Source organism: Ambystoma mexicanum, chromosome 5q (genome assembly GCF_040938575.1).
Source record: "Ambystoma mexicanum isolate Mex_15411 chromosome 5q, UKY_AmexF1_1, whole genome shotgun sequence".
NCBI classification, from domain to species: Eukaryota; Metazoa; Chordata; class Amphibia; order Caudata; family Ambystomatidae; genus Ambystoma; species Ambystoma mexicanum.
In genome coordinates this window covers 1,230,308,067-1,230,452,245 of record NC_090933.1, presented here as the reverse complement: position 1 = coordinate 1,230,452,245, position 144,179 = coordinate 1,230,308,067, and positions in this window count along the sequence as shown.

Below are 144,179 nucleotides of genomic sequence, written 5' to 3'. Positions count from 1 at the left end.
CTCTTTCAACACAGGAACACACAGGTATTTTTCTTCAAAGGGATGTGTTAGCTGAAGCCTTCAAGGTCTGGGAAAACCTCATTCCGGGCAGCACCCGAACAGAAAAATTGACGCTTGTTACAAGCTACACTCATCAGAAAACATACCCTTGACTGCATGTCCACTCCTGCATCAATGCTGGTGGCAGCAGCTGCGCTCCAGTCTAAGCCATCCTCTCCATCATCTACAGCAGTGTCTCAAGCTTCTTAATGCCATCGGCAAAAAAGTATTTTCCAATTTGGCTCTTTAGCTGAGACAAGCCAACACCAAGTTCATCTTGACAGCTGCAAATCTCAAGCTGTTGAAGGAGCTTGCTGAGTTTCAGGAATGTATTCCCCCGACAGGCTTGAAGATTTTAAAGGTGGCTTATCCGATGCCATAGTGCTGGCTCACGACTTGCTGTAGACTGCGGCTCATCATGTAAACACTTCAGCTCGAGGCCTTATGGTTGGAGTAGACATCTCCCACCAAGCTTGGCTGCTTGCTACAAAGTTCTTGAAGGAGGTTAAGGACAAAGTAGTTGATCTTGCCTTCGAAGGTAAGGAACTGTTTCACTCCTCCACCGATGAGGAACTCACTAAAACAAAGGAAAGCACGCAAACGGCTAAAACTGTGAAGGTCCTTGCCAAAACCCCAGATAAAGCAGCGTATACTCAGAGGTTGGGGTCTCAAACGAGAGGTATAAGAGGGTTCCAGGACCGGCATGCAAACCAGGCAGAAGCTCCCGCTGGCGGGCTTTGCCACAAGCAGCAAAGGCATTGTGACCTTTTTTTCTCTTGGTCAACAACCTCCTCTTCGGCAACAGGTAGTCTTACCGCTGATAAACCATCTAAATTATGTTTTCCATCCGTCTCACAAGACTATTGTGGGATGACGAATATCATCTCATCTGGAAGTGTGGCAGACCATCACAGAATACAGATTAGTTTTGTCTGTTGCTCTGGCGTGCGTCCGCTTGCCCCTTCCTCATACCCCACGCTCTCACTCTCCTCTTCACCAAACTGGGTCGCTTTCCCTGAGAGCCGAGGTACAGACAATTGTAGACCTCAGAGCAGTGGAACCTGATTCCTTGCAGCAGCAAGTGGAGGGCTATTACACCTATCTGTTAACAGTGCCCAAACCCAACCAGGCTGGACACCTACATGCATATCCTGATCTGGGACCCACATCAGAAATACCTGTTGTTCTCCATGGGAATGGAACACTTGCAGTATCTTGTGCTACCGTTTGGTCTCAGCTCAGCACTGTGTGTCTTTATGAAGATGATGGCGCTCATCACAGCATTTCTCAGAGCGCAGGAAATTCATGCAGCAGCCAATCTTCAGTCACTCTTCCAGCTCCTGTTCCATCTGGGGCTGTCAGTGAACTGGCAGAAATCGTCTTTGACGGTTGCTCAAGACCTGATTTTTATAGGTTTCTGCTAGGATACGGTCAGTGCCAGAGTGTTCCTGACAGAGTACAGGAATGCGGACCTATCAACCAGAGGTCAGCTTTTCCTCCAGTCCTCCCATATGTCAGCCTGTTGGTTCCAAAGACTCCTGGGCCTTATGGCCTTATGGCTTCTTGCGTGTGCCCTACCTCTTGCTAGACTGAAAATGAGGTGCACTCAGCTTGCTATTCTTCTTATGGACCAAGAATCCAAAATGATTCCAGTTCCTCCCTCCATGACGGTGGATCTTCAACGGTGGTCATCTGCCAGCAACCTTTCGGTGGGAACCTCCATCCAGGAGTCCTGCCCACAAGTCAGGGTTCCCACAGACTCCTCCCATCTAGGGAGGGGGGCAATGCTACGTCACCTTGAGGTGTATGATTTGTGGATGCCCCAGGACAGAGGGTCCCATGTCAATTACCTAGAGCTTCTGGCAGTTTTTCTAGCACTGAAAGGTTTTCAGCCCTCTATCATCAACAGTGTGGTTCGAATTCGCGTATAAAATTTGGTAGCCATGTACTACATCAACAAGCATGGGGGCACCATGTCCCCTCCTCTGGTGGATCTAGCTATCCAAATTTGGAATTGGGCGATACAGCACAATGTTTGGCTTCAGGCAGTGCACATTCCGGGTCACATCAATGTGGCGGCAGACTCCCTGATCCTCCAATCTGCGGCGAGTTACGAGTGGCACATGAACAGCGATGTTCTCACCAAGATCTTCCTGCAATGGGGTTCTCCAGCGGTGGACGCATTTGCAAGCTCAACAAACAGAAAACACTTTTAGGGAAGGTCTTGGAGTGTCTTCCTTGGGGGATGCTCTTAATATCCCTTGGGACAACATGAAAGCCTATGCCTTCCCGCCTTTGCCATTGATTCATCTATCGCTCCAGAAACTCAAGAGCACTTCCAAATGCACTCTCCTCTTCATAGTTCCTTGGTGGCCAGCCAGGTTCTGGTTTTCAGAGCTCCAGCACCAGTCAGTGTTCAACCCGATCAGGTTGCTGCAGATTCCCCATCTTCTCCACCTGAGCAATCACCAGATGTGGCAACGCTCCCCACAATCCTTCAGCTTGGTGGCCTGGTACATGAGTTCCAGTCCTTAGCACAGTTTAAACTTTCAGAGGATAACATGTGCATAATTCATGTGGCAGGTAAACCTTCTACAAGGGTTCAGTACAAGAGCAAATGTCTTTGTTTTTGTCATTAGTGTCTAGTTAAACAGCTTGATCCTTGACAAGCTTCTATTGACTATATCTTATCTTTTATATCAGAACGTGCAGCCTCTGGCATCCACGTCCTATCATGCAGGACATACCTATATGCCGTTGCGGCTTATCTGTCTACAGACAGTTGCTCTTTTTCACTGACAAACCCAGTGAGCAAGAGACACTTTGTAGGTCTTCTTCCTCTCTTTCCTTCGGTTAGGCCACCTCATCCATAATGGGATCTGAATGTGGTCCTCACTGCTTTGATTCATAAGCGATTTGAACCTATGGCCACTACCGAGCTCAAGTACCTTTCTTGGAAAGTGGCCTTCTTGATTGCGGTTAAATCTGCAAGAAGAATAAGTTAGCTTCAAGCTCTCTCTCTGTCAAACACCCGTTCCTAACTTTCCAAAAGGATAAGGTTGTGCTTTGCACTCATCCTTCTTTCCTTCCCAAAATTGTCTCTGAGTGCCACTTAAACCAGTTAATATCCTTACCGGTTTCTTTCCGAACCCGGTCTCCGATGCCGAGAGGGTTTCACACAAACTAGACGTCAGATGAGCTCTGAAGTTTTACCTCGACAGAACAAGTTTTGTTTGGTGATCCAAAAGGGAAACCTGCTTCAAAAGCTTCCATCTCACGTTGGATAGATTCATGTATCTCCGAGGCTTACAAAATGCAAGAACTTCAGCCCCCAAAGGGCATTCATGCACATTTGGTTTGTGGCAAAGCGGCTGCTGATGCCTTCCAAAAATATGTCCCTTGGGAGTCCATAGCCAAAGCTGCTACGTGGGCTACCCTTTTGGCTTTTAGCAGACATTATTGTCTGCTCCCTGGCTGATGCCCAGTTCGGCCAGGCAAGTCTTAAAAACGTTTTCCACTAAGGAAAATGTCCATCCTCCCATTTTCTTTGGTCAGTGCTTGGGAATTTCCCATTCCCAAAAGCATAGAGTAAAAGGGACGGGACGTAGGAGTATGACAAAGGTACTCACCGTAGTGACTACCTTACTCCTGGTCCATAGTCCCCTTTCCTCCATACGCCCGACAGCTGCCTCCTCTAATAAGTATCCTCTATTTTTCTAACTTGGTCCTTCAATCTGGTGAAAGAAAAGGACTAAGGGCAATGTGCGTGGCGGAGCTCAGGAAGGCGGGGCTACGGTCACGTGCAGTGTCCCTGCAAAAAAATAAAAGAAGGACACAAAAGATATTTTTTGATACTTAAAAAAGTGTTCCAGTCCTGTCCCGATGGACGGAATGTCCCAAAATTATGGAAGAAAGGGGACTATGGACTAGGGGTAAGGTAGTCACTACAGTGAGTAACTTTGTCAGTACTGTAAACAAGTCCAGGGTGACTGAGTTTGCTGCCGGAAGTGCTCAATTCATGGTGAGGAGGTGCACAATTCAGGTTTGAACGTGAAGGTGAAGATAAACAAACTTGAAACTAAATGGACAGAGAGGAACAATTCACTAAGGCATAACCTTAATTTACTTATACAACAACACAGAGGTTGGATTAAGGCCTATAGTTTCTATGACGGAATAGCTTTAACAAAACAATACAGAGGTTCAAGAGAAATGCAAACAAGTATGAGATGGATATTCAAACCCTAGTCTAAAGTAGGACCTTGGTCATTAGGCCAGGGTGCCTAATGTCAGGGTTATATTGTTCTGACTTGTTTAAAGAATCACACTCAAAATTCCTGTAAATTCAAACGATTCCGTTGCTCTACTTTCCTTGAGTGGAGAAAGGGTGGGCCTCCTGGTCTCGTATTACAGCAACTAGCCACCACAATAGCAATGCCTTCGAGTTTTTCCGTTGCCATTTTCTTCCCCATCTATCCGGTGTAGGTTAGCAGGCTGCAGTTTAAATTGGCATGGCACCCCCATCCAAAGGCAGTATGCAAGTTCAAGGGGTCATTGAGCCTTTACCCTGTAGCCCTCACAAGTCTTGCTCCTCTTTTTTAACTCTCTCAATTCTGGCCTTTTGGATGGGTCTGAATCCGGAAGAGGACTCAGGAATCTAAGGACAGGATGCCTCCTTTGCCAAAGCAATGACTTTGTGAGCATCTTCAGTTACTGCTTTCTTCTTTTTATTACTGCTCAATATTTCATTCACTTCATTCCGCTCTCTCTTTAGTCTTCTGCTTTCCTACTCTTACTTGCACCTTTCCTCTCCTCTTTTCCTCCGCCAACACAAAACTCTACCTTACAACTTCCATCACCCCTTACTCATCCTCCTTCTTATCTCTCTCTGCCCTCTTGCTTTGCACCACAGTGTTCCTTGAATTGCTCCATCAATGCTGGCTATTGGCTTATAGTGGAGTTTTGGGATAATGGTTTTCTAATAAATTGACTTGGATCCCCTTGGGCCGTATTAGGTTGGTTGCATTTCATTGGTTCGCTGTCTGTCTATCCCCCTCTCAACCATGGGTGCCACATCATGTGATATCGGATTCTACTCATGCTGTAGTTCTGTGTTTGGATCTTTCAACTGTGATACGGAGGTGAGGGCTTCAGTGGACACGCTCACAACAAATCTTCATCCCTCTGTGAGGTTAATTTGCAGTCCTGGCTTACATACTGCCCTGTAGTTGATGAAGTACACTGCCCACCCAACACGATGTCAAGGATGTGTCGGTCGTATGGTCTCTTAGGGAACCCATACATTGCTCGGAGCCGAGTGGATAGCTCAGGTGTAACGTGTTTGTCTTAGAAGCTAAACAAGGTTCGAGTCTCTGTAGTGCCTGCTTCCATAAAAGAATTCATTACCCCCTCGCGTTACATCAGAGTAGGCCTTCCAACCAACCTCAACGAACCGCTGAACCTCCTCTCTGTGACCACTCAATGCGACTTGGTCACAGGACATGCAGTGGAACATTGAACTAAAAATGTATAAAACATTGAAACATCCTCTTGAGTCTATTAGAGCATCCATGGCTCTGTTGGTGCAGGAATGAGCAGAAATACAAATGTCAGTGTCCTCAGAGTAAGAGCGCTCTTGGTGGCGGCAGCGTAGCGCAGAGGCCATGTCTTTTCCAATCCTCATTACAAGTGAATGTGTTTTCATCGGAAATGATTTTGACCTAATGTTATAAGTATATAATGATGCATTCAGTGACATGTCAGCGGTAGCCGCAAGGGCCTGTGACCTCCTATTGAGTTGTGTTCATAGACATACAGCCTTTTGGTGCTTTAAGACGTCCCCATCAGCTGTGGGGAATGGATGCTTTTGGCTCTCTTCATTTCGTTCAGCTGCACATGGGCTGGCCTGGTAACCCATAGTGCTGTGTTTTCTGCCTTTTATTGCTCTTTAGACTGCTATCTGCTGATGAGATATAATGTAATGTGCCTCACTGAAAATTGCCTCAGATCCTAATAGCTAAACCGTTAAGCGTCTCACTGGACGGACATTCATGATACATTTGTAAAATTATCCTGCCCCTCGGGCACATCGTCATTAGCACATGTGTAGTGGTCTACACGGGTGATAATGTTGTATATTTCATATAAAAAGCAACTTACCATGGAAGAGCAGCCCGACGCCATGCCGTCCTGTTTGACAGGATGTCGGTTTTCTATGTTGATGACGTTGGACGTCATCAACATTGAAAATGGGCTTCCTGTCCAACAGGACTGCACGGTCTCCGCTCGCGCTTCTAAGGTAAGTTTCTTTTTTATTTAAAAAAACATTCTTGTCACCCACGCAGGAAACTATGCGGGTGCTAAGAGATTAAGTAGGGAATAGGGAAAGGAAGGGGGCGACAGCTGTAAAGGCAGCTCGGAGCACGTGCCCTGTAGCATGCAGTAGAGCCTGTGTTCTGAGACTCCTGATTGGTTGGTGCCCCCCTGCAGGGTGCTAATGTCTGTTAAACCGAAACTAGCATACTTTTCTATTGGTTGGGAATATGTCTATTCTATGTACCTATATCATTCTCTATAGATGTCTGTGCATTGGGGACTGACCTCCTCTAAAATTATCTCTGAAAACAAGGTTGACAGGCTTCACACTCCAATGGACAGTAATCACAAACATGTTATTCTCACATCCACATCGTTAGTAGTTTATGTTGAGAATACACATATTTTTGACCCTAAAAAAATGTCATTTTTTCTTTGAAAGAATCGTGCTCGGATAAAAAACAATGATCTGTTTCTTCTGTGAACACCAGGCAATGAGTCATTATGTTGGCTGTCTTCTGCCCTGTGTGCAGAGATGTTTTATGAGAGGGCAAAAGAGGCACTTGCCCAAGGCCCCACCTTGGAGGGGGGCCCCACATGGCTGCCTTATCTGAAGAAGTGAGATTCCATTGTTCACCAGTCTTAAATAGGACACGCCAGGATATTTTATGGGGTGCTGCTGAGGCTCTAAACCCATTACATTTCTCTTTTGACAAGTACGTTCTGCCTTGATCAATTCATAATGTATCGCTTTCTGTGTTCACTGTAGTATACATACGATGTGTGTTCCTTACGGCACAACTCTGTAGCATTCTTTCCCTCCTGTGGGAATTATGTTGATCAAGTGCAATAGGCAACAACGAAATGCATATTGATAAATTGAATGCCACAATGGTTCAAAAGTTAGCTCAGTGTGTGAAGCACCCATTGTAGAGACATTTGTTCATATGCAAAATCAGAATATCATATTCCAGCAAGGCTGGCTGAGCCTTTCCTATGCCTGAAGTTTATAAACCTGTCTGCATATGTACTTGGTTTTGCAGAACAGCATCTGCTATTATCAGCAATGTACCTGCACCAGATAGGGGTTGCTATGAAAACTAACATGTCATCCGTATGGTGAAGGTCTAGAAATTGATTTGTTCCGATGGGGTGTTCTAAAACCTAGGTAATTGTCTGCAACAATGCCATAAACTGTTAGTCCAAGAGGTGAATACGTATCAAAATTCAAGACTATGGAAGGAAAGCGTTCATGCTTTTGACGTCATTTGCCAGCAGATGATACAGTGATCCTGGTCAAATCATCTAATATATCTTGCATTACTGTTCTGCCTTCTCTGAGGTTTGCCTTCTTGCATGCTGCTGGTGTCGTTTAGCCCATTACTTGGTCTTTCTTTTTATGTAGGCCATTTGGGTGGAAGGGTTTGCAGACGGAAGAGAGCGGACCAGATGTTGCAGGCCTCAGGCAAGCATATTTTAAGGTCTGCTTGTTTGACACAAAAAAAAAAGTTTGCTTTTTGGTAAAAGTCAAAGGTTTTTATGCACCTTTATAAATGAAAATGTCACAAGCCATTGTTTTGAAAGTAGTTAAAGCTTTAAAATACCAAAGACACACCCAGGTTAAATGTGTTAAATCACATTGATTGGTATGCTGGTACTTATATACTTCCCTTGATGATGTAGAGAATGAAGCTAGAATCATTCCCATTTTGCATTACACCATTCTATGATATTTTGTTAAAAACTGGTCATGCTGCTAATGTGATTTGTGTACTTTCCAAGTCTGTTTTTATAAAACGAGATTGTTTTAGTTCATGCTAAGAACTGGAAAAGAACATGTTCAAATGCAGAAATTGCAGAGTTGGCATAAACCCCAGCTTCACTCTGTACTCAACGTGTGATCCTGGGCATCTCATGTAATCTTGTATTGCCCAACCTTTCAATATTGCCACTCCCTAAACCTTTCAAAATTGTCAGCCCTTCAGAGTGATTTCCTTCTAAGGGTATGATCTTCATAAAAGCCTTATTCATGGTTTCATTGGCTATAGGGTTGCTTCCACTTTAATAGTGAGCATATTTATCTCGCACACCACAGGCATTTCTTCCTTTGATATCTATTAGCAACACTATTTGAAAACCATATCACACTTCTAATCTCAGTCTGTCTGGATAAAGACACCTTGCCGGTAGCTTCTAATCTGCATCCACTGTCCATGCTACGGTATGTGTAGCATTCTCCTTCCTTCCAATTGGTCTCATCTATCCATGCTTGAGCACTTTTGCATTCTGTGAGGCAGCTAATGTGAGTTTTCTGCCTGTTATGGGTTACATGTACCTTTTACACACGGTCCTGCATTAATACTACAGGTTGCATACCTTCCTGGATGTTATTGATAAAAAGTATCCTGTAAGTACTAGAACAGTAACCTCTTCGTAGAATGCTAATGTTGGTCTTCACATTCTACTTGTTTATCATTCTGATTAGAGCAAGAATGAAGAGGATAAGGGGAATTAAAGGGAGGAAGCATGCTTATTATGCTGTGAGACAGCATATCAACGTATCAGTTGTGAGCACAGCAGGTGAGGTGTGAAGGATGCGACCAGTATTCTTGATCCTTTAATTACTTTGTTTTGGTGGTGGGGGCCCCCAAAGATGTCCGTGCCCAGGGCCCCAAAAGTGCTTAAGGTGGCCCTGTCTGTGGGTAGTACTGATGAACCAATGCATTTGTCATAGTATACACAAGCACTAATAATGAACAAGGTCTGTCAAAACCACAGCACCCACCAGCCCAGAGACCATCCATGTTCACCTAATTTCCCCTGTAAGTGAAATGTGCCCTCAGTTTTCTGGAGACATTCCTGCATGATGCATGCAATGATCATGTATGCCTTCAATTACCAGGTTAATATCAACCCCTGGAGTCTGGCGTCATTTAACACCTATAAAAAAACACCCGCCATTCAAGATATCTGTGTTATTTTCTAGGTTTGGGCATTTGACAGCAACGGCTGTGTTGGCTCTAGCAAACAGGAGTAGGCGATATGGCAATGTGTTGGGGGACATAGGGTCTGGATGGAGAGGGCAGGGTGCAGGTGATAGACATAAAACATCCCTCTTCCACCTGGAACCCTGATAAGAGCTGCCACATCAGATTGCTGCTCTGGTTACCCACTCCTTAAACATATGTCCAAATAACATGCTGAGATAATTATGCACTGTGACAGTGCCAGTGGCTTTGCCTTGTAAGGATGAACATTGACCCCTCCCAACCAGGTGTTGCCAGTCTGCTAGGGTGTATGTCAGAACCAGTTGTACCTCAGAGCTAGGATGAGGGAGTTGAGGGGTGCCCAGTCCCTGACACCAGTTTGAGCATTGTATTTGTGACTGTTGGTACAGCTGTCCCTTCAACAATGCCTGTCTCTTTTCTGGCCATAGTTAATTTTTGTGTTTTTTCCAAAACGGAAACTCCCAAAATGCACTGGGGTTCAACAAAGAAAACACAAATTGGAACCAAGGAAGTGAAATCGAGAATGAAAATGGAATGGAATTTCCCTGTCCAAAATGGTTGAGACACCCAACTCCTGACCCACCAATACTAGACCTTTTTCCAGGGGCATAGTGGGGTAACAGGAAAGGTGAATCGAAACTGCCAGGGTGGCACAGGCATCCTCCTCCAACCCAGTTGGAAATAAAACTCACCAGCACATGAAGAGAACCACAATGAGAATGAGCAGCCTGAACACATGGTTGCATGGCCATAAATGGATAGTGGAAAGTCAGGGAGGTTAGAAACCTTCTTAAAGACTTTGTGGGAAGTATGAACCCCAGAGGGCTAGATTAGCCAGAGACTGGCCAATGAGAGCATGTGACTAGCGGGACCAATGTGATCTGGGAGGAGTGTTAGAAGAGGGAAGGCTGCAATATAAATGCCCAGCCAGCACAGAGAAGATTGAAAGGGGTTCGGCTGAAGTCAGGTGGAGGGGTCTGAACAATGACAAGCACCATGGTGGACAGTGAAGTGGTGTGCTCAGCAATCTGGCAGTATTCTGCGCAAGTAAAGGTAAGGTAGTGTGTGTATGTGAAAGTGGTAGAACAGGGCTTAAAAGGTGAGTGACAGAGAAATAGAGAGAGAGAGGGGAAGAAGTGTACGAGCATTTTGGAAAAAGGTGTGCGACTGAGTGTAAGTGATGAAGAGTATATGGGCAGGATAGAGGTGAGTCAGTGAAAAATGGTAGTAGGAGTAGTAGTGGGGAGGGCATAGAATAGGAGGAGGGAAGTAGTGGGGGAAAATGGCTGGAGAGAGTGTGAAATGATCTGGAGAAAGACAAGTGCAGATACCTGTTGGTTTAATGATAAAAACAGTGTAGAGAAGTTGTTGCTAACATCAAATGTTTATCACACACACACAGGTAATATGCATTGGTTCCTATATACTCTACAGGTAGACACAACAATATTGCGGACTAATAGTTAGATGGTCAGGTGCTGAGGGGTAGTGGTTACTCTTGCACTAAACGCTAAGATCCCACTTTCTTCACAACACTATTCTCTGCCGCAAAATCTGACACTGCAGAAGGTGGCCATTTAGAATGCCCTAGGGGCAGATGTTAGGATCTCGCATGTAGGATACGATGAAAATTATGACAGTTGGCTCACATAGTGTGTTTCGGTTCTGGGTAGCCATGACAGTCGCCACACAGTCATTCAACAGTTATTCAGTTTTCTAGGTTGCCATGACAGTTGTCACTTTAACATTGGCACCCATTACCACTTGTAGCAACTTTCTGTAGGTAGTCATGAAAACTGGCAGCTGTTGGGTTTAAGGATCCAGGTCACAATGACAGTTGGCAACCTTAACGTTTAAATGGATCTGGTCACCCACGCAGTTTGCTCCCATTACTGAGAAAAATATCATTAGTGTTTAAAATCTAGAATTTATTGTTGGGATTTCTAAACTCTCCCTATTTAGTCACTGAAGAATGGCTACCAGGGACCACGCTATCTACAAATTGCTCTCACTAAATACTCTCCCCCAGATTTTTATGTTCCTCTGGCACAAATTCTCTCTGTGTTAAGCACTACGCTAAACAGCGAACTGGTGGGCAATCTCTTTCCTCAGCAGGCTCCCTCTTATGGTACCGAAAGTGTCCTGGTATTGGCGTTCGATGACCTCACCATGCTGGTGGATCAGGGTGCAGTGGGTGCCCTGATTCTGTTAGATCTGTCTGTGGCATTTGACATGGTCGATCACTCCGTCCTGTTATCTTGTCTGCAGACAGCGGGCCTCTCTGGGCCGTCCTGCCCTGGTGCATATCTTTCCTCACTGACAGGAGTCAGTCACTCTTTCTACCTCCTTGTCCCCCATGCTTTTCAACATCTATATGCATCTGCTGATTCACCCCATCCGTTCTTATGGCTTTCGCTGTTATTCCTACGCTGACGACACTCATATCCTGGTCTGGATTGATCGAGAACAAGTGACTGCAGCCCATGAGCTGCAGGAGTGTTTGTCGGCAGTGGGGAATTGGATGAGTGTGAACTGTCTGAAGCTGAATGAGGACAAGAGCAAAATTCTGGTGGTGGGCTCTCCCTCTGCTATGGCTGTGTGGTCTGCTTCCTTCTGTCCCCCCACCTTGGGTGATCTCCCTGTCCTGGTGAAGGTGATTAGAAACGTAGGGATCCTTCTGTCATCTGACCATCAATGTCACCTCAAGTTAGTGCTGTGTGCAAGACTGGACACTTTCACCTCAGAGTGTTGCGCAGTGTTCTTCCTTTCCTACCCGAACATCTGTGACCTCTGGTAGTAGCTTCATTAATTACTAGTTGGATTGACTACTGTAATTCACTCTATTTGGCACGACCCTTGGGGTTGATACACCATTTACAACTGCTGCAAAATCTAGCAGCTAGGGTGGCAACCAACTCCCCCTGTGTCCATATAAGTCCTGTGCTTCTCCCCTTCACTGATCCCGATGGCCCAGAGGATCAAATGTAAATGTTTGTCCCTGGTGCATCGTATCTTTTTTGAGGTAGGGGCCAGAATATATTCAGGATAATTGCCCCCCCCCTATATCCCGGGACGGTTACTTCATTTGGGTAATGCCAAACTAGGGGTAATTCCGAAGGTCCGCTTGGCCCATGTGGGTGCACAAGCTTCCTCATATGCAGCCAGCAAACTGTGTAATGGGCTTCCATCGGCCCTTAGAGGCACTGAACCATCTACAGTTTAGGCGGGCACTGCAAACCTTCCTGTTTTAGGGCCTCTGTAGCAGGCAGTAGCTTTACATTTCCTTGCCTCAAGATGCCCTCGGGCAAAAGTGCATGGTATAAATTCAGATAACATAATATACCATATGGAACAGCCTCCCCCTTCCTCTTCGTCTTGAGCTGGATCTCCTCAAATTCCCGAAGCTCCTCAAGACTTTCATTTTCACCTTCTCCTTCCCTTCCTTCCTACTCTGCTAATTCCCACAGTTGCTGAGATTGGTGACCAGGGCACTTATATGTCCTCTGGGGTCCTGGCCTCCCACACCCAATTGCCCTCCCAGCAATTTGCTTTGGCACCCACTGGCCTATACCACCACAGGCCTGCATTTATTGCTATCTGACCACTCCCCTAGGGACTTACAGCTGCTCACTCCCTAGCGCTTCCCTCTTGATACAACTAGCAATGACCCCTCTCCCCGCCACTCCCTCATCCCTTCTCTCTCGCTGCACTTGCAAGTTCTGACTGTCTGAATTCTCACAAGGCCTAGTAGGTCTGTCTCTATCTTTCTTTGTTATATTTGATTTTCATTCCCGTATTCTCTCCCTGTTGCCTTGTGGGCGCTTTAAAACACAATTTACATAATATATAAGTGCCTTACAATGCACAATTAAAACATAAAAATAAATAAAACCTTTGGCATTAAATGAGAAATACCTCTAGCAAAGAGTGGCTAACCCACTACAACATTTTGATGTTTTAATACCCGATACATGGTATCAAACAATAAAGAAGTGGCTGACGGATGGAGGTGTCATAAATGTCAGTAATTGGATCGAGGCGTCATAAATCCGAACACTAATGTTTCTCTGGCATTGGCACAACGAATAGGTCTGAGTAAGGAGATAGTGTTTGAATTCATAAAAAGCCCTCTGTCAAAAGTATGGGGTTTATATGAAGCCCTTCACATAAGAAGAATTATCACTAGAACAGCAAGTCTGATCTCACCCAAACTGGGAGCATGTTAATAATCATACCAGACAACAGTTTTTAAGTATTTGGCAGAGTCATATCAGGTGCTGTATTGAAATCCAAATCGGATGCATTCCTGCCACCTCCATCTCAATCCTTCCTAGGCTGAAGTACTATTTTTCAACCCTGCTATTGTCTCCAACCCTCGGACTCCCCCACTCCCCTCCCCATCTATTATTCTTCCATCTACTCTCATTTGATTTTCCTCCCACCCACTTCTCCAATATTTCCCACATCCGCTATTTTCAATTGTGTAGCATTCACACAATGTGCCACACTACTTTCTTGCATAGCCTCCAAAACACTTATCCCTGCATGTCTCCTCTGGGCACCTTCACTGCTCCAAATCTCTATCACCGAGCACGTTTTCATTCTGTCTACAACTCCTCAATTCCTATTCTTTTCTGCCTTCCTCCTCCGTCTTCTAGTTCTGCTTCCTTACTTGCTATCCTAGCTCTCTTTTGAAAGCTGCCTTCTCGTTCAATTTCTTTCCATCGTCCTGCTTATCTTTCCTCCCCTTATTTCTTTTTACTTGCTGCCCATCGCCTGTACTTCCAATCACATTTCCTAATTTCTATTCCAAAGTCGCCCTTCCCGCTTTCTTTCTTTTGCTCTTCTTGCTGCTGCTAATTGGAATGATCTCCCTCTCTTTCTATTTGCTCTTCGAATTCTCTTGAGCTGTTTCTTACTCAACTGAAGTCATTCTTAGCATCATCTGCATAATGTAAATTTGGTGTTCACATTTTGTTATTCAGTTTTTGTCTTCCTCTTTTATTACTAAAAGCACAACAGAAGTCATGAACACTCTCAAAATTGTTTACAAGAAAAGGGGAAGAATGAGAGTACAAAACCATTTCAAAGGATGAATCCCTTATAGATTAGGCCCATTTAACTCAAAAAGTCGAATTAACATCAAAAATGAAAGAAAGCCGGCAATTTGCACTTGGAATAATATTATAAAAACAGAACAACAACCGATATGTGACAAACATTTGTGTCCACCAGATTCAGCAAATGGTACAGGCAAAAAAAAAACATTATCTGGCTTAACTACTACTAGATATTATAATCAACATGCAGAATACAATAAGCATGGACCTCAAATAAACAGTGTTTCATACTATTATTTTTGCAAGTTTGGGAACTAAATTAATTTGCACTTTTAGATTCACACAGTTCATTATTACTGGGCACAGCAATGTATTTACGTTAACCCAAGCACTTGTGTTTCGACTCTCCAGGTGGTATTGAGTTGGACCACCTCAGCCTTCATCAGGACAGAAGAAAGTTTTGACATGAGGCAAACCCGTGCAATAATTCCATATAGTAGCCTTTTTGGATCTGCTGTGTAATACAGTTCACACAGGAAGCTGCACTCTTCTATTAATGGAGGAATAGATATCTTGCTGATTTTCTTCTGTATGTTATTATTGCTAGATATAGTCATGGCAGATACTGTTTTTTTAAAAACATGTTCTTATAATCTATTGCACCAGTTCTTCAATCAGTTGGCACAATTGTGTCTCACATATTTTTGTTCTGTTTTCATAAGAATATTTTGTGTGCAAATTGCCTGCTAATTTTTCTTTCTCGTTTAATTTTAATTTGGCTTTTTGAGTTAAATGCTTCACATGTATTATTGTACAGCGCTTTGGCGTAAAACACTCTATAGATATAGATAAATACACCAGCAACAGGTCATGTTTCAGCAAGTGAAGAAGGGGGCATTCCATTCCATACACTCAAAGTTCTGATTGTTTCATGCTCAACAAAGCAAGAAGAGATGCCCAGATGGTATTGCACTGAATTAAATCAACTCATGGCAGCACTTCCTCGGGTCAGTCCGCAACAAATACCTCGATCTCTAACCATGATCATACCAGCGGGATTCAGTACACCAATGTAAAACTGTGATAGCTGGGCTTCAGTTTTCAGTGGATTATATTTGCAGTTGATAGGCACTCCATCAATCACATACTTGACCAATATTCTAGGGTAAAAAATAAACAGCCAAGGTGCAACCTCAGTGATGAGCTTAGAATTAGCCACAGCTGGATCAACTAATCCATTGTAGAACAAACATTAGCACCTTGGGAGGGGGAGCCAGCCAATCAAGTAGCTAGAAATGTGGGCTTGAACCGCCGGTACAAGCCCTCATTCCTAGCCGTCTGACGGCCGGCTTTCCCTGCCACCATATCCCCCCACCCTCCATCCCATTTTTTTTCTTCGCACCCCACCCCCTTTACTCACATTATTGTGGCGGGTGCAGCCGCCGCATCCGACTCCTTCTCTTCGCCTTCTGCAAGCCGCCATGGAAAGGGAATAGGTGCTCTGTATGGAGCCCCGCTTTCCCTTTCCATGGTGGCCATCTTGGAAAAGTATTTTCCTTCTGATAGCAGGACGAGTTACCCCTTTTGCAACCCGGGGAGCTAATGGTGTTAATCCCCCATTCCAGGGACTGGCACAGGAGATAATGGCCCAGAGCCCTCATTATCCCACATTCAAGCCCCTGGAACGGTTGATGAGCGCCACAATAATACCAGTCCTTAAAGGCGAACCTGCTAGACTGGATATTGCAAGGAGATTGTGTCAGAGATGACCTCAAGAAAATACCAGCTATCAAAAACAATTCAAAGTTATTTATTAAAAGTTTCAAGGGGGGCATCTAAGGCTGTCCCCCTCTCTCTCTTGTCTTCCAGTGAGCTTCCTGCACCACAGCCCAGACATCCACAATCCCCAAATTGATCCCTACCACTACTATCTAAAATCTTACTAGCTTCTGCCAAGGCAACAGCTTTATCTATTGTACTCACTCCAGGTTGTTCTAGGTTAATCCTATTCTGGTGTTGCAGAAAAATTATGATGGTTTCCAAAACAGGAAATGGTGCCTACCAGCCAACCAAGACTCACTCGCTCTTACAGTCTCATGTTCTTGTATTTATCACCCTGATTCTCTTTCCTTCGTTTCCCTCCCTTCTATTCTCCCTCTTCTCCACCTCTTACTCTTGATGCTCCCTCCACTCCCCTCAACACTCTACTACTCTTCAGCCCCACTATTCTCCACTCTGGTCTTTTCTCCACTCCCACTACTCTTTATTCTACACTGCACTCCACCCCTTCTTCTTTCCCATTTGCTTTCCTTTCACTCTCCCAGCCCCAGACACTCTCCCTTACTCATACACACCATACATGCACTCTCACACCCAAGCACCACTTTCTCTCACCAACCAATACCTCACCTTCAATCCTCTCTGTGGTAGTCTCCTCCATGCTCTGCTTCACCATCCTTCCAATCTCTGGCCTGGTCTCGTTGTCCGTCCTGTCTCCCTTTGACCTCACCTGAACAACCCACACTTAGCCCTTTCACCTTCCTCCTTTTATACTGCTAGATCTCAGATGTAGACATCTTTTCCCCTTCTAATTGGCTGGATTGCTCACATGTTCCTTTTGGCCAATCTCTAACTGACTTTTCCTCAGAGGCCGGGCTGTAGAGGGAAACATGCTCAAATTGTCAATTTAGCCCTACCCCCTTTTCCAAAGTGGATCCAATGGGGCTCCATGATGTCTGCCTGACCTTAGGATCACCCGTCACAGTTTCCCTTGTATGCCACAGCGAGGCTCTGGTGCAGCTGGTGCGTGGTAAGACTTTCACAACCTGCCAGATATGGAGTGCTGCTGTGGTTTTGACCAATGATTGCACAGAGAATATATCACTCCAAAATTGGTCCTATTCCATACTGCAGAAATACTGTATAGCCCTTCATATGCAATGGACTAAGAGAAATACATTGAGTCAGAATATGGCATGCTGTTTCGATGTATGTAGAGCAGCATCTGCATAATCGTTGTTCCCCATGTTTATCTCCATGCACCAGTATTCCCCAAGACTGGTAGGATGTCAAATCTTACTTGTATAAATTGAATAAGCTCAGGTGAGCAGGTTTTAGTTAGATAATTGCAGGAACTATCTAAAAACCCACCGTGTCGAGAGTATGAGAGATATTTAGTTCATTCAGCCAGATGAGGCAAGGTTTTAATCTGGTCAGAGTATCGGGTTTTGTTTTCAAATTCAGGTAAATCAAGATTGTCTGCTGTTATGGGGGATTCACTCCTACCGATATCTGTAAGATGTTTTAACACCTCTGCCTACATCTCTTTGAACCAAAATGGACAGCTTTTCTTTTGAGCATGTTCCAATCCAAGGCCAAGAAAAGAGGTTTCGGCTTGATTACTGAATTTGATCTTGGCCCAAAATCTACAAACTGCGACCCTCCAGAGGGAGAACAAAGACTGGAGTCCGGACTCCAGTCTAATCGCTTCCACTTGTACAGCACTAGGTAATTCTAGAAGTGATCCCAAGATCTTAGGTAACCAATGTAGTGCCTTTGCTGGGAAGGCTTCTAGGGCATACAAAATACCGGCAGTCACTGAAATCCTGTAGGCTTGGATCTTAGCTTCTAAAGTGGCACCTGCTAGGTCATTTATGGCCCGCCTATTTCCTCCAGGCCGTGGGTGGCATGGAATCAGCCAGGTAGGAAAAAGAAGGGCCAGATAAACAGCATTGATCCGGAGACCGTTTGGTTCTGTGTATCTATTCAAGACAGCCAACAAGCCTTGCAAACCGATTGCGGTACAATCGAAAAGGACTGTGTTGTCCGCATATGTTAAGCAAGGGATTACCTCTCTGCCCAGTCTGGGGGGATAATTGTTGGTGGATTTCAATATTTGGAAAAAATCTGATGCATTTATCACAATACCTGTTGTGTAGATGGTGATTTGAAAACCCATCTAGGAAATAAAGACCTTTAAATGTATATATTCAATTTCAGAAAATCAAAAAGTGCACAAAGAGATTTGAACATTTTGGGTGTTTAATTTTTAGATGAGATGAGCATCCTTTACAATTTCTAGAAAAATGTGTACACAAAACAGAATCCTTGAACACTCACAGTTTCAAGCATTGCAGTGTTTGTTAAATTACAGGCATTGTATGGGTGCAGAAGGAGGAGACTGACATTTAGGTGGCATAGTGATTGCTATAGACTTGTATTTAACATTTTTCGTTTATCTTTCATTTTCTTTAATCGGCCCAGAAGAGCCTAAGAGGTTGTGCTTTTGGCAGCTTGGCTATCATGATTACAGCCTTGCTATCCTGTGTGTATACATGTTTAACTTCTAATATTTCCTTCCTCCAAGATATTGTCCTTTCTTCTCCTACCTTCTTTGGCTCTAGTACATTTTTATAGTAGTCCCCACAAATCTGAGTATAATCAATTGGTAGCTTTTAAAACCTATTTGGAGGAGAAGGTGTTACTTTGATCATATAACACCATTCTCACTGTGGGTGGTGATTTTAATGTTAAAATGGGGATAGGCTGGAGCAGAGTACCGGGTAGCTCTTGAGGACAGGATAACAGAATTAGAGGAAGACGTTTGGACACCTTGGTGAGTGTGGTTGAGGCTAAAGATGTTAGGACTTTTTAGGATTTTGCAGCCCAGGGTCCGAAATATAAGATGACAAGAAAGGGTATTGAGTCCCATGTACAAGCTACAGCCTGGCTCGATCATTTCTCCTCCCTGTACCATGGTCTAGTTGAGCCTGAGGAAACATATACTTAGGGTATCTCTCTTGCCTTTTTGTGGAAGTAGGTGCTAATAGCGGTTTGTCGCCCATCTCATAGACATGCATGGGCCCAGATGCCATTTCCACTGATTTTTCTTCAACCGCGCGAAGAGCTCTGGACATTTCTGTTTGCTTACAGTTTGAATGCGATCTTGGCAACTGGGAATCTGCCTTCTTCTTGGAAAATGGCCATCATATTCCCCTTTTTTTAATTTTTTTATTTTTGTATTAATCAACACGATTTTTACAAAGCAGAATTTCAATCATGGTCATCAAGATGTAACTAGGTGTCACTGTTGCATTAGGGCTTACGCCTTGAAGGACTTTCACGGCTGAGCGTATGTTTATGACTTTGCTGAGAGAAGATTGTAGTTTGCGTGTTGAAGAATTTTGGAGGTCACAAGTAGCCAAGAGGTTCTGTCGCCCGCGATCATTTTAGACCAACAAGAGTCTTTGTTGCTTAATGAAAAGTTGGAAAATGTATGCTGTAGTTAAATGAAGTCTAATTTGGCGAGTGCCAGGACAGGAGAGAAGCAGGTACCGGATAGACTCTTTCTCGTTGGAGGGATTGCAGAATCGGCACAGGTTGGTAGCTGACAGACCTCTAATAGCTTGAATTTCATTAGTTTGAATTAAGTTAAGTCTAGCTCTCAAGAAGATTTCACAAGCCTGTTTAGAAGCAAGCTTCTTAATGAACGGTTGGAGTTCATTTAATTTCTTTGTATTGCTGGGGAGGTGGGTCGTCAGTTTGTTGTTCGCGGCCGCTTCCACTGTCCTTATCCAGTCCAGGTCCTTTAGTCTTTTCAAGACCTTCAATGGGTTCTTGTGCAGGTCTTCTTTGTCACTTGCAATTGAGAGTAGTGTGTCTAGGTCCATCGTGGTCCAGAAGTTAAGCATCTTGCAGCTAGTGCCTAGGCTTTCTTGGTGTATCAAGTTGTAAATTGAGGGCTTCTTTGACATCCTGTGCTTCCGAAAGAGCATCAGTGCGTTGCATTTCACTGTGCCTGGAAGCGACAGCAGGCTGAGTTCCTGTCTGATAGAGACTACAGAAGTGGAGTTTGGTAAACCAAGAACTGATCTCCAAAACATTGCCTCAAGTGTGAGCCAGAGTGTCAGTATAGTTGGCATTGCGTCTTCCCCGTATGTCAAAGTGGGGAGCACTTTCATTTTTATAAAAGTTCAGCACCGGGATCATAGAAAAGCGTCAACATTTCTTATCAATTGCCTTCCCTTGAGCTGCCCGTTTTTTTGTTTTGTCTCTCAAGGATTCTTGCATAGCTGTCTCGTGCTTTGAGCTGTCTAGTGTCACACCAAGGTACCTGAATTCTTGCACTTTTTCCATGGGCCGGCCTTCGAGTCCCAGAAAGGTATTTTCTTTTTTCTTAGTTGGCGCTGCCAAGATCATGAATTTGTTTTTTTTTTCTCGTTTATCTCCAAGTTGTTGCTCGGGATGTATTCCTGCAAATTAATGAGTTGACACTGCAAACCGATTGACGTGTGGTCAAGCAGAATTAAGTCGTCCGCGTGCAACAACTGATTAGGTGTTTTGGCCATTTTCGGTGGAAAAATGCGGGCTGTTGTTCCTGAATTTTTGATGTCCCGGGTGAAGGCCAGGAATAGCGCCGGGGCCAGCGGGCATCCCTGCTTCACGCCTCTTAGTGTTGGTATCTTGGATGAGAGCAGCCCTTGATGGTTTAGCCATACTCTCATGTTGGTCTCGGTAAAGAGGGCTTTAATCCGGTCTAGGGGTGCTGGCAGACAGTTCCAAGCTGCTAGTTTAGCCCAAAGTCAAGATCTGTCCATACGGTCAAAGGCCTGGGTTAGGTCTATGAAGGCGATACAAATCTGCGGGCCGCCTTCTAAGACCTTGCTCTTTAGAGCGATTATCATGAGAATGTTCACTGAAGTTCCCAGGTCTTTCTTAAAGCCTGTTTGCAGGTAGTCATTGCACAGAGTGTTTTTGGCCCAGCCTTTGAAGTCTCTTAGGAGCATGGAGCCAAAGACCTTTCCAATAGTGTCCAACAGTGCGACAGGTCGATAGTTTGCCGGGTCGCTCTTGTTTCCTTTTTTGAATATGGGGAGAACTGTGGCTGATTTCAACGATGAAGGGTTTGACTTCTGTTCTGCACATCTGCGAAATATTTTGCCCAGGAGGTCAGCCCATTCTGACAGGAAGGCCTTGAGGTCCACATTTCTGATTCTGTCCGGGCCCGGCGCTCTAGAGTTCTTTTGTTTTTTAATCAGAGTTGTTATTTCTTCTTTGTCATCTAGGCACACCCAGTTTGATGGCTCTGGACTAGGAATTTGTGTAAGGGAATTGGGCGGATGTTGGAACAAGGACTTAAAGAGGTGTACCCAAGTTGACTCTCCGATACCAGTGACAATGGGTGACTCTGTAGCTGGTGATGTCGACTTCAGTAAGGATCAGAATTCTTGACTGTTGTTGCCACTTATAGCCCTTAGTATATTTTCGGCATCTTGTTGGTATAAGGCTATGCAGTGGTTTTAGAGCCACATTTTGTATTCTCGGGTAGCTTCAGTGGCTGCTGATGCTGCCGCTGGCGTAGCGGAGGATGTTGCTTTCCGCTTAAGTTTTCGTACTTCTTTCTTTTAGTGACCAAGATTTTGTCATACACATGTTTTGTTGGTGCTGAAGAACGGTGTTTGTGCCGTGTCACTTGTTTGTCAGTCGTGAGCAGAGGTAGGTAGTCAATCTGCTTTAAAGGTTCTCTGTGGACCTGCACTAAGTATTTAGACGTCAGGTCTCTTATTGAATTGGCCGGCATTTTTAGTCTTGTGCGCTGGTTGTTAGATTCCAGTTGGAAAGGGCTCTTTGCGAATGGTGCAGATCTTGCTGGCCAGGAAGTTGATAGGAGGTTGTGGTCAGTTGCATTGGTGCGTGTGGGTAAATGGTTGATGTTGGGGGACGCCGTGTCTAAGTTGTGCAACTCGCATGATTTCATCAAACTCATCCATGCAATCCCTCTTTGAACAGCTGCCAAGGGCTTTGGCTGAAGACTTTGTGGGTTAGTTTGAGCTGGACATATCGAGTTGATGTCTCCACATATCAGAAGATAAGGCGTCAGGTGGACTGCTATTGCCTCGTCAATGGCTTCTTCTATCATTTCTAGGTATTGATGGGCATCAATGGCTGCCGGGTTCCAGTATGTGTTCACGATGATAATCGTCGATGTGGTGCCAGTTACTCCGTTATTGTCAGGGTTTGCCCATTTTGCCTTGACCATGAGCAGCGATTGGTTGCTAATAAGTGTTTTTTCCATGGAGATCCCGCTTCCGTGTCGGCAATTCGCCAGGATGCCTGATGAAGGGCAACCCAGAGGCTCCTTTTTTGCCGGCGACATGTGCGATTTCGTACCCCTCTAGCATTGGAATTTGCATTAGCCAGGTTTCTTGTAGACACAATAAGTCATGTTCCCCCAATGAGGCCGTCAAGTGGGAGTGCCCCCGGTGTTCCATGAGCACAACCTTATGGAGTTCCTTTGAGCTTTGGCGGGTGGGTTGGTTGGTTGTGCTCGGAGGCTGATAGTTGCTATCTTTTTCACTTAATGGATAGAACTTTCGGTAACCAGGCCCAAAAGCTTTGTGTAGAAGAAGCCTTGTTGGGTTTCTCCGCACTGGCCTGCTTGTCATACACGGTTTGCGTGATGGTTCTCATGGTGGCTGAGCAGAGACTGAGGTGGTCAGTTTTGTTAGTTTTTGAAGTGCTGGCCCTGGCTGTCAAAGTCACTTCGGTTGGGTTATCTCTTCGCTCCTTGGTTAATGATTTTGTATGGTTCTCCTTGGGCGTTCTTTTTCTTTTGAGGAGCTAGTGTTCACACTGTAGGCTGAGTTGTCCTTGTTCGAGTCCTGAAGCACCCTCTTTTTCTGTTGTCCATGATGGAAACGTTCGGGAATGTGTGGTGCAAGAGCGGTGGCGTTGACTAATTTTGACTTGCTCTTTTGATTGGGCAATCTTGTTCTCGAAGGAGGCTGTGAGGTCATAACCCATTTTTAGTAGTTCCTTTGTTTCCTCTCGTAGCAGAGTCTTTACTGTTGAAGAGGCGATGTACATGTGAGCTGTGGCTTTGTGATGGTTCTGGCTAGGGTGTACAATGAGGAGGTCGTCCGACTTGATCTGACGCAAGTTTGGGATGTAGCTGAATAGAGTTAACACCGCTCTTTGGTTTAGGATAACGTTGTCGTTGTTTCCTGGGATTTGCTCCAGCTTGAGGATCCATTTGGTGTCGTCCCGCTTCGTGGCCACCTTATTGTAACTCGTCGTTCTAGATATGTAATGCTCCCTTCCGGTGATTTCGTTTGAGTTCAAGTGTTTTGGTGGTCCTCTGGGAGTTTGTGGGCTCTTGATGTTCACATTACGAGGACAGACTTTCCTTGCGGTGTCGCTGGATTGCTGTCTGCCCCATGAACTAGCGCCTTGAGCCGACTCCTTACGCTTCGTTGATCGTGTGACCCGGTCTTGAGGCGAGGGGTCTCATTGGGAGTTGTTCCACGTTGTTTTCCATTATATTTTTTTGCATCGGTCTTCCAAAGTGTGGAAGGCGACTTCCGTTGCCCCGCCTCCTCTTTTGGGGCTAAGGTTAAAGGCAAGAATGTGAGTGTCCAGGGGCAACGTGGGGCCCTTCGCTGACTTCGGTTCAGACAGTTGCTGGTCGTTAAGGTGTAAACTGATGTTCATCAGAGCTTCGCTTTCAAGAAAGTGTTCTATTGTTCTCGGTGAAGTAGAGGAGTTATTTGAAAAGATCGGCTCTGTGTAGGCCTCTTTAGATGTCAATTTCACAGTCGTGGGGGCAGGTCGAGCAAGGTCTTTCGAGATCGCTTTGTTGGGGCCCGTAAGAGATTGCTTGTGTAAAAAGACAGGCTCCAGCAACTTTTTGTGGGTGGTTCCCAATGTTGGTGCCAGGTTTTTTTTTTGCCTTTTGGGTTGCTTGAGCAGCGCTTTTCATTAGTGCCACCTAAGGTGATTGGCACTGAGAGTGTCCCCACTCTATTTTCCACGATGGAGATTGCAGTTGGGGCTTTATGTGAGTGCCTTGATTAGTTGACAGTGACAGTGATCTGTGTTGGTGTTGTTTGGGTTGCTTAATGTTCTTTGGTTGTCGATTGTTAGGTCGATCGTTGTTGATGTTTGAGTTCCTGTCTCCTTTAATGTTGCCACTTGTTTTGCTCGTTCCGAAGAAGCTGGTACAAATGTGGACACAGGATCACGAGTTAAAGACAGTTTTTTCCCTTTGTCTTCAGATCCCATGATGTAAGTCTCAAGGAAGATCAGTTTGCTGTGAATCATGGCTTGTATTGATGTGTGGTCTTTTAGGGTGTCGCTAACAGCTTCGTATAGCTTGGTGAAAGGAGCTAGCGCGATCGTGACTGCCCACATTATTGAGAGGATATCTACTTTCTTTGTCGGGGTGTCCGCAGGCGCTGGTTCAGTGAGGTGAGAATGTCTTTCTTTTGTCAGAGAATCTGTCCATTGTGGAGGACGAGCCAGGCGTGGTAGGTTACAGGCTCTTTGTAATCCAAAGAGTTTCTTCGGTTTGGGAACATGTATGAGGAGTCCCTTGATAGTTGGTCACGTGTGTGTCTTGGGAGATTGTCTTGCACCCACGTTGAGCTTCTAGCTGTGTTGATTTTGCTGGGATGAGTGGCGTGTTGGCGCTCACCTCCATCATCAGAGAGGCGACTCTAGGTGAGTATGAAACCTCTGCTACGGCTTTCTGACCCGCTGAGGGAGCAAGTTGAGCCTCCTGGGTTTCTTCCTCTTCAAGTACAGAGGTCAAGTCCACCGTTACTTGAGCAGGGTCTCCAAAGGTACAGGGGGGCACTTCAGGCATCTTCGAGGAGGGTAAGGTATTAGAGTCTGATTCCTTAGGCGAGGAGGCAAGTTCGGCGCAAGCAGTGCTGGTGAGCGTGACTCGTTTGTAGGTCTTTTAGGAAGGGGACTGGGGGCGTCTTCCCTCTCACGGGGCCCTTCAGGTTTGTTGCTTGTCTGCAAGCAGGCCACAGTGTCTAGAGAAGGTGATGCTTTTGTATATGGTGAGCCACCCTCAAACCTTTGTAGTTTTGCAAGCGACAGGCATTCTTTAACTGCCTCCAGGATTTCCACGTCAGAAAGCTCTTCGCAACGTGTGTTCCTGATGTTAGATCTGATATGAAAAAAGTCCTTTAAACTGTTTCACAGGTCTGAAGGCTTGTTGCCCTTTTTTGTGGTTGAAGACATTATAGCTAGTTTCCCTTTGTCTGGGAGTAAGGCTTTCTTGTTCCGACAACCCTGGCTTTGTTCTTTCTTACAGTTCCCCTTGACTGGGCACAGGGATCTTGCTTTGGTCTCCACAATCCTAAGGGTCTCTTAGTGTCTATGTCACTTTTTGTAATTGGGAATGTGTTTTGTAGTGCTCCGGGGTGGAGAGGGGCAGAGTGCCCAGCTTGGGGTTGCCCGGTGAAAGCCTGCATTTAGGATCTGGTGTTAGATGAGGCTCTGTGTGTACCATAGCCTTAACAGTTAATGAAGGTGCAGTAGGCGGGTCTAGGTGCCCAGTGGGCGGAGCAACCGTGGTCCACTGTTGCGGCTGTCCAGCCTGGAGTTCCTCGTTGGAGGTGTTCGTGGCTCGAAGTGCGTCTCCTCCCAGGCCAGGGACTTCACAGGAGGGGGTCTGCTGCCATTGGTCGAGCGGCCCCGTCTCCATTATCAGGGGCTTGCTGGCAGCCAGTGCCACGCCCGCCTAGGGAGCACCACCCGGACAGGACCCTCCTACCTCGTCACTCGAGAGATCTCCTTCGGGTGCAACCAGTGAGTTTGACGGGAACAGGTCGGCGGGCCCGGGCAGGCGAGGGGAACGGCAGCAAGAACGGCCAATGTCGGAGGCGAAGTCAGCAAGACAGAGGACTCCTTGGCAATGGTCGGGAGCAAGCTCACTTTCTCAGAAGCAGGAGAAGCGGGTAAGTTGGTGTTGCGTATCTGCAAAAGTTCTAAAAATGTACCTCGGGAGGTTGTTGTAGGCGGCTCTCCCTTCTTGAGCTTTGATGGCACAGACTCATACTCTAGTATGATGCTGTGTGTACGGTCTGTGTTTACTCGGGGCGAGCGCACCTCAAGCGACGTCCATCATCATCTTCATGGGAGGAAATAGCACAGGTAGCACAAGTTGCCGTTCTGTCAGCCCTGCCAGCAATGACTGCAGGACTGCCACTCTATGTCCACTCTGCGTCCACTCCGCGGTCAGGAGGAGGCTTTATGTGGGACCTCCCACGCAGTGTAGAAAGTAGAGAAAGACTTTCAGAGTCCACAGCAAGGGTTCGGGGCAGACTGCAGGACTGCCACTTTACGTCCACTTTGCGTCCGCTTCGCGGTCAGGCGGAGGCTTTATGTGGGACCTCCCACGCAGTGTAGAAAGCAGAGAAAGACTCTCAGAGCCCGCAGCAAGGGTTCCGGGCAGATTGCAGGACTGCCACTCTACGTATACCCCATTTTTAAAAAGTTTAACCGGGTGTCTGCAATGGCCTACAGACGATTTTCCCTATTAGAGTAATCCTTCAAGATCTTTGGGCAAGTTTTTTGGGTCATTTGGAGCAATGGATCTCTTCAGATAACATCTTGTTGCATGTCCAGTTGGGCTGAACCTCTGGAGTGGGCACTGCAGAACAATCAACAAATGTGTATATGTTATTGACCATGTTCAGGGACTTCACAGAAGACTCACTATATGTGTTCCAGCATTAGGTCTGGGTGAATGGTATGGGCAAACTCCCAATCACATGAATCACTCACTCAGCCTCACAGAATTCACAGAAGACTTAAGGTAAGTATTACCCAGGCCAACACATTATCTTAGTGAAAAGAAGAGCTTCTGAGTGGATGTCTTAAGGATGCAGCAGCACAGGACACAGTTTTTGGGTTCTTAGTCTGGAAACTGAAGAAATGGACACTGAAGGTAACTGCTGGCAGTCATCGATGGGGGAGTTTTCCAACAAAGGATTCTTTACAGCTTCTTACGGCTCCCTAGGTTTGTCACACATTCACAGGTACCTGATGAAGAATGAATATCGCCTGTCACATTTTCTTCACTCTTACAGTCCTGCACTGTGGTGAGGGAATTTTAGTGATGTAAATTGTGTCTGTGGCTTTTGACGAAATCAGACTTTGGAAGACCATGCACCGAACACTGGCTCAAGGTCCCTGGGTATTGGCGGCTTGCAGCCCAGCAAGGTTGTAGCACGTTGAGGGATGGCTCAAAATGTAGGTCTTCTTAAAACCAGTGGGTGGCACCATCTTCATGGTAGGAGTCATCATATTGGGGACCCCCAGGTTGCTTGGAAGGAAGGGTTACATCAGGCTCTGGTTACTCAGCAGGCTCTCTGGTCATTGGAAATGGTTACAGCCGTTGTTTCGTCATCTTCCTCTTCGGATTTGGTTCCAGTGATTGACTTGTCAGCAGCTTCCAGAATTGGAGTATTTATCAGGAACTACAGCACAACTTCTGCAAACACTCTCTGCAGTTTACAGAAAGGGGCGGTCTGGTTGTCCAATCAGGACAGCCAGCTCCCCAGAAGGAAATTGTTCCTTTCAGGCAAGGTGGCAGACAACGGGCAGCAGAGTTTTGGACTCTTTCCTCCCTTCCTGCCTTTTCAGACACTCTTGAACCTTGGTGGGGAATACACAGGATTCATGCCGAAGACTCAATTTCAATCTGGGTACGTCCTGCTTACGATGGCAGAATAAGACCCAAGAAACAACAAGCAAACAAGAAATTGGCGAAAAAAGAAGGAGCCCACCATTCTAGTAGAATAGTGTCCCTCATGTGCATTACCGCGGCTGATTTGACAGCCTGAGATTAATAATGACTAAAAGTCCTAAAACTAGTTTTATTACCACAAGCCATTTAAGTCAACAGGTAAGTGAGAAAGGGGATACATTATATCTCCCCAGCACTCCAGATAAGGTGGGGTGTGCTGGCTCACTATATAAACTGTAAAAGGGATAGCAATCCCACTTTACTTCTTGGGAACAGTAGAGGTAATAAGAGAAATTAAAAAGGGAAGCCTAAAGGGGCAACCCAGACTAAGCCCAAAAGTTAAAAGAGACTAATCACACACTTTGGGATGCATAACATGGTCACCCATAAAAAGAGTAAAAGGCTAGGTGAGAGGGGAAAAAGATTCCCACTCACCTAGGGACAAGGGAAAATAATCACCATGTTGAAGCAAAATGTTCTTGGGTTGACTCAGGTCAGGAAGATGTATCACTCATTTGAAACTCTTACCTGACAAACATTATAAGGACGTTTTTAAGGTTTCAGGGATTACAAACATATATATATTTTTTTTTCCATTTAATTTGTACAAACTTTTGAAAAAAGAAAATTCTTACATTATCGTTATCATGCTCTTCCCTAGCAGACTTAGTTTCTAAAATTTTAAGTATATATTTCTTCTAAAACTTTTTGCAATTTCATCGGAAGCCGCTCCCTTTCACTCCACTCCATCATAGTCTGTATAGGGCCGCTTTGCCCTTTTGGGGATCTCGCCTGCTTCAACCTATTTCTTGTGGAAACATGCGATTTCCTACATTTCTTACTCCATTTCTCACATCTTGATTTCCATCTGTTGTAGAAACAATGTGAGTGCCAGCGACAATTTTTTATGGGCACTACAGTGTAAGCGGCACCACCACTCTTCCTCGCTATATGTTGCGACTAAATCTCTTTCGGTAGCCAAATATTTCGTTCTCAGAGCTTTGAGTTCACTGCAATACAGGATCAAGTGTATCAGCGATTCATTCTCTATTTGGCAGAATTTAAATCCTTGTTCAGCAGTTTCTTTCTGTGCATTTCCACTTCTCTCGTTTCGTACAAGTTCAACCTAAATCTTAGGTAAGATCTTCTTAGAATTTTGCATGGAAACATTTCCAGATATTGTAATGTCTGCACTCTTCCCTTTGCTTCGCCAGGATGATTTGTCATACATTTGTGGGAGTTTCTTTTCTCAATTGTTTTGATCCAGTCGTGTTCCATTACTTTCTTTTTCACAGCGTTTGTATTGGTGGTGAACTGGTTCTCCTCTGCTCCTAGCTCTTGTAGTATCTTTTTGCAATTCAGTCTCCATTGTTGGAGTATCGGCTTTGGCTGCTCTTTTTCATGCTCTGCCAGTATTTTGAACTGTGGAGGTGAGACTTCAATTGTCTTGCTGTATAGGGTCAGCATGTTCCAAGTGATTTTTGCATCCAGAGTTGGTACTTCTTCTTCATAAAGTACACATGCCGTTGGGTAGCTTGTTGGAATTTGCAAAATCTTTTTCCAAAACGACCCCTCGCACCTTGACCATATTTCGCTTGAGCATCCAAACATGCATTCCGTTCCAAATATAAGGGCTGGAATTACCTTGCTTTTATAGAAATTTATCACGGGCTTGAAAGAGAATTTCCCATACTTGTTGTGGACTGCCCATGCTTGTGCCGTTAATTGCTTACATTTACTTATCGTTTGAGATACCATTGGATCGTCACGTAAACTGGAATTAATGAGTACTCCCAGGTATCTACTGCTCTTTACTTTTTGGATTTTTTCTTTCCCCATTGACCACTGGATTTGATGTTTTCTTGGGGCTGCCCCTTTTAGATTTTCAAAGGTCAGGATCTCTGATTTTGCCGTGTTGACTTCTAGGCCCATCTTCGCCGTGTATTCTTTCAGAGCCGATAACTTGCGTTGCAGGCCTATTGGAGTAAGGTCTAATATCACAATATCATATGCGTATAGGAGCCAGCTGACTTTAGTTCCATTAAATGTAGGGGGGGTACTTCTCACTTCTTCAAATGCTTTTCCCACCTCGGATATGTAGAAGTTAAATAGTGTTGCACCTAGGGGGCAGCCTTGCTTTATTCCCCTGGCAGTTGGTATTGCATTTGAATATTTGCCTTGTGTGTCTAGCCGAATTTTAACTGTCGTTTCCGAATACAATTCTCTTATTGCCAAGATGAGACTCATGGGGCATCCTCGATCTTTCAGGTTCTGCCAAAGAGTTTCGCGATCTACTCCGTCAAACGCTTGGGCCAGGTCTAGAAAGGCTAGGTACACCTTCTGTCCCGATCTAATCGCTTCCATTTTAAGCAAATTTAGTATTAACAGATTTAGGCTGCACCCTACACCCTTAACAAAGCCTGTCTGTCTGATGTCAGTTGAGTTACTTTCCTTCAGCCAAGTGTTCAACTTTTGTAGTAACATGGTAGTAGTAACATGCTAGCGAAGATCTTCCCCACTACGTCCAACAGGGCGATTGGCCGGTAATTCGTTGGTGTTACCTGCCATCCTTTTTTAAAGATCGGTACTGATATACCTTCTTTCCATGTCAGTGGTATTTTTGCTTCTTGCGTAATGTTTCGAAATAGCCTGTCACAGAATAAGGACCATTCCTCCATCTGATTTGATAGTCCGTCTGGCCCTGCTGCCCTTGACTCACTGCATTTCTTTATACAGTCGTGTATCTCCTTATGTTCAAAGTTTAAGTCCCATGGTTGGATTTTGGGAACCTCTGGTGATTTGGATGCCATTTTCTTCTCAAATAAGGAGCTGTAATGTGTTTCCCATTGGCTTTCTGTAACCATGTTTTTGGTCATTGACTTTTGCGGATTATCCACCTCATTTATTAATGACCAAAAACCTCTGGTATTTCGCTGTCCTAAGGTCTTCAACATGGTTTCAGCATCCTTTTGGTCCAGCACTGCTCTATGGATTTTCACCCAGCTCCTGTAGTTATTTTTCAGTGATCTCAACTTTCGCTTCTGTTCTTCCTCATTTACGTTTCCTATCTTTCTACAGTTTTTCCTTAGAGCTCTTTTTTTTCTAGCTATTTCTATATCATAAATATGTTTCTTGTAGAACGGTTTCACCTGGCAATTGACTTTCAGCCTATAAATTTCCATAAATTCTCTATATTCAATTAAGTGGTCATTCAGGGCGCTAGGGTGGAGTTTTATGCCATCTGTCAGTGTCTTTATATCTTTGGCTATCATTCTCAGCCGTGTTCTGTACGGCTCCAATTCAAATGGTTGATTTGGTTGTGCCTGTTTCTTGAGAGTGGGTTGATTCCAGGTGAGAGAGACTAAATTATGATTGCTTTGGGTGGTTTTTATCACCTTCATTGATGATATTTCTTCTGCCATTCCCTCGGTTATAAAAAAGTAATCAAGGATTGACTTTTGCTGCCCTCTCTCCCATGTCTCCACTGCTGGAATATCGCCCATTATATTCCCGTTCATCATATTCAATGCACGATCCTCCATCTATTCCAGCCATGTTTTTTTTTTTTTTACTTCATTTATTGATATTTTTGTCTTCCCAGTTTTTTTCCCGTGTAGTTCTAGTAATTTTAGATTGAGATCTCAACATATCACTATGTTCAGTTCTCTCTCAGTCGACATCACATTGTCTACCGCATCCAGCAGGTCGTCCATTAGATTTCCTTGTTTTGGATCTTGGTGATTCCAGTAGATATTGAATATGTGTACTATTTTTTTCTGTGTTCCATTTGCTATTTTTGATTCTATTTTTGTGTATTGTATGTTGCTTGAATGATTTCTCGTCTCTCGGATTTCAAAACCACTCCTGCGATTCACCAGAATTAACTGGCCTGACATGGGTCTACCCTTTTTCTTGACTATAGCAGGGTTCATGGCCACCTCAAACCCATCAATACACGGGCAAGTCGACAGCCAAGTTTCTTGCAAACACAGGATGTCACATTTTCTTAACATTTCATTTGAACTGTTTGCAAGGTGGGCAAAACCTCTGGTATTCCATGTTGCCCATATTACTTTATTTCGTCCTTCTTGGCGTTAGCTTCTCGATGGATCATTTAGGGCCTTTGCTAACCATGCCCATATTTGTTCTTCTTCCACACTACTTTCACTGTTTCCATTGGAGTCCTGATTACTTGTGCCTGCTTTTGCTTGTACGTTAGATACTGTGATTTCAATTTTTGCTCCTTTTGGCTCTTCACTTCTCAATGACGAGTCTTCCCAGATTTCTTCAGCCACCGATGATTTTTTCTCACTCACGTTTTTTTTGAGTGGGTGGATGGAAGGCTGAGGGCTATTCATCTGTAGACACTCCTTTGTTGCGAGTAGATTGTCTACTTCCTAAATCTGGAAACCTGCTTCCATTATTTGTCTTTCACACCTCATGATCAGTTGAATTATCTTTATCGATTCTATATGTAGCAATGCGCTTGATCGACCATGTTCGTTTATCAATTCCACGCGACTTAGTTCTGCACTTCTGATTGCCCGAAGAACCGCAATCGATTGAAAAAGGTTTAATACAGTGTTTCGGTTAAGCGTCTTGTCGCTCTTTTTTGGTTCAATCCTTTCAATCAATAATCTGAAATGTGTTGTAGCCTCCTTCGCACAGTTCTGGACTTGTCCAGTTTTGTTTTTTGAGCTGTTATCCAGTCTCTTATTCTTTGCACTTGTTTCTTCCATAGTTGTTAAGTTTTTACTCCCTCTTAACATTGGAGATTTACACTCTGATCGATTTAGTCTTGGTTTAACTTCACTCTGCATCAGTTTTCTGTTCTTCTCTTGCTCCAATTTATTTTTCATCAGGCTGATTTTCAATTTTTCTTCTATGGTATAGAAGGGTTTAATCTGCACTGTGTCTTCTTCGCTCAGACTTGCTTGGTCATTGTATTGCCTCTCCGGAGATCTAATTAAGCGGATGAGTCTCTTGTCAATTCCTCCTTCTGGCCTCCTTCTCCGCTACCTTTGGTGTATGTTCTTTTAATCCCTCAACCCTTTTCGTTGGGGACATCTCTACGACACTTGCTGTCCCATCTTCATTGTCATCGTGTATGCTGTATACTGACATGTTCATCAGTTCATCTTCGTCACACTCTTGGGTCTGTCCATTTGTGGGCTGGTTATTCTTTTGCCCTTTTTCTTTTAAGTTAGTTGTTCCTTGCTTATCACTTAGCTCACTAGGTCCCGTTTGTTTTTTAACTTCCTTGGGCATCTCAGTGTTGTTTATTGTCAGATTTAGGGCCTTGATGTTTCTGAAAAAATGTGCAGAACTTTTGCCATTTTTGTTCTTTGGTGCGGCCATATATTTTTTTTTTTTTTACATTTCCCTTGTCTGATGTTACAAATTTTTTTGGTATTTCCACTGTTCTTAGAATTTGATGTCTGCTGTTTTTCAAATATCTCGAACCACTCTTGATCGGGACTCCTGGCTTTGGATATGCTCTGCTTTGTTGACAAACCACTTGCCTTGTTGTCCTCACACTCGGCGATGATTATCACGGGGGTTGCAGTGTCGGCTGATACGGGGTTCCCCTCTTTTCTTGGGCCCTCGCTCTTGTCTTCAGGTCTAGGGCATCCTTTGGGAGACCCTTGCACTTTGTTCTCTGCGTTATCGGGACTCTTGTCATCTGACACCTGCTGCGCTTCCTTTGCCTGGGTACCAGGCCTTTTTTCTTCTCGCTCTGGCTTCTCAATTTTGATGTTTTCAGAGATGAGACCTTTGTCGGATCTTATTTTGTCAGATTTAGCTGTTCTGCTTTTGTTTGATAACGTTTGTTCCTTTATTTGCTCTGGCAGGGTTTGGCACTCCTGCTCTACTTGGGCCGCTTTGCATGGTTCTGGTGATTGTACTTGTGTTTTAGTGTATGCAGATCTTCTATCTTGTTCTTTATTTAAGGTTGTTACAGTTTGTTTGGCAACCTCTGCTAGCAGCCGTTTTTCCTAGGCGTTATTTTTTGAGGCTTCTTTCAGCGAAGTGGTTGCATGTTCGTATCCGCGACATGTCATTTTGTTTTGGAGGGCCATTTCAAGCATGTCGCTTTCCATTTTGACCACTTTTGTATTTAGAAGTGCAATCAATGTGTTCTGATCTTTGCACGTGTCATTAAGTTACTCATAGAGCTTTGTTAGTGGTGTTACAGCTATAGTTGTAGCCGACATCAAAATTGGTCTGAGTTCGTTCACCACTTTTTCAATTGCCGCTTTCGAAGTCAGAATTCCATCTCTTGCTTTTCTCGGAGGTAATTTAATATTTTAGTTTTTTGTCTGGGCTTCGCATCCAGTTTCTGTATCAATCTCCGTGGATCCTGGTGAGGACGCAAGGGTCTCCTGCTCGGGCACTCTAGATTTAATTAGTTCATTGCTACAGGAGGCAGGATCGCTATTTGTCTTTAGCCTTTTATTTTTTAAACGTTTTTGAGAGTGGTAGAATTCAGACTCAGAGCTGGTTGTTTGCGGGAAGTTTTTAAGCTGCACTTCCTTCCTTGTCGCTTTCCTCTTCCACGTTTGGTGTCTTGTGACTTCACAGGATGCTGATGCTGCGTTGTTCTCAGTGCGACCCATTTGGTCTGGCACCCTCCCATCTTGCTGGCTATTTTGCGGTAAGGCCTGGCCAGATACTGCCAATTTGGCATTTAGATGTGCGAGGTCCCTGATTAGCTGATCCGCTATGGCAATTGAGTCTCTTCGCGGATGCTGGTGGAGATTTTTCTCCATTTCAGGGTTAAAGAAGGCTTCAGGGGCTGGGTCCCAGATTTCCCCTTCAGGTTGATCTGGCCCAGTAGCTGTAGTTTCCTGTTCATGCATTGTGGCGTCACCCTCTTCCGATGAGCATGACCCTTCTAGTTCTTCTGTTGGCAGTTGTGCTTGATTCCGTCGCCATGCAAACTTGTTTCGTCTCCATGGAGCCCATGCGGTGTTCATGTGGTTTAGCATTTCACCTTTGGACTGTATTTGTGTCCTTGCTGAACAGTCTCCAATTGCTTCCATGCTCTTTTGCGCGCTTGTGAGCGCGTGTTTGGGAAGGGCCGTCCCTTTATTAGAATTATCTTGATTGTTTCGAGGCGTGATGTGGCATCTTCCCTGGGTGCCTTTTGGTATAATGGATTTTACTTTTCCCATATCTTTTTTAATTAGGTCCTCTACGTTCTTCCACGCTAATATTTTCAATGTACAAATGTTTCTTTGCTGGCACACAAGCTTATTGGAGGTTTCTATTAGTTCTTTGGAATCTGAAGACTCGCCAACTTTCGAGCTGCGGCTTGCCACATCGGTCGGTCTTTGCACGTTTATTTTGTCTGGCAGGTCTCCACTACCCCGAGGAGCCTCCTTGGGTCTTAAATTAGGTCTGAGCCTTTGTTCTAACTCCTCGTCCTCAGACTCTTCATCTGATTTATCAGAGACCCCCTCGTCACCGCTCTTGGGGCCCACCTCCCCATCCACATTACGCCACTCCCCTAGCGGCTGCCTCTGTTCAGGCGTCAGCACGCTCGGGGTGGGATCACCGCCCATGTTTTTGTTTTTGCATAGCTTACTCATTGCTCGGATGATCTTTGGAGTGGTGTTTGTCTCATTGATGGTGGGATTTTGCTCCACCGTTCCTGACTGATTACGGGGGCTGGCCTGCTTTTTTTTGGCGCTCAGGGGATGATAGCCACTCCTCAGCGTCCTCGGCGCCTTGACCCCTAGTCGCTCCACTATTCAGATCTCTACGCTCTACTCCACCCGTGAGCGCTCATTCTCTATTGCTTCCAGGAGGGCTGTCCCCCGTGCTCATCTCACACTCTTGCAACAGCAACCGCTCCTCAGCATGCTCTATCGTATTGAGGGAGGCGGGGTCTGTGGTATGCTGCTGCTTTTGGGGCTAGAGGCAGTAGGGGAGCAAAGGGAGCTGGGGGTAGGCGAGCTTACCGCATTGTCCAAAGATTGTAGCGTTCTTCTCCCTGCCATGATTTCGTCCCGTTCGGCTCGCCTCAGCTGTGCACGGGTCTGCGGGACACCAGATCTTCTCATTGTAGCGGTGTCACAGCTCCCGCTGCTCCCAGGGGCCCAAGGACCTCACTCCGCTTTCTGATGCAGTGTGTCAGTCTTTGGCTCCAGCACCCAGCAAACAGCCAAACAGCAGAGAAACCGGTGCCCTCTACTCGCGCGGGCTCAACGCCGCAAGGACGGCTGGGGCGCACTTTTAAGCCTTCACTTCCTGGTGGGCGGGGCCAGCAGGGCGGGTCACCACGGGAAGAACTCCAAACTTCAAAGGAAAGAAGGCGATTCCTGCAACAAATTATCTTCCTGTTGTTTGTTTTTAGGTACGTTCACTGCACTTACAGAAACGTACACAGCCAAACAGCATAGAAACCGGCGCCCTCTACTTACGCGGGCTCAACATATTGTTTCCTCTCTATTAATTCAAGCCTGTCATCTTCTATGTTATGTTATTTGAAAGAGTGTTTTCAGATCTCTGCTGCCCAAGATTTGGAGAAGGCAGTGTGTTCTACAGTAGAGTGCACAAGAGGTAATTGTTACGGCTATTTGTCTACTTTCGGTTACAGGAAGCGATAAGAACATAAGCTGTCTGCCAACTGGACACAAGTGAGAGAAGGTTGGAACGAGGAATTTTGGTTTCAATGCTAATATCTGGTTTCTCTCACAAACTGCCGACTGTTACTCTATGAGAAGCACCTAGACTATTCTGTAATAAGTACATAAGTACATTTTTTACATCTTGTCAAATTGTAATGTTTATGGTATAGGCACATCTTATACAAATGTTGACTAAAAAGAACTCAACCCCCTTCTCATTGTTACAGCTCTGCTGTTAGCAGGGACAACATGCAAATAAGGCCAGTTACCTGCTGCAGCCGATGTACCTCCAATCCCTTAGGCTGCAACACCATTAAAATATGGCAAACTCATAAGTGAAGTTTGTAAACTCAGCATTCTCATGGTGGAGTAATGGATTTGGGTGACACTGAACCCGCATGTGTGGGAAGCAACCACATTCCTCATAGTTGCACAATTCAGGCACATTTTATAACAAATTGAGTGTTACATACTATTTACATTATTTCTCTTTGTGCAATTGTTCAAAATACCCAACACTCCAAGAGTAAAATTGGGAAAACGATTGGATGTTCCAGCATAATAATACCTTTGTGGGTGTGATTTAGGCTATGGGTCTTGCCAGCTTGCGTTTAAGGTAATTTGTTTGCTAACTCCTTAGAGTTAGATTGTAGAATACACAGGAACATTTTGAGATTCATGGGTTTAGGTATAGATATAGATATCCTGCTATCGTTTGAAGTACTGTTTCACAGTAAATGTCCTACCTTGTATTTACAATATAATTAATGTAAATGTAAGTTGTATCTCCCTATGGGTCCCAAAAGGAGGGGAGAGCAACAACCTGTAGGAATCCTGAGCCTGGGATAATCACACCTTATCGCACACATGTACGAATTGAAAAATCAGGGGGAATGGTGGATGGACCCTCATATGAGGACCTATAGCAGACCTCTGAATGTGCAGGAGGTTCCTTATGGCCATCCCAGCCCTGGTGGCTAGCTGTACTCTGATTGAACCTGGTTAAAATTAACAGTCACAGCCTCTTGTCATTTGGTAAGAGTTAAACTCCATATTTATATAACAGTGTGCAGAAAACAAATCAGACCCTCGGTATGCCCGAGTAATATTACATTAACAATGCCCCCAGTTGAGGGACTCTACTTTAGTTCAGGCACTATATAAACATTTAAAAGTCCTCCTTACATTTCCTCCTGTATTGTAAAACGATCTAACATTGGTGGGGTCACTTGGGGACCAGCTCATTTACATTAGATAAATAAACCCTTAATTAGCACCAGTGTGGTCACTTGGGGACAAGATCATTCACATTTGAAAAATAAATAATTATTTCCCAACAGTGGGGCCAATAGGACTAAATCATTCACATTTGATAAATGAACCTTTAGTTATCATCCGTGGGGGTCACTTAGGGCAAGGATCATTCACATTTGATAAATAAATAAATATTTCACCTCAGTGGGATCACTTGTGAGCAAGAACAATCACATTTGATAACTAAACAATTACTTCAACTGAGGAGGATCACTTGTGTGCAAGATCATTTGCATTTGATAAATAAATAATTATTTCTCCTCAGTGGGATCGCTTGTGAACAAGATCATTCACATTTGATAAATAAACAATTACTTCACCTCAGTGGGATCGCTTGTCAGCAAGATCATTCACATTTGACACATAAATACTTATTTCACCTCAGTGGGATCACTTGTGTGCAAGATCATTCACATTTGATAAATAAACAATTACGAGAGCAACACAGTATCCCGGGCATACGTACTCAGCAGGGTTTGATTTAGAATAATTTTCTGGTGGCCTGCCTTGACGCTCACTCTTTCCTGACAAGAAACGCCACACTCATTTCTCTCCCTGCCTATCTAGGAAAGTAATGAGGCCTAATGAGACACCACTACCTATGAGAAACTCTCTTCCCCCATCTATACCTTGTTGGCTTACCACCTCACCCACCCCTCTTGTTGTGGGAGTGCCCAATGGCCTATAATTGACGTGAACAACTCTGTCGAGCTGTAGGGTAGTATCATGTAACCCACTACAAGAACCCTGTGACGGCATGCTGCCAGTTAACCTGAGGGTGGTCAGCTCAGTGAGTCCTCACAGGCTCTCCCTTTGATGACTATGTTTACATAAGCACGCCACTGGCTGTATTAGGAGCAACCAACCCTGCTAAAACATTTTCCGATCACACTTCCCTGCATTTGCTTCCTACAGCCGCAAAGAGAAATGGCCAACAGTATACTTTTCTCCTCCACCAGTGCCACACTCTGCAGCAGTTCAAATACTTCATTAACAAAATGTGGCCCATTATTGGATCTCAGCACCTCACACACTCCCCAAAACTTTGCATATTAAAATCTTCGCTGCGCAAGTAGCATCAGGGTGTGTACAAGGACCTGCTTTGATCCATCTGGAGAAGGGACACACCACCACTATCAGATACCTGTATCCATTACATACTTGCAGCATATCAACATAATCGATATGTAAATGCTATAAAGGACTCCTCTACTCATTTGCAGTGTATGCTCAGCGGTAAACTTTTGACATACAATACAGTTTACTACATAAAATTCAACGTCTTCTAACAAATTTGGTGCAAACCGTCTTGTGCAATTATTGCAGAAAGGCTTTCCCTAGTAACATGCGCAGGGTAGTGCAGCTGTTCAAGCGCTACCTTAAACAGTGCTACTGGCATCACTGGCTTTCCAATACTGTCTTGTCGTCATAATTCTTCTGTGGGGGATATAGCACGCCCCCTTTGTTTCCATAATTCCTGCCCTTCCTGTGGTGCACTGCCTTGAACCTCCATTAACTGGGCTCTTGGTAAATAAATAAATCCTTCATTCACTACCTTAATCGTAACAACCTTCTCCTTAACATCTAGAGTATCAAAACTTGAAATATATGGTGAGTACGCAACCCTTTTGGCTTTTCTGCGTCTGTGGCTTCGTACCCGCAAGAGATAAAGTCAGTTTGCTTAGTGTGAGCTGCACATTTAACTATCGCTTAATACGTCTATGCAATAATGATGGGTGCTGCACTGGAGTGCCGTCTGCTCAGAGGTAGCCCCTCCTTTTCCAACATGCTAGCCCTGCGTGTTCAGTTGACGTCATGTAGGTGGAGTCACTGTACACACTTATTACCTGCCCTTCGTGTTTCTCGAGCGCGACAATTAGCGCTACCAATTCTGCCGCTTGCGCTGAAAAGTGAGATGGTGGTATTGCACTTTCTACAACCTCAAATTCACTTTTGATCTATGCCACACTATAGCTGTGCCAGAATGACTTTCTCCACTGGTTTGATCAATTTTCGAAGAACCATCAATAAAGAGAATCTCCCCTTCTGACAATGCATTTCCTTTTACACGCAGTATATCATCATAAAACTCTTCATAGTTTGCGCAGTCATGCACATGCTAGCCCTCTGCCGCTGGCTCAGCTACAAAGGTGGCAGGATTCACTATTTTACATCTGACAATTTTAATCGCTGGATTTGATATAATCACTTCTTATACAGACGCTCTCTGAGATGTCAATGTTCCCTTAGGTTTCTTCAAAATGGCAAACAAAGCATGCTCCACAAAAAGCGTCATAGAACAACCCATCACAATACTTGTAGATTTCTCAATTGCGAATGCGGCGGCTGCCAAGCACTGTTCGCAAGGAAAATGCCCTATCATAAGCGGGTCTAAAATCCCACTGTAATATGCCAGAGGTTTGTACCCTAATGTAGTCCTCTGTGTAAGCACTGCTGTCATAACTGTCCCATTAGTGTGTGAAAATAGGAAAAACTCCTCAGCACAATTGGGGATTCCTAAAAAAAGGAGCTGTACTAATTGCTTTCGTCAATTCTTCAAATCCTCCCTCAATTTCTTCAGTCCATTCTATTTTCTCGTTGTTCACCTGTGCTTTCTGGTAAATCACTCTCATGTCCCGTATAAATCTGCACAACCCTCCCTTCGATTTCTTCACAGGGTACACTGTGGTATTGCACGATGACTCTGACGGTACCAGGATACCTTATTCCATCATTGCTGAAATAGTCTCAGAAATGCCCTCATCTGCTTCCTGAGACATTGGGTATTGACTTGCTCGAGGTAAAATCGCTCCTGGTTGGGCCTGTAGTGAATAAAGTGCTTGGCACTTTCTCCAAGTCTTCATCAAGAAATGCTGGGTGCTGCCGCATTATCGCCATGCGCTGTGGGATCTCCCTTTTCTCTATTCTTATCCAATATGTAATGCTCATAAAGAACACAACTTCATCATCTGATGGATCATCTCTAAACATGTCATCGTCAGTGACGTCAGTCAATCTGCATTCTTCCCCAATGGCAATCACTGTTCTCCATGGCCTACCCTCATTATCCGTTCCTTCGAGCATTGCCATTTCCCCCTCATACTATGGCTGCATCTAACTCTAGGGGAATTGTCTGTCCCCCATCTTTGTCTGTAGGTATCTGTGGTCTAAGCAATAATTTCTCAGGTATCCTCATAGTCTTTCACACTAGGCCAGGTAGCCATGTTAACAGAATGCTCAAGGAAAACGTTGGGTTCTATGGGCACACCTCGCAGAGCCATTTGCCCTCTAAATGCCAATATAAACTCGCCCGGATTCATATAGTGTATGCCAGGAGGGGAGCACACTATATCTTTGTCAATAAAATAAATCGTCATGTTAAGTTTTGTTATTAAGTCTCTTCCCAAAATATTAACTTTTGTCAGCTGTGAATACAATACTGGGACAGACATGTCACACTGTCCTATAGAGACTGGTAATTCATCAGTAAATGGAACTCGACTTGTAGCTCCAGGGAATCCTTGAGGATTCATGGCATTTCCCGACATTGTATATTTTCCCTCTCGTATACAAGAACAAGTTGCACCAGTGTCTACTAAAAAAGATGTGCCTCCTATTGTCACATCAACACTTGGTTCCTCTGAGGGCTGGTGTCCCATATATTACTGAACACATCTAGTCGCCCTGTGAGCTGTCCTATTGTGGATACATGCCTACTTCTGTATCTGTGAAAGGATTCCCTCCCATCACAGTGACACCCCCTATTCTAGGTGTCAGTAATTGTCCCTTGTTTGCATTCTGCTATATCTGCATGGGTCATGCTGTGACTGCCCTTGCAGTAGATTCAATGGTGTTTGCTGTGGTTGCTGTGCATGTTGCACTTGTGGCGCTTAGGCCTGATTAATTTCTGATCTTGGGCAAATCCTTCCCTAGCTTGTGAGCTATATGCTGGAGGATAAGCTTTTCCCCCTCTTGAGAATTGGCCATTTTGTATATACCCTTGGCTTCCGCATAGGTGTGCAATGTGCCCTGTCATCCCACATATCCAACATATAGGAGGACCCTGTCTACCCAGTCCCCCTTGGTTGAATCCTCCTTGCACACTCTGATTCTCATTCTGCGCATTCTGAAACCCATTTCAATTATTTTGAAATCCACCCCTTCTTCTGTAGCCCATGCCCCTACCTCATGGTACAAACCCGTGCCCTCCTTGGTCTATCGGGCGCTGATTATTCACCTGCGATGTACTCACTGCTTGCTGTACTCCTAGTCCTTCTCTGCTTGTCAAAACAGCCCCTTCTACGGCATATTTTGCCAATTTATTCTGAGCTAACTTGGCTTCCTCAAGTTTTCTAGCATCGTCTTTCTTCCTGTTTTTCTCCTGTAACAGCCAACAGTGATGCACTATAGTCAACTGTATTTCAGCCCATGGTTTTGCTTCCATTCCCAATTGCTTCTTGAGTTGCCTCTGTACCTGCTCGGGCAATCCCTGACATAAAATGTGGTAAAATACTGCCACTGATTTTCCCCACAGCTTGCGCGTTTCAAGAGTCCAGCATTCTTGAATGTCCTGAATATAAGCAAGCGAATCCTCATCTTCTTTTATCTTTTGTGTCATAATTGCACCCATATCTGATACATCAGGATACTGCACTGTGAGGGCTCTCCAGACAGCTGCCCTACAATTGTTAAATGGTGCTCCATCATGCACCGTGTTCTGAGCCTTGACACGTGAATAGCCTTCTCTCCTCCAAACGACATCAGTTCATTCCCCAAGAATAGCTGCTAGGAGACTCTTAATATCTCCTATTGCTAAGGTATTTTCGCCTGTCATTTTTTCTAATTCATAAATCCATTTTCCCGCCCCCGCCGTTAAACTGGGGAGCTTGCGCCTTAAATTATCCTTATCCATCTGTGGCCATGGAATATACTGTGGTTTTGCTCCCCTTTTTTCCAATAATGGAAACTGTGTACATCTCGATTCACAATCAGCTCCCATCGTCTGCCTATCCATAGTGGGGAAAATGGTTCCTGATCGCCTTTTTCCTGGCAATGACCTTAACCTGTTTACATATGGCAGTGAATCTTCTCGCTATACGATTGTCCTTTAGGGTGCTCTTGATAGGCTATAGGATCTGCCATCCTTTCCTTAAGTTGCTCTAGATCAGACCATCATGCTTCCTTGCCTGCTTGCAGGCCTCCCTCAGAATGGATCATTCTCTTCTCTTCATGATTGGAAGACTAGGGTTTGATCTCCCTTCCCTCTGCTTCCCGAATTGACACCTTCTCTTAAATCCTGATAGGCTTTATCAATCCTATCTCCGATAATCCCTATATCGCAGTCCTCTTCTATGGTTACTCTAGATGGCCCTGACATTGCTACCTGTAACAGGAGGAACTCTTCTATACTGCTCCATTGTATTGCTGGACTTGGCTCCATTAATTCTTTTTAAATGTGATTAATATCGCATTCCTGTTGTCTCTTTTTTCGTTCTAATTCTTCATCTACTTCTCTTCGTTTACTTGCTTACCATCTAACTCTTTCCTCTTCCTTTCTTATCTCGTCTCTCCTTACCCCTGCTCTTCTTTCTTCTTTTCTTTGTCTCTATATTCTTTTATCACTCAATTTCTGTGCCTCCTTCTCTTCTCTCTTCCTTTCTTGCTTATCCCGTTCTTCTATTGCTCTCTGTCTGTTTTCATACTTCCTTTGCTACTCTGCCCTTTCTTCTTTCGATTGTTGCTCCTCCTGATACATCTGTTCTCGCCGCTGTCTACTCTTCCTTTTATGCTTGTCTTCTTTCAATCTCTTTTCTCGTTCCCTGTCTTTCCAATCCTGTTTGTCTTGATCTTCCCTTTGCCTAACTTCCTCAATGCTTTTCCCATCTAGCTTGAGTAATATCTGTCCTCTCATCCATTTGTTCTGTACGAGCGTTAATTTGTCAGCTTTATACTTCTCTCTTTTCCATCTCTTGATCTCTCGCTCTAAATATGTTGATACATTTGATCACTCGCTTTTCTCTTCCCTGTTTTGTAAGACCTTAAAGATCTATTCTTTTGTCTTAGTCTCCTCTGGAGTATCGTCACTACTATAAGCAGGCGGTTCGTATATCGGATTACTATACCCCATTGCTGCTTTCAGTTCCTTTAACGGATACAATCCTACATCTTCCGTATTATCGCCTTTTACCTTAGGAGAGGCAAGGGGAGCAGAAGGTGCAACACCTTCCTCTTTAGAGTGGTTAAGCATCCACTCCTCAGGTGGCGGATCCTCTCTCTCTTCCTGGTACATTTTTCAAAGCTCTAAAATAGTTAACCTTTTCTCTAATTTCTTTCCCGTGTACTCAGCGTACAGGTATGTGGTCATGTGTTGCAATACTGCTTTTGACAAGGATCCCCCTTGTGGGCATGGCATGCAAATCTTATCTGCCGTGCCTTTCACCCACTCTGCACTAAACTGTTTGAGCTTGGGCATGTGTTTTGGCAATGTCTTACATAAACGCATCAGAGAAGTAATGTTTCTCGTTGTGACAAGTCTCAATTGACTGTCAATACTTACTTGTGTTTCCAAAAATACTTTTTATGAAAACAACAAATATGAGTGCGCTCCTACAATCGCCGCTCAAAAACCTCTATTTTTCAATAATCTCAGTACCAACAGTTTCTCTAGATAGACGTTATGTCTCCTTGACCTTTTCTCAACTTTCCTTTATATAATTGTCGCTCTTTGACACCTTAACATACCACAAATACACAAACAGACAGACTAGTCGACTCTTCACATTTATCCTCAGTGATGCCTCTTCTTAACTCTGCCCCTAATAATACCCTGATTACAGGATTTCAATTGTCATTTTATATGGACCTGTCCAATATGTAGCCTAGTTTACTTTGACTGAAGTGTATGGCAATTCCCTCTAAAACCCCTTGGGTTAGGACTCCAGGGCTTTCTCTCATATTTACACACACAAATAATCAATCATTACTTTTCCCGTAACTTTTTAAACTACCCGTTACTTTTCCCTGTTACTTTTAAACTCCTCATTACTTTTCCCCATTACTTTCAAACTATCACAATCCAATTCCCCTCAGTTTACCGTGCCTTCGGTATCCACTTGCCCCTCCAATCAACCATTTTCGCCTTCCATCCTCTCCACAGGAAACCTTGCGATCTTCCGGCTAGATGGAGGAGGGTGTTGGATCATTCGAAATACTCGAGTCATACTGGTCGACGGGTCTTGCTACCAAACCATCCGACATGCTACCAAGTGAACCTTTATGGTCCTTTTAATTAAGATAACACATCGTATGATGGATGGGATGGAGAATGGCTCCCACACCAAATAAGAAGACTATTCTCAATTATCTAAAACTCATGCCCTCCCTTAGTGCAAGTCCTCTTTTATCAGTGATTAGAAACACGATACACCATTGGCTCTCAAACGATAATGCCCTTCGTTATATGGCGCTCTATAATCGGTTGGCTAATCGGTAAACTCATAAACCAACCCACCCATGCCAAGGGCAGAACCCTTGACTGGCTAGCCGCCCACAATTGTCCTATCAATATCACATCTAACCATCAGTGTTCTTGGACTGACCACAACCTAATCACGTTTAACATCCAGTCCAAACCTGTCATCCCCTCTCCTAGCATTTCACCTGCTATGGACACACGTAATAAACGTGACATCACATGCGACATACTTCTCCCACTCCTCCTCCCTGCTCTCAATGACCAGATTCACACATGTTCTGACCCTACGGCGCTGGTTGACACATTTAACTGCGCTATGCAAAAAGCTTTAGACATCATCGCCCCATCTAAACTGAGAAAATCCAAACCTCGAGCCCACCTAAACTCCTGGTTCACACCACAGCTTAGAACCTTGCGCAAAGAAAAACGAATTGCGGAATCACATTGGAAAAGCAACCAGTCTCCAGCCAACAAATCGTGTCTATTCCTGGCTACCCTCAATTACAAGGAAGCCATACTCCAGGCCAAAAAAGACACGTACAATAAACGCATAGAACAAGCCAAATCTAACACTAAAGAATTGTTCAAAATCCTAAAAGAACTTGAAACTCCTGTCACTGCTCCAGACACCTGCACCAAAGATAGTTCCTGGTGCACCAACATCCAAGAGGCTCTCCTAGGCAAGATTGCCACTCTCCAAACTAAAATTAACAACAAACAAACCAGTTTACAATCTAACCCTCAACCTAACCTTATCCCTACCCTAAACCACCCCATCCCAGATTCTCTGACTTCTTTTAGCTTCTCTCCACTCTCCATCTCTGAAGTGGAAAAGATCATCGCTAGCCTTAAACCTTCCAACTGTCAAGGCGACCTTTGTCCTGCGCCCATCATTAAGGAAGCAGCTCATGACCTGGCACCATTCATCACCACGCTCATCAACTCTTCCTTTAGCTCTGGGATTGTACCTGACAACCTAAAGGACACGTGGGTCATCCCTCTTCTGAAAAAACCTACCTTGGACCCTAGTATACCCACAAATTACAGGCCAATCACTACTGTCCCATTTCTTCTAAAAATCCTTGACCGAGCTGCTTATCTACAAATCCAAGATTACCTTGAATCAAACAAACCTCTGGGATTTAGGCAATCTGGGTTTCGGCCACGCCACGGTACTGAAACCGCCCTTATTGATTTAAAGACACAGATCGAAGATCTAAAAGACAAAGGCAAACTTGCGCTATTACTCCTCTTGGACCTATCGGCGGCCTTTGATCTTGTCAATCACGAAATTCTTTGTCACCACCTCAAATCAGCTGTTCACTTCTCAGACAAAGCTACAACCTGGATTAGCTCCTTCTTAGACAACAGATCAATGCGCGTGTTCTCTCCTCTAGCAGCCGCCCCACCCGCACCTGTCTCCTGTGGCGTGCCACAAGGATCGTGCCTTTCACCCACGTTATATAACGTGTTCACCAAACCCCTTTTCGATATTTTGGACTATCTGGGTGTCACCTACACCAACTACGCTGACGACACACAGATACTAATCCCTATCACAGGTGACCACACTGCTGACTCCCACGCTATCAATGTCATCTACCAGGTCATCCAAGCGTGGATGGCTCAACTGATGGCTCTGTCTAAATGATGAAAAGACAGAGCTCCTCATCCTTGGCTCACCACATAAACTCACCAAGCTTGACCCTGCGTTTAAGTCCTTCTCCATCGATGGGAATACTATCCCAACCGCTAAGGACACAAAAACCCTTGGGATCTACATTGACTCGACCTTATCCTCTAGACAAACTAACTCAGTCTCTTCCGCAGCTGCTTATACTTGTAAGCTTATTACAGCCTGCCGCCCTTTTCTCTCTACAGCCAACTGTGTGACCCTGGCTAGGACCCTTGTACTATCAAAGGTTGATTACTGCAATGCCCTGTACCTAGGCACTAATCACTGTAACTTAAATAAGCTACAAATTGTCCAAAACAATGGGATCAGAGCGGCCCTTAACATTCCCAGGCGCCAACACATATCTGACACTAGACGTAACCTTCACTGGTTCTCAATCCCACACCGAATTTCTTTGAAATCCCTGACTCTTACCCATAAATGCCTTCATAACCAAGCTCCTTGCTACCTAGCTAACAGATTTGCCTACCACAGTACCACTAGACCTCGCAGAATGGCCCAAGCCAACTGCCTTGTCATCCCTCGATTTAACCTCCAAAGATCAGGTGGAACCAGCTTCCCCATCATGGCAGCTAAACTATGAAACTCACTCCCCAATGAGCTCAGAGCAGAACCCTCCTTTCTGAGATTCAAACACCTATCCAAAGCTTGGTTGTCCTCCCAAGACATCTAACACTGGACTCATTGTTTAACCTGTACTCAGACGTACCCTGTATATATTTGCTGCTTGTCTTCTTCTTATTATTATTTTGCTTGCATACTTTGTAATAGACCTGTCATTCTGTAAGTACTGCCCTGTCTGCTTTTATTATCTTATTTTATGTTATTATGTAAATGTTATCTTGCTGTAACTATGTGATGCGCCCGGATGCCACTGGGCCTGGTGCGCTATATAAATAAATAAAATACAAATACAAATACAAATGCATGTGTGTACCCTTCTGGAACATTCGATTCTCTAGCAGCACGTAAGCTGGTACCCCAGGTGCTGGTGGGTGGACTTGACCGTACCTCCCCACCCAAATAGCCCATCGTCTCTCATCACTCATGCCTTCTGCCATTTAAATTGTCTTTGAACTTGGCCTTGTAGTAGCTTTTCTTCTCTGGTAATATAAGGGAGTGTGAGTACGTACTTATAAAGGTTTAGGCTTGCATGCCCACATCTATTTCCATCTTGGACTCACATGACAGGAGACAGTGAATCGGGCCATTTTATAGCATTTAATTGTCCTGAATAAAGAAACTTGGCACTCATGGTGTTCTCTCTTTGCAACTTAACAATGGATGCCTCAACGTCTTACATTCACTGTTCTTCAAGGACTGATAACCAGTTTTGGCTGCTTTAGCCTTTGACACCAGGCCAAACAGTCTTCCTTTGGTCCGTCTTCGAGCCTCGGCTTATTTCTTTGCTGGAATACACACACAGCCATTAATCCTCCTTTCTGCACGCATTGAGCTTACTAAAATTGTGACATTGAATGTCCAGTTTCTACATATATATATATATATATATATATATATATATATATATATATATATATATATATATATATATATTGGCGGCACCGCCTGCAGTCTATTCACTACGTATAACCAGCCTTTATGATACATTATGGCATCTGTACAGTTATAAAATGAGTTGCATTTTCTGCAGTGCTTCTTCACACGCCTAATCTTTGCACATGAACGTCTTCTCGATTCTTTACTTCTCCATCAGATTCTATTTGGTTATCCTTCTCAGTGCGTCACACTCATTTCTTGTGATGTCACCAGCCTCTCCCATTCACACTTCTTCAGGGATCTCCTTCAGGAGACTGTCATCTCTTCGGGGATATATCATATATGGTTTTCTCAGTGGATACCTTGTCTCAAAGGCTTCTCGTTATATAGGTACCCTTGCTGGTGCTGCATATGTCGCAACTTCCTGTTTCCAACATATAGGTAGAATAGGGGCGGGACTTCCTGCAGAGGCATTCAGCTGCTCCTCTACAGGCTACTGAAGCTGTTGATAGGAATACACAATGGCTCTGGAATTTGACTAAGACTGAATAAGGATGGAAACCTCTCCCACAAGATAGATACAAGGATTCGTCTCCCTGTCTTTTTAATCTTTATGTGTCGGATGTGAATAACTATTTGGGTCCCGCCGCTTTTATTTCTCCCAAAATAGGAACATTGAGCACACTGTGGACTGGATACACGGATAACTACTTCCTTTTTTTACAGAACACATATAAGTCTCCAGCGCTTCCTGAGGGCATTTTTAATATTTTGCGGGTGACAATGGTTAAAAATGAATCCTAATAAAACAAAAATACTAGAAAAGGTAAAAAACAAGGCATGTATAAGTGGTTTCTGAACAAAACACCCTTGAATCGGGAGAAGAGTGTTTATATATGGGTTTTATGATCAAAAGACAACTGCTGAAAAACGTGATTATCACCAGGCTGGAGCAAACAGCAAGGTTGCTATCCTATCAGATGGTCAAAATAAATAGGAAATATGGACTCTTCTCGATTTGGTCTGTTTTAAATTTGTATGAGGGAAAAGCATCCCTGAAAATTAAATATGGACTGAAATTGTGGGCTTACTGGTTGGATAAACATGTGGATAGAATTGAGTGAATAGTCTGGAGAGAGGTTCTAGGGGTTCTGAACTGTGACGCCCTAGCTACAACTCAGTACAAACCAGGTATTTCATCTCTGCAAGCGAAGGTTAGTGGCGATTGCTGGGTCTATTTATGAAAATCATGTTCCCTTGGGAGGGATTTCTTTACAGCGAGAGAGAGTAAATTGAAAATGATCACTAGTAAAGCCATCTAACTCAAGAAAATGTGTGACCACTGTAATTAAATACTGGAGCAAATCGGATGCAATTTGATAGAATCAGAGTCTACTCTGACAAAGTAAACATTGTACTTGGGCAGTGGGACTGGTCACATAACGGGAATACATTCCACAAGTTTCATTTCCTGTTCCATCCATCCATGGAACATAAAAAGAGAGGAATGTTGCATATTACTTGAACTTATTTCCGAATTTATATCACAGAGACATTATTATGCGCTTCACATGGCACCTGTTCTATACTAAAGAGGTGCATCTGAGGTGCAGGAACATTGAAGAGAACAATGTGTGTTGTTGTTTCTGTGGTTGTAAGGATTCAGTGGAAGCATTGAGGCATCTTCTGATTGACTGCTTTGCTCTTTCCTCACTGAGAATATTTTATATTAGGAAATTGGGATTCGATTTAAACTGTATTAATGATCATTTTATTTGGAGTCAATGCTGAAAGGCCCACCCAACCTCAGTAGGACTTGCACTGTGGGATTTCTTGAATTGTCTGGCATTAGACAAATTTGATAGGAGTAGGGTGTAAGACAGAGGACATAGCTCTGTGGGATCTAACTGATTTAAAAATTTAAAATTGATGAATTTATACTGTGTTGTAATTAGAAATACTGAGACACCCTTGGACTGACTGTACTGCACTGTCTTTATTGAGACGGTTTTAGCAGATTTTGTATTAATTAATTTTCATCATGTCTGGTAACAGGAGCACTGCGACACTTTCTAATTGATTGCACTGCACTTTCTTCATTGTGATTGTCTTTGCGTGTGAAAATGGGAGTTCATCAAAACTGTAGTAAGTAAATTGACAAATTTATACTATGTGGTGTAATTAGAAATACTGGGACACCATGGACCTACTGCACTACCCTTTCTTCGTTGAGATGGTTTTAGCAGATTTTTAATTAATGAATTTCCATCATGTCTGGTAACTGAAGCAGTGAGACACTTTCCAATTGACATTAAATGATTGTTGTACTTTTTTTTTTGATGTGCTGTTTTTTTAAAATTTGGATGAATTTTATAAAGGTTTGAATAAATCATATACAAAGAGGAAAAAACAAAGTAATGAACTGCCAAGCAAAGCAAAGTCCCAAGAAGGACGGCTTTTTATCCACCCGCTGGAACCAGAAATCAACCTGGGAGTCACAACCATAGACAATACATCTGCTGATGCTGGGGACCGTATTCCAAGAATAGTCCTAACCAGCATCCCCGATAGGCTAGTCAGTTGTGAAACAGTTCTTCTACAACAACTACATGGATACATCCTAGCACCAACCATGCTCCTACTTTACTGGTACTGTTGAAGGTGAAGATCCAGAACGGTCCTCATGCAAGTGTGAATGCATCGCTACCTCTCCCAGTGGTACAAGACTTACTGGTCACATTTCATTGTCCCATTGTTGACCAGGTAGCTCCAAGCAGTTCACCAGGTCCTTAATGCTGATGATCAGGCAGCATGCATTTACCTCTGTGTAGGCATCCTAGAGAGACTTGAGAGAGATGCCTTTGGAAAGTGGGACACAAGCCTGAAGAAGCACTGCAACATTAAGCTGATAGATTTGTTTTCTGATGTATATGTGGCTTGGGAAGAACACTATTGTGGAATCTAAAGAAGACTATATCCTGGAGCAGTTTCAGGCTCTCTGGCACCCTATTTATAATGGTGAGTCCTGCAACCCTGTCAGCCTAATCTGGAGACTAGATTCAAAGTACCACTTAGATACATAGAGCCCAGCAATGGCAGCCCCCAGAAGATGAAGGATCCCTTCTTCAGACCCCAAAAGCTCGGAGAGAACCTACAGTAATTCTCCGGGATCCCTGAGACCTCTGGAGAACCATCCTGCCTCACCGAGTAGCCGCCATGTTGTTTAGATCAGGGAAGAAAACATGTTGGCAGTTCTGGACTCAGGAAGAAGACCTTTAGCAATAAGGGTGGACCTGGTATACCCAGAGAAAGTGCATTCTCAAAAACCCATGCCCATCATATCCAAATGCCTGGGTTCACTTTTATGCTTTTGATCGGATCCATGCAGCGGAATTAGCAATGTTACCTATCCTAATGGAATGAACCATTCTTGGGACTAACCTTCCAGAAATTATTCCATAGGCCCCAATCAAAGAGTTCAAGAAGAAGGATTCAGTTATTTTTTGTCAGTAAATATACTCATCCCAAGACTGGGAGCGACACTGAGACTTTGTCAAAAGAGAGGAAAGTTCTCACACTCACCCTAGAGGATGCCAAGACCAAGCTATGCTATTGCGAGGGAAGGGGTATTAGATGATGGATATTTAGGTTAATTGATGGATCCCTATGAGAACCCCAGAGCCCTGCTTCAGGTGGGTGGCAACCCGGCCTACCTGCATGCACAGAACTGGCACAGGCCCCCTCTGCTCCTACTATATTTACCCATGGCCAGAGGGGGGCTTAGAAGGAAGAGGGGAAGATCTGTGATGCCGAAACTCAGGGACCGACAGTTGGATGGCCAACGGTTCTATTGGCCAAACTGTGCTAGCAGATGTTTGAACTGCAGGAGGTATCCGGGATCCCCAGACCACCCCAAGTAGGTCAGAACACTAAGGCAGGAGGCTGTCACAGAGACCTCCCACCTCCAGAACCATTACAGACCACCATTATAGCTTTGGGATATTCACAGGTGCATTCTCAAAGCCACCACCTGTACAGACACACAGGACCACCAGAAAGGAAAGTGGGAATCAAAGACCCTCAGAGATACTCCTTTCCATAAGGCTGACCACCTTAGATACCCATTACAGCTCCCGAGCCCAGAGTATGAAAGTAAGGCTTCCCCTTTAATGATGCAAACGTGTAATATTTTGAAGTTACAAGCAAGCAAGCAAGGGAATACCTTTTATTCTTCTGAACTGATTGTACATGAGGGACAGAAAACAGACAGACCCCCTTAAGTGATGGAGCCACACAATTGCACATTTCCCTGACCGAGTGGGACAGAATCATAATAGAGAGCTCCACATGCTTACCTGAATGCTTTCTGGCTAGCAGCCTACAGCAACAGAGGGACCCAGAGTAAAGCAGGTAATAGAAGAAGAACTGCAGAGGGAGGGAAACAAATCTCACACATATGCAGAGCTCTTCTACAATCGAAGGTGGCCGCAGGCCTTAATGTAAGCTTAGGCCCACTCCTTTTCAACTCAATTGATCCTAAGCCCCATACCCAATCATAGATCAGCATAACCCTCAAAGTCCAGATGCTGTCAATGTCCATAAGAACCATACATAGGCGGGAGATGAAGTACCATTGTATGACAAGAGTTGGAGGTTGGAGGGGGAGAGTTGAGACGGTTGGAGGGTGAGTTGATACCTTCTAGAGGGGATACCTGGAGGTTGAAGGAAGAGAATATTGAAGAGGTTGAATGAGGAGGCAATACCATTTGGAGGGGAGAACTGAAGATTTGAATAAAAGCGTAAGGAGGAGGTCGTAGGAGGAGTGACATAATCTAGAGGATAGGAGTCCTCAGGAGGTTGGAGAGTGATAATGCGATGGAAGGTAGAAGTCGAGGAGCTACCATCTGTCGAAGAGGACAGAGGGAAGCTAGCGGAGAGAGATAAAGTCACAACACCAATCGAGATGGGAGGATAGGTGACCCTGCTAGCCAGAAAGAGTCCATAGAGCAGTGGTCTTCAAACTGTGGGGCTGGCCCCCATAGGGGGGCCCAAAAGATGACCGGGGGGCTCGAGTCTCCTCAAAAAGCAACAGTACAGTGACTGCTTTTAATGGAAAATGTAGGTAAATATGGCATCTGGTGGACCCAGGAACAATATTTTTAACCAAAAGGGGTGCGAGGGGGGTGGGGGGGCTCAGTAACAAAACGTTTGAATTATTATTTTTTTTTGCTCTTGCTTCCAAGACAAGCGTGTTGCCACTGTGCTTTCCTCCATTCGAATACTACTGCCATAGAGGTTCCTGAAAAACAGACTGGTCACAGGCAAACTCCAGGGGCGTGAGCAAGTATGAAATGGGGCACTGTCACCAGGGGTCAGGGACATGACAAAACAGGAGGGTTGTGTCCCGGGGTCTGGTACCAAGACATTTGCCCTATCACTTGTGCTCTGTAAGATATCATGGCCAACATGCATTGATATTTGCATTTGCTATGTTCACTTTAAGGGCATTGCTATAATCAAATATGTCATGTCATGATTGTTAAGAAGCTTATTATGCTATGTTGCCACCTGACTGTAAGCGTGGTTCTGAGGGGTTCAGCCATCTGAGGTTCGCACAGCCAGGCACACTGTCCATGATACACAGCTGATCCTGATGAAAACCTCCTAACCTGACTCGCTCTGAGTTTGCTGCCTATCCCTGCTAAGGGTGTTGCTAGGCCTGGAAAAGATCTAGAGCTGGGCCAATGTCAAGACTGTTGATCACAGGGCTGATGTGGCCACCATATGGCGTAGCCATGGCCGTCCGAGCTGCCATCTTCTGCAAAAGCTGAAGCCGGTGAGCCATTGTCTGTGGTTGGGCCAGATAGAGAGCATTACAATAGTCGATCCGACTATTGATCAGGGAGGCCACAACCAAAGGGCGGAGATGGACCGGAAGAAAAGGTAGTATCTTGCGAAGGATTCTCAAGATAAAGTGACCGGTTTTACATACCACGCCATTCTGTGAGTGCTGGAAAGAGAAGCCAAAAATATCACTCACAGATTTTTTACTTCCTTCACTGAAAGAGGGAAATCACCAAGTGAAAGAGGCCAGCAAGATAGAGAAGACGAAATAGAGTCAGAGGTTGAACCCACCGCCATGATTTCTCTCTTTCTCTCACCTGCTGGTCCTCTCTGTCCCTCTTTCTCTCTTGCTCCCCTTTTTCCTCCTGTTCTCCTTTTTTTCTCTTTCAATCTCAAATAGATGTTTTGCAGCCCATGTGAATCAAATAAAGGATCTGCGAATTAGGACATTGAGGGAAATGGGGCACTCTGAAACCTCGACTAATTAACGCAAGCTACATGCTGTGGGTTATGGTACGCAGATTGTTTGGTATAGAAAAGGGGTATACCTCAAACATGACTCCAACATGTTATGGTGCTGTGCTAAGTGGCATACTGTGACTTTTGCCCATCGGGGTCAGCTGAAGTTGTTGGGGCTTAATGTGCCTTTCACTCATTGGTCTTGTTATAAAGCGCTATGGCTGATAAATGAAAAATCTTTTTCTTAAAATCTTTTCACCTAAAACCCGATTTAGAAAGACTGCTCTGTGACCACACAGAGCAGTCTTTCTAAATCAAACTGTCATGCCCCTGCCGCGCAAGAGTCCTCAGGGGCTGACAGGCACGTCGGGACCCAGATTTAGAAAGACTGCTCTGTGACCACACAGAGCAGTCTTTCTAAATCAAACTGTCATGCCCCTGCCGTGCAAGAGTGCGCAGGGGCTGACAGGCACGTCGGGACCCAGAAGCACAGGGCGAGGAGTATGGCTAAGTGTGTGGGTGCTTGTGTGTTAGTGTGTTTGTATGTGTTTTGGGTTGTGGGAGTGGGGACGTGGGGGTAGGAGGCTAGGGCTGAGAAATTGGGAATCCTGCAGGAAGGGGTGGAGGGTGGTGGGGGCAGGGAGGAACAATGGGGGGCTCGAAGGGTGAAATCCCTGAATATTTTAAAAAACAACACATTTTAAAAGTCTCAAGAGAAAAAACTTTTAGAACGCCAGTGTTCCAATCAATATAAAATCGGGCATTGTAAATCAGTCTTTTTCTCTTGAGACCTTGAAAGTGATATCTTTTCACATAGAACCGAGAAATCAGCTACTCTCTTAGTATTAACATTAGCTATCCCCAGCCCAAACCAGGAAAACCCTTTATCCTACCAAGTGAAACTATTACACCTTCTCTAGGTGTGAATGAGAACTTCCAAGGGTGAGTTTTTAGTTGTGTGTTGTATATCCTCAGGTTTTATGGTGCAATGGTGAAGTGCATGGACTGAGAACCTGGTGACGTGGTTCGAGCCTTTCGAGATTGGTGTAAAAATCTGTCAATGTTTCTTCTTTTACACATGCCTCTAAAATACCTGGGGGGATGGTGTCTACCCACTGAAAAAAAGTGGGGAGACACCGTCCACTCACGTGTACCCTCAATTCCAGCCCTGCTGGGAGGTGGGTAATTGGCAGAACAAAGGCAGATTGGGATCTCAAGAGAAGTAAAGCTCAAGAGCAGTCAAGGTTACTTTCACAATTTTGGGTCTCCTAGTATGCACAACATTGACAACAACGCAACTCCACCTGAAGCAGGACACCAAGGAAATTGTTGAAAGATAGGGAGGTCACATTTCAATGGAGATGCCTCCACTTGACCATGGAGAGGTGCTTTAAAACCACCAATCCTCTACTTGCATTAATTAATACATTTTGGAATTTTAGGATTCACAGCTTCCACCAGTAGGAGTGAAGACAGTGGATTCGAGGTAATAGAAATGCACGTTCCTTAATGTTGCTAAGTAACAGAAGGTACATTTGCATCAAAAGCCAAGGAGCTTGCCTGCGGCTTGGGACCACAGATGCAGGATTCACAGAAAACCACTCAGGGCTAGCTAGGCTTTTGGTTGTAGCGCCTGAGATTTTATGAGATACAATCAAAAGACGTGGGGCTATAACCCCCTCAACCCCCCCAGCAACACCTCTCCGCTGCTCACCGCGCCTAAAAACACTTGTATCATATCATATCACGAGGAGCAACAGTGGCAGGAGAAGTGGCAGAACAAAATGGCTGTGAGGTAAGGGGTTTGTTGATGATCAGAGAAACCACATCCGTCCACCTCGTGCACTATAACATCGGACGGCGGAGGCACTAAAGGGGCTAGCACTCTGGAATGTGTTTACAGTGTGTGTGCTCACCATGGAGGCCTTGTGAAAGTGTGGGCAGTGGTGCCAGTGCGACAGCTGTAACGCGGCAGCTGGGGAAGTTGGCCAGGCTGGACTGTGCAGAGACACATTTACGGATGAGTCAGATTGATTATGGAGAAGTGCTGCGAGAGTCGATCATTGTTGCAGCTGCTTTGAATAATCGCTGCTCCTGGCTATTGAAGCCAACGAGGGAGCAGTCAATAGTGCTTTTGGCTTAAGCCTGCTACACGTTGGGTACTGAGACGGGACTGCGTTTAAGAAGGTTTTGTGAAGGTATCGGAAGGTATTGGAAGGGTCACAGGTTGGCAATCAGGTAGCAGCATTGAGACATGTAAACATATTGCTTGCTGCATCTGCTGTGCATGTGATCATTCATTGGCATCTGCTGTTCACTGTCATATGTCCATCACTGCTTTGGTAAGCAGAATAATGTAGCAAAGAGGGACAGCTTTGAGTGGCAATGTTTGACCAAGAAACTGTTAAACGATAAATTAACTCAATTTGGATAATATTGCCATTTTCCATGCCTGTTTTGTGAACACGTGGACTACATAGACTGCTGCTAGCGACTCTAAGGACTGTTGATCTGTGCTAACCTGTGCATGACTGTGTGGAATTGTTAAAAGCTGCCTGGAATCTGGTTTTGTTTATTTTATGAAACGCCAATGGCCCCCCAGGGGGGAGGATTTGTTTTATGACAATGCCATGAAGACAGATGTGGCATCTTAATATGTGGGTAAATGTATGGGAGGCCGTTCAAGTCAAAATTACACCTTTGTGAATGTGACATATTGAAGTGAATACAACATGCAGTGAAATGAGTAAGGCATACACTGAGGTGACTATAATACGTATTGAAATGAGTATTACATGTATTGAAACGAGTATGACATGTATTGAAATGAGTATGACATACACTGAAATTCAATGAATAAGACATGCATTGAAATGAATAGGACACACATTGAAATTAATATGACACCTATTGAAGAGAATATGACACACGTTAAAGTGAATATGACATGCAATGGAATGAATATGGCACCCATTGAAATGAATATGACACACGTTGAAATAAATATGACACCCATTGAAATGAATATGACACCCATTGAAATAAATATGACACACGTTGAAATAAATATGACTCCCATTGAAATGAATATGACACACGTTGAAATAAATATGACTCACGTTGAAATAAATATGACACCCATTGAAATAAATATGACACCCATTGAAATTACTATGACACACATTGAAATAAATATGACTCACGTTGAAATAAATATAACGCCCATTGAAATGAATATAAAACACGTTGAAGTGAATAGGACACGCATTGGAATGAATATGACACCCACTGAAATTAATATGACACACGTTGAAGTGAATAGGACATGCAATGGAATGAATATGAAACCCATTGAAATAAATATGACACACGTTGAAATAGATCTGACACACGTTGAAATAAATATGGAACCCGTTGAAATGAATATGACACGCATTGAAATAAATATGACACACGTTGAAATAAATATGACTCACGTTGAAATAAATATAACACCCATTGAAATAAATATGACACCCATAGAAATGAATATGACACGCATTGAAATAAATATGACACCCGTTGAAATAAATATGACTCACGTTGAAATAAATATAACACCCATTGAAATGAATATAAAACATGTTGAAGTGAATAGGACACCATTGGAATGAATATGACACCCACTGAAATGAATATGACACACGTTGAAATGAATAGGACATGCAATGGAATGAATATGACACCCATTGAAATAAATATGACACACATTGAAATAGATATGACACACATTGAAATAAATATGATACCCATTGAAATGAATATGACACACATTGAAATAAATATGACACCCATTGAAATGAATATGACACTTGTTGAAGTGAATAGGACATGCAATGGAATGAATATGACACCTATTGAAATAAATATGACTCACGTTGAAATAAATATGACACACGTTGAAATAAACATAACACCCATTGAAATGAATATGAAAAAGGTTGAAGTGAATATAACATTCATTGGAATGAATATGACACCCATTGAAATGAATATGACACACATTGAAGTGAATATAACATGTATTGGCATGAATAAGATACACATTGAATAGGACATAAATTGAGATAATGATGACATCCATTGAAATGAATATGACACACTTGGAAGTGAATAGAACATGCAATGGAATGAATATGACACGAATTGAAATGAATATGACACACGTTGAAGTGAATATAACATGCATTTGAATGAATATACCATGCATTGGAATGAATAAGACATGCTTTAAAATGAATAGGACATGCATTGAAATAAATATGACACCCATTGAAATTAATATGACACATGTTGAAGTGAATAGGACATGCAATGGAATGAATATGAAACCCATTGAAATGAATATTGCACACATTGGCGTGAATGTAATATGTATTAAAATTAATTTAACATCCATTTGAATGAATAAGTCATTACCTCCATGGAACCAAGAGGCGACCTTGGGCACAAACGAGGGGTCACAGCCCAGCACCAAAGCCTCCTCCTCGAACAACTAGAAACAGTGGCCTACGCAAGAGGGCCCTGATTTCCCCCAAATGCTGAGCAAAAGTAATGGAAATCAGGAAGGTAGTCTTCAGCAACAACTATTTCATCTCCACCTCCACCTGGGGCTAAAATGGAGGCTTCTGCAATATGGACATGACCAAAGGAAGGTCCCACGGGGAACCCCAACTGGGCCCAAAGGATGAGTACCTGCTACCCCTTTCAAGAGCATTGAGACCAGAGCCTCGCCCCCTACCGGAGAGGACCAGGAAACCTGGAAAGCCCAAATGACAGACCACTGAGAAAAGAAAGTAGAGACCACCAACCCCTTCTCCGCCCCTTCATGAAGAAATTGCCAAATGTCTGGGATGCCACACTCCAGTGCCAGGACACACTTCAGGTGACACCAAGTCAGAAAATTAGCCCAATGACGGTCAGAACTTAAGTGTAGAGGACTGACGCGCCCTCTGAACCATCCCAGCCACTGCAGCTGAAAGGCCTAATGCCAGGAGATGCCTCCTCTCCGTTTCCAGAACCCACAACGGATGAGAGAGGAGAAGGGGGACATTGACCACCCACAACGGAGACAGCCACCTGAGCAACACCCAAGGAGAAGCTAACTGCATCTCCAGAAGGCCCGGGAACCACCCCCTCTGAGGCCAATAAGGGACCACCAGGATAAACACACGTGGAGATGATCTGATTGTGCTGATGAGCTGCAGAATCAGGGGATTTGGAGGAAAGGCATAAAGAAGCTCTGAGGGGCCAAGTCAAGGGAAGAGCGTCCACCCCCCCACAAATCCCTGGGGGCAGAGTCCTCAAGCAAAACCAGGAAAGTTGAGAGTTGCAGGGGGAGGCAAAGAGGTCCATCCAGGGATGCCGAACCACCAACACACATCCTGAAAAACCTTGAGACAAAGAGACATCTCTGCTGAGACCGGAAACACCCTGCTGATCCGGTCCACAGTCACATTGTCCACCCCCCGGATATGGACCGCTCTCAAGGAGACCAGGTGTGCCGTGCCCCAGGTCCAAATGGACAAAGCCAGATCCTCCAGGGAGCGGGACCCCGTAGCCCCCTGATGGTTGATGGAAGCAAGAGCCAAGGTGTTGTCTTTCCGAACCATAACATCATTCCACTAGATCGAAGACCTGAACACCCGATAACTCCTTCCAATTGAAGGAGGGCAGCTTGAAAAGAAAAGAGTTCCAGTGAGCACGGAACGTACTCAAAGGTAAGTACTGGGAAGAGGAATGGGGACATTGAGGTAATGACTTATTCATTCAAATGGATGTTAAATTAATTTTAATGCATATTACATTCACTTCAATGTGTGCAATATTCATTTCATGGGTTTCATATTCATTCCATTGCATGTCCTATTCCCTTCAACATGTGTCATATTCATTTCAATGGGTGTCATATTTATTTCAATGCATGTCCTATTCATTTTAACGCATGTCTTATTCTTTCCAATGCATGGTATATTCATTCAAATGCATGTTATATTCACTTCAACGTGTGTCATATTAATTTCAATGGGTGTCCTATTCATTCCATTGCATGTTCTATTCACTTCAAAGTGTCTCATATTCATTTCAATAGATGTCATAATTATCTCAATGCATGTCCTATTCATTTCAATGTGTGTCTTATTCATGTCAATACATGTTATATTCATTTCAATGGCTGTCATATTTATTCCAATGAATATTATATTCACTTCAACCTGTTTCATATTCATTTCAATGGGTGTTATGTTCATTCCATTACATGCCCTATTCACTTCAACGTGTGTTATATTCATTTCAATGGGTGTCATATTCATTCCATTGCATGTCCTATTCCCTTCAACATGTGTCATATTCATTTCAATGGGTGTCATATTTATTTCAATGCATGTCCTATTCATTTTAACGCATGTCTTATTCTTTCCAATGCATGGTATATTCATTCAAATGCATGTTATATTAATTTCAACATGTGTTATATTCATTTCAATGGATGTCATAATTATCTCAATGCTTGTTCTATTCATTTCAATGTGTATCTTATTCATGCCAATACATGTTATATTCACTTCAATGTGTTGCATATTAATTTCAATGGGTGTCATATTCATTCCAATAAATGTTATATTCACTTCAATCTGTTTCATATTCATTTCAATGGGTGTTATGTTTATTTCAACGTGTGTCATGTTTATTTCAACGTGAGTCATATTTATTTCAATGGGTGTCATATTCATTCCATTGCATGTCCTATTCACCTCAACATGTGTCATATTCATTTCAATGGGTGTCATATTTATTTCAATGTGTGTCATATTCATTTCGATGGGTATCATATGTATTTCAACGTGTGTCATATCTATTTCAACGTGTGTCATATTTATTTCAATGGTGTCATATTCATTCCATCGCATGTCCTATTCACTTCAACGTGTGTCATATTCATTTCAGTGGGTGTCATATTCATTCCAATGCGTGTCTTATTCACTTCAACGTGTTTTATTTTCATTTCAATGGGTGTTATATTTATTTCAACGTGTGTCATATTTATTTCAATGCGTGTCATATTAATTTCAATGGGTGTCATATTTATTTCAATGGGTGTTATATTTATTTCAACGTGAGTCATATTTATTTCAACGTGTGCCATATTCATTTCAATGGGTGTCATATTTATTTCAACGTGTGTCATTTATTTCAACGTGTGTCATATTTATTTCAATGCGTGTCATATTCATTTCAATGGGTGTCATATTTATTTCAACGTGTGTCATATTCATTTCAATGGGTGCCATATTCATTCCATTGCATGTCATATTCACTTCAAAGTGTGTCATATTCACTTCAATAGGTGTCATATTAATTTCAGTGTGTGTCCTATTCATTTCAATGCATGTCTTATTCATTGAATTTCAGTGTAATGTCATACTCATTTCAATACATGTCATACTCATTTCAATACATGTTATACTAATTTCGATACGTATTATAGTCATCTCAGTGTATGCCTTACTCATTTCACTGCATGTTGTATTCACTTCAATATGTCACATTCACAAAGGTGTAATTTTGACTTGAACGGCCTCCCATATAAATGATGATATGGGAGGAAAAGTCTGGGAAGATAGCTGAATACCTGAATTGCCACTCGCCCAAGCGTTTATTATTTTCCTTTTAAATCATAGCGCAGATTGGATAGGGAAATCACCACCTACTGGCTTTTGGTCATGCTTTTCGAGAGCTCTAAAGAAACATGCGTAGATGGACTGCTGAAGCAAAGCTTACAGAGGCTCGCTGGTTAACTAGGTGAAGGACAACCGGACACCATCTTTGGACTAGACCGGCCCATACCAATCAGAACAACAGAGCCCTATTCCTTATTGGAGTCACGTCAGAGGGCGGTGGCCCTATGCCCCGGGCCCTCACCTCGGCGGGGTTGAGCGCATGCTGCTGCGATCTGAGCGTGATCTGCAGGTCGCAGGTTCGAATCCCGCCAAGGCCAACTCAGCATTTCATCCTTCCGAGGTCGATAAATGAGTACACATTTCGGTTGGGTGATATTGTATGTAAATATGTGCTCTGTAATGCGCTTTGGATTAAGGCGCTATATAAATAACACATCATTATCATTATCATATCGTCAGAGCAGAGCTAACGACCCAGAAGTTGAAGATTACGTGACAATGCACGCCGAGACCGTAACAGAAGAGGGACTCTGGATATTCACAAGGGATGATGTAGTACTTTGGGGATGGGAAAGGTTGAACGGAAGTGACATGTATTCCTAGAGGCCCGACCAGGAGGGAATATTAAAGGTAGGTGAATTAAAGTTGGGCTGGGTTAGCTTGGCTGATGGGCTTATCAGGATACTGTCCGTTTATCTGCTTGCAAGCTGTATTAAATGGAATGCCGAATTGTCCTCGATAAAACTCCTTAGTCTTGTTTGTTTTCACTCGATGATTTATATCAGTTTTCTGTTCAAATGCTTTTGTGAATGGGTGCCGTTTGGCCTAGTGCCAAAACTACAATTACAAATGCAATGGTTGCTGCACCTTTCATTCGTAATACTTTAGTGGTCCTGATGCCTGGTTGCTCTGTTAGCTTTCAGCCCAAATTTAAATGCTTACTTTCAGTCCCTTATTCGTATTTTTCCTGGGTGGCCAGTAGCCTGTTGGCTGGGATCCCAAACTAAAGTTACTGCTAGCATTAGCAAACCTTCACCTTGCCTGTGTGACGGTGGTCTTGTTGGATTGAAGCCCACATTAAATTTGCTGCTACCATTGTGATATTTTCATTTTTCCAGGGAGTCTGTTAGTCCGGGGTAGTTAGTCTGGATCACAATCTAAAGTTGCTATTAGCATTTGTGCTTTTTCTATAAAAGGATTGGGTATCCAAGGTCCTGGTGGTCTAGATCCCAAATTGAAATTGCTGCAGGCATTTTCACTTCATCTCAAAGATTGGTCCAATGGGGACTGTTGACTCTGAGCATAACATTGTAAACGCTGCTAGCCCCCACATTTGTTTAAGTGAATGAGGGCTTGCTGGCATGGAGCTTATCTTTAAATTGCTGTTGGTATCTGAACCTTGTCTGGGCGACTGGGAACTATTTATTGGCTTGGACCATTTAAGTTTCTTGTTAACCTGAACCAGCGATTTACTTCCCTGGATATTTTGCTCCCCTAGCATCATGTGTAAGTGGAAAGCGACAGCTGCTCCTCTGAATGGAGATTCATGCAAAATGAAAAATGAATGAATTAACCACTCTAGACTAATTTCTCTACAAAGCGGTAATCACATTGCAAACTCAAACAGTGCACAATCAAAGTGATATTTCAGAGCAATTTTCACGGTAAAAACGGCAGGCTGCCGCCAGAGTCGTGTATTTTTTCCGGCGCCTGGTTTAGGGAATAACTGGGGCATTACAGCCCTGGCGGTCCCTGAAGCCAGGCCCCGGAAAATATTACTCCCCATTCCCATTGAGTCCCATAGGTTACCATAGGACTCAATGGGAATGGGGACGACGGAAGCACCGGCACCGTTCATAACGGTCAAAGTCTGCGGGCGGGTGCCAGCAACATTGTTACCGCGACCGGCAGACTCCTAATGAGGCCCAATGACTGACAAATCCTTGGGAAATTGGGGGAAGAAAGAAATCACCTCAAATTACGCTCACAAGCTATTACTAACTAGAAGACTTAGTTGTGGCTTCTGGGTGAGCAGAGGGCAGCTTGCTTGGTTACAAAATCTTCAGAAAATAATTGAAAACCTTCCATGCCATTTCATTGACAGTGACCAGAATTGAATCTCATTTGATAAAACATTTGAGTTCTTATAAAATCAATTATCTCCACATTTGGCTGAGTACAAAAGCAGAGTAACATATCATAACATGGATGAAAAATATTACAGGGGGAAAATGACCACAATAGCCTTTGTCTTGCGCCCTCTGTTAATGCTCCTACTCAGATCTTGTGTTGAGGATAAATTCCCATCAAGGTATCCATAATGACAAGACTCTTTCTAATAAAATTCAACTCGCTACAACTCCCTTCTGAATCTATCCCTATAGAATTGGTTCTTGCTAGAGTGCCACCTCTGGATTATGAAGCTGCATGACTTAAATAAATGTTGAAACGATACCAAGGCTTTTTTCTGTATGGTTGTCATCATGGTATTTTCTTTCATCACATATTTTTTTCACCGCAGAATTCAAGGAGGGATTCTGGCTAAGGCAATTTGGAGAAGGGGGTTGCGTAGGAGGGACCGGTGGGAGGGGTGGGAGAAGAAGATGGGCCCTTAGCCCTTTCTCTGTTGTAAAAAAAAAAATCAGTAAAAGACCTGCAGTAAAAAACACAATTAATAAAAGGGCTGTAAGAACACATAGAACTGTTGAAACATCAGATGTCACTGTACTGCTAAGGCTTTGTGCATTATTGAACATAAAGCTAACTTTGAAAAGTAGTTAATTCTTCCATTTGGTAAAGTTTTATAATGCAGATAATGACTTCTGTTAGATAACTACCACCTAAAAGATCCCATTTTACTATTACTGATGTGTAATAATAAACTTAGGTCTGTTCTTTATTCTTTTTTAACCGTTTCACATAGAAGAAGACATCACTTATGGGTATCCAAGACCCACCGCTACCGGATGAAAGAAGGGATACATTCGCCCTGTATTTGCTTTCCTTTCTACAGATGGCTGAATACAGACTGTAAGTGGGCATATTACTGCCACTTTCTCATGGGTAGCTGTTTATAGGAAAGTGATTAAGACAAGTAAAATCATTGACAAGTTTCTTAGTCCCTGTTGCTGCCTGCCCAAATCTATAAAAATAAAATTAGGGTAGTGCCGATTGATGAAAGTGACCCAAATCTATTAATAATTTGCTACCCATCAGAAGAAGTGACTAATGCGTGTAAGTGCAAAATGTATGTCCTATGGAAAATGTGAGTAATGACGAGTCACTTCACGTACCTTGCCAAGAAGGCCCACTTTCAGCTGCATTTTCCCTTTCCCTTTCCTCACCTTCCCCCAGAAACTCAATGTCTTCAGAGCTCCTGTCCTCTCCAGGCTGGGCTACTGCAACATCCTCTTCCTTGATCTACCAAACTCCTCCCTTCTCTCCCTCCAACTAATCCAGAACAGAACTGCAAGACTTATCTCTGACCTCAAGCCCAGGGACCGCATCTCTCCAGCCCTCAAATTTCTCCACTGGCTCCAGGTTGCTGCAAGAATCAAGTTCAAAACCCTCTACTTCATTCACAAGGCTTTGTGGTGCCTGGGACCCCGCTACATCCAACGTTCTCTACTTAAATACCTCCCTGCTTGAGCCCTTCAGTCATCTAGCTCTAACTTTCTGCAGATCACACTTTTTCCGAGCAGAGAGTGGGGGGGGGTAGATGTCTCTCCTCTGCAGGTGCCTTCCCCTGGAATGGCCTCCCTGGCCATCTCAGGCTTGAGACAGATCTCCTTAAATTCCAGAAGCTTCTCAAGACCTTCCTTTTCTCTTGTTCCCCTCCCCCCTCTGCTTATGCCCCCCTCTGACTCGTGACTGGCTGCCAGGCTCCTTCAGAGTCTTACAGGGCACCAGCCCCCCCTATTCCAGTCTACCCCTGTACTTGGTCTCACCTGATCCCCCCTTCAACCTGCACTTGCCCTTCTGGGCCCCATCCCCCGCACTAGCCTGGGTGTGCTTGCACCCTTGTAGCCTTTGCAACCCCTTACTTCACACTTATCTTGTGGACCTTCCTTCTTTCCCCTGGCCCTGTCCACCTGCCTCCCCTTGCACTTGCTTTCTCTCACAGGCCCTTCAGCCCTGACCGGTACAGCCCACCCCTCCCCTCTCCCCTACACTTCTCTTACTGCACTTGAATGATCCAAAAGTGTCACAGGGCCTAGTAGAATCGTTTTGTGTTGTCCTGCCTGCCCCCCCCTTTTGTCTTGTTGTGCCTCGAAACACATTGTGTATAGGCACATTATAAATACCCAATAAATAAATAAACACATACATGGGCAACTTAAAAAACCAGGATCGTAGGAGAAGCAACTGTCTGTACTCAGGTGGTCTATTAAAATTAGGAATTTTGAGAATTTGACGGATAACTTAAAATCTATGGTAACAACTGAGAATAGTAAAAATACCACTGGGTCTCTCATGAGGAAAAAGGTGTTGAATGATATTGATTGTAAAGAAAGCTTTGTTACGTTCCCCAAAAGGCAATCCTACAGAGGTAGAAGGGATTATAACTAAGAGATAGGCGTGTAGGCAAGCCTCTCAGGCGGCCATAGTAACTTCTAAGAAGAGGAATGGGAAAACCTTACTTTAGCAGTGGAAATGAGGAATCCAAGGTGTTTTTGATCCATAGTAGTGTCTGACTCATGAGACAACTCTAGCTTTTTGGCTTGAACTGGCCTTAGTGCCAACATACGGGAAGTGTTTTGGGGGGCCCATTAAGAGAAATAATGACACAAATATTAGGCTTCCCAGGCCGGAGTCTACTATTAGTGAGGGGGGGGGGCGAGCTAGAACAATGTGCTCATTAAAAGGAAATACCTGTGGCCTTGTCCTTTAGAGTGTGGAATAAAAGACCAGAAATGGATGCCTGTCCTTTGGATCTTTTTACGAGTGACCCCTTATTTTAGAGTTTTATTTTTATCAAAATGTGTGTTGAATCGTGTTATGGATGGTGTACTTATTCCAAAGGGCTAGCATATCTCAGTCAATGAAACAATTAATAAAAGAAGACTCTAGGGCTGCACCCACTTGTTACTGACAAGTTATTATTGTTCTATGCTGTTTCCACATTGTTTGGGAAAGCTGTATATTGTAGAGTTCTGAAATTGTTAATGGCCACCCATTGAATATGTCTACCCAATTGTAAATACACTGTTTTCCTTCTGGGAGGGGCTACGAACAATACCAGCATTCGACCTACACCTGATCATCATTAAAAACATGTTTGCACGCAGTGGACGCAGGCATATACGTAGCATTGTAGGACTTACTTGTGCAATCGATCCCTTTTTGGAAATGTTGTGGACTGGTGGATCTTTTGATTATATTAAAAAGTCTACATATTGATTCCAAAGCATCAGTCAGGATTGGGCCTGGGGGAGCTGCCATTTGTATTCCCTTCATTTAGAAGAGTTAGGCAGGGGTGTGCATTCACTCTACACAGTAACCACCTCAACAATGCTCTATCAACATCTGGAGAGGACCTGACAACACCAGGGCTCAGAATACTGTTATTGTTATATGTGGATGATGCAGTCAGGATTGGGCCTGGGGGAGCTGACATGTTGATTCTCTTCATTTAGAAGAGTTAGGCAGGGGTGTGCATTCACTCTACACAGTAACCACCTCAACAATGCTCTATCAACATCTGGAGAGGACCTGACAACACCAGGGCTCAGAATACTGTTATTGTTATACGTGGATGATGTAGTCAGGATTGGGCCTGGGGGAGCTGACATGTTGATTCCCTTCATTTAGAAGAGTTAGGCAGATGTGTCCATTAACTCTATGCAGCAATCACCTCAACAATGCTCTATCAACATCTGGAGATGACCTGACAATAACAGGGCTCAGAATACATTTATTGTTATACCTGGATATTGCAAGGCCAATTGCGTGAACACCCAGGGCTCCACAACTGGTGCCAGCAAATATATCCAATTTATGTGAGCCAGTAATCTGAAAGTCAATATTTCTGAACCCAAAGTGATATGCTTGGGGCCGAATGCCTCAGTCCCCCGTGCGCTGTAAAGAGAAACTGATTGGGTTAGATCCTATGATTTTTTGGTCATCCGTTTTTCATGTTCTGGCACAAACAGAGAGGAGGTCATTATACAAATAATGTAAAATGCATTCAGGGGACTGCCCACTTTATCACTAACCTGCTGTGCCCTGCTTGCAATTTTAAACATTTACAAGGTGGAGTGCAAAGGTGAAGAGTAAAAGCAGGCAAAATTGCCCTTACGCTTCACTTTTACTCTAATGCATCTGTTAAAAAAAAGTAAATGCCACCTGCAAATTACGATTTGCAGACCGCATGTACAATGGATTTCTATGGAATTTGCTCTCTTTTAGCAGGTACTAATTGAATGTGAACGTCATAGACATCCTTTATTGTACGCCAGTATGAAAATCACATGCTGGCATGGAACAGAGAGGATTTTGCAGGTGGAGTGGAAGTATAAGGCAGCAACGAATTTCCCCGTCCATCTACCAAGCCTCCAGGAAAAAGGTGTACACGGCTTTGCAGCTTATTTTTACAGCTTGCTTTGCCATTTTGCCAGCTTTAAAATCAGAGAAGCAGTGCAAATCAGTCAATCAGGCAAAGCCGGCTATTTTCGGGTTTCCTCAGTCTTTGGGAAGCTAGCCCATAGACCTAAGTCATGCAACATTGTTGTCCCCATATGTATGGAGTGGCCCAATGGAGCTACATGTATGTACAAGAATACATGTATTTTTGAGGAGATTATTGGGGCTGCCCAGATTTGTGCCTGTGTTTGTGGTCCGCCATGAACTGGCATCCCCTTATGTTGAAGATCGGGAAGGAAAGGAAACTAACAAACTTGTGAAACCATGAAACAATCTTTCCTTTTTATGACAGTCTCATGAACCTCAGAAAGGATATTCAGATTGGATCTACAGCATGTATTTACATTCCCTTTGTGCAAGGTTTCAAGTTAATTTACTCCCATTATTTACACTGCTTGTGCCCCAGGGAGGGCACGATGACAACAATATTAACTGCCTATGGGATAATACTCTCCAGAAACTTTATTGCATTATGTGCTGTTTTGCCCTTATGATTGTTAATCAAGAAAGAGGCGGAATTAATTTACATAATGCAGCCCTTCATTAAAGCTACGCAGAGAGACCACTTTACCTAGCATAGTATACAGTTACCTTTTGCAAGAAATTCGTGAAAGCACTCGACTGGTAAAGGAGACATAGGTTTTAAGCTATTTGGTTTGATTGAAGGGCTATCGCTTATGAAAAGAAGGATATTAATAATCTTTGTTATGCAATTTTAATGATTGTGAGTTTGAGAGGGAGCATACGCTTTGTTTGTGTTTCGAAAATGTGAACAATTCTTTATGTATCTCTGCTTTGTTAACTGACATTGTTTTTTATTATGTCGATATGCTTTTATGAAAAATGAATTTCTGAAATAAAGCCTTATTAATTAAGTTGTTGACAGAGTACCATTCCCATGGCAAATGTACACTGCAAGGGAACAGTCACACCATAACGCCTTTAACACTGTCCTCTACCCCATCTAACATCAACCCTTCTATTTCTGAATAACCACTATTCTACTCCATCCTCCTAATCCGCCCACTGTTCTGGCTCCGCATTGACACCCTGCTCCATTCTACTCCTTCTCCCCTAATCTGGCCGTTCCCCTTGACTCACATCCTACTGTCATGTCCATTGTCATGCTGTGGGACTTTAACCGCCCTTAGCCCCAGGTAGCCACCTGCCTTGACCTTAATTCCTATTAACCACTTCCTATACCCCCTCCATGAACAGACTACCCACTCTGGTTATAACTTCCTTTCCCCTCTCTTTCTCTCTAATTCACTCTCCTCCACTGGCCTCTCTCTTCACCCCTCTCCATCCATCCGATCACTAAATTATTCACTTTAACATCTCAATCCCTCCAGCTTCCACTCCTTATCTCCCCTCTTTAATGACTAGGAAGAAAGTCAGACAGGACTTTCCTGAACCTTACCTTGATGATGTGAGGGCCTCTCTCCTGCCTCTAGCCCCTATTCATGCCTCTTCCATTAACTAAGCACTTATGACTCCATTTGAGCAATACTATTCTGCTTGCCCATTCAAATCTTCCCATCCCTGTCCTCAGCCTTGGATCACCTCTGAAATGCACACCCTCAAAACAAATAAGTGACATTATATACGATGCAAATTGTGGACAGCCTACACAAATTCCATTGCTGCCCTACCCTCTGAACTGGACTCTGCCCAATCCTCCCACTTCATAAACCTAATCTCCTACCTTTGCAATTGCCCCAGCAAAGTTTCATATACTCTCCAATCTTTGCTCACACCTCCCAGCATAATGTCCATAGCCTTCTCCCTTTATGCTAATGACTGTTCCCACTACTTTTCCTCTTAAATCACTACTCTTACAGCCCTAATCTCTCTTAGTCCCCAAACGTCTTTACGTCCACCACTTATCCCCCTACCTCTCTTATTGAATAATCCCTCATCTTCCACAATGCCAACCCATCTTGCCCTCCTATCAAATACTTAGGGCCTCATTACGAGGTGGGCGGTAAGGGGTTAACGGCGCCGGTAAAGGTGCCCGAGCCGTTAACCCCATACTGCCCTATTACGAGGTCCCCTTGCAGGACCCACTCTGGACGTCTGGTTTTACCAGACGTCCTTAGCGGATCCCGCGAGGGGGCCAGCATGCTAACAACAGGCCCGTCATTAACAGGCCCGTTGTTAGCATGCTCCCCATTCCCATTGTGCCCTATGGGGACTCAAATGGGAATGGGGATGGTCCGGGTTCCCTGAATGAGGAAATACCGAGCCCTCCAAAGTCGGAATGGCTCAGTATTTCCCCATTCAGGGAACCCAGACCCGGACCTGAGTTTCGAGGCAGCCATGCCCTTATCAAGGGCATGGCTGCCTCCAAACCCTTAATGAGGCCCTTAGTCTCACCCACTTTCTCTCATCTCTCTGATGTCTTCAAACTCTCTCTCTCTCTGCTGCACCCTTTCCTGCCTCCTTCACATCTACACATCATACCCCTATTGAACAAAAAACTCGTACCCAAACGTCTTAGTAAACTATCACCAACTTTCACTCCTTTTCAATTATTGAAAAGGCCTTGAGTGGGTGGTCTTCTATGGTTATATGTGATTTTACCAAAGGTGAAATCAAAGTGGTATATTTCAGGGTGTCCAAAATACCAAAATAATATTGAATTGTATATTCCTGTTTTTCTACTTATTTAACCCCACCCTAACCCCATCCCCACCCATTTTAACCCCTTATCTCTCTACCATATATATAGTTAATGAACATTTTCAGTATTTCTTCAATATTTTGGCTTTTGGTGAAACTTACCACGCTGTTTTGTTTTCAGTAAAATTACTGGATACCGTCTTTATCTGGATTTCTAAGTATCTAGTGGATAATGGCCTTCAAAATCCACTTAATTCTGGCTTCCATAGTAAACACTCAGCCGAGACAGCACTCTAATTCTTACCACTCAAAAGGCTCTTCTATACTCATCATGTTTTACCTTTCTGCTGATTTCAACACTGTCAAGAACTCCCCTCTCCTCCTCACTCTCCATGACTTTGGGTTTTACAAATCTGCTCTTGCTCGGATCATCTCCTACCTGGAAAGTCGATCCTTTAAAATCTCTTGAACCTGTAACCCCCCCCCCCCTTGCCCTGTAGACATCCCTCAAGGATCAGTCCTTGGATATCTGCAATGTCCCCTCTATACCTCTGCCTTAGGAAGAGGTATATTTCACGTTTTTGCTGATGACACCCAAATATTTTACTCATTTCCCTTCTTCACCCCAGCTATCTCAGAATGGATTATAAACTTCTGCATTGCAATTAGTCACTAAATGGCTCTCTGCTGCTTCATGCTGAACTCACAAATCAAAGTCATCATTCTCCCTTCTGATAAGGCCAAATATACCAACCCCTCTCCTATCGCGTTCCCGTTCCCGCCTGATCTTCTTGCGCCATCATCCAAGACTTGAAAGTGACTTATGACTGCAACAATTCATCACTACCACTGCTTCTGTATCTTGAGTTAACCTCCTCAACATTCAGAAAATGTGTCCTTTTCTTATTAACCACTCTACAATAAATGTAATCTCTTGTGCTCAGCAAACTTAACTACTGCTCAATCCTATTCCTTGGCCATCCTATCTACTCCTTCTTCCCTCTAGATGGAGTCCTCAACTTTCCTACCCGCACTTTTTTCAAACTGCTCAGCCACCCCCAACTTCTACTTACCGACAGCATGCTAGTTGCCTCTCCATGCACAACCACTCTCTTTCCGAGCTCCTTCTTTTAGTGTACAAGGCTATCAAGCTATCAATGGTATTGTTCCTAAACACCTGTCTGATTGTATTTCAGTTTAAATTGGACTTTTTATAACGCGCTTCATGCCAGAGACCAGCCTCTAAGCGCAGGACCAGGATTAAAACCTGTGTTGCTCTGCATTGTCTTGCTTCCAAGACAAATGCGTTGCCTCTGACTTATCTTCGCAGCCCTCACATTTATTCACCATCTTGTTCCCTGTGATCCTACTCTGTGTTCAACCTCATTGTCCCATACCCTTTCCGTGCCTCCTCTGGCTTCCGCTCCTTGTTCTTATATGCCCCACTCTACTGTAACCCACTAACCATAACACTCAAAGTCAGCCCAACGTAATGGCCCAGCTTAAATTTCGCTTACTTGGTAAAGAGGGAGCGCCCCCTGCTCTCTCTCTCCCATGCTTCCTTCCTGACCCCACCACTATTCCCAGTGATGTTTAATAATGGCATTCTGTGTATTTAAATAGTTCTCTTTGGTTCAAATAATTTCCCTCTTAGGGTAATGTTACCTTTGTTAACCACCTGTTTTCTTATATATATATAGTCCTGTTCATTTTGTTTTGTCTCTAGTATATGTCCCACTATTTCACACCCTCATAAACTGGCCAACCAGTTCTCATTTGCTGTCTTACAGGCAACAGTGATATCAACAGGAAAACACTTCTGGAGATGCACATAAAGTAAAGTGAAGGAGAGGACAAGGCAGTGTGACTGCACTAACAGTAATAAAGTGAAGCAAAGGAAAGATCATGTCAGGATGGTGATTGTTCAGGATGTGGGCAGTAGTTCAGGACAACTTAAAATTAATCAGGTGTTCATGGGTGTTGAAGAGTATCCAAATAAAAGATGTTCCCAGCACTTTGTAATTCTTGGGTGGGTTCTCTCCTGGCAGGCTATCACAATGGCATGTATGCTTATATTAAATGCAAGGCATTCCTGTTCTATTCTTCTCTGTTCTTCTTGGGGTATCTTCTTCTTCGCTCTTCGCTCTACATTAGAGGGGTTCCCATACACTTCTTCTCTGGTCTTCTCTGGCGTCTCTCTCAGCTTTCTTTACAGTCCCAGCTATAAGGGGTTGCAGGAACCCTCTTCTATGGGGTTCTTGGAGTCTCTATTCACTTGGTAGTCAGCCTCGGGTTTAATGGATTATCACTCCCTTCTTCTATGGTTTTTCACAAAAGGGAATCTCCTCCTGAATCTCAACTCTTGATTGGAGCTTGTTGGCGGTGTCTACAGTGGATTGGTCTCTCAACCAAGGGCCAGGGCTGCAAGAAGACTGATGGACACCCATAGGTATTCTCATGTTACACCCTAGACCTCTTACCACCTCCTCCCCTTTCAGGGTTCTGGTCCTCCAGCCACTAATTCCATCCCCTCTCACATTAGAATCTTACCTTAAGTCTTACTCCTACAGGACCCTCCCCTGGTCCTTCATTTTCCTCTTTGAATTTTGAGCCTCTTCTGCCCTTCCTAGATGCATCACTCCAAAGTAGTTTCTCCATCCCTCCTAAGTGTACCCGTTAGTGTCTTGGTACCAACTCTTCAACCAATGCCTTATTTCTTTCCCTGTATCTCCTTCTCTTTTCTTGTCTACCTTTATGTGTCTGATTCTCCTCCCAGCCGCCTGGGTCTTTATCCTCCCGGCCCAATGGGTTGTTATCATCACAACCTCATGTTTTTTCCCCTTCCAGCCTTTTGGTTCCTTTTTCTCAGAGCCTCCTGCATCTTTTTTCTGTCAGCCATCTTGGTCTTTCCTCCCAATCATCAATGTCTTTCGCTTCCCAGACCTACTGATCTTCCTCCTCCCAGTGTTCTGGGTCTGTCTCCTCTCAGCCTGCTAGATCTGCCTGGCACCAGCTCTTTCGGCCATTCCCCTCCCAACCTACAGGTCCTTTATCTCTGCTGGACACTTGGCCTTTATTTTCCCACTCTTCTATCTCTGGTAATTCCCTAGGTCCATGGTTCATCTTTCCCCAGCCTCCTGGTTTTCCTGGCAGGAGTCTATCTCATGCTCCTCCCAGGTTCCAGGGTCTCTTCTCCAGTCTCATGTCTTCAGTTCTAAGTCTTCTGTTCACATCTCCAGCCAGCTCTGAATAAACACTTCCCTTAAACTCCGACAACCTCTGGCCACAGGCTCAACCGTTTTCAAGGCTTTGGACCCACCCAACAAACCTCCCTCTGGTGTAGGTGACGCAGGCGTGTTTGCTTTAGTAAGTTGGATGAGAATTGGCTTATAAGTCTCGCACATGGCGGTGCCTACAGTGCTGATGTGGGTTGGCTCACCCCTTCTCTGCCTCCCACACCATGGCCTTACCCTTGGGATGTATTTGTAGTTTTGTATTTTATTGAGATTCATGTAGCACTTTCACCAAAAGCACTGTACAATTTAGTAACACACAGTGCAGCAAATATGCATTAATGGTACATACAACCAAGGACAGTGAATACAATTCAAGGGTCAGAAAGAGAGCAGAGAATATAAGATGTGTGATGAGTGCAGAAGATGTGGAGTGATTTAGATCACCGAAGAGGCAGGGGCATTGAATGCAAGTGCTTAATGGCTACGAGAGAAAAGGTAGAGCAGGAATTAAGCCACTGAGGTTTGTGGATGGAAAGGAGGTGTAGAAAAAGGGCAGCAAAGGGGGAAACAGGGTAGGTAATGGGAAATCAAACAAGAAAGGTAAATGGAGCAAGACCATAGAGGAATTTGTAAACTATGTGTGGGAAGTGAAATAGTAGGCAAGAGCTGAAAAGAGGTAGGACAAAGGAGTAGTAGAGTATCAGGGAGGGATAAAGAAGAAGAACAGCTAAATTAACAACTGAGCAACTTGGGGTATGGTAAGAACAGGGAGTTCCCATAGGGGAGCAGAACATCGACAGGATGGGAGAATATAAGAGAGAAGATGAGGTCCTTAGTAGTGTAGAAAGAATAGAGAGGGTGGTCTTCGTGAATGTTATTCGATGGAAGTGACTGGTCCAAATACTATGCAAAATGTGTAGAGAAAAAGAGAGAAAGGAGTACAAAATTACACCAAGACTGCAGACAGATGTAGACAAAAGCAGGGATCCAGGAGGGATCGAGGTACCGGGGGGTCAAGGGGCAAAGGAAGAGAATAGTGCTGCAGTTTTGGCAGGATTGAGTTGGGGAAAGTGGGAAGTCATTCAGGAATGGACGGAAGAGGAACAGTTGGAAATAGTGGCATGGTGAGAATCAACAGAGGAAGAAAAGGAAAGACAACTGTGCCTCATTGGCATAAAAGTGGCATGAGAGATTAAATGAGGTGATGGGAGCAGAAATATGAAAAGTGTAGGGCCAGGGTCTCCAACCAGTAGATTGCGAGCCACTGGTAGCTCGCCTGCGGTTCCCGTTAGCTCTTTGCATCAGACAACAAAATGACCACTGTGTGTTTATTTTGGAATCTGAAGTCCTTGGTCCTCTTCCCTTGCCCCCTCCCTTCTCTCTTCCTGCAAAGTAAACAGCCAAAGGCATTGTGCACAGTGAGAGGGGGTGTTGCATCTGGGCTTGAAGAGCCCGGGGTAGTGTGCCAACAAGGAGTTAACTATCAATAACAAAAGTAAAATGGAACTATGTGATGTGACCATTGTCACCAAGAGGTGCAAATGATGGCTAATTAGAAAGGGAGAGTGTGCATACATCTGCATGCCATTTTGCCCTATTGTGTGTTTGTGTGTGTACAAAGGTCCATCCCTGTGAGTCCCAGCTTGCAAGAAAAAAAGGTATATCTAGCGTTACATGTTGCTGCTTATAGTAAAGAATATATTTGAAGATACAGAGTTCTCTGTTTTAAAGCAATTGTACACCAACAGTATTAAAGATTAATTTGGCATGACATTTAGGAGCACACTTCTATGGATGCCCTAATTCAGGAATTCAAGTGCTAGTGGCGATTTTACAGATAAATAAATGTGTAAAACGAACAGCTGCACTGCATTCTGGTGTTTGTCAACTTACATGTACAAAACAAACCAGAAATGTAAAATGATATGTGCTATCAATGCTAGGAGCTAAAAAAACATGATTTGAGAGTTCTGTTGTAATGTGATTTAACTGTATTATAGAGAGCCTCTATGTGAACAAAAAAGACAGAAACCAAAATTAACACAGATAGGTTTTCAGAGCTTTTCGAAGCCCAGATGGTCACTCACCTCCCCTAGCTGAACCAGGAGAGAGTTCCACATAGATGGTGCAAGGGTTGAGAAGGCATGGCTGCCCGCCCGTGCTCTGTGAAATCTCGGAACTGTCAGGAGTTTCTGAGAAGCAGACCGAAGTGTCCTGGATGGTATATAGGTGGTCAGTTTTGCTTGCAGATACTCAGCACCAGAGTGAGGATTTGCCCGGTGGGCAATGCAAAGTATCTTGAATTTAATGAGACTGCTCACCGGGAGACAGTTAATCTGCTGGAGAATGAGAAAGGCTGGTTGGCCCAGATAGATACCGTTACAGTAATCCAGGGACCCAAATCTGGATGCCACCACTACTTTGCATGAGATTTAGTAAGAACAAAAGGCATCGGTTTTTAAAAAAGAATTTTCAACTTCAGGAATTTTCAACTTCGGGAAACCCGAGTTGCATACTGACGAGATGTGGCGTTCTCGAGAGTCAGAAGGTAGAATTTTTACATCCAGACTTTTAACTAGATTTGGGACACAGTCTCAGAGAGTCCGACCAATAAATCATTGGTCCATGCTGCTTGCGCCAGAGCCAGTTACCATAATCTCTGTTTTCTCTCCATTTAACTTGAGACAATATTTGGCCCTCCAATCCCTTACTGCCACCAGACAGCTTCTAAGATTCCACAGGGGGGTCTGGTCTGGGAAAGTCCAGGCGAAAGTGCAGCTGAGAGTCATCAGCATATGTATAGAACCATAATGTGTGCTCATGAATGCAATCTGCAAGAGGATGTAGATAAGGAATAAAAAGAAGCAGAGACAGTAAGGACCCCTGTGGGACACCACAGCAGAGAGCCACCGGCAGGGATTGGAAATTAGATTAAAAAAAACTGTTTGGTGAGCTCTGAAAGTAAAAGATGCAAACCAGGCGAGAGGGGGGCCAGCGATTCCTGACTTTTCCAGGCATCAAAACAAGATCTTATGGTATCAACAGCCGCGGAGAGGTCAAGGAGAACTAAAACACAGACCTCTCCATGGTTCTGGAGTAAGGCAAGATCATCCTGTTTCAGTGTATGTTTTACAAACAAGAGTATGAATGAAGTAATTAGGTGGGAAAAGTGAGTAGGGGTTCGTATGTATATATTTTGATCTGTATAGGATTAATATAGCTAAAAGCTAGTTACTGAGTAACAGAGCACTGTACAAAACAGGGTGATGAATACAAGAAGAGAACATTGAGGAGAGACATGGGATATGAGAACAATTTCTATGATTGATGCCGTTTGGCTATGTACACACCCCAGGAGATCTACAGAGATCTGTGGAGAACATGTACACATATGTTCAAATTCTGCCAGGGGATTTTAAGCCATTCAATATTTTGTTGAAATGGTGCAATTTATGTGCACCATTTATTTGTATTTTATTGAATTTATATAGCCCTTTAATCCAAAGTGCTTTACATAAGACCAATCCAAAATACAACAAGCATAAGATGGCAATTGAATCACAACTCAAAAACAGTATAAGGAACAATTTTCAATATTGCTGAGGTGAGGAGGGAGTAGAGAGGGACAGAGGTGTGCGAGGGAATGGTAGGTATTAGTGGAGGTAGGAGCGGAAGTAAGAGGGAAGGCAAGAAGATGTGAGGAAGAAGAGAGGAAAGAGTAAGACTAGATGTGGGGTGGGGGTGGAGAAGAAGGGGTTAGAGAGGATGGAGAGGGTAAGGAAGAGCAGGAGTACGAGGTGAGGAATGAGGGGGTGGGAGAAGGAGAGGAAGCAAAGGGTGTTAGGGAGGGGAGATAAGATTATAGAGAAGAGCGAAAGGAAGGGTAGGAGGGAGAAGAGCGGATGTGGAGGGGGAGGCAGTTCCATGGAAGGGAGCAAGGAGTTGGAAAGGGCAGGAGGGGGCGCAGGGTGGTTAAGGAGGAGAGAGTAGGAAAAGATTAGCAGAGCAGAGAGAACAAGAAGGGGTATACAAAGCAAGAACAGAGGAGAGGTAGGGGAGGCAAGACCATAGAGGGATTTGAAAACAAGACAGAGGAACTTGAATTTGAGCTGGCAGTGAAAAGAGAGCGAACCTAGAGAGGTGAGAGAAGAGGACATGGAATCAAGAGGTGAGAGAAGGCAGAGGGAGCAGATGGCAGAGTGGTAGACAGATTTGAGTGAGGAGAGATGAGAGGAGGGGAATCCAAAGAGAAGGGAGGAACAGCAGAAGAGTCTGGAGAAGATGAGGGAGGTGATTAAGAGTTTAGTAGCATGAAAGGTAAGAAGGGGTCGCATTTTACGAATGTTGTAGAGGCGAAAGCGACAAGACTTGACAGTAAGAGAAATCTGGTGAGATAGAGAGAGGTGGGGGTCAATATGAAGACCAAGGTTACGGGCATGGGGAGAGAAGGAGAGCTGGGAGGGTGGAAAGAGAATGGAAGGGGGAGTGGAGGGAGAGGGAAGAGTGTTGGCAGGGAAGAAAAGGAGTTCAGTTTTTTCAGCATTAAGAGTAAGGAAGTGAGAGGACATCCAGGAGTTAATAGCAGAAAGGCAAGAAGAGAGTTTATCGTGAATGTCGGGAGAGAAGGAGGAGAAGGAGAGGAAAAGCTGGGTATCATCGGCGTAGAAATGGTGTGAGATACCAAAGGAGGAGATGATAGAAGCTAAGAAGGAAGTATAGAGTGAGAAAAGAAAGGCGCCAAGGACAGAACCTTGAGGAACTCTGTGGTTCAGAGGATATGTGGGAGAGGTGGAGCCACCCCAGGAGACAGAAAAGGTGCGGTTAGAGAGATGAGGAGAGCTAGTTCAGAACAGCGTCCTTGAAGCCAAATGAGGAGAGGGAATTGAGGAGAAAAGGATGGTCAACAGTATCAAAAGCAGCAGAAAGGTCAAGGAGAATAAGAATGGAGGAGTGTTTTGAGTAGCGTGCAGAGAGGAGAGAGTTAAGAACAGAGATGAGGGCAGTTTCAGTGGAGTGCAGAGGGCGGAAGCCGTATTGGGTAGAGGGAAGGAGAGAGTGGTTAGAGATGAAGGAAGAGAGTTGAGAATAGACAATGCGTTCAAGAAGTTTGGAGAGGAAGGGTAGGAGAGAGATGGGGCGATAATTGGAAGCAAGATGGGGATCAGCAGAAGGTTTTTTGAAAATAGGGATGATAGTTGTGTGATTAAAAGGAGTAGGAAAAGTGGAAGTTGAGAGGCAGATGTTGAATAAGGATGTGAGATAGGGTATAAGGAGGGGGTAGATTTTAGGGATGAGGGGGTAGGAATGGGGTCAGCGGGAGAAGCAGTAGGATGAGTGTTGGTTAGAAGGAGGGTAACATCAGAATGAGTGACAGGAGAGAAAGAGGACATAAAAGAGGTAGGGGGAGGAGGAGCAGGAGGAGAGTAGGAGGGGGAGGAGAGGATAGTGTGACAGAGATTGAGGACTTTGTTAGAAAAGGATGAGGCAAGATCATTAGCAGAGAGAGGAGAGGTGATGGAAGGATCAGGGGTAGATGGAGAGAGAAGTCGGGCTAAAGTTTGAAAATGTGGTGAGGGTGGAGAAGGTCAGAGAAGTAGGTGCTTTTGGCGGAGTTGAGACAGGAGTCATAGAGGGTATGATAGGAGAAGTATGCAGATTGTTTAGAGGGGGTGGGGTGTTTGAACCATTGACGTTCAAGGCGCCTAAGGAGGCGGCACATGGAGGAGAGATGAGATGAAAGCCAAGGTTGAGCAGATCGGCGAGAGCGGCGAAATAAGGAGAGGGGGTAGAGAAGATCGAGAGTAGAAGAGAGAGAGGAAGTTAAGATGGAGGAGGCATCAGAGGCAGAGAGAGAGGAAAAGTGGGAGGGGGGAGGGAAGAGGAGAGGGATGCGAGAAATAGAGAGGGGTTAAAGCTGCATAGGTCACGCCGAAAGAAGGAGGTGAGGATGGAGGAGGAGAAGGGGAGGGAAAGGCGAGGGAAAATGAAAGGAAAGAGTGATCAGATAGGAAAGTGGGAAGGGAGCAAATAGGGGAGGCGATGAAAGAGGAGGTAAAGATGAGATCAATAGTAGAGCCAGATTGGTGAGTAGGAGGTGAGGGGAGGGGAGAGAGGAGGTAGGAGTCGAGGATGGAGAAGAGAGGAGAGGAGGGAGGGTTCGAAGAGAGATGGAGATTAAAGTCGCTGAGTACAAGTAGTGGAGTGGGGCTGGGGGAAATGAGGCTGAGGAGATGGTCAATATCCTCATAAAAGGAGCCGACTGGGCCAGGGGGGTGGTAGATGATTAGGAATGAGATCGCATGAGGAGAATTAAAGATTTTGAACATGAATTCAAAGGAAGGGAAAGTAAGTAGAGAAGTAGGAGAGGGAGAAGAGGTGAAGTGTGGCCTAAAGAGCAGGCCTAGACGTCCTCAGCGGCCAGAAGTTCGAGGGACATGTTCAAATGAGGAAGAGGAGGAGGTGAGGGAGGCAGGTACAGAGGTTTTGTTAGGCGGGATCCAGGTTTCAGTGATACAGAGAAATTGGAGGTTAAGGCTTAGGAATAGGTCAAGGACAGCTGTGGTTTTGTTACAGATCGACCTGGTGTTCTAGAGGGCAACGTCAAAGGCATTGGAGGTGTTAGTCAAAAGAGGATAGATGAGGTTGCGGCATTGGAATGAGGCATTGGGGAGAGGGATTGAATGGGTGTGGGAAGAGTGGGGAAGATTGAGAGAGGAGATGGTCATTAGGAGAATGCAAAGTACCTTGAGGGGGAAAAGGGTAGAGGAGAGGGGGGAGGGCAAGGGAGTGGGGCGGTACTGAGAGAGGGAAGGAAGCATAACACGGAGAATGATAAGAGTTTGGTCTATGGGTTGAGAAGCAGCTAATAGGAGTATGCTTGAGAAGGAGAATGGTAGGTGGGGGAGGAGATGGGGCACAGGGAGGAGGGGTAGGTAAGGGACAGGCTCTGCAAGCAGTAGCACTCAGGGGAGTGGGCCGATGGAGGGACAACCCGGGCACTGTAGGTGAAGAGGCACTAGTTGGGCAGTTCAAGCAGTCCCGGAGACAGGTAGGTGGAGGTGGAAGGCAGCCCAATTGAAACTGCTTAGGTGGCAGGTCTCAGGACGAGGGTGACAGTAGCAGGCAGTGCAGACCTGGAGGGTAGTAGCAGCTGGAGGCTGGGGTGGGGGCTGCACGAGTATATTGGTGGCAGTAGCTGCACATGTAAATTGGTGGCAGTAGCAGTCAGTGCAGACCTGGAGGGTAGTAGCAGCTGTAGTCTGAGATGGGGGTTGCAGGGGCAGAGATAAGGGATAGGCTCTGCAGGCAGTGGCACCCAGGGGAGATAGGACAGAGGTGATGGGACTACGCTCTGGAGTGGGCCAGTGGAGGGAGAGCCAGGGCACCATTAGTGATGAGGCGCTAGTTGGGCGGCCCCAGCAGTCCTGAAGACCAGCAGGTAGAGATGGACGGCAGTCCAAGTGGAACTGCTTTGGAGGCAGGAGATCTCGGGACGAGGGAGGGAGCAGAAGTCAGCGCAGAACTGTATTAGCAGCAGCAGGCTGAGGTGGGGGCTGCACGTGTAGATCAGTGGCAGTAGCAGTCAGCGCAGACTTGGAGGGTTGGAGCGGCTACAGGTTGATATGGGGCTGCACGTGTAGATTGGTGCAGGCTGCAGAAACAGTAGTCAATCAAGGTGGTGAAGGCAGAGTAGAGCAAGGGTGATTTGTGGAAGGGCAGCAGGCAGAGGTGGAGGGCGGCGTAGAGAGTCTACGGAGTAGTCTATGGAGCAGTGGCAGTAACAGGCAGTGCAGTCCTGGAGGGTAGATGCAGCTGAAGGCAGTGGGGGCTACACGTGTAGAATGGTGCAGGCGGTAGGAGTAGTTGCTGACCAAGGTGGTGGGGGCAGGGCTGAGCAAAGGCCGATGCGTGGAAGGGTAGTTGAGGCAGCAGGCAGAGGTGGAGGGCTGCGCACCAAGCAGTGGCTGACCAAGGTAGTAGAGGCAGAGTGGAACACAGGCCGATTCGTTGGAGTGTAGCAGAAGCAGCTGGCTGAGGCAGAGAGCGGTCCACGTAGATGGGAGTAGAGGCTGTCAGACGTGGAGGGAGTAGACCGGGTGGTGAAGGGCAGCTGGAGCAGCAGGCCGAGGTGGAGGGTGGTCACGTAGCCAGATGAAGGTGGGGGAGCAGAGGCTGATAGTCGTGGGGAAGCAGGCCAGCACACTGAGCAGCACGTAATGTGGGAAGCAGACTGCTTAACGGACCCTGTATCCCCTTCAAGCCACCCTCTGGGGACGTACGGTTGATGATTTACGTTCAGGTCTGGGACGTAGAACATAAATTAGTAGGCGCGATCGCTGAATCCCTTACAGGGCACACTCTGGGGATGGTTGGTGGATGAAAAATGTTCCGGGCAGACTTACGTGCTGATGAAGATTTGCATTCAGGGCTGGGTCACAGATCAGCGTTGGTGTATGTGATCTGTGTGACCCCTTCGAGCTAAACTCTGAGGCTGATCGGTGGATGATAAACGTTCCGGGTCTCTCTCTCAGAGGTCAGCCATAGACAGGAAGATGTGTTGTATTGTGCTGTTTTTGCACAGTGCCTCGCCAGGTTGTTGGAACCCCACACTACCGGCAGAGGTGGTCAGATACAGGCAGACCACGTCAGTGTTGCCCGGTCCCAACGGAGGGTAAGAAGTTGGGCAAGTGATCACAGCGCAGTTAGTTCAATCGCTGCATTTCCCCTTTGCATGTTGTAGTAGCTGTCAGTGACACAGTTCGCTTACAGTAGTGGAAGAGGGGCCAGTGCGGTGGAGGTGCAAAAAAGTGATGGCGCAGTTAGTTCAGTCGCAGCACATCCCCCTTGCAGGTCGCAGTAGGTGTCAGAGGCACAGTTCGCATGCAGCAGAATGGGACATTCAGTTGTGGAAGAGGGGATAGAGCCGCAGCAGTGAGAGGCAGGACAAGTACGCCATGTTGCCGCCGGCAGGCGGGAAAAGTGTAGAAGAGTTAATCCGAATAAAGGGGGCTGATTAGCAGGAAACAAGGGTGTCCAGAGAGGCACAAGGTTTGGAGGACTAAAATAGGTAGGTTTGCAAAAGTGAAATTGAAGATTATTCGGTCTTCAGAAGAGGTGATTCAGCCTGAAGGGAGGGAGACATCGGATCAGGCGTCCGATGCTTGTGTGCCCCCTGGTGGTGGTAATTTATGCTCCGAATTTATGCTCCGAATTGGGCAAAATACTGTACAATTTACAAGTAATTCTGTAACACATGGAAAATTCCAATATGTATTAGAGAGCTATACGTGCAAGCCAGATTGACCTGCATGATTTCTGCAGGGAGAGGCAGCGATCATGTGAGCTTTTCTCTGTGATACCACTTCCTACATAAAGGGCAGACTGGTAGCAGGTCACCACCCATTATTAATAAATCACCCATCACTATAACTATACTTTCTTTTCTCACAATGGAAATTTGTGTTTCAAGACATCATTATAAAACTGAATGTTGTTTTAGACCTCTTATTTATACTTTATTTTATCCATAACATGATCACATGGTTTCCACATGACGATTCTTACGTCTTGCCAATTTCTTTGACCTAAAACCTTTTGAGGGTAGTCAACACAGTGGGCTTTGGTTTACTTTTCCTTGGCAGAGTTCTGCGACTTGGCATGTGAGCAATTTGCATGAATCGGGGATTTTCTAAACTGGCAGTGGATTTTTTTTTTTTTTTTGACAAAGCAGAACATGGTACAGATTGAAATACTCCTAAAATTGTTTGTGCACATGCTGCCTTAAAAGAAACAAATACACTACCCTTGTTTACATCCTGGATGTAGATGCACCATCAAACAAAAGACAAAAGATGTACCATTTCCATCTAGAGTGGGAAAAGTTTTTTCTTCCAGCATCAAAAAAGAACACTTTAATCTACTGTGCCCAAGTTACAGTGGGAGAAAAGAGTAATGATAGTACGCATTTTGCAATAAAACACACACATTATGAAAATAATGTTTCCAAAGAACCGATCTCTGATCGTAAAAATTATGTAAACTAAACAACGCAATGCAAAGGCTGTTAAAGAGACATCCTTCATAGTTGCTAATTATTTAATGAAAAACAAATTTACTTTTACAAATGGTGCTATTGTGAAGGGTGCCATAACTTCTGTGGCTGAGTCTTTTGTAAGAGATTTTAAAAACTGACCTGAATGTTTGTCTGCCATGTCTATAGTTCAGTTAGGTGAAAACACTATGGCAATCAGGGTATTTCGCTCCTTAAAACACATGTGCATAGGTGCGTTCTAAATGCCATATTATATAAGATCAGTGAATGTGATTCCCCTTTTCTGCGAATCTACCTTTTCAGAAAATAACTTCCTGAAAACAAAACTTGTATCCCATCTGACAGCATTTTAGTGCTGTTGCTGTTTCAAGCGACACACCAGTTTATTGAGCACTGGTGGATAGCAAGCAGTGTCAGGCTTCACATTGAATGGCCCAATTGGTTTCCTACTTTCTTTTATGCTTAACAAACTTTAGGAGACAGCTATTCATAATGAATAATGAAATAAAGATGTTTTTGAAGTTATTAATATCATGGTAAATGCATATGTTATTCAATTCTTATATACAGAGCAAATAAACAGGCGAAAAATAAAAATCTTGGTACAAATTCTCATACTCCTGGACATAACCACCCCAGTAGCTCCCGCCAATCGGCCATTAGCTACAATTAGTTCTTGCCAAGATAAAGGTTGGCGATCCCTGGTGTAGGGTGTAGAGGGAGCAGAGGAGGTGGCTAGGATGGAACCTAGGTGAACACAGAATTAGAGAGGTAACGGGGAGACACTTCCAGTCCAGGAGAACATACCTCTGAGGTAGGGGCAGAACCATTCAAGGACATAGACTAGGAGCCCAAGAGAGGAAAGTGTGGAAACAAGGGTAGAAAGATCAACAGGGCCAGCAGATAGATCTAGGAGAAGATTAATAGAAGACACTTCGGCATGGCGAGCAGCGAGCAAAGAGTTAGAGATGTGAAGGGCAGTTTCCATAGTATGGGAAGGAGGAAATCCACAGTGGAAGGGAGGAATAAGAGAGTGTTGCTCCAGGAAAGATTAACATTGTACATAGACAAATTACTTGGGTACTTTGGAGAGAAAAAGGAAGGAGTGAAATGGGGTGGAAATAAAATGGAAGAGTAGGTTTTTGTTTTTGCAATAGGAAGGGAGAGGACAAGGAAGAAATGAAGAGGGAAAGATTGAAAAGGGACATTAGATAGAGGAGAAGCAAATCATAGACTCTGATGAAATACGAGGGTAAGGGATCAAGAGGGTAAGAGATCAAGAGGGTAGGCAGTTCGGTGATGAGATTGTGTCAAATAGGAAGCAGTGTCACTTAGAGGACAGAGCAGGGGGGAGTGAAGGCAAAGAGAGAAAGTCAGAGTACAAAGAAGAATGCAAAGAACTGACTTGAGAAAGAAAATAGAAAAGTCACTGGAAGAGAGAGGAAAGAATAGGGAGGGACTGGAGGAGGTGGGGAAAATAATACTACTAACAATCTGATACAGGTGACATAGAGGGGGAGAAGTGATTGTGCAAGATTAGAGAAATTGTATTTTTTGTCTGACATCATAGAAGTGGTATCGGACGAGTGAAGAGAGAAGAGTTCAAGGGAAGCAGTATAGTGAGTTTTCTTTCCAACTACCTTTCAGCACAGCAAAGGAAAGTCTGAGGGGCAAGAAGAGCAGGGGATAGCCAGTGTTGGGGAGGTTAGCAGTATGGGAAAAGGGTCTTGAAGGAAAGACTGAGCCAAGAAGAAGGACACGTCCAGAATGAAGCATCAAGTTAGCTTGTTCAGCAAACAGAAGGGAAACGTCATTAGGCAGGAGAAGAGAAGAGTGAATGGGAGAATTGAACAACGACGGATCAAGGGATTCAGATCATGATGAGTAAAGATTGAAGTAGAGGGAGAGAACATGCAGGAGTACGGAGTAAGGGGAAAGGTAATCAGCTAGTGGCCAGAAGTATAGGCTCGAAAAAGGCAGAACCCCTCTAGCCAAACCTGTCTTGACTGTATAAGTGAGAAGTCTTTGGGAGATGAATAATAAATTGCTCATGTTCTTTCTCCTAGTTCATTTCCTGCTCTTTCTCCCTGTGCTTTTATATTGCATTTTTGGAGCCTTAAGAAAGGTGCCAAGCGACCAGATGGGCTGGCTCTGCCGGTTCATCACTCTTCAATTCTCTTAAAGGGGCTGACGTGACCCCCTCACTCCCATGCGTGGCCTGGTTGGGGTAGTAAAGTTGATGCTCCCCATGCTCCCCCAGGTCCAGCATCACATGGCTTGTGGCAGAACCCATCACCTTTGGGGACCGCACTATCCCTTTCCAAGGTCAGGCAGGGGACTTTGTCACAGCCCTCATACTACTCTAAGAAAGTGACACGGGGCAGAAAAACCTCTGTAGCATGAAATACAATGAGATACAAAACATAGAAGCACAATAGAACCACCACATGAGATCAATGCTCACTTGCAATAACAAATCAACATGAATACGTTTTTTGGCCCCTGAGCTTCAGTCAACTTCAAATTTTCACCCATTTGTGTCAGCAAATAAACATACATGGCATTCAAGCCCGCTCGCCTCAGCCAACATTTGATTCATGACCACTTTCTTCAAATAATACATATGGGTTTTGCACCCACTTGCTTGAGCAGTCCATAAGTGCTGGCCATTTGCCTCAAATAGAAAACATGGAATTTGTGCCAACCGCAAACAATGCAAAGCACCAACTTGTTGCACATGGTGGAAATATAATACAATCTTCAGAATACGTTTGCCTATATTAATTATAAGGTTAAATATAGCTTCAATTTGGAAATGTTTCAACCACACAATTACATAAGGCATTATGCATAGGGAATGAGGGAATAAATAAATTCGTAACAAGGAATCGCTAAAATCAAAGAATGGGCCCTGAATGTGGGTCATAATTCTACAAAATATTAAACCAAAAAGAGCATTTAAATAGATTGCAATACATTTATAACTTCAACAATTGTGCAAAGAGCAGCATAAAAAGCACGCCCCAAAATAAACATTTATTTAAAGTTCCATTAACTGACCTACAAATTACATAACTCGGCATTGCATAAAATAGAAATTCAATGTAACTGCCTATATGTGTATGAAAAACACATATAGTGAGCCTATGCTTCCGTATAACATAAACCCATGACAGAAGAGGTTGGAAGGGGTGCACTCTTGTTCCCTGCCGAATTCACCTTTCAGCCACTGATGTTCTCCGCCTATCAGTTTCAGTGCTCATCACATCATCAGGGAGGCAGCCAGTGCAGGTGTTGTCAATCAATATCAATTATGCTGCAAAGACTTCTGGTAGCTGTAGTTGTTAGGATTGCCTGCCACCTTGTAAGCAGTTGCACTGCTGTGGTAAGTGATACGCTAATCCTGCTGTTTCACTTCTTTTCCTTCTTTCATTTATTTTCATTTTTGTCCATGTGCATGCTATCTTCCTATTTCCTGTCTCTTCACCGTGACCTCCTCCAATCTCCTCTCTCCCCACTCCTCCTTCCCTTCCCTTGCTTCATTGATTGGTCCTTGTGTCATACCACTTGACCAGAGCCGAATGTGAGCCTCAGAGACTCTATCCGTGCTCACAGCCCCTCTCGCTCCTTTCACATGGCTCTTTAGAAGGAGTTGCACTGCTATGGTAAGCAATGTGTTAATCATGCTGCTTCACTTCTTTTTGCTAACTTCCTATTTCGTGCCCCTTTGGCATGACTTCCTTCAATCCCCTCTCTCCCCACTCCCCGTTGCCTTCCTTTTCGGCCTTGATTGCTCTTTGAGTCTGACCATGTGACTGGAGTAGCCCTACTTCAGAAAACTTCCCAGGGCAACCGGCAAAGGTCCACAGGCAAAGGGCACCCCCCTTGGGCACTTCTCATCCACTGTTGCCCTGATCGTCCGGGGCACCCCAACCAAGCCTTAAATGTCTGCAGCAACCTTAATGTAAGAGACAACAACATTTGGTTCTTTTATGCAATCTTAATTACATTGCTGAAGTTAGGTGTTTGAAGATTAGTTCCTGTTTAGTGTGTACTTGCTCTATTAAAGTTTGGTGCAGATCACGAGGATGGCCACTGATCTGAACTTAGGTACACATCTAGCCCAAAGCCACTGATTTAAATGAGTGCCTATTTAGGGCATTGCTGCTATGGTTGTTGGTTTCCAAAGATAGCCAATGCATTGCTCTTAGAAGATTATATGAGGGTACCTAATGTATTGCATGCAGAAGATTCTACGAGGGCAGCCATATATTTCACTTAAAAGATTCTATGGGGGTAGCCAACGTATTGCACTTAGAATGATTTATGAGGTCAGCCATGTCATGCACTTAGAAGATTCTGCAAGTAAAGCTAATGTATTGCATTTAGAAGATTTTATGAGGGAAGATTCTATGGGGGTAGCCAATGTATTGTACTTAGAAGATTTTATAAGGGCAGCTAATGTATTGCATTTAGAAGATTCTATTAGGGAAGCCAATGTATTGCACTTAGATGGAATTGTGAAGGTAGCAAATGTCTTGCACTTAGATGAACTTTGAGGGTAACCTATGTGTTGCACTTAGACCTGCTCTTGGACAGACTATGAATGCTGCATATGTGTTGCATTTAGAAGTGTTTGAGGGTATCCAATGATATAGTTGTTCTATCTTCAGGTTAGCCAATGTACTAACCACCCCTGCTCCTGCTCCTCCTTCCAGCCGAAGTTTGAGTGCAGCCACTGTATTGCTTTTAGCCAAACCTACAGGTAGCCTATGTATTGCACTTAGTTCGACATTGCGTGTAGCCACTGCATTGCACCTAGTTGAGTTCCTGAGTGTTGCCAGTGTATTGTATTTAATTGAATTCCTAATTCTTATTAGTAGGCAATGTATTATATCTAGCTGAATTGTGATGCAACTGCCCTCCACCTCTAACCTTACTAATAATGTCCAATATCCTGATCACTCACCCTCAAACAAAGAACAAACACACCCATACCTCTTCGGCAGCAAAACCTAAAACCATGACAAACCAGTTACACTACGCAACACCCAACAATTAACTAATCAACCATACATCATTTCCCACATAACACACTCAGACACCAAACAGTGCATACAGTTTCCCTCACGCCAGTTTGCTGTTGCTTGGTGGGATTTTCATTTATCTTTGACTTTCCTTATAGGAACTATATTTGACCCCCTGCATTCATGTTCCTTAAGACTCACCCGAAGGTGATTTTCATGGTGGTTATCACATCTGCTAGATGAGTGACTGAGCCACAGGCATTATCTGTTAAAACTCCCTACTTATCCGAGGAGAAGGTGACTTTGAGAGACAACCAGATAGCGGTAAAAGTGAATTATTTGCTGTCTTAGTCGCCCTGTAGGACAACACCCTTGCAAAGATTATGGGAGCCACATTGAGGCAATTTGACTGGTATTCTTTTCTCTCAAGGTTCAACTATGGACATGATGGTGCTTTCTTTCTATTGGAAGATGGAAGTATGCACCTTGAAGGCCCACACATATTAAGCAATTCCCCTACATGGCAAGCCTGTAGAATTTCTACTAGGGTAGTCACGTGAAAGGTTTCTAAAGTTTGGAACATATTGATGAACTTAAGCACTGTGATGAACCCTGCGGAATCCTCACCAAAACCTGACCTAAAGTCTCCTCCCAGGTGACCAGGTGAAGGCAGCCGCTATTTGTTCCTAACCCTGGGGGTGGTGCTAGCCGGGAGGATCACCTCGGATGAGAAGGGTCCCAAGGAATATGAGAGTTCCGCTAGGAGAGACGCAGTATTTTTACTCTTCAGAGGAAGAACTCTCCATGTTGCCAGAATATTCAATGGCTTGCTTTCAAAGTAGAATATCTCTTACCAAAACTATTCATCTTGTCAGTAATGATCAATATGGGAATAATATGAATCGTACCAAAATGTTGCCCTCACAATTACGACGGTCGTAAAAGCTGCCTTTTTTTTCTTGGACCCCCCTTGCACCACATATATATGTGGGGGGTATAGAATAAAATATGTATATCGGGGGGGCCGCAGGGGGTCTCCCCCGCATATATATGTGGTGTCAATGTTTTAAGAAAAAGTCAGCATTTTCAACCGTCGCAATAATCACATAGATCCGAATAATATATGTGAAAATTCCAGCTGTGTCTCCTTAGTGTTATAATGTTCCCTTAGGTGGGTTATGAAGGCAAGAATACAACTTTGCCTCTTTTGAAAACCTTCTCTCAAGATGTGCCCAGTAATTAGAGAAGATTATATGAAGTGAAACTGAGGATTTTAATGGAAAAAGAAACCAGAACATTTGGTACTTCAAGTCCCACAATGCCCTAAGTACTGCAATGAGTAAGAAGGAATCAGAGGTTCAAAACTGCAAAGCACAGCCTAGTTGTTCTAATGACCGACACCTAAGCGGGAATTTTGTATGTATAAGGTCCCCTCAGGTGCAGGCTATAAGAACGAGAATGGGGAGAGGCAAAAGAAGTTGCAGGCCGCAGTTGCAGCAGCAGAAGTGGAATATCGAAGATGACAGAGGGCCCGCTATATCTGAAGCAGATGCAGGCTATGAGAAGGTCTTGTTAGCAGAGCCAAAGTGCAGAGGTTGAGCAGTGGGAAACGCTGCTCTGGAAGGCTTGCCCCGTGGAGAGAGAGAGAGACTCTCCTGAATGAATGTCTTGTTTTGGTGGCCAGTGAGCACCAGAGCACTTTAGGAGTGATGAGAGCTCAGTTCCTGCAAGGTGCAAGCTACGGGGAAATGACCAAGGCCATAAGTCAGGCAGAAAGCAGCAGAAGAAGCAGAGTTGGATTCAGCAGCAGATCGAGCAGCTGCGTATGAGGAATCCGGTGAGTTTACCATTGTTAGGTAATCCCTGAGCGCTCTGTAGTTGACAGCTTGCTACATGCCTTTATTTTGAATACCAAACTAATTCAAGAGAAGCATATTTGAGTGGTAACAACATTGACAAAGGACAAGAAAGGAAAGTTTGCAATTTCTATTATGCAAACCAAGAATATTGTCTAAAGAGAAAACGGGCAATATTAAACCAAAACAGAAACACATTTTGCCAAAGCCAATAGAGTGCAATATTGAAACCAGTAAACAATAACCACCATGGCCAAAGACATGAGGGCGTAATAGTGAAGCCAGCTAATTGTGACCATTATTACAAGAGTAAAGAATAGTCAATAGTTGAGGAAGATGTCAACAAGTATTGCCTAAGCCAATGAGGGGCCAGTGTAATACAGAAACATTTTGTCAGCAGTTGGTTAATATAAAAGTGGAAAAACAATAGTGGCAGGAGAGAAACCCTCCTGATAGAAGGTATCAAGGAGGACAGTAACCTGCATGGTCTGTGCCCAGTACAACAGTGGAACAAACAGCACAAATGTGTCTCATGTTTTCTCAGACAAAGTTGTGAATTTTGAAGTTGTTGAAAGTCAAGGCCTTTATATTTAAAAAGGTTTCAAGTTAACCTCACCACAGAGTACTTGTGTGTGTGTTAGGAGCTTTTCTCCTGGCAGGCAAGAATACCAGGATAGGGACATTTTAATGGTAGTCCTGGCAGCTTAGTGGCCCAGGAAGAAATCATTCAAGTTCTGCATTGTGGTTGAACGTTGTGTAGAAGAAGAAGTGGCAAGACCACTAAAGTGTTTAATGAGGTGTGGTGGAAACATCCTGACAAAAGTATTGTTGTTGATACAGAAGATTGACAAAGGTGTATTTGTTTTCTTAAGAAGGAGAAATCGTGTTGAAATAAATTGTGTTGGAATCATCCTGACAAAATCTTGTTGTTGATACAGAATAATTGTGGAAGTCTTTTTGTTTCCAGAGAAGAAGAAGCTATGTGAGCTTTTGGCTGTACCTGAAGAGATAAACACTTGTCATCTTTGTGAATAGTTGGTTAAAGGCCAAGTAAAAGACTTTTGGAGCAAGGCAAACTTTATGAACACAACTTGGTTATGAAAAGGAACTGTGTTATTTGAAGGTTTAACTAAAATTCCAGCTTTGAATCTGGCAGGGGGATCCAACCCAGGTTACAAGGATACACAGTTATTGTATTTAAGTTGAATATAATTGTTATTTCTGTTACATTTGAACAGCCATTAGTTATCTTATTGTGTTTGATATATGTTCAAGTGTGGGGGACCCACATTCCTTTTGTTGGAGTGTTTTCATTTAGTTATTTTGATAGGTGGGGAAATCCTAGTTAGGTTAGGGATAATGAGGTGTTTATCAAATCCTTCTAAAACGTCTTCTTGTTAAAAACCATTATCAAGTTAGGGGCCTGGAATAATGTTGGTACAGACTTTGTAAATGGAGGTACGCCTTAATCCCGGAATGGATGAATGCTGCCTGTGATGGTAGAGAATAGGATGCATCCCCTCTACCAAGTCAAGTGAACTTTGGGGTCATATCCTGCTTGGAAAAGGAGACATATAGTGTAGGCCTGGGTTCCTTGTTCATCCCTGCTTGTTTAAATGAAACATAGCAGTTTTATTATCAGAGAACATTTTAACCACTTTCCTCTGGATGAGATATGGGGAGGATTTAAGTCGCAGGACGATCACTTTCAATTCAAAGAGATTTATATGAAGCAGCTTGTCTGGGGATTCCACAGGCCGTGGGTCTGATCATTCAGGAAATGTCCTTCCCAGCAGGGGAGGGGTGAGTCTGTTGCTGCTGTTTCCAGTGATCAAAGCTGCTGAAAGGCAGCTGTTTGAGTACATTTTTCTCCTCACAGATAGGAGATACAGATAGCTCCATTGGGGCAAAAAGGACATTTGCAAAGGTATGATCCTGAGTCCGGCTAGTGACATGATCGGAATACATGAACCAGAAGTGCTGAGGTTAAGACTGGCTTACTTGAAAGCTGCAATCCTATTTGGGGGGGGCAGAAGGGGGTGCACCATTCCTAGTTGTAGCCAGAATGGCTCCTCTCGAAAGGATGGAGAAAATATCTTTTTATGTTGATAGAAAACCACAAGGAATGTAGATTGCTTCAAAATACTGAGAGGCTCAATAGGATTTACTCGATGGGGTCAAATGGACTTTGGCATAGTATCCTAGTTGGAAGAGAAGTAGCACACTATAGACTTGGGTTTAGAGTGACATCTTTTCTTGTTTCTGGCATGCCCACATGAAGAAGAAAATGACTTATTTTTAGTTCTTTTCCTGGCCTTCACGGTTTTAAATGCCAGCGAGAATTGGTATCCTGACACAGAGATGGCATTTAAAGATTTTTCAGTCACAACACCTGTCCTAGATTTTTGAGGCACTTCATCAGAGGAAGGTGAGAAAAATGTTTTCTCATTGAAAGGATTATCAAATACTATATGTTGGCTACCTCTGTGGAAACAGGAAGGCTTAAAGTAGGCATGTACACACCCACACACAGAATTAATAACAGGCTTAGACATACAGTCTGAGGTCCTTGTTGACCTGAATGCGCCCTGAGATCTACTTGAACCGCTGGTGGAAACAAGTTAGCAGATATATAAAACGCATTACATTATTTTATAGTACATGCCCCTTATACTAAAACAGAGTTTCATTTCCTTGAAGCTAAAGTCGATTATTGGTAAACATTTTTGCCCTGAGACTTCCAAGTATTGGAGCGCTCATCCAGCACTGTAACAAGTCATTGAACAGGACTTTTGCCCCTATTTAGTGCCACATAAAAAGAAAGTGATAGAGCTGGAAGGTAACCCAAGAACACAAAGAGTTAATCAGTGTGTGTTTTACATTTGTCATCTCCAGATTTTGCAATGACGGGCTCTAAAAGACGTATCAACCAATTTTTGAAAGCCAACTTCATCATAAATGTTTCCATCGCGTGTTATGGCTTGTCAGTAATAGGAGGAATCAATCTGGATAACAGGACAAAAGCAGTTGGTTTGTTTGGAGGCATCACATATAGAACCTGTATGGCTTTTTACATCACACAGGATGTTATTATCATCATTGAACTCAAACCTTAAAACGTTAGGAATGGGAGGAAGTTCTAACAAACAATCCATATCATCTCTGCCCCATGACTTTGAAACGTGGTGTGAGGCTAAGACAAGGGCCTGGGCAAAATCAGTCTCAACCCAAGATGATAACGACCCTGTCACTTTGGAAGCCTGGAAATCCCTGGTGGATGCCATGTTCCATCCGTCCGAGGACAAACCGCCATGAGAACCTGGAATAAAATATATAGGTGACACACAGCAAAGGAATCCTGGTCTCCTGTCCCAAGAACAAGCAAATGGGGGGCAGCCCTCCCGAAACACTGTAACACCGTAAAACTTTACATCAGCCCCGCTATTGGTGGATCACCCCACACTTACCAGATGGATGAGCCGGATTTGTATGGAACGTTTGTTTGTTGTTTAGTGTAATAAGTTGCATTGACTAAATTGAACTGCTGAACTAAACAAGAACCTGACTGTATTATCCTTCCTCAATTGTGTTTTAAAATGGTATTGTAATGTACAATTGAACAACTGCCAATAAACAAAGTTTAAAATAAATAACTAACAAAGAATCCGTAGGAATAACTGGCCACACCGGTTCCGATGTGGAGCCACTTGTGTTTTCATGCCCGTGTCCTGTGGTACATAGGAAAAAGAACACGTCCTGCAATTATCCACTTACTGATGGCAGTTTTCAAATCCACACCCTGACAATGCAAGCGCCTCTTGTAAGCCAGTTTACAGAGACACCCCAGGATGACATCAAATAATGTAATGTATTTTATTATTTGCAGCCATACCCAAATAATAATTGAGTTGTAAACCGACTTCTCAAATTAGAACAACATGTAATTCATTGTTTTCAAACCCATTGTCATGGCCGCTGTGAGAGTCTCCAGTGGCAGGTTCTAATTAGTTATAGATGACAGCTTCTAAATTGCAATTGAATTGTGTATTCCGTATACTTAGAACTATGGTTCTCCTTAGCTTGTTTGGTGCATGAAACCTCTGCAAAGTTACACTACACTGATTCAGACACGTGTACCTTACCGGACACCATTTTTCTTTCTAATATGGCTGTAACAAAGTGCTGACTCTAATTCTGTCAGTGCGGTCTAGAGTTTGAGCACTAACCACTCTCATGTTGTTTTTCAAATCAACAAATCCTTCAATGTGCACAGTTGCTTCTGCATCATGTACCACGTATCTTCAATTTGAGGTAGGTAGTGTGGCGCTGTGTGCTTGACAAAGTCTCTAACCCCATACATGCCTTGTGCTTTTCAAATCAAATGGAAGTGCCACCATTCCATTTGGTATGCAGTCTTTATAACGAATGAAAAAATAACGACAGTGTTTTCGAGATTTTCATTATTTTAATTGAATGCACTATCCAACACTTCCCCAAATATTCTAGGACTGGAGTTAGTATATAAAATTACACCAGTCCTAAAATATGTTGGGGAGGGTGTTTGCTGCATTTAAATAAAACAATGAAAATAGCGGAAACGCTGTCGTTATTTTTTCAATTGTTAGAGACACATGGGACCATTCCCATTCCATTTGTGTATCTATCTAGGCCTTAGCGAGCTCTGGGGCATTACCAGATCCCATAATGTCCCACGCCCGGAGCGGTTTATTGCTATTAGCATTCCAGCATGTTTACCAAGGTGCTTATAGTTTTTTTGGGTAAGTTGAGAAACGACACGGTTGACATTTCCATTCCTTTCTCCCTCTCCATGGCCCCCTTTGCTGCGTCCGAGTGTTCCAGATGCCGACGAGGGACTAGACAATTTCAGGTAACAGGGGCAGGGGTTGGGATCTGGGGGGGAGTGGGTGTGGGAGGTCGAAATTAGTGGTGCGAGGCACTGGTGTGCTTAATTGCAGCCCGGCAGCGAACATTGCAGCCTCTGCTGCTGAACGGCTTGGAACATGGGATTTACCATCTGGTAAAGCCTGTGTTCCAAGCCCCCGATTGTCTGGATGGACCATGCACCCAACTCTGGGGTTATCAGTTGCCTTTAAAGAGCTGGCAGCTGATACACAATACAGAAGTATAAAGGCATTAACAACAACCAGTAGAATGCTGCATATGGTAGATACAGCGGGTAGGACTACACATTCTTGCACCCGAGCTTCGGCGCTTGCTGTTATTTGCCCATCAGTTTACTTATCTTCGGCTCAGACATAGATAACGTATTCATATTTTATTATTTGTTATGGCATGTTAATATGAATAGGTCTACTAGTTATGGCCCTTCTGCCTCAATGTTTAGCCAACAATTGAGGTAGGACTGTCTCTGTGTAATACTTGCCAGGCGTGGACTGGAAACCAAAAGCCACCCTGGAAATAATGTTCAAAGTGGCCCCATATAACACATTTTCAGCAAGTCCAACACTTTTCATGAGCACATTTGGAAATACCAGACAAAAGAGGCCCAGGGTGCAGAGGCCTACCAGGAAATCTCCAGAGTTCCCAATGGGCCAGTCCACCCCTGACCATCCACCTATATTTAATCACTCATTGATGTGAACATGGAAAAGCAGTAGTTGCCTGACCTCTGTACTGCTCTTTTGCCGAATGGGCCACTGATTTGTAACCGCGGTGCGTGCATACCTAAACAGTATGAGCGGCCTGAGGCCTTCTGGTTAGTGGCGCAATAGAATAAAATAAGATGGATATACTAGCTAGAAGGTAGTCCAGCCCTGCTGGATCTTTGGCTGTTAGTGATTGCAGCTAAAATCCAAAACTTAAGTGCAAAGGTCGACTGTGATTGCATTTGAAGATTTCACGGTTTTGTATATTCACCAAAATCACAAAGGATTGTATTCTGACAAATTGATCAACATATATCTATTTGCGAATGTCTGTACATACGAAATAGTCCCTTATTGACCGATCGTTCTGAGGTATGTATGAGATGTATAATGTATTAACGTCTTAATGTATTTAAGTGCATTATTTTCCCTTCCTGTATCTCACAAGTGGGAGTGCTCTTAATGAATGTGTTGACTTATCATTCTCTCTCATGTGGATTCATTAATGCATATTTCTTGTTATTGAACTGTGAGTTGTATTCCTATAGTCACTTCCTTTGCTATTTCTCCCTCTAACTAGGTACCTGTGCTAGGCTGGCAGAGGGCACCTTCTCCCCTTTAATACCTAAAAGGGGCTTAGAGGACACACGTGTAATGTATAAACAAGGAGCAAAGCTTTGCTACTGCATTATTTGAAAAGGCGTGTTTTGCAGCTCAGCAACAGTTTGCACATATGCCATCTGGCACCATTACACAGGGACGTCATTTGACCAAAATGTCTGGGATCGCGGAAGTGAAATCACATGACCCTTGACATCACCCTTTTACCCCACCCGAAGTGACATCACAGGAAGTGATGGAACATAACCTTTTACCCCTCGACAAAAGAGGAAGTGGCATCACATAGCCTTATTCCTTAGTACTCTATGTAAAATATGGTTACAATATCACTGTAACTTGATAAACATTTCATACAAGAATGGATCACCATGTGTATCGTCAGAAAAAAAGAAAAAAAACATGCATGCCACAACTGCGAAAAGCAAAATACATAGTCCGAAATAGATGCTTATTCTACTCTAAATGTTTTTTGGAGTATTTTGTCTCCATTGTCAATTTAGGGTGTTTAAGAACAGACTAGATCAGTGACTCACCCCCTGAAAATAAACCTGTAATGAGTCTAGCAATTATTGAATGGAATCCAAACAGACAAATTATTTGTTATTCCTATTCTTTGTTATTTAGGGTCACTGCTCAAAGTGTTACACTTGTTGAACCCCCTGTTTTTTTAAAGAAACCTGAACAAGCTTTGGCCACAGCCCTAATTTGTAAAACAATTTTTATTTTATTTGTATTTTGTATCGGTAGCAAGGGATACCACAGGGGTCGAAAGGGCAACTTCTGGTGGCCCTAAATGAGGTCCCTGCCATTACATTTAGGAGATGCTTATCCAGTTATGTTTTTTTATTTACTTTACTTTTATCAATTTATATTGTGCACCACAAGACCCGGAGGCTTAAGGGTGCAGACATATAACATAGAACATACGGATATCTCAAAAGAGGACACATACATGCGACATACTGATTCCAGTGTAGGAGCAGAGGGGACCATGTAGCATAGTCAGCTAGCCAGTGCGTTTTCAGTTTCTTTTGTAGTTGCTCAGTCGATATCAGAGTTCTAATGTCTGGGGGGAAGGGCGTTTCATGCCTTTGGAGCAGCAAGATAACAGTCTCCTTTCATGGCCTGTATCAGCTGAATAGTATGATTAGTCCTCAAGGATCTTGCACATGATTTGTTGATCAGCAGTTCCCTCAAATAAAGGGGGCACACACCAGTCAGACATTTATGGGTCATCACTAATAAACAAAACTGTAATCTTGCTTCAATAGGTAACCAGTGAAGGCTGCGCCTTGCATCGGGGACGTGATATTGTTTTCTTAAGCCAGGGATCACCCTGAGGGCAATATTTTCTATGGTTTGTAATCTTGCACACTCAGATTTCGCTACACCTACCAAAAGGCTGCTGCAGTAATCAATTGTTGATCCAACAATAGCCCTGCCTAAGGTTTCATTATTTCCACATGATATGTAGGGGCGAATCTGTGACAGCAATTTAATATAGTACGCAGTGGAATAGACAAGTCTGGTTATCTGGGCTTTCATATTGAAATTATGATCCACATATACATATAAACCCTGAGACTTGTAGGCCTGGCACAGGGTAGTGAGAGGTGTGATCACAACAAACGGGGTTGCAATTGAAGATTTCCTGCGTCACTCATCTTCTGTGATCCTGACACCAATCTCCTTATCTCTTACAGTTTCAATACTGACATTATGGTGCATAGCCAACATGCGTGGGTTCTTACAATGGCAATGCTGGCATATATCGTGGGCACAGGAATCATGAAAATGCCTTGGACACAGCTGCTTTGTACAGTTGGTGACATGTCATCTATTTGGTTTTCTTCAGGTTAGAAGAAGGAAGAGGTGTTTTAAAATAACCATGATAAACCCTTATTTTGACACCCTCCTCTGATTAACCCTTACAGGGATTTCCTACTAATCTCAGTCGCCTGTGCATACCGGGAAATCATTACAATCTCCCCAGTAAAACAATCAGCAGTCACCACGGCCCAGTATCATAGTCCTTTTGGTCTGCACCCCTTCTCTTTCCTGGTCTTTTTTGTATAACCTTTTTCTTCAGCCTTCCTTCTGTGTGATGCCTGGAGGCGATGCCGCTAAAGACTGGAGTACTATTCATAGTGAAGCCATAACTTTGTGTTCCTGCACATTCTGCTCTATCTCCTTTTTCCTAATAAATGTTCATTGGCTTAAGGTAGATTAGTTTTGTCAGCTAAGGGACACTAATGGCCCGGAATGGAACAATGTTCTCTCCAAGACTCAAAGCAGAGACACTAACCAGGATATATGAGATGAGTGCAATATCCCAGGTGTTTGCTTTGAGAAACCTGTACCTTAACTATGTGCTAGAGTGATGGGCTTAAAGATGTGAAATGTGTTTGTCCAATGAGTTTTTTTCTGTTCAGGTGACCAGCAACCGGGAGTGCGCGCCTCACCCACCTTCTTTTTTGTACTGAATGTTATGGGAGTCCCGGGCTCCAGAGGCAGCGCCACGGGGTGACTGTGCCCCACTTTGGAGAATCATATAGATGGTTCTCTCCCCTCCCCCAAATTTGGGAAGGACTTGTGCTTTGGAGGGGTGTCGGTTGCTGGTCACCTGAACAGAAAAAAAGTTTTTCACTACAGCTAACAGAATCCTTTGAGTCTAATAAGACACACCTGCTTAACAGCCTCCCTGATGATTATTTGAGATAAGAAACCGCTAGGAGGAGAACAACTACAGACCACAGAACTGCAGCCGAGGGATCTAACCCTGTTAATACTGAGTACCTGATTTGCAGCAGAAGGGATCTAACCCTGTGAATATTTGTCCGTTTTGGGATGTGACCCAGCTACTTACTTTTTGCAACAGGTTTAATTGACCAGGACCGGGAGTGCGCGCCTCACCCACCTTCTTTTTTGTACTGAATGTTATGGGAGTCCCGGGCTCCAGAGACAGCGCCACGGGGTGACTGCGCCCCACTTTGGAGAATCATATAGATGTTTCTCTCCCCTCCCCCAAATTTGGGAAGGACTTGTGCTTTGGAGGGGTGTCAGTTGCTGGTCACCTGAGCAGAAAAAAAGTTTTTCACTACAGCTACCAGAATCCTTTGAGTCTAATAAGACACACCTGCGTAACAGCCTCCCTGATGATTATTTGAGATAAGAATGCGCTAGGACGAGAACAACTACAGACCACAGAACTGCAGCCGAGGGATCTGACCATGTTAATACTGAGTACCTGATTTGCAGCAGAAGGGATCTAACCCTGTGAATATTTGTCCGTTTTGGGATGTGACCCAGCTACTTACTTTTTGCAACAGGTTTAATTGGCCAGGACCGGGAGTGCGCGCCTCACTCACCTTCTTTTTTGTACTGAATCATATCATATCAACTTTATTTATTTATTTATTTACTATTTTCCTGTTCTACTCTTGCTATACACTTTTCCCTTCTTCCCCCTTACTTGCACTTTTCCCCTCCCCCTCTCAAATGCACTTGAGAATATCTCTGGGCCTAGTAAGATCCTGTTTGCACTCTGAAACACTTGTGTATGAGCGCGATAGAAATAAAATATCAATATCAATATCAACTTCTACAATTTGGCAGTGATTGTGAATGCAAAAGTAGGACCAGGCTGCAGTAGTGCAGAGGGTTCTAGCTGGATAATGGCAAAGCCCTTTTGGAAGGCCTTCGGCAACTAACCTGGCACCCCTGAGATATGTCTTTCATGCTGCCCCAAAAATAATCAAAGGACTCTGCAAGTTCACCTACATCAACCTGAACCTCATTTAACTGCACTGGCTCCCGCTGAAAGCCCTATCTTCTTTAAATTGTAATGCGTCATCTGCAAGACTATCACTCAGAACTCTCCAAGTTACCTGACTGAGAAACTCAGCCTCCCTGGTGGTCTCTGATCAACCAGAAGAAAGGACACGTGGAGACATGATCTCTGGTGGCGCAGGAAAGAACCAGAAGAAAGGCCTTCTCTGTCTATGCCCCATGACTCTGGAACCCTCTCTCCCTTAACATCAGACTCGCTCTACTGTTCAGGAAGGAACTCAAACCCCTTCAAGGAACGGCTCCTCCCTAATACCTAGGCCAGACACACTCTACTCACCACCCCACCTGAGAATGAGTGATCTTATCCCCACCGTTTCCTCCCCTTGTTGCTTGTAAATCATGTGCTGCAAAATTGCTCACTCCCAAACTCCCCTGTAGTTGGCTCCTTGTTACCTTGTTTCTCTCCTTTGCTCACTGTATCCTTCCCCCTGTGATTGTAAAGCGCTTGGTGGCTTCCTGAAGTTAGGTCTGTGCTCAATAAATATAATAATAATAATAATAATAATAATAATAATAATAATAATAATAATAATAACAACAACAATAGGGCAACATACTGTGCAGACCTTGTATTGTAGGTTGAGTAATACGTAAACTCACACAGAGGTATGAGTAAGTTTACCCTCACAATGGAGCAGTAGACTGGCAAAACCCCTGCACCTCTCACATGGATTCCCCTTGAGCAATTCTGTGGCACACATAGAATCTGGGATGGAGTGGTGGGGACTTCCATGGCGGCCCTCAAAGATCCAGCACATCAGGACTCACATTACCACAAAAGGTGAAAGAAGTTGTATACCCATCGGGCTGTGTCTGTTTTACATTTATGATTGTGATCACTGCTAGTTGAATAGTAGGGTGGGGCTGAGGAGGCATCTTCACCACTACTTATCCCTCTATGTCTGCAGAGCAGTGGTCATTTCATCACACTGGTGCCAGTGGTGGGATTTCATATGGACAATGCTTAGTCTTTAGTCTTCCAAAATAAAAGAATGTGCAGTTACTGTTAGCAACATGTCCAAGCTTTATTTGTATTGCTACACAATGGAGGTGGACATGAACTTCTTCCAGGGCTTGAAAGTCAATAGGCTTTAGATTATATGTAAAAAAATGCTTTTGATAACAATAGGTGGATGGAGGAAAGTGTACCTGTTCCACTGGGGGGAGGTGGGTGCTAGAGGATGCAGACAGTGGTTCTCACAATTCCTTCCAAAGGTGGGTTATGTAGCTTCTTACAGGACCCTGTGTTCTGCTAGGTCCCTGGTAGGTCGTGGTACTCAGTCAGGTCCTAGAGTGGTCTCTCTGAAGCAGAACTACCTGAAAAGAAGCTATTTTCAGAGGACAGGAGGTTGGCCCTAAAAGAACAGAAACAGAGGGGCAGGGTCATGATGCTACTGTGCAAGCTAGAGATTTGGGAAAAGAGTGAGGCACTCAAGCCGATCTCCAGTAGGGAGGGGAGTGTTTCCAATAGTGGAACCAAGGAAATCCTAGGAGCCAAACCTTCTCTTGTGAGAGAAGGCGGAACAGACACTGAGTTGTCTATGGACTTAGTACTGGGTTCAGTGATCTCAGGATTGTCTATAGGCATAATAAAGGCACTTGAGATGGTATACATGATACTTCCAGACCTGAAGGGCTGGCCAGAATGGAATGAGTTGTCTTCAGCTGGTGTCCTAGGTCAGGTTGACATTATTGTGTACTGAGAGACTGTGCCACTCTGGGAGGTATGGGGAAGCAAGCGCAGGGTAGATGCAGCCACTCAAAATAAGAGGAACAGGTGCATAGTGAGAGCACTTTCCTAATCCAAAGGAGGGCTGAGGTGCAAGGTTAAAGCCCTGACCAGTTCACAAACAAAGAGGCCAAGGATTCTGAGGCAGGGTCCAGCCAGGAGTTGTGTTTGCTTCAAGCCATAGCAGTGTCTAATAGACCTTTTCTCCTGACACACTTGCTGGTCAGTTGGACGTGACTGGGACATGTCAGATCATTTTACAGGCCATGGGTGGATGTAAAAACAGAAACTTTGAACCCTGTCTAGTCTTGCTGAAGTACTGGTAAGATAGGAGAGTCACAACAGACCTCCGTAAATTCACTACCAGTGGCAGGTTGGTCTTCGCTCAGGAGGGATCCCCCAAGAAAGTCATAGCTAACAACTTGCCCCATGTCATGCAGATAGCACAGAGAGATCAGCAGGCCTCGACCTGCCAAACAGCTTTTCAACACTTGAAAGATGGTTTGCCCATAGCCTCAGTTCTAGGACTCCTAGAGCATGTACAGGGAATTAAAACCCAAACAAGAACATGCCAGTCTTGAATTAGACTATATATAGCAAAGCGGAGCTCAGATGTTGTTGATCATCCCATTGCCTACCTTCACAGGAAGCCGAGGGGGACAGTGAAAAACAGGCACACAATTGAGAAGGCATGAGAATTTGGGCATCACACCATATTTCTGTGGAGATTACAATAGGACATAGGCCACTTTCCTCAAGGACAGGAATTGGAACCCTTAAAACAGGCAACTTTTCATCCAATGTCCTGTGACCATTTACCTTTAAAAGAGGGGTCTCCCACCATGTTCTTGGATTCATTTGTGGACCTTCTGGGACATCAGGAAATCATTTTATGACCCTTTTGGGAGAGTGGTCTTTTCTAAAGTGATCTGCTGGAGGTCAAGCCAGATATAACAAAGCAGAAGACAGATATAATAAGGCATAGCAAATTTCCATAGGCTGGGGGAGCAGAGACTGAACCAGACTCACCTTGCCCTAGAGTCCCCTGAAGTGTGACTCACATCACCTAAAAGACCAAAGCAGCTTTGTCACCTATTTTCACTGTTTGAACCACTTGGAACCAATTCAAACGTTTGAATCATGAGGACATGTGGTGCTGCCTTTGGCACTCCCGTTTGTATGTTGAACTGCCACTTGAATCTAATAAACTGGTTTGACATTGCAACGACCTAGCAGAGCATCGTCAACTGTGGGGCTCAAGCCACAGCTCAATGTGCAGACTACGCACTGCGTCATCAAACCAAGCTTTGAAATGCCAGGAGTTCCATTGCAGCTCAACTCGAACAGCTGGATCATTGTGTCAATCATCGACCTGAACTAGCGGAACTCATCATTTTGAGCCACGCTATATTGCCAAACTTCTCTTGGTGAACCATTGACCTGCAGCACTCTCCACCACCTTCAAACTGCAAAAAGCAAGGTTAAAAACGTGACTCAAGACTGACCAGCTGCCTTGGATAATCTTGACTCTCCGCCTCTGAATCCAGTTCACCATCCAAGCATCAAATTTCGAGGCCTTGTTCGACTTTGTCGAACAACTTAAAAACTGGAATCTGGCATTATTGAGATCCACTGTCCCCTTGGTCTATGTGTGGGTCTCTAGAGACTGATTAAGGTCCTTGTTCCATCTTTTTCCAAAGGAACATATCATTGTGATTAACATTACTGCAATACTTGCCCTTTTCCTCCTTTCTAAAGTGTCTATAGTGCCTACATATATTTGCTCTGTATTGTCTATCTTCTGTTACAGGGGTGTATTTTTATAGTTGTACCTTTATGATTGGGGTCACTGTTTGATTTGCAGAAGTGTGAGCTCCGAGTAGGTTGTTTAGACATGCCTTATCCTTGTATTCCTGCAGAGCAGAAGCCATTTTGACATTCACACTCCATTGCCACCCACTGCCCATCACAATCAAACGAAGGCCAAGGAGTAGGCACAAGCAGTAGTGAGCAAGAAGGACCATGAATCCCAGGAAGTCCTTGCAATGCTCTGGAGTCAGCTCCACTTTCTCCTAGTTGATGAGGAAGCTAATAGGCCAGTTACCAATTGTATGTGGTAAACCAGAATTACTAGTTCCTGAGACATGAATATTATGTCATCCAGATACATAATGAGCCTCACGACTTGACCTCTGAGAAATGTCACCACTGTTTCATGCAGCTTTGTAAAGAAAAATGGGGTGGATGACAACCTGAATGGGAGACTCGAAACTCACAAACATGACCAGGCTGATGATTTGGAAGAAGTGAGGGACAGATTGCAGAATAAAGTGGGACAGCGAGAACGAGAGAAGTGCAAGAGGAGGATTGAAGGACATTAAGGGAAAGAAGAAAAGGAGAGAAAAAATAATGAGTTGAGTGGATATAGCAAGTGGAGAGAGGAGAGCCAGAAGAGGAAAATGCTGAAGGAGGCTATTTAGACTCAGATTGCGAAAATGCCGGGCACCATCCCATTATACATTAAGGGTGCTTTCAACCTCTTAAAAGATGATAGCCTGGACAATCATGTGTAGAGGGTAGGGTGGTAGAATGTGTCTTATGGGCATGCGAAGTTCTTCCGTCTGCAAGACTACTCAAAATGTGTAGCTGTTTTTGTCACCCACTCAGTCCATAGATGATGGAGCCTTTCTGAGCAGGGAAGCTTTCAGTGTGCTTCCAATGAGCTCAACATGTCATGTAATGCTCTGAGGATGCATGAGACTGATAGACACACCATCCTTCTCGATGAAGTCACCCAAGATCTATTTGAAAAAAAGTCAAGAAAATGTTCAAAATTGAATAGTTGACTGGTGGTTATCTCTCCAGACACTATGGCGAGAGTTCTCTATATGATCAAGTGATCAGGAGCCTTCTTCCTTGTAAAGAAATATGTGTTTAAACTCAACTGTGGCTTTTGTTCCACCACTTCAAAGGCAATCTATTTCGCTGGTTGCTTCTGGTTTATCCTTGTAGTGCCCTTAGTCTTTGAAAAGAGATGATTAGCATTGAAGAATAAAAGTGTTGTCTTTTTCATTTGGTGGTCTTTTACTTTTGCAAATATCCAGGAAGCTTTACTGTACGACATTTGTGGTTATATGTGATTTTACTGACAGACATTACACAGTGGTGAAATCTAATTGCGTTCAAAACACAGATTTTTATTTTTTTTATTTGGGCAGGTCCCCCCCCCCAAACCACTTGATTTTATAGCCTTATAACGCCACCCAAACCCCATCCCGACCCCTTTTAACCCCTTACCCCATTACCCTTTCTATGTTTATTTAAGTTTTTGTTGCTTTTCGGTGTCAAAGTACGCTCTGTTATGTACCACTATGTAATGTTTTCGGTATATTGACTGGGTACCCATTATGTCTGTTGTGATAGCTTTTTCTTGAAGGTTCAGTGCTTGCAAAGGCTTTTCTGTGCCACCGTCTTCTTGATACCTTTTCATCATGGAACTTGACCTGAGCCAACATGTGGTGGAGAAGTCAGGTTTTGCCAAGTAACACATCTGAAAATCACTTCTGTGTGACCTTCACACATCCTTAAAATATTTGCTCTGACTTATTCCATTAAACTTACTTGTAACATTACAGTTGATGGGATATGCTCAAACGAAGCCTAAATTCTGCCTTGTGGTCCAACAAAGGTGTCAGTCTTTCCCAAAATGCTAAAGGTATATCAGACTAGCTCTGCCGCTTTCCTACACAGTTTACCGATCTAATTCACATAGTTCCTGGATCTTGAGGAAGCCTAATCAATTATTTTGCAGATTTGCAGTTCCTTGTGACACCCTTATTAAGAATAATAGTTAATTGCCCCATGTCCCAGGATATTTGTAGAGGGAGATGGTGTTTGAGGATAATAAGTCAATAATGATAACCATGGCAGACTGCACTAGTTGATTACAGCCTGCTGCTTTATTTGAGCAATGACGGATTGTGATGTCACTGCATGGTAAAGACTGCCATGGACATGAGCACCTTTTTGCTGTGGAATTTTCATTTTAGGGAATGGGTCTGTGCAAAGAGCACCACAAAATAAAACTATGACTTGTCGTTTTTCATGTAATGCTATTATTGAGATCTTTGGGGCTGGGGAGAAACTTTCCGTTTGGACTGTGTGTGAAAGGTTTGGCATTTGTGGGAGACATCAGGGTAGACCTCTGAGAGAATCTAGCAATGATTAATGTCCTTTGGCCTAACCAATTCCTGATGAACATCTGACAAATACCCAGCAGGACATCAGGCCACTGAACACAGCACCTGGGCATGTTAGAGTGAGATTTGAGGCATCTCTCTGTCAAGAGAGGGCCACAGCAGTGAATATGGCAAGGGACATGTGTACAAGATCATACAGTGAATAGCTTTGAGTCAAACAGCATGCACTCAGCAACCACGACACATGTACACTAAAATCCAGGATATGCAAGTAGAGCATGATAAGAATACAAGTATATGAAAAAGGATGTGAGGTAAGCACTTAGAAGCTCCTTATGATTACAAAGAAAGTCAACAAGCTCCTAACCCACAATTGCTATTAAAGGTGATGTTAGCGCTAAGCCCACTTTCGGGGCAAGCAACGGCAGGATCTGTGAGCTAACATCTTTGATGGTATTGAATAAGGTAACTTAAAGACAATACTCATGCAGACGAGAAATACCACCTGAAATCTCAGCAATGGCCACAAACCCTGTTGATCAAACAGGGACCCAGAAAGGCTATAAAAGCAAAGGGAGGATAATGTAATACATAAGACTCCTGACAAGGGAAACGTAGGAACATTGATTACAGAATAGTGAGGAAAACATAGTAATTCACACAGGAGCTGGCAACAAAAAGCACACCACACCTAATAATCAATAGGAAACAAAGGGAGAAGTGCAAGCAAAACCTGGAACAAACTCCAAGAGAAAGTAAAGGAACTGGAGCAGGGAAAACGAAATTACAAGGGCACCCCCCCATCCCCACCCAGGGAAGGAAAGGCAAAATACTAACTCTATAAAGCAGTAGCGAATAAAGGATCAAGGCTTCACTGCAGAATAGGGAAAAGTCAAGGAATAAAGAACACAGACAAACTGGGCTGCTCAGTCAAAGGAAAACACTGGGAAGTGTTGTAGGCAAAACAGGAAAACAAAAAGGGATTCCAGGAAACAGAAATTACTTATAAGCACACTCATTTTGAATTTGGTGGAAAAGGGAACAATAAAGTAGAAACTAGGAACTAGACACTAAGCTATGAACCAGGAAGAACAAGGGACCGGTCACAAACAGGAACACTGCATCAATGACCAGCGCTGGACTGAAGCAGACTGAGGCTTTTAAAGCTGTTGCTTCCCAGGTAGGTATGTGTTTTGTAAATCCAATAAACACATACAAAACGCATTATAATGTGTAGCTTCTGTCTTAGCCTCTAAAGGTGACTGATTAACAACCAACTCTTCAGGAATCGCCTGCAGGGTTTCTGGTGCTGTAGGCTGTGGATGGAGTTCATCAGAACATAGAATCTGTACTTTCTCTGTGTGTTGTGACCCAAATAGGTAGGAGGAAGAGTGAACACAGAGTTAGCATCATCCTCCACATCAGCTAGATCATCTACTTCAGTCTCGGCAGCTGGATCGAGAGCAGAGCCTAAGCCTACAGTAGCGCCTCGATCTATGTTGGGCACTCTTGTAGATTGTGTTTGGAAATCAGAAGCTTGCATATGTTCTAGGTGTGGGTTGTGACAAGCTGCTACACAGCAAATCTTAGGTAAAGGAGTCCATAGTACATCTTCAGCTAACTGGAACCCTGATAAACATGAGGACAAATGTCAGAAACTGTGCCCTGATTAAGTGTTGTGCTAGAAGAAAGACTTTAAATCCCAGTAGATCTTAAATGCTGACAAACATTATGGCCTATTAAAGTCTATGCACTCAGGGACTGAAAAGGGTTCACATCATCAACAACAAAGAAGGTTTGAGGTGTATTTATTAAAGACTGCAAGGTTTTAGTCTCCTCTTGTAAAGATAACATTCTTGTCTTAACTCGTGAAGCTTAGCTTTTAGTTTATCCTGCATTACCTGTACATTACTATCAGTAGGCAATCTGGATGTGCACCAATTGTACATGCTCGTTTACTGATTGTAGGTTCTGTGATTTCTTCTTTCTTTTACACACTTGGTCTGTGTTTCCCTTAAGCAAACCATTACCATCAGACTTCTGAATATTAGGAACTACAGTATGTTCTTGTACAGAGGAGTATGCAACAGACTGAGGGTAGAAAACAATAGTCATGTAAGGAACCCCTTGAGTCTTTGTGCTTTTATGATTAAACTGTTAAATCTGAGGAGAAGCATAACTGGTAATATGGGGTTCAACAACATAGGTACTCTTATGTGTTGTTTTTGGCTGCTAATCCCTGTGCAGACATAGAATTAGAATCAGAATAATAAACAGTACTGTGTCATCCTGTAGGTAAAATACGCTGTACGTAAATGCCCATTCGTGACCAGGAGATCATTTATGTCAGTACTGGTGTTTTGAAGTTGCAGGTAAATGTAGGGGAAACATTCTGTACAAACTTGTTAAAGGCTTTGCTGACTTTCTTCCTTAAATTTGCCATATTCAAACAAACAAACCAAAGTTCACAATTGAATGCATGCTAAGAATACTGGCTGTTACAATGTAGGGAGATGTTTTCTACTAATGGCAAATCATTTATCATTTATCGTGGCATTATGGGCAAAGATATCACAATGATTTTTCTTAAGTGGGTATAAAGGTTTGCACTGGTGCAGACAGAATGGGAAAGCCAACAAGATGATCATTCATAAGTATTCATCATGGCCTACATTGGAGCAGCTAGTATGGGTTTATTTGGGCATAGCCAGCATGGCAACATCGTTTTAATACCGGCATATATTGTGAGCAAAGGCATCAGGAAAATGCAAAATGCTCCTGTGCACTGTTGGTGACCTGTTATCTTCTAGATTTGTTCATGTGTTACCCTGTAAAACTGATTCTAAACTGTGTGGCTTTTTCCCCAATTGTTCACAAAAATTACGCTGAAAATTCACTATTTTAACTTATCATTAAAAACAAATTCTGAGGTAGAAAACCTCCGGAACTCCCCTTGTTTGGAATCCCCTCCACACAGACAGTCACACATATCATGTGTCCACATGCAAGTCAGAGCTATTCCATATACATCAAAGATTCACACAGTTACTGAGTCTTAACTGGGTGCATTATGTAAACAATGTCGTTTGACTTACAAGAAATGCAGCTGGTGAGGAATGAACACACACCATATTCCTACGTGATGGCTACTGCACTGTTTTCAGCACAGCCCCGACCTTTGTAATGCAATAATGAAAGTAAAATCCACCTACTTATCAACAGAAGGTGCTCCTTAACCAATAGGTGAAAGTTAGTGTACATAACACAAACACTCCAGGCACACTCTAAATCCTTCTATTAAGTATTCCCTCAGAGTTCAAAGTCATAGTGATGGAATAAATGTCAGTAGACACACCCACAATATACTAAATGTATTTCCAAATCCCATTACTCCACTCTTTCCTTGTCCGATCACCAGTAATTTACTTTTTTCACACATTCATTCATTTCTCTCCCCAGTTTGTCTGGACACTGCTTTCCATGCCCGATTTCCTACATCTGATAGGTTTGCTATGCAGCCTCTATACTGTATTGCCGCCAACCCATCTTAAATGTTTCTGACTGCGTGAAGCTCTAGGATCAGCTATAATTCAGCTATAATTCAGATGTAGAATTTCTCTCCAACCACAGCAAGGCATGTGTCCGAATGGATCTCTACTTAACTCTACTAAGCTTTCACCTCAACTGTGATTCAACATGGAACCCCCGCCACTGCAGGTTCCATCTAAGAGCATTGCCTATTTGAATCTTAGCATCTTACTCCTGGGATATTGGCTCCCTGAATCTGTGGAGATGAACTATTGGTAGTTTTGGGTGTACTCTTCCCCACCATACAACAAACATGCATAATGCCATGTTCTTCTGGACAGTAATGGCTGTCGTCACCTCCATTTGGGGCATTGTGGATAATAGTCTCTGCAAAGAAAGGCTATGTCTAGCGGAAGGCAGAAATGCACCCCTGTGAATTGAAGTGACTCTACGAATTGTGACTTTGCCATGTTCACCACAAACACCTGCTGTGCTAGACACAGGAAGCCCCTGTGCAGATGGCTGACCGCCATATCTCTGCATGCTGCCTGGACCAATTGCCCAGTCACCTAGGTAAGGGAATACATGTACCCCTTCCTGATTCAGAACCCGAGCGAGAAGACATGTGGGATGTGCTGACCCTCAAGAGATGCCCACCAGTGCTACTTTACCTTAATCCTGTGTTCAGGTCTCAAGAGATGTCTTTGGAAACATCAGCACTGCCCCCTGCTTGGGCCCCTCTCTGAATCCTTCAACTGCAAAGCTTTCTCTGACCTACCAGCCCGTTGCCTCACTGGATCAGCAAAACTGAGCTTTGGTAACCGCAGTCCCTCTGTGCCCACACTGTGAAAATGCTCAAGGTCTGTCCTGTGATCATGCTTCTGCTCGCCTACAGGTCTGTCCAGACACAGGAATGAAAAAGAAGTGGAGAATGATGGGAAGGTGAGAGTATTATACTTCAGAAGCAGGGGTGTGGCAAAATATTAAGCTTAGGAAGGAGGGTTCCTTGGGCAGAGACTCGTGCCTGATCTATTGAACTGCATCGCTCCCAGCCACCATCAAACCGCTCGGAGCACTTGATCCAAAACCCGACTCGTCACTGACCTGCAGCCTAGAAAATTCTCGACTGTTCGCCTCTGAATCCAGTTCGACAAACAAGCATCCAATCTTGGGGGCCATGTCGAGCCACTTAAGAACTGGGATGGGAAAGAGGTGTAGCAAAGGAGCCAAGTACCCACACCTCTATCGACCCACCCCTTTTGCCTGTATGCTGAAAACCAGAGTATGAGACTTATACTGAACAGCTGAATCGACAAAGAGCAGAATATGGATTCAGTCCAGTACCAGTGAAAGGGCCGGTACCTAAGAGAATCTGGGAGCCAAGGTACTCATTGAGGAATCCATATTTACATACAAAGAAATATGATGGCCATCTGAACGAGATTCCTGAAGAAGCAGAACAAATAAAAGGCAAAGATGAATGGTAGTATTACTAGCCATGACCAAGAATATGTTCTATGGATCTGAAGATGAAGTACATAAAAGGATGCAGTAATCAGAGAATGCAGATATTCTATAAAGGCATCAAGAAAGCAATAAAGATAACTGACATCTTGGGCTCAAGGTGTAGAGATGTATGCCACAGAAACAGATGAAGATATTAAATCATTTTACACGTGTACAGATGCAGAAGAAAAGCAAGCAGCAATGTAACCGTGAAGATAGCTCTAAGCTTATAGTCAAATAGATTGCGGCTAGCGCCAACGTATACATACTTAGGAATAAGCGATTTATGGATGTTTCCACTCAACATATTAAAGCAGGTTGGACATTAGCAAAAAGGCCTCCATTCAGTTTGCTGCAGTTTAAAAAACAGACATTGAATGACAGAAGCGGTGCTCAGAAAGGCGAGATAGGATGAGCCCCAAGAATCCAATGGTCTTATCAAATTGGAGTAGACTGACTTTGGATACAACATTGTGTGAAATAACAAACCTCCTGTCCAGAAGGAGTGAACATAACAAGGAAGACGTCAGAGGTATATTGGAATAAAAAATAAGTACACAAAAAGGCTTGATTTTATGGTCTCTAGTCACATGGAAGCAAGACATTGGATGAACGAGATGATCACACCTACTCATGAGGCAGGCTGTGCTTCTAATGCCCTATTTTTCTCAAAGCTAAGAACACTCTCAAGGACGAAGTTTAAAGGCCTAATTGACAGGAGACCACTGAGGTGGTGATGGATTGATATGCTAATTGGTGGGAAGCTAATGTTAAGGTAACCTCACCAGCATCTGGACAGCCAGATGGCAGGCTGCTAACGTAGGTGGAAAAGTACTGAAGATGGATAGAGTGCTAACCAATTGTAGAGGACCTGCGTATTCAAGGGTCTTATAGTGTGTAAACCAATGCGACGTCGTGTAGTTAGTGACGTTCATAGTGGTGATATTTAGAGGAGGGCTTAGTTACCCACCTGCTGATTAAGTAACCAACCACATATTTGCACTTTTTTAGACTAATATGGATCCTATACTTAGATATTCACTTACAGCCAATCATTCCCTTCATTAGGTTCTTGTAGTTTGCCACATAGGTTAGACGTCAGTAATGACACATTTTGATTATAAAAGCACAGTTTTTTTTTAAATGCTTTGAGTTTGAAGATCGAGCGTTTGCGTTGATGTTCATCATGCTCACTGTTTTAGATAATTGACATTAAAACAGACTTTCTCTTGTCAACTTCCCGAGTCGGCTCTATTATTTGTATTTGTATTTTATTTATTTATAAAGCGCAACCATGCCCGGGGGCATATGGGCGCGTAAATTAGAGCTGGTTACAAGGAGCAATTAATCAAAGTTACGTTACAGTTACAGGCAGGTACAATCAAAACAGTCAGCAAAAAAAGTCCGAAGTAATTACAAGCATAATAAAAGGAAAAAAAAAGTGCATACACGGATACATTAATTACAAGTGACTGGCAGCAGTCCATAAAGCTAGGGTCAAAGAGTTAGGCTGTCATGGAGTCCATGTTATGGAGCCAGCACTTCGTGCTATGCTTGAACCGGTTAAATGAGGGTTCTGCACGTAAATGCGCGAGGATGGTGTTCCATAGTTTGGACGCTTGTACCGGGAAGCTAGCTCCACCCGAATTGTGAAGTTTAAATCTCGGTATGGTCATGGTATTAGTTTGTGCTACTCTAAGAGGTCTCGAGGAGGTGTGTGGTATGAGGTGGTTAGTAAGGTATACTGGAGCAAGGTTAGCCCTAGCTTTGTGTGTGAGGGCCAGCGTTTTCAGGGATATTCTAAGGTGGACAGGGAGCCAGCGTAGATTACGTCTGGTCTCAGATATGTGTGCTTTTTTGGGGATGTTAAGGGCAGCTCTAATGGCATTGTTTTGTACTACTTGTAATTTATTAATATGTTTGTGACTAGTGCCCAAATAAAGGGCATTGCAGTAGTCTATTTTGGAAAGGACTAATGCTCTGGCGAGAGTGATACAATTGGGTGCGGAAATGAATGGTCTGCATGCAGTGATCAGCTTACAAGTGTATGCAGCTGATGATGCTACTGCGTTAGTTTGTTTGGAGAAGGATAAGGTAGCATCGATGTAAATGCCAAGAGTTTTAGTGTTATTTGAGACTGAAATGAGATTGCCATCTATGGTAAAGGCTTTGAAAGAGGGATTAAGGTTTTTAAGTTTGGCGTGAGTGCCCAAGATGATCAGCTCGGTTTTGTCGTCATTGAGACACAAGCCATGGTGTGCCATCCACGCTTGTATGACAGAGTAGATTTCATTAAGGGTAGTGCTGTCCATTTCGTAATCACCCGTGATAGGAATGAGTATCTGGGTGTCGTCCGCATAGTTGGTATACGTGACACCCAGATAGTCTAGGATGTCGAAGAGGGGTTTCGTGAATATATTATAAAGTGTCGGGGACACGCATGATCCTTGCGGGACACCACAAGGTACTGGAGCAGGCTCGGCGGAGTCTGTGGGAGAGAAGACCCTCATAGTTATGTTCGCCAGGAAGGAGCTGATCCAAGCCGTAGCTGCATCTGAAAAGTGGGCTGCAGATTTCAGGTGGTGACAGAGTGTTTGATGGTTAACCAGGTCAAACGCTGCTGACAGGTCAAGCAGCAAAAGGAGTGCAAGTTTGCCATGGTCTTTCAGGGTTTGGATCTGGGTGTTAAGGTCAATTAGTGCAGTTTCCGTACCGTGTCTCGGTCGGAAGCCCGATTGCCTGAGCCCTAGGAGATTATTTGATTCTAGGTAAGCCTGTATTTGTAAGTAGACTGCTCTGTCCAGTATTTTTAATAAGAACGGTACAGTCGTTATCGGTCTGTAATTAGACGGCTTGGCTGGGTCAAGCGTGGGTTTTTTGAGGAGTGGATTGACGCAAGCGTCTTTAAGGTTGTCAGGAACTATTCCAGATTTGAAGGAGGCATTGATGAGGTTGGTAATGAAAGGCGCCAGATCGTGTGCAGCTGCTTTAACAATCGGGGCAGGGCAGGCATCACCTTGGCAGTTTGAAGGTTTTAGTTTCCTGATGATGTTTTCTACTTCCCAAGTTGAGAGGGGTGAGAAGCTGAAAGGTTTACAGGTTGACGAAAAGTTGTAGGTTTGTTAGGTGGCTGTTTGTGGTTAGGGTCAGCAGATAGCAAGGATTTTTTTGCGTTGATTTTGGATTGTAGGCGAGCTATTTTATCTAATAAGGCTTTCTGAATATTACTACACCATAGTGCGTCAGTAATACATTTGTCAGTAGGAGCAATGGGGGATTCTAATTCTTTGAGTATTTAGAAAAGTTCTTTAGTGTTGGATTCCGCTTGTGTAATCTTTTTATTATAAGTGTCTTTTTTGGCGAGGAGTATGGCTTCTTTGTAGCTAGAGGATACTAGGGTTAGTTCAGACTTTTTAGAAGCTGCGGGGTGTTTTTTCCAGAGTGCCTCAGCGGTTCTTTTGGTTTTGCGTAATTCTCTTAACTGTGGCGTGAACCAAGTGTTGAGGTGACGTTGTGGTTTCGGTTTCCGCAGTTTTAAAGGGGCAATGGAGTCCAGAGCTTTGAGTATAGCCTGGTTGTAGATGGTTGTAGATGTCCACTAGAGCTGTAGGGTCAGCATCTGAATCAATATTATTCAATATAGGGAGTAGTATAGGTAGGAGTTTGTCAGGAGTAATATCTTTCTTGTTTCTTGTGCAGATGGCAGGGGCGATAATAGGCGCCAAGTGCGGTGTGTTAGCTTTGATAGCAAAGGATAATTTATGATGGTCTGACCAGATGCATGGGTCGTTGGATAGGAGGTCAATAGAGCAATTGATGTGTGAGAGCCAATCTAGAGTTCTACTTTTGATATGGGTGGGTTTGTGGATAATGTGCGTATGACCCAATTCAGATAATGTATTGGCTAAGTCAAGGGCGTTAGTGTCTTTAGGATCGTTGAAACCAAGGTTAAAGTCCCCAAGTAAGATGGTTTGAGAGTTCGGTTTGGTGTTTATGGTTATAAGTGATGCAATGTCCTCTATGAAAGAGGAGATGGGTCCTGGTGGTCGATAAATAAGGTGCACGGTTGCCGTGTGATTGGGTGAGAGGGGTAGCTTAATTGACAGGGATTCAGCAGACGGGATTTGCGCGTCATGGATGATTTTGATGTCGAACGTATTTTTATATATGAAGGCGAGTCCGTCTCCCTTCGTTTGAGTGGTGTTTCTGTCAGATCTTATAATGGCGTAATCATTGGGTATGGCGAGGGCCAGGGATGGACCGGACACGGCATTAAGCCAGGTTTCAGTGACTGCGAGGACATCAAGGTTTTCATAGGTTATAAAGTCAGCAATGTCGAGAGCATGGGCATGAAGAGACCTAGCATTCACCAAGGCTACTTTGATGAGTTTGTCTTTTTTTGGAGGTTTTTCAAGTGGTAACGGTGGACTATGGTGAGGGATATGGGCTCGATTGTCAATGTCAATGGGGGGAGTAGCGTGATTATGGACACTATGCAAGTGTTTCGTAGTACGGGCCCTTAGTCTGGAGTTTCTAAATAAGATGCTAGGGTGGTGAGAGTACGGGGAGGTAGGTGGACTAGTTCGAGAATTCAATCTAGTATTTCTATTCAGTGTGCTAAGGTGGAGCGAGCCTAGATGGGTGGGTGGTCTAGTTCTAGAGTTCAGTCTAGAATTTCGGATGGTGATAGTACAAGGTTGGTTAGGTATTGGTTTGGTGGCAAAGTGGCATATCCATAGTGCTGGATCATCCAAGTACGGATTTGCAGGTGTCATGGTGCTGGGCCATGAAGAGGAGGTGGTAGGTGCCATACCTAAACTAGTGGAGGTGTAATGTTTAGAATGTGGGTTGGACTGGAGCGTTGATAGGCACCAATACATGATGTGTAAGGTGATACTGGTACACAGGGTGGCGGGGGTGGTCTATTAACAACCAGAGGCACAGCATAGATCGGTTCAATGTGGTCAAGAGGTAGCTATGCAGAGCACCATAACAATCAATATAGTCTGTAGGCGACCTAGGCAAAACACAGCAATCAATGTGGTCTATATGCGACTAAAGGGCACAACACAATGGTAAATGGGGTCTTGTAGGCGACCAAAAGGTACCTCACAATGGTCACTGTGGTCAGTAGGTGACCATAAAGGTGCAATGGTCAAAGTGGTCTGTAAGCGACCAAATGGCACAACACAATGGTCAATGTGGTCAGTAGGTGACCATAAAGGTGCAATAGACAAAGTGGTCTGTAAGCGACCAAATGGCACAACACAATGGTCAATGTGGTCAGTAGGTGACCATAAAGGTGCAATAGACAAAGTGGTCTGTAAGCGACCAAAAGGCACAACACAATGGTAAATGGGGTCTTGTAGGCGACCAAATGGCACAACACAATGGTCAAAGTGGTCTGTAGCGACCATAAGGTACAATAAAGAATGAGGTCTGAAGACGACCAAAAGGCACAATGTTAACCTTAAATACGCAGATCAGTGATATGTGGTCTGTCCAGGATTATAAGACACCCGACCATCATGATACACGGGCGGCAGCAATAAGTGTTGGCTGAGATATGTGGCGTAGACAACGGCGGAGTTGACCAAGCTACACGTGCTAAGTGCACATAATGTGAGCGGTGGATGTGCCATGCAAGTGTAATATACAGTATGCAAAAACAAAGGTGAGGCTTCATGTGAGTGCAGCAATAAAGGGCACAAGTCTTACCGAAGTGTTACCGGGGATAGTTCCAGACCGTCAGAAACTGCTTTGCGATAGTCGGCACGTGTACATTGTCCGAAAGGCAGCAAGGGTGCCTCCAAGGTCGCACTATGAGGAGTGGAGCAGAGTCCCGCGCCGTGCCGCTAGGTGCGGACAGGGGCAGACAGGAAGGGCCTTTGTTCTGCGGGCCTTCGGTCGAGTGGGGTCGGCTTCCGCCTCCGGTCCTCGTGATCGATGGAAATGCAGAATGAGGTTGCTAGGCAACCAAGGAACGCTCACGACGCGTTCAAAGCGTCGGCCATTTTGGAGGAAGGCCGTGAGTTTCAAGCTTGGGTCTGCCGTGTAGAGTGCCCAGGGTGCGAGCACAGGCAGGGCAGGGGGGTGGAGGCCACGGACGCGAGCCTCAGAGTGGAATCAGCTGTTATGCCGGGATCGATCCGGCGATGGCGCGGATGCTGCTCCAGCAGCTCCGATCCGGGGAGCAGCACGAGGAAGGTGCTGCAGGGCTCCTGCCCAATTCAGTAGTGGCAGAGGGCTGGAGGGGCAGACAGGAAGGGCCTTTGTTCTGCGGGCCTTCGGTCGAGTGGGGCCGGCTTCCGCCTCCGGTCCTCGCGATCGATGGAAATGCAGAATGAGGTTGCTAGGCAACCAGGGAACGCTCACGACGCGTTCAAAGCGTCGGCCATTTTGGAGGAAGGCCGTGAGTGGCAAGCTTGGGTCTGCCGTGTAGAGTGCCCAGGGTGCGAGCACAGGCAGGGCAGGGGGGTGGAGGCCACGGACGCAAGCCTCAGAGTGGAATCAGCTGTTATGCCGGGATCGATCCGGCGATGGCGCGGATGCTGCTCCAGCAGCTCCGATCCGGGGAGCAGCACGAGGAAGGAGCTGCAGGGCTCCTGCCCGATTCAGTAGTGGCAGAAGGCTGGAGAGGCAGACAGGAAGGGCCTTTGTTCTGCGGGCCTTCGGTCGAGTGGGGCCGGCTTCCGCCTCCGGTCCTCGCGATCGATAGAAATGCAGAATGAGGTTGCTAGGCAACCAGGGAACGCTCACGACACGTTCAAAGCGTCAGCCATTTTGGAGGAAGGCCGTGAGTGGCAACCTTGGGTCTGCCGTGTAGAGTGCCCAGGGTGCGAGCACAGGCAGGGCAGGGGGGTGGAGGCAACGGACGCGAGCCTCAGAGTGGAATCAGCTGTTATGCCGGGATTGATCCGGCGATGCCGCGGATGCTGCTCCAGCACCTCTGATCCGGGGAACAGCACGAGGAAGGTGCTGCAGGGTTCCTGCCCGATTCAGTAGTGGCATTTGGTGTATGAGTAAGAACTGCATCCCCATCCATCTCAAGGGTAATTGCTGCTCATCAAAGGGGCTGGGCTATCCAGTTCACTTGGTAGCTGAGAGAGGATGGTTTAAGAGGCATCGATCTGAGTAAACTTTAGAGTTTTGGTAATCTCTCACAACCTTTGCCATTCGGCTGAATGAACGTGAAGCTCCCTGTAGATAGTGGCTAGTGTAAAACCAAACAAGTGTCTTGCAGGACCAGGTGTGATGGGTCCCCTATTTTCAGATAGAATCCCCTCCCACGTCTACGCAAAGCGGATTGATCGGAAGGTTGAAGAGGCGGTAAAAAAGGAGGACTTTCCCGAGTGTCGGACGAAGAAAAGATGATATCGGTGAGTAAAAAACTGAGCAAGCTGAAAAAAGCATGAGTGATGAGTAAAGAAAAAAGAGAGTAATGGAGGGAGGCGGGATAAAATATAACTTGAGAGTAAGTGTATGATATATGTGGGGAACGAGAGATTGACTCGAGTGTGGCCGCGCAATGACATAAATCGTGAACGTGGCCACGATCAGAGGATACACCCTGGCCTGCGTTTTTTATGACGTAACAGAAGAAGTTTGAACCCAAAGTTCCATAGCGAAATCCTAGGATACAATCCCGGTTAAAGACGGGATCAAAGGGGTAATTTAATCTCTACTCTGAGAATTTGTAGAGGGTGTAAGTGATTTCAATCCAGCACTTCACCTAAGTCAATACCTAGCGTGGTATGCACAACTGAAACCCTTAATTATTTATTTGTGTCTATATGTTCTTTTATTCTGAATGATGTACCACTTATATCACGCCCCTCTCTTTCAACCCCCATCCCCCCGGTCACAGTGAACCAGGAATCAGGCTGGTTTGCAAAGTTAACATATTTATTTGTGGATTTCACAATATATATCACACTATTTTTAATGGGGATACAATAATCACCAATGGGGTGATATCACACTAAACAATCTCTTTAATCAGAATGAGTAATGATGGGCAAAAACAATGCAGCACAGAAATAATACTTTGGGTATGTTCAATCAAATGGCAATGTGATTACTATTTCCCCCTGCACACCCATCAATCCCCCCAATATGCAATATGAAGAAATAGAAGGAGAGAAAACAGGTTTCAGGAATGCAGTATTCAACCAAATATATCAATCCCAATTTCCCCCAGCAAACACAAGAGAGAAACAGGAATGATTGCAGACTTATCAAAAATGGTTTTAAAGTTGGCTTGAATGGAATGGGTAAAACACTGAAAATGGTTTAATTCACTGAAATGGTTGAAATTTTAATGGGAGATGCTTTATATGGTTTCAGACAAATACTAGCAATGATTTGAGAGTAATCAGCAAGTTGAGATTTTGGGCAAATGAAAAATTTGCGGCAAACTTTTCCGCGTGCAGCAAGCGCGATTGCGGAAAAACTATAAGGAGTTGGAATTGCTGGGTTCTTTGGGAAGCGTAGGATGATAGCTTTAAGTAGACACTTAAATTTCGTTTCTAGCATGAAAAATGAAGAAGTTATGGATGTTTTTGTGGAGGTGGTTTTTTTCAGAAAGAAGCAAATTGTAAAATAAGATGTGCTTTTAAAATACAAACAAGATTTCTTTACACTAGGGATGGACTATGAAGAAACAAACTACACAACAGCACAACCACCAGACCAGGACGCCTGCGATCAGGTTGTTGCCGGCGGAGACGCTTGCCTTCTTCAGATGAACTATATCAGCGCAAAGATGATTTTTAACAATAGTATTACAGAAGGACTATAGGATAAGAGAGAGAGTTCAGGCAAGACAAACAGGATTTCTAACAATACAGTTCTGCATATGAGATAGATTTGATTTGGATAGGGATGACTATGGACAGTACATAGGCTAGTGACAATCCTATACTATGGATACTCACTACCAATGTTTTGAAGGGAACCGTCAAGGATTCTGGTTCTGGTCAGGGATATTTTCTGGGACAGTCTGCTGGGCACACTGGACTGGTCTGGATCAGCGATCAGCAAGGCGCTCTGGACAACGCACCGCAGGACTGGACAGCAAGGCGCTCTGGTCTACACTGCACAGCACGACTGGACTGGATCTGCAATGGCTCTCTGGTCTGCCCAGCACAGCACGGCATGCCACCAGATTGGGATTTAATCTGCCCTTCTGGTTATGAAGATAATTCTTTGACAGGCAAACATTTACAACACAGCCTGGCTGCTTCTTTTGGTTTCCCCTTTAAGTTGAGGGATGGGTTCTGGAAGTTAGGCCCACCTGAAAGTGGTTCAGCTATGCTTCTGAGCTTTTCTGCTTGCAATGTTTTTGGAGTCTGGAACAAGGAATATGGATGGATCTCCTTCAAAGTGCTTCGCCAAATTCAGGATGGTGGGTGGATCAGTGTCCTCTTCTAGGTCCTCAGCTGTCTCTATTTATGTGTTTGATAAAGGGGTGGGTATGCTGAATTATCCTAGGTGCACCCCCTAGGTAGTCTATTGGCTAAAGTCTGCTCTCTCCCTTGATTGGAGGAGAAAACAGTGTGTCACCATGATGATGTGGTTTGCCTTTTGCACAGAAAATCTATTTTTGATATAATACATATTTACATGTGTACAATCTTTATACCAATAACATACATAGATCACATATTTTGTGGAGCACACCCTCATTCAATCCTCGTTGCGGTGAGATCTTGGGTCTGGATTTGACAAATATTCACATTTTTTCTCTGGGACACAACATCTGATTTGTCCAGAATTTTGTACATATGTGCGCATGATATCTGCCCATAATCGTATGAAGTTTCATGCTTCTGACATAAATACAATTGCTACAAAACCAGAATTTCCACTGTGCCTTCCCTGAACATTGCACAGATTTCTGGCACCTCTTAATATGTGCACAAAAAAATCACATTAACACTGCTATTAATTCTACAACGTTTACAAATGTGCACAGTCCTTTATCATTCTTTTTAGAAATATGCTTTCTGTGCATTGTGAATCAACAAAAATGTCTGGCTCCACCTCCATCTCCATCTTGTAGCTCAAGAGCAATCTCCACCCTCTTCCTCTGGCAGAGGCCACTGTTGACACTTTACAATCTGCATATCCTTACAGCCAAGGAAGGTCCATTGTCTCTCCCAGGAGCAGCCCCAGTGCCCCTCCCCTCTTAATCAACACCTGAATGTGAGTTCCTGGTCCAGAGAGCAGAGGGGAGGTGCTTTGCCCAGTGGTGAAGTTTCTTTGTAGTTTGGCTTGCATCAGGCTTACTTTAAAAGTCACTTTGTTAAATTTTTCTTTGTTGAAAAGAAACTTGCAGTTTTTAAACAAGCAACTAGAACTCTAATTCTCGTCTCTAAACCACGGAGATTAAATAGTTGCAGCCTGTATTACTTTTGATAACAGGTCACTTAATTTATATACATTTGATTTCAATTGCACAAGTTTAAGCTTCTGATGCAACTAATGACAGCTGTCATACAGGCGGCCACTGGTACTGCGCCCATATTTTGACAGATTTTCACAGGCAAGCACACTTTGTACTGTGGATATTTTGATGATAGATTCTGCTTTTCCTGACACTGTGTGTTCATAATGATTCCTTAAATGAAGTGGCGGGTAACACCCAGAAAAGATATTGGATGTTTTGTGGTGTTTTAGTCCGGTATTTTGTATTTTCAGCAATCAAGAAAAAGGGATTTAAGGGCAATTTTAGGGTTCCTTGCAATAAAGCACTGCCTTTCCTGCTGTGTTTAGTTTTACTTGGTGGGCAGCCCAGTAACATGTTTCAGCAGTGAAGTCTCCATTTCACCACTGATAACAGGCAAAGTAGATCTGGCAGCCATCTTTTCCGGTTTCAAAGCGCAATTTTCATAGGTTTTGGCGCGCATAAGGCTTTTGCGGCCATTTTTGATGATTCTTTCAGCATCACACAGTGATGCCGCAGGGCAGAGCCTAGTGGGTTAAATCATCCTGCAAAGCCCCCCCTCGCAATTTGACTTTTGACCACCCATCAAGGGGAAGTCTCGAGATTGAGATGTTCAGTTTTTGTTTCTTTCTGGTCCAAATGGCAAAATTCATCTGCTTCTCCCATCAGTGCTGGATCGACAGGTTCTCCTCGCCGGATCCTGATGAGAGTATGGAGCGGTACCCCGGGCCCCTGGGTTTTTCCTTCCGGTCCCCGAGTGGTCCTCCTTGATGCTTTGGATCCATGGTTTCAAATTCTAGGATCGCTAAACAGAGCATATTTGAAGACATTTCCCCACCACTATTCATGTAGTGGGGCAGACACATACCTTTGACATATAATGACAATCTTTTCTACTTGCAATTGAATACTCATTTTCAACAGATGGAATAGTTTTATAGTTGGAATTTCTAGGGAACTGGGATGTCCCCCTCTGGGTTTCCAGACAAATCCTCTAGTTGCTGCAGAATATGCCTAGGATGGCACCACTTCAGTTGGTTAATGTCGACCCACTTATCTTCCCCTTCTGCCAAACTGCATTTGGGGATACAGAAGGCGACTGGTGATATTTTGTCTACAATTTCAAAAGGTCCCCGCCAGCTGGAGGAAATTTGCGCTGTTTGGCCTGGTTCCTTTGGAAACTGTATAAGCAGACCCGGTCTCCTACTTGGCATTCTTTTCTAGTAGTCTTAAGGTCATAGTGGGTCTTCATACTGTCTGCAGATCTTTCTAGATTTCGCTGAGAATAGGCAAAAGCATGTCAAAGGTGTTTTCTCAGATTTTCAACATACTCATGAGTTGTGGAGGCATTGATCAAAGTCTGCTCTTGGGTTCTGTAGAGAAGATGCTGGGGAAGCACCATCCTTCGTCCAGTCATCAGCTCAAACTGCAACATTTTTGTTGCAGATGAAGGGGTAGATCTGATGGCCATCAGGACAAGAGGTAGTTGGATGTCCCAACTTGGCCTAGAATCTGGGAGTTTGCGGAAAATGGGTTTGCTGATGAAGCTCTTACCGTTGTTCACACCCACTCGGGTGAGAACGGAGTCCTTCCCTTCATTTAACTGAATTGGGATGAACAACTGCTCTCCAATTTTCTGAATATCAGCCAGGCCTTGAGCTGATTTTTCATCTTTCTGGACGATAGGAATGGGATTTTCTGATAGTGAATTTGTAAGGAAATTCAGAGTGTTTCCTTCCAGTGTGGAATGCCACCTTAGACTGGAAGGAAGGTTGATTTTCAGAAATAGAGAGGACCCCCCATCACCAGCTTGTTGTCCTACTGCAATTACTGTCACGTCTGGGATTTGATTATTCTGGAAGTGAAATTCTATTTGGTCAGGTTTTTGTTCAACCATGTGGCATGTGCTGTTTAAACTAACATGGTTGACACTCTGTTTCAATTTTATTGGTCAGTTAGTCTGGGTCCAGAGGGACTTGTTTACACAATCTATGAGCGGTGACAATCTCTGCAGGATGTCATTCCCTAGTAAAAACGGGGTGCCCTTTGGAGTCACAGCTATGACCGGGTGCTTCACTTTGTGTTGCCCAATTTTAATATCCAAATCTGCAGTCCCCTCGACGGGAATTTCACCCAGCAAAGATATTGGATCTTTTGTGGTGTTTTAGTCCGGTATTTTGTATTTTCAGCATCAAGAAAAAAGGATTTAAGAGCAATGTCTGGGTTTCTTGTAATAAAGCACTACCTTTCCTGTAGTGTTCATTTTTACTTGGTGGGCAGCCCAGTAACATGTTTCAGCAGTGAGGTCTCCATTTCACCACTGACAACAGGCAAAGTAGATCTGGCAGCCATCTTTTCCAGTTTCAAAGCAAAATTTTCATAGGTTTTGGTGCGCATAGGGCTTTTGCAGCCATTTTTGATGATTCTTTCACCATCACACAGTGATGCCGCAGGGCAGAGCCTAGTGGGTTAAAACATCCAACAAGGGCTTATAAGTATTATGAAGAGAATTATAAAAAAAAGTATGTAACCGTTTGAGTCTGTCTGTTTGTTTTATGTGATTTTAAGAACAATGACGTCATCAGTGGAAAAAATTATTTGTTGATTAGAATTGAATCTGATGGTTATTTTTAGTAAGATTAAAGCAAAACATTGTGAGTAGTGGGATTGGAGCTTGTGACGATTGGTGCTCACTCATATTATCTTATATTTCTGAAATGTGTTTTAAAATCTGTGATTGGAAAGTAAAACAAAGTGTCAGACAAAAGCTACGAGTAAACGAGTTAAGGATGGAGGATATTACTCGACTTGTGCATCTCTGTAAATAATTACCGAAACATTCACCTAAGCTTAAACAGTACAGTGTGGAATGGTTTAAAGGAGCCGCAGATAAAATGTTTATGTCGTGGCCACAGGGAGGCTCGCTATCGAAGGCAGTCTTGCAGCATATTATGACATATCTGCATGCAGCATACACAGGAAAGAAGCTAGAAAAGCGATTACCTAATCTAGAACTTTGGAAGATGTACCAACAGGAGAAGGAGGAAGAGCCTCCTATAGATTGGATACTTAATATATGCAGAGAGGGGGTGGGGAGCCTTCTGCTCCCCTTGCCCCGTCTGAAACCAGAGATGAGAGTAAGAAAGACGATGGGTTGTATCCATTAAGAGAGCTTAAAGCAGCAACAGGATATAGTAACGCGGCATATGAGTCAAATGTGCAAAGCAGTGACGAAGGTGCAGAACAAAATACTGAGAAAGATGCAATCTCTAAGGTCTCACGGGACAAAGAGAGTCGTGATAAGGAAAGGAGTGATCAAGCGAGTACATCTCTTGACATAGGAAGAGAGATAAAACAATGAAAAGGAGAAAGAGACAAGGCTGATGAGGTAGCACTTTTACATAACTAGTGGATCGGTGGTCAGATTTTATTAAAACTCGATGATAAGAGCATTGAGGATGTAAGACAACGGGAAGATCAAGACAAACAAGACAACACAGATAAGGAAAGAGAGGAATGATTGAAAGATGAAGGGGCAAAGAGAAAGGATAGGCAGAGACTAGAACAGTTGTATCATGAAGAACAGTCGAGAAAACAAGAGAGATCAGAAGAGCAAAGAAAACACGATAATAGACAAAGAGCGATCGATGAGCAGCAAAGAATAGAACAAAAAAGGATAGAAGCAGAGGAACAGAAAATAAGGTGTTAGGCAGTCCCCTTTGGGGACACCACACACAATTAAGACTACAAGTGACAGTACAAATTCACCTTTGGTCCAAGCCTGTACTACACAGTAAAGTGGTAGCGATGGCTGAGCAGCCAGACTTATCTCAAGAGTAAAGTGAGCAGTATCAATAGTTACACAAAGGACAGCAATTACTATGGTTCAAACAAACACTGACTCAAGGTTTTTGAGTAACAGAATATACCTTTATTTACACATCAGTTGTGAAATAATTCACTAAAGGAAAGCAGTAGAAAAATCGCTCTCTTAATATACTACACACCACCCAATAGATTCTGGACAAGTCCAGCTCAAAATGAAGTGTGAGCAAAATGGCACTCCAGCAATTTAAAAGGGAGGGAAAGACAAGGTTAGACAAAAATTAAGCAGCACCAACAAGTAAGTAAGCAGGGCAATTTATAAAAGGCTACTACGCTGAGGAAATCAAAACAAGAGGCTGAGCCAAAGTCAATGGACCAGAGTCTTTGCAGAGGATCACACAGCTCAGAGTAGTTTGCGGTTAGGTCTTTGCCAAGAGTTCGGAACGAAGTTGGTTGGAAGAAAAGTTACATTAAAGAATAGAGAAGGACAAGCTCTTAGATTGGCGAAACATTTCAAACACTTCCAACGCGGCTGGACGGAATGAACAAGCGGGTTAGAACAGTACCTTAAATGAAGAAGAAGGGGGTAGCTGAGGCAGAAGCTCCTGGCAGGTCCTGCCGGCTCACGCTTTCTGAAGTGACTGTCGCACTGACACGAAATAGGAAGACTGGAGGGTCCTGCATTGCCCAGGGAAGAAACCAGCAGCAGAGCAAAGCAACAAATAAAAGGTGCGCGCCTTAAACGCAAGCAGGGTCCAGTCCTCCTGGCTATCTGGTTCACTGTAGCTGTGTACAGCAAATTCGACCAGAGGAGGGAGGCCTGGCTTGCAGTTTCGCGAACTGGTTGGTCCCACCAGCTCAAGCTGAGAAGATTCCTTGCAGATATTCCCTGTCGTTAAAGTTTGGAGATTGGGACCGGCAGCAGGGCTTCACCGGGAGGTTCAGTCCTGGTAGAGGTCCTCTTCTATCAGCTTCTCTTCAGTTCTCTCGATCCATTGGCAACTCTGCCTTCTTAGTCCCAGAGACCTGCTTTATATACAGTTTTCCATCATTCACACAGCCTGGCTGTCAATCACACAGCAGGGTGGCTGTCCCGGCAGGACAGTCACCACAGCCAATCATACAGATTGCGACATGGGTCTCCAAGGAGACCCTGTGCAGGGAGTCTCAAACCCCTCCCTCACATCCTGTCCCCCTCAGACATTCAGGCGCATAATGAGATCTTCAGTGCAGAAGCCCACCAAAGGACGGCGAACAAAGGAACCAAACCTGGTTTGGCGCGCAGATTAAAACACGAGAAAGACCTTTAGAAAAAGAAATGGTGATTAAACACAGCCGGAACTAAATAAAAGTACATCGGGTCCAGCGGATTTAAGTTCGAGGCTATTAACTTAGCCTAAAACAGCACCAAGGCTATTTAAAAAGACCCCCGTTGGAAATATAGGGTAGATACCACTGCCACCAGCCAAATCTTAAAGAAAGGGGAACAAAATAATGTTCCATGAGAAACAGACAAAAAGGGATAAATATTAACAGTTTCCAGAACTCTATGTAAGATAGTTTGTACTGGGTCTGTGAATTTAAAAAGACTAATAAAGTCAATGGTAACTTTACATGTTCTGAGAGACACTAATCAGTCCCAGAAAATGGAGTTTGAAGTGGGAAGTCTGAAAAAGACAGCCCTGTGTCACTGCACTGAGGGTGCTGTGTAACACCCAGTAAAAAGATGATGCATATGGAGTAGGTGAGGCTGCACAGTCTATGAACACAACAGTGTTAAACACACACAGCAAAACACATGTAGGAGTGGGAAAAAGGGCTCACACTCTTACCAGGTGAAAACAATTAATCCTAGAAATCCAGCAAAACTGCTGAAGGACTCAGTAGGTAAGGGAAATTAGCCATTCTGGAGAATTCTCCCTAACATAAGGGATAAAAGAATACAAAGGCAAAAAGATGAGGAGATACACAGAGCAAATGAGAGAAGGGATATGAAGAAAAAAGAGGAAGACAGAGTGAGAGAGGAAGCATGAAAATGAAGAGAATTTGATGATGGGTTGGAACAAAAAAGAAGGCAGAGAGCACGCAATCTCATGCCCCTAGAAAAGGAGATAAGAGATCCTGAGCCAGTAGTTGCATGGGATAATAAAGAGGAATATTTTCCAGAGTATGAGTCATTAACAGGCCCGTCTAGAGTAAATCTGTAAGACGAGTTTGACTCGAGGAGCATTGGGGAAGCATGAAGTGAAAGCCCAGAAGGAGCTAAAAGGAAAGGGAAAACATTATCGACTTCAAAGCACTCACTTGTATGATACAGAGGGAGCCTCATGTAGTATGAAGCCAAAGGAGCTTGCTCACGTCAGGAAGCCCATTCCTTTCGGTGATGATAAGGGCGCGAATTACACGTATCACTCTGGAGCTGCGGACTCAGTGGTGGGCCGGGCAGAGCGTTCCGCGCAATGCACGCATGGTGTTTCCTCGCGTAACGTTCATTTCTCGAACGTGGCGCATTTTGACAGCTCCAGAGCGATATACGGATTCGTTCAGTCAGAGTAGACCCGGTCCTGTAAAAGCGCAATAGTTTTAGAGGCTTCTAAAAAAGAAAGAGCATTTTGTTCATAGGCTCTGAGACCTGCATTCAGCAGACAGTCTATTCAGTTTCACAGAGCACCTGACAGCAGCCCCATTCAGGCAGAGATGTCCTACGACAGGGGAGAAGAGTACTGGGAGGAGTTCTCCGATCAGGATCAAGAGCTGCAGGAGGAGGAAATAGACCTCTCCCAGAGTTCTAAAAATGTTCTGGGGGATTCCTAGTTAGAGCAGTAGCTCAAGGGGTCCAGCCTATTCAGGACAGGCTTCAGGTCCTGGAAAACTTATTGGGCACTAAAACTGGCAGAGATGAAGACCGAGGTGAGGGGACCTCCACCGCCAAGCCTCTACAGAATGATCATAGGGGTTGTAAAGCAGCCTGGAAGAGGAAACACTCTTCTCCCCCCCCCGGCTTAGATATGGGGAAGAGAGAGAAGCCCCAGGAGGCAACTGATGCCTTTAATAGGCTCAAGGATGTGTTCCTTTCCAGATCAGTGGTGCCCAGCCTCGTACCCCTACCCCAGGGGTGAAAAATATAGGGGTTCCTTAGATGAATACGACGAACAAGAGGAAGAGGAGAGAAATCTGTCAGGGAGCGGTACGGAGAAGAAAGAGAGAGACAGACAGAGGGAAACACCAGCTTGAGAGGATGATATGTCAGATATGTTTGAGCCTGAGGCCATCAGGCATCCGAAATCCACGGACTGGACTCCATCCCCTAAAGTGGCACTATACATGGCTCAAAGAATAAGGAAACCTCTGGAGAAAGAGACCAGGTTCAGATTAAGGTCAGAGTGTCCCAGGCCAGAGCTCACGGGGAAGGTATCAGAGACCCCAGAGCTTGATCCCAAAATGTTGACTTTCATCACGAAGCCCGGCAAAGACACTAGGAAAGGGATGGACCGCGCATGGCAGTCCTGTCAAAATAAAATATTGGACTAGCTGGCCCCCATAGATAAAATTATGGATCTCGCGGAGAGAGCAAAGGACACCAGAGAGCCGGTGGATCCGTATGTCCTAGCCGGATGGGCTCAACGAGCCGTGTGTCTCCTAGGAAATGCAAACACCGCCATCTCAGCGGAGAGACGTAGGTCTATGCTCTTAAAGATAGACAATAAATTAGGAGATTTAGCCTCTTATGAGGCAGGTGAAGGGGCGCAAGGTCTTCTATTTGACGACACATTTGTCAAAGAAATGAATAAGTTTGTGGGGACTTAAACTGCGCTTGAGAAAGCTCAAGCGTCAATTAGAAAGATATCCCCGGGTTTTTGCAGGGGCCAGCCGCAACCGAGGTCACTCTTCCGGCCGCCTTAATTACAACAGGAGACCTCAGGGGCCCAGGGCCCAATACTGGGAGTCACGTCAACAGGACGCATTCTTCCCGAGCAGAGGCAGAGGATTCAGAGGGCACAGAGGAAGAGGATACTCAGGCAGCAGGATAGTTCCACAGGTGAGAGGGAGCACAGCGTGTTATCCCACGGTGGGCGGGAGGATGTCGCTTTTTATGAGCAGCTGGTGCGAATTATCAGCAGACGCGTGGGTGCTTCAGACAGCTCAGGTCTTTCATCTAGACTTCGTAGGGGAGCCGATGCAGACTCGAATCCCTCAGCGCGTGCAAGCCTCAGAGGAGGTGATAGCACTTTTAGACGCAGAATTAGGAGCGCTGGCACGGAAACAGGCGCTAGAGGGGGCGCAGCCCCTCTCAGAGGGTTTCCTGAGCAACATGTTTTTGGTATACCGAAAAGGAAAGGTGAGGCCAGTTTTCAATCTGAAGGAGCTGAATTGGTGGCTGGTCTACAGACATTTCAAAATGGAGGGAATGCACTTATTGGCGGACCTCCTGAGGAAGGACGATTGCCTAGCACGGCTAGATTTGAAGGACGCATACCTCACGATACACGTAGTTCCGCTATTCCGTTGCTTTCTGCGTTTCGAGTGGAAAGAGGAGATATGGCAGTTCAAGACCTTGCCCTTTGTGCTATTGTCGGCGCCTTGGGCCTTCACAAAGCTAATGAGGGCTATAGCCACTGCAATGAGAGAACAGGGAATAAGGATGATCATATATTTGGACGATATCCTTCTCATGGCAGAGTGCAGGGAGAGATTTCAGAAGCAGGTTCAGTGGGCGACGGACTTCATCTCCAGCCTAGGCTTTTTGATCAGCAGAGAGAAGTCAGAGCTTGTTCCATGCAAGAAACTAGATTTCTTAGGTTTCACCATAGACACGAGAAGGGCCACTCTAGCCCTCCTGCCTTCCAAAATAAAAGCCATCAAGAAGGATCTGAGGACAGCCCTGGGGAAACAGTTTATTTCGCTTCGGAATCTAGCCAGGATAAATCTGCTGGCGGCCTCCATTCAGGCTATTTTCCCCCGGACCGCTGCATTATCGAGCCCTTCAGAGGCTCAAGATCAAGTATCTTCAGAAGGGATGGAGATATCATCATGAAGTCCTGTTGGAAGAGGACAGCAAGACAGAGCTCCGATGGTGGCTGAACAATATGGAGGCATAGAACGGCAGAGCTATCTTCGGAGACCGGCCAGAGCTCATAATAGAATCAGACGCCAGCAGGTCAGGCTGGGGAGCTAGATGCGGAAGCACAGAAACCGGAGGGAAGTGGTCTCCAGAAGAGCTGGAGCTGCATATCAACTGCTTAGAGCTGCTGGCCGGTTCATTCGCAGTAAAAGCCTTCTCCAAGGACAAGACGAAATGCTGCATTCTGCTTCGCATGGACAACATATCCGCTGTGAGGTATATCAACAAGCTGGGAGGAACAAGATCCAGGATGCTAGTGGAGATTGCCAAGGATTTCTGGCACTTCTGCCTAAGCAAGAACATATCAGTCAAAGTAGAATATCTTCCGGGAACAAAGAATACAGTGGCCGACTGGAATTCTCGCTATCTGGTAGACTCCAGCGACTGGAGACTACACAAATCAGTTTTCAACAAATTGCAGCTCAGGTGGGGGCCGTTGCATACAGATCTGTTTGCCTCCAGACTAAACATACACCTGCGGAACTACTTCAGTTGGAGACTAGACCCGGAAGCGCTGGGAACTGACTCGTTCCTGCAAGTTTGGGGATGACACGTTCATTACGCATTTCCACCCTTTGCAATGAGAGCCAGAGTCTAAGCGAAGGTTCACAGAGTCAGGGCCGAGTTGGTGATAGTGACTCCAGAATGGAGGTCTCAAGCCTGGTTTCCGATTCTGATGGAACTTTCCACAGTTTTCCCTCAGAGGATCTCACAGCGAGAGGATCTCCTTGTATATCCAGTAGGAGCACTTCACCCTCTGATCTTGGATCAGAGCCTAACACTTCTGGCCTGCAGAATTTCAGGCGAAGGTGGCACTTGCTGGGACTTTCAGAAGAAGCTATTGAGCTCATCAAGGTTTCATGGGCCCCCTCGACAGTCAGGAGCTATAATTCCACTTGGTAAGCCTGGGAATTATGGTGCAGGGAGAGAAGTATTCCTCCCATTTCAGCCCATATAGCTCAGGTCATACATTTCCTGGCATCTCTGAGCGGGGAGGGGAAATCTTTCAGAACAATAGGGGTATATAGGTCAGCCATTTCCGCAGGGCACGAGCTGGTTTATGGAGTACCAGGGGGAGAGCACCCAGCAGTAGTAAGACTTCTCAAAGGTATTAAGGTCAGCAGGCCACCGTTGCCCAGGTATTCAGTCCTGTGGGACGTTACTAAGGTGTTACACATATTGGAGCAATGGCCAGAAAACAAGCTCTTGTCAGAGAAGCAATTCTCAGGGAAGCTGGCCACTTTACTATGTTTAGTCTCATGCAGACATATTTCTGATGTGAAAGCACTTGAGATAGATCGAAAAATCGTCTATCCGGAGGGAGTAGCATTCAACATAGCGCAGCACACTAAAACGAACTCCAGAATAATTACTTCCCGTATTTTCCAGATAACAGCAAGCTCTGCGTAGCGCAATGCATAAAATGATATGAGGCAGTTATAGCCGTGGTGAGACCTGTAGGAGTGACCCAACTGCTTATCGCACGCATGAAACCTTACAGAGCAGTTGCCTCAGCTACTATAGCTTGATGGGTAAAGGAGGTCATGAGTTTGACAGGGATAGATATATCTATGTTTGGAGCGCACTCAGCCAGAGGAGCTATGGCTTCCGGAGCTTTTGCAGCCGGATTTCCACTGCAGGAGATCATGAAAGCTGCAGATTGGTCCAGTGACTCTGTGTTTAGGACTTTTTATTTGAAGCAAGTAGCTAATATTGCAGCGGCAGTGATGCAAAGCTTTGAACAAGCATAATGCTCAGTTCCGGTCTTGTAGTAGAATACAGATTGCCCATGCGACAAGCGCAGGAAGTCTTGATTCTATTAAAGACACGGAGGCGAGCATTATCCCGCCCTACAGAATTTGGGAAATTGTAAATAATGTTGTACTGCATTATTATCATGGAGATTTTAAGAAGAGTTCCCAACTCTAACGATTATGATCTTCTCTTTATTCGCAGAAGAAGAGCAGAAAAATAACAGGGATTAATGGAAGGTCGAAGGGACTGCCCTACGAAGGGAGGAGCATAATAGTTTAAAGTTGAATCGGTTAGATAGTTGCAAGAGTTATGCAGCGAGAGAGAAGAAAGAAGTGGAAAGTACCTAAGGACATGGGGGTTTATACTTACCAGGGGACTTCCATTGGTGAAGGGGACTGAGGCTAAGGACTACAGAGCCTCTAAGACTCTTGGGAGTGGTGGTCTTGGTGCACCATATTTTGTTTGTTTTCGTTTTTTAAGCATGTTGGGCATACTTTCTTTAAAAAAAAAACAGTTTTAAATGATAAAGTTTTGAATTGCTGTTGAGAAGTTGCACAAGTTGGGCACAGGAAATGTTAGATGAAGATAGAGACACTGTCCATGCGGAACGAAGAAAGGACGTATGTGGCACTGAGGGATGTTTTTCAATGGAGAAGGAAGTCAGATGGTCGGATTTAAACACACCTGTAACCAGGGTGTCAGAGCCACTGACACAGTCACATCGACCCAAGGGGCGATTCCACAGTGAAAGGGGAGAATCGCCGACTTATGTGAGCAGATTAAGATCGCACCTGGTTGAAGGCGATGTGGTAATATTGTTTCCTGCATTGTACAGAAAAATGATGAGAGATGAGAATGAGTTTGGGGCATCGCAGTTTCCCTTGTTGGAAAAAGGAGGGCCAGACCACAATATATACTGTGGCCCCAGATAAATAAGGCGTAAACTCCCTATGTTAACTTCAGGCTCTGGGAAATGGATACATGAGTTACAGAAAATGACAGGAGGTAACACGTTAGCCATAGGGGACATTAAAGGTCTCCTCATCGCCATACTTGGTGAGAGAGCTGATGATGTATGGACGAGGGCAGGATACCCTGGTGTGACAATAGTTAACACTGATCACGATGAGCACCATTCAATAACTGCAGGGCGGCGGTCTGGAGGGCACTGAGAGTACTATATTCAAACACGTCCGATATAGAAGCTATAATGACGAAAAAGATGAAGGACGGAGATGATCTGTTGCTTTACATTCAACATTTTCCGGAATCCTGGGCTTTGGAAACGCGCGAGTCTTGGGCAAAATCTATACCAGTATTTCATCATATATTGTTCTAGGGGCTACCAGAACCTGTACAGAAGCAGCTTAAGAAATTAGTGGGTGTTGAAGTCAAACTGTGGTCCGATATTCAGCAGACTATTGCCCACTATTGTAGGCTCTTGCAGGAGAACAATCTCAAAAAGGATGTTGCCCGGAAAGGCGAGGAGGCAAAATTAGTGCAGAAAAAACTGTCTGAATATGCCATTGAAGGGGCGATGTTGACGAGTGTAGATGGACCGACTCCACAGCAAAATGCAAGTATGCCACATCTAAATAGCCAAAGGCAGTTTGACCAGAGTAATAACAGGTTTACTCTGCCCGGAAGGGGTGGATTTCGAGGAACAGGTTTTCAGAATAATCAAGGAAATTGGCAGAATAATCGGGGAGGTTTTCAGACCAATTAAGGTGGGTTTCAATACATGCAAAATGACGGTCAGAATATAAAGGATGGGCAGGTTAGGAGGCCACCCCTATGCTGGACATGCGAGATGACAGGGCATTATGACCATCTCATTTACCGATGAAGGGATAGTGTGCTCAACTTCATGGATGCATTATCTAAACGTCTGTGAAATTATGAGAGCATTTACATGAAAAGTAGCCATGAGAGCAATACCTCTAGAGCCAGACGTTTTCCATTATGAAGTGTGTGTTCTATTGGCATAACTGCCAGGCCTAGCAGGCAAGGCAATGAGAGTACCTGATGAATTTCTGTTTAGACTAAAGATACCTATGCGCGAAGAAGAAGGGCATTTATTTCCCTCGGAATTACAAGCAGCCATAGTGTGAGGTAAAATGGCTTTGCTTGATGGGAACGATGACAAAGGCAGACAATGGTGTACAGTGATTGCCTTCGGAGAAGGCTACAGATTAACTGACATCACCAATGAAGACATGTTTGGCAATTAACTATCTGATGATGATGAAGTATTATTTGAGATGAGTATTACTTATTGGGTGAAAGCAATCAAACGAGAGGTACCTCAGAAAATGATGATAGCACATCAACGTCCCGAGTATTTTGAGGAAGATATGGTAAAAGTGCCAGCTTCATTATGGACTACAGGCCCCTATGATGTAGACCTATTGAAGGGGGTTGGAGAAGTGAAGATGAAATTGAGACCAGGAGCAATTCTACCTCGAGCACGACAGTATGCCATGTCTCGAGAAGCAGATGAAGGTATTAAATTCTGCCAATTTCAGCCATAATGGAGCAGGGCATCTTAGTGACATCAGAGTCACCGTGTAATACTGTTGTGTACCATATCAAGAAATGTAAGGAGGGGGTCTTTGGGATTAATACAAGATTTGAGAACAATAGACCAGATTCTAGAGGCCGAGTTCCCTTTAGTTCTGAACCTGTCTACAATTCTATGTCATCTACCTGTTGGAGCACGATATTTCACTGTGATTGATTTGAAAAATGGGTTTTTCTCAATCCCATTGCACAAAGACTCAAAGGATCAGACGTCATTTATGTTCAGACAAACGAGATTGAAAAGTACTTGGCTGTCGCAGGGGTACTGTGAGTCTCCATCGATTTTCAATAGAGTCCTGTAGATGGACTTGAACAAAATAAATTGATTTGGAAAGTGTTGTTCTGCAATACGTAGATGACATATTAGTTTGCAATACTACAGAGGAGGAGAGCAGACGCGATTCTGTCCAACTGATGATAATACTTGCTGACAAAGGATATAAGGTTGACAAAGAGAAGCTACAGTATTGTCAGCAATACTGACAATACTGTATATAGGCCAATTGATTTCACATGAAGGAAAGAAGGTCACTCCTGAGAGGGCTGAGGCTATTTTGAAAACCGCAAAACCACACATTGTAAAACACATGCAGAGATTTTTGGGAATATGCAATTACATCAGAGCATGGGTCTTTACTACAGGATTTAAGGAAAGCACAGGCAACACAGGAAAAAATCACATGGACAGAGAAAATGGAAGAAGCATTTGAAGAGCTGAAAAAAACTATTTGTACAGCTCCAGTTTTAGGGATTCCTAATTATGCTGAAGAATGATTTTTATTCACGCACACAGATTGTACTGTTATGACAGCAGTCCTCATGCAGAGAACCACGTTTGGATACAAGCCCCTCGCATATTACAGTGGGATTTTAGACCCAGTAATGAGAGGTCACTTCCCGTGTGAACAGCCTTTGGCTGCCACTGCATTCGCCATAGAGAAAGCTGCAAGCATAGTGATGGGATGTTCTATGATGTTATTTGTAGAGCATGCCCTATTTGCTATTCTAGAGAAACCTAAGGGTACATTGACTTCTCAAAGGGCTTCTGCCTACGAGGTAGTTATATCAAATCCAGCAATCAAAATAGTTGGATACAGAGTAGTGAATCCTGCCATGTTTGTAGTTGAACCACTGGCAGAGGATGAGCATGCACACAACTGTTCGAACTATGAAGAGTTCTATGTTTAGATAACTCCCTTAATCTAAGCAAAAACCCGACTGAAAAGCTGTAGATTCATGTTGTCCCGTGTTTTGTTTGTATAATATGAATCTACGTGTACATGTGGCACCTTGATGCCTGCGGGCTACGGCACGGTAGAAATAAATAAATAAATAAATATGATGAAATCCAGAGAGTAAAAGAAAATGCCTTGCCAGGTGGAGAAATTGTTTTTTATTGACGGTTCGTTGAGAATCGATCAAAATGATGGACAGAGATATACAGGTGTCACTGTGGTAAAATAGACAGCCAATGGGGAGTTTCAGACATTGGTAAGTGCCCGACTCCCGTCTCATTATTCAGCCCAAGCTGCAGAATTAGTGGCACTGATTGTCATGCTCGAGAATCATGCAGACCAGGAATAAACAGTGTACAGGGACTCCGCCTATGTGACGTCAACAGTGCACGCTGGATTAGCACATTGGAAAAGGTGTGGCTACCTCCGAGCGGATGGCACGCCAGTGCAGCACGCAGCCTTATGTGACAGGCTTATCAAGGCACTACAACTCCCAGTGGCCATCGCGGTCGTTAAATGCGCAGATCATACTAAAAAGACAGACTTGATTTTACTTGGAAACCAGGCAGCAGACGATGAAGCGAAAATTGCTGCATGTTCAGAAAATATGATGGGCCTCATCACGACTTTGGCGGTAACCCTTAAATCCGGCGGTAGCGCTATTACCGCTGGATTTAAGGGTCCGCCAAATCAGGACTTCGGCGGATTTCGCCCCAGCTCTGAGCTGGGAGGAAATCCGCTGAAAATTTGCACTATTACCGCCGGCGGGAAATCCGCCGGCGGTAAGAGTGCAAATTTCTCCCATTGAGCCCAATGTGGAATGGGGCATTCCCGAATGGGCTCAATGGGAATGGGGATTTACTTTACTGCCGAACTCGTGATCCAGCGCTATTAGTGCTGGGGAGTTCGGTGGTAGGGCTAATACCGCCGGCGTTACCGCCCAAGTCGTGATGAGGCCCATTGTCTTTTGAAGCACCTGATTTAAAAGAAATAATTGTTGTGTTGATGAATGTGATTGAAAAATATGGTGATTTGTCAAAAACACAGTTTATGGAGGTTCAGGGGGAAACACCTCAAGATGAGAAGGATTTGTGGACACAAAGAGGGTGTTCTTTTAACCCCTCTGAAGCATTGTGGTGACAGGATAGCACTGGTAAACCGGTTTTTCCTGTAGCCTTACTGGGGTTAGCACTGGAAGAAGCTACACTACCCTCTGCACACAACTAGGGAGAACCTTGCAGCAACGATTGCTGAAGATTGGTTTGTACCAAATCTGCTAGAGCACGTTGCCTTCTTTATGACAAACTGTATCATTTGTCAAAGATTTATTGCTGGGCATACACTGCGCACAGTTAGTGAGGTTATTCCGAGATCCATTGGACCCTTTTAGCATTTGCATATCGACTACATCGATATGATTCAAGTATGTAATGGATACATATACATGATTGTGGTGGTGTGTCCCTTTTCAAAGTCGATTGAGGCAGGTCCCTGTACGCATCCAGACTCCACCTGTGCAGGTACATTTTTGGTGTGGGAAGTGTTTCCTAGATGGGGAGTATGTGAGGTGATAAGGTCAGACAATGGTCGGCATTTTGTGAACCAAATATTTGAGCAGATCAGCTTGTTGCTTGGTATAAAGCACAATTTTTCCTCGCAAAGAAATCGGATCTGTGAGAGGCTCAACGGCTTGCTTATGGAAAGGATAGCCAAGTTGAAGCTTACTCTGAAGAAAGAGTGGTTGCATTGCCTACCACTGGCATTATATGTTTTGAGGAATCAACCAGGTTCTGACCACCATCTCACGCCTCACAAAATTGTGACTGGAAGGCGGATGAGAACACCCCTAATGCCTCCATCCGAGTTAGAAGTGTTGTTCAGTCAACTGCAGATGTGTTTGGAAAAGAAATGCATGATTATTTGAACTGTATGACTTCCAGTATTTCTGTCATTTCAGGACAGCTGCATTGACAAGGTTGCAGGACAGTACAGGACACAGAAGGAGATGCGTCAACAAATCAACCTCAGGAATTACATCTTCCCCAATTATTCGCCGGAGATGAGGTCCTAATTCGGAACCACCCGAGAAAAAGGTGGGACAAACCTCGTTTCAACTGACAATTTATCATAGTAGATGTCAAGCCATCTGCTGGGCAGGCATGCTTGGATTTTCATTGGCGACGTCAAGATTTATACTGGAAAAACCTCTCTGCCCTCTGCACCCCACCACCCCACCGAGAAGCAAGTACAAGCATTGATGAAGGACCACAGCACGTGCAGACGAGATCTATGATGAGGAAGAAGGACACATAAGCTGAAAAATAGAAAAACAAAGACTTTGTTGGACTGTGGCTTGATTCAGGACACTCGTTTTGCTAATTTTGAAAAGGTTAAGGGAAGCAAATTCGAACATTCTGTGCAAATCTCATGCAGGGTTACGAGAAGATCTATATTCTTAAAGCCACAGTGGCTTATTGACTTTGGACTGAGACATGTTTAAGCCTTGATAAGAAGAGAGATGCCAGACACTGATCATGGCTTTGATAATTGGAAGAGAGTGCAGTATCCTGATTCATTCCTTACTGAGTTCTTGTTCGGATTTGCCCACCGTGTTATCCAAAACCAACATTTCAAGGATCATATTTGACATTTTTCTCTATGTGCTGCGTTTATATCCAGCGATTGTGGGGAGAACTTCTAATATACGTGTATTTTTGCAAGATCCTAAAAATGGCCCGATTGTGAGGAGACTACTTACAGCAATTATTGAGCAAGTGTTGAAGCACAAATGCCCCTATCACCTGAGGTTGCACACAGACTTGTCAATGGGGTGTTTTCTGCCTCTGATTGAAGTATATCCACATCTTGTTGGCAGAGACACAGCCGTAATCACATTCCTAAGGGACCCCAGAAATACTGAAACTTTTACTGTGATCTTGAAGCTAATAATTATCCAAGTAAGCCTATGTTCTGAGAGAACCCACAGGACGGTGGTGTAAAACTTTCCTTTGAGGGACAGATCGAGAAGGTTGCTGACAAAGACAGACATTTTGTTTCATGCTGAAAGAAGTCATCATGTCACCTGGCTTGAAGCAAATTCGAGGAGTGGACTGGGAGCTGGTATATATCATGGAACTGATCTAGACATATTGAGAGCAACTTTCTTCTTACTTTGGACATTTCTATTTTGCATGGTTAAGGACTGTTTCCAGAAGAATAAAGATCAAGAGTTAATTTTGTTATTCAGAAAGCAGACCAGTGGATTAAGAACGAAGGTGCCAAGGCAGGACAGCAACTTCCAGGAGGAGGGTGTAATGCTAATGTATTAAAGAATTACTTCTTCCTTCCTTGGGCAATAAACAATGGGTAGTACTAGTAGCAACTTCGTGATCCCGGATGCAGAAAGACATTCACATTGTCCACGGAATAGGTGTTGTACATCAATGTACCTTTGTCTTATTTATGGATGTGTTCTGTTTATAATCATACCACTCTCACTCACAGTCCGCACATCCTACTACCTTGATATTCCTGGGGCTAAGACTCCAGTGAATCTTCCTGAGCAGAAGGAAGTAGCAATTGTGGCAACTCCGAAACACCCAAGGCCCTATGTAGTTATTCCTGTTCCAAAGAAAGATGACCCAATATTTGAATCTGAGATAAGCACCATTAGCAATCATTCACATGCAAGAAAGGTTGTAGAAATTCTGTTTGGACACAAGAAGCAGGTCTTGCAAAATGGGCAAGATGAGCGGTTACCAGACAATGTGCCTATACAAGTAATGCATGAAAATACGCCTGCTCCTGTAATGAAGAACCCAAAGGTAACTCCTAAAGGACAGACATATGTGGAGTTTATGCAAGACATTGTTATGGGTAGCTGAGCAAAGGAAACTCCCTGAACTTTCTCCTACCAGGAGAACATTAACAGGTGCACCTCGTCCACTGACAGATGTGCCCATGATCTCTTCAGAAAGAAGGAGTTATGCCGGTACACTTCATGACATGATTCGGGAAGGTCACATGAGGAGAATCAGAACTAAAAGAAACACACAAGAAGATGATTTCAAACTAAATGATTATCTGGAGAGTACAGCACATTTGGGATATAACATTTGGTACCAGCATATGAAAGAAGTAGGAAGAAGGACCTTGAATGAGGAATGCTTTGTGTGTGCACTCATGCCATACAGTATGGGAAATTCTAAAGTCTTCATAGCTATCGAAATATATGTCAAGACAGCTCATTGTCTTTCGCACATAGCACTTTGCAAAACCAGAGGCCAGTTCATGGGTCGAGATGCCTACCTCAAATGGGCAACTGAATGTACAGATCCAGATGAAGATGACTACGTGCAAAATACTAAAACAAGAAACAAAGCCCATACCAAGAATCATGCGATCAGATTTGAGAAGCCTAGAGTAAAAGGAGCTGGAATCAGATGGGAAGTGAATAAGAAATTGGAGGCTGCAGGAAAATCTGCAGAAGACGCTTGAAGATGGAAGAATAGAGGTCAAATGCAGATTTGGGGATCTGTGTTATCACCTGATGGATGGGAAGAAGGAGTAGTCATCTGCAGCGCCTGGGTGATCATTGGATGCTATAGACCAGTCATCTACATTGTGCAGAATGCCTGCAAGCCATTATGGCCAAGACTTGGTAAATTACTGACTTGGGTTGAAGACAGAGGAGGACCTCTGCAGATTGTACCCTTGGAAAGTTCAAAGCTGTGCTTCAGAAATAATGGCACAAGAAAAGTTGGAGAAAATAAGAATTGTGGTTGAATCTTTGATGTTCCTGGAATGGTACATGGTACAGCAGTGATTACAGATCATTATTGGGCTTGTGCAGCCAGAGCCCAGATCAGATTGCCTGCAAACTGGGGAGGAATATGCACATTGGTGAATGTCCATGTTCCAGCTTTAGTGATTCCAAAAGGTGATTTACACATTGACAGTTTTCCAAAAGCAGAAGCTCACCTGAGGAAGAAGAGGTCTGCAGAGCTGATCCAGAGGATGAAGAGAGGGAATTATTTCTCAGCTAAGTCAATAGAAGCATTCGATGCCATACCATATTAGCACAGACTGTTTAGCCAGACCTCATCCGTTTTTACATTGATCTTCCGGCTGTTCAGGTTGGAGCAAACACCAAGTGGCTACAAATCACCAGGTGGGAATTTCAGCAGACAATTAACACTACAATAAAAGGATTCAATGCAATCAAGGAAGAGATCAGAGCCATATGATTGATGACTCTTCATAATAGATATACCTTAGACAGGATCACAGCAATGGATGGAGGTGTTTGTGCAAAAATCAGAGAATCATGTTGCACATTTATACCTCCTCATGATGACGAGAATGGAACATTGACAGAGGCCATAGACATGCTGACAAAACTCCATGGCCAAATGATGGAGGAAGTAGAAGACATTGCAGATGACAGCTGGTTTGGATCACTCTTCTCTTGGGTTCCACAATGGATGGCAGACATCTTCAAGTTCCTTGGAGCTCTGATAGTGATGATATTGCTTGGATTTTGTTTGATCAAGATAATAATCTCACAATGCAAGAAGACAGCAAAAATATCCATAGGAATAAAGATCATGATCAATGTTGAATCAGGATGGAAGCCCAAGACCTGACAGAAGAAGAGATCAGAGACTTTGTGAAAACCAATATCCTTGCACCCGAGGGGACAAAGTTCCTGTATCCAAAGAATCATAAGAAATATATGGGAAGATGGATCTATTGCAGTCCAATTGGACAGTGCCAGCTTATGACATGGCCTAAAGATGGACATGTGAAAACAGCAGGATGTCTAAAGGGAGCCATCAATATATGGGTCCCAAAGAAGTTGTTGTTCAGGCCAAGTTGCCTGGATGTGAAGGATGATGTGGGAGTGGCCGATGAATCACCCAATGGGGGGAGTGTAGAGAAGGAGCCAAGTACCCCCACCTCAATTGACCTGGCCCTTTTGCCTTTATGCTGGAAACCAGAGTATGAGATGTATACTGAACAGCTGAATCAACAAAAAGCAGAATATGGACTCAGTCCAGTACCAGTGAAAGAACCAGTACCTAAGAGAATCTGAGAGCCAAGGTACCCATTGAGGAAAC